Source organism: Mobula birostris, chromosome 3 (genome assembly GCF_030028105.1).
Source record: "Mobula birostris isolate sMobBir1 chromosome 3, sMobBir1.hap1, whole genome shotgun sequence".
Lineage (NCBI taxonomy): Eukaryota > Metazoa > Chordata > Chondrichthyes > Myliobatiformes > Myliobatidae > Mobula > Mobula birostris.
The window spans coordinates 220,865,903-221,010,081 of NC_092372.1; the positions used below are offsets into that span (position 1 = coordinate 220,865,903).

A 144,179-nucleotide genomic window follows, 5' to 3' on the forward strand; every position below is an offset into this window, starting at 1 on the left:
TCCTTCTGTTCCTCTCTCTCCCGTCCCTTCATTACACATCTCCAAATGCTGCTCCATTGTTTTCCTTATCTCTCTCTCTCCTGAAGGCAGGTGGCAGACCAACTGCTGATACCCCCGGTGCCAGCACAGGACAGCTACATCTTAATCTATGTGTATTCTTGTCACACTCGTAACACACACAAAATACTGGGGAAGCTCAGCAGGACAGGCAGCACCTGTGGAGGGGAATAAAGAGACAACATTTCAGGCTGAGATCCTTCATCAGGACACAGCATAGTGAAGGGTCTCAGCCTGAAATGTTGACTCTTTATTCCTTTCCATAGCTGCTACCTGACCTGCTGAATTCCTCCATCATATTGTGTCTGTTACTGTGGATTTCTGGTGTTTGCAGGGTCTCCTGTGTTTATAACTTCCTTATAAACCCTTTTCTAACTTAATGATTACATTCCTATTGTCAGGAAATATTGAGGAGGCTTGACCTAAAAGCCCTGAGATTCTTTCCACAGAGACACGTCGAGTCACACTCTTATAGATACATGTGTCAGGAAATGTAGAGGAAGCTCGACCCAAAAGCGCAGCAGCTGAGATAATTCTGTGGTGAACGATAACTTTCATAGTAGACCACAAAAATAACAAGGCCACGAGGGGCCATGAAACAAAAGAGAAGAGAAACTAAACACAATAGGGAACAGGGTAAACTTTAAGCTGGGAGAATGAAAGCTGGATGCAGCTGGTTGAGGCAGGCTGGTTCGATGAATGATCATGGACTGTGGATGAGAACTGGGGTTAAATAGGCTGCCTGTGACGAGAAGTGGGGTTAAATAGGTTGCCAGTGACGAGCCTGGAACGAGCAGCCGGTGAATCCTATCGGCTGGGTGGAGGCTGGGAGGTATCAGCAGGAGCAGTCTTGATGCCCACACCCATACTCTTATGTTGTACACTGAATATTTCCAATATTCTCTGTTTTTATTGTAGATTAACAGTGTTTTGTTTTCATTAAAGTTTCATGTTAGTAGAGTCCAGAAAGATGCCATTGGACCCATTTGGCAGCCACTAATCCAATTTTACTTTCTTCTTCAAAGGATTGGTGAATGAATTGGCTGCCGTTAATTGTCCCTGGTGCATAGGTGATTGATGGGAATGTGGGGAGAGTGAAATGGGATTCTTGTGGCATTAGAGACAGTCCAGATGAGGTTCATAACACAGATACAGGAATGAAAGGGTCAATGTACGAGGAGCACTTGATGGTTCCGGTCCATACTCGCAGAAGTTCAGAATGAGGGGCAATCTCATTGAAACCTATCGAGTACTGAGTGGCGTAGATAGAGTGAATGTGGAGAGGATGTTTCCTGTGGTTGGAGAGTCTAGGACCTGAGGGCACAGCCGCAGAATAGAAGAATGTCTCTTTAGGATGGATTTGAGGAGGAATTTCTTTAGCCAACCTTGTTCTCAACTGTCCGGCCAAAATCTCCTTAACCAGCGGTACGAGGCTTTTTAATGTCATTTCCAGTCCACAAATGTAAATAATTGTTTACTCTGGATCTGATGTAGCACGAAAAAAAACACAATAATAAAAATATAATTAATACAAATACATAAGATAGTTTATATACGTATATTGATTCATCATGATCATCAATGTGTGCTGTGTCCTATGACATGGGTGACCACGGTCTTCCATCTGTCTTTAATCAATAAGCTCTTCTGTTCTTCCCTCTTTCGGTCACCATTCTTGCTCTTGGCAAATGTTTCTACAGAAGTGGTTTGACATTGGCGCCTTCTGGGCAGTGTCTTTACAAGACGGGCGACCCCAGCCATTATCAATACTCTTCAGGGATTGTCTGCTGGTCAGTGGCTTGTGATTTGCTCCCCTGTGACTCTGATCAGAGGGGTGAGGGTGGTCTAACCAGGAGCTATACCTTGCCCAAGGGTGACCTGAAGGCTAGTAGAGGGAAGGGGCGCCTCTGGTAGTGGCGGATCTCCACCTCCCCACCCAACACGTAGATTGATTGTATCTGCATAAAGTGACGCTGGCCGGGGATGCAGAGGGCTGGATTTAGTTGCTGGAGGCTTTGATCAGCCTTTCTGCTTGGGGGGAAGTTCACTGTCCTTGCTCCCTCCCTCTCCCCATCTTCTAACCTTCCCGTGCCGCCTGCCAGGCGGGACTGAAATCTCACACCCCCCCGACGCGCCTCGCAGGGAAATCCGTGCCCCGACCCGGGATTATTAATTCCAAGACGCGTCAGTCACCGAGGGAGGGAGCGCGTCACCAGCCGGAGCTCGAAGGCTGCCTATAAATTGGCGGGTTTCGGTACCTGACAGCTCTGTGAGGGGAGCCGGAGACAGCAACAGCAAAGATTCGGGCGGTCCACTGAAACCGAGTCCGTCCCCTTCCAGCTCCGGGAATGAGATTCCATGACAGTTCCACCGGCCGCCCGTGATCCCACCAGCAGCCGGCGCCGGAGCAAAACGTGCGCTCAGCAAGGGTCGCTTACTTTGGAAGCCTGCTGCAATCAGACGGGCAAAGTTATGTTCTGTTCTCAGTACACAGCCGTGCGCGACATCGCTCTGCACGCCGCGGTCTCTGTGATCCTTTCCGCGCCGGTAAGTGCCACCTGAACAGTTACTGCTTCTGGGGATTCGGATGGGAGAACTCTGTCGCCCGCTCTTCTGGAGCTAAAGTAAGGTGAGAGAGAGAGAGAGAGACAGACACGTAGAAACACTCCGCAGGTCAGGCAGTACCTGTGGAGAAACGAGACGGCGTTCACGCCTCCTGTTCCACCAGGGAATCCACACGCAGAAGGGAATGTGTAAAATTCACTTCGGTATCCCAGTAATTTCAAACAGGAATCGCTGGAACATCAGGCCAGTCTGTGGGGACAGGGGAGAAAGGAAGAGAGATGGGGAGGGGGTTAGAAAGAGGGGAGGGAGTGGGGGGGGGAGAGAGGGAAGAGGGAGGGGAAGGGACAGAGAAGAGGGAGGAGAGGAGAGGGAGAGGGAGGAGAGGAGAGGAGGGTAGAGAGGAGAGGAGGAGAGAGAGGGTGGGGGTGAAGGAGAGGGGGAGAGAGAGCAGGAGGAGAAGGAGAGAGGAGAGGGAGAGAGTGAAGGAGAGAGTGAGGAGGAAAGGAAGAACGATAGGGGAGAGGGAGAGAGGGGAAGGAGTGTGAGAGAAAGAGGGGGAAGGAGTGGGGAGAGGGAGGGTGGGGGAAGGAGGGAGAGGGTGGGGAGGAGAGGGAGAGGGTGGGGAAGGAGAGAGGGAGAGGAGGGTAGGGAAGGAGAGGGAGAGGATGGGGAAGGAGAGGGAGAGGGTGGGAAGGAGAGGGGAGGAAGGTGGGGAGGAGAGGGGGAGGGAGCGGAGAGGGGGAGAGTAGGCAGAGGGGGAGAGTGGAAGAAGGAGGGAGAGAGAAAGAGGGAGAGAAGGAGAGGAGGGGTGAAGGAGAGGGAGAGAGTGGTGAGGAGAGGGAGAGAGCAGGCAGAGAGGGGGAGAGAAGGTAAAAAAGAGGAGGAGAGGGAGAAAAAGAAAGAGGGAGAGAGAGAAGGGAGGAGAGGGGGAACAGAGGGGGAGAAGGAGGTGGAGAATGGGGAGAGGTGGGAGAAAGAGAGAGGGGAGAATGTGAGGGTGAGAGGGGAGAAGGTGTGGGATAGGGGAGAAGGAGGGGGGAGGAGGGTGAGAGAGGGGGAGAAGGAGAGGGGGAGAGGAGAAGGAGGGGGGAGGAGGGGGAGAGAGGGGAGAAGGAGAGGGGGAGAGGAGGAGGAGAGAGAGAGGGGAGAAGGTGTGGGATAGGGGAGAAGGAGAGGGGGAGGAGGGTGAGAGAGGGGGAGAAGGAGAGGGGGAGAGGAGGAGGGTGAGAGAGGGGAGAAGGTGTGGGATAGGGGAGAAGGAGAGGGGGAGGAGGGAGGGGGAGGGAGAGGGTGAGAGGAGGAGGAGAGAGGGGAGAAGGTGTGGGATAGGGAAGGAGAGGGGGAGGAGGGAGAGACGAGGAGAGGGGGAGAATGTGAGGGTGAGAGGGGGAGAAAGAGGTGGAAGGAGAGAGAGATATGGGAAAAGGAGAGAGGAGGTGAGGTGTAGACGAGAGAGTGGGGAGAGAGTGAAGGAGAAAGGGGGAGTGAGAGAGGGTTTGAATGAGGGAGGTGAAGGCTGAGGGTTGGGGAGAGAGGGAGGGAGTGAGAGAGGTGGGGGAGAGAGAGGGGGAGTAGTGGTTAGAGAGAGGGTGTTTAATGTCAGAGGGTGTTTAAAATAGGAAAACAGATTATTATCTGAATGGTGGCCGATTAGGAAAATGGGAGGTGCAACGAGACCTGGGTGTCATTATACACCAGTCATTGAAAGTGGGCATGCAGGTACAGCAGGCGGTGAAAAAGGCGAATGGTATGCTGGCATTTATAGTGAGAGGATTCGAGTACAGGAGCAGGGAGGTACTACTGCAGTTGTACAAGGCCTTGGTGAGACCACACCTGGAGTGTTGTGTGCAGTTTTGGTCCCCTAATCTGAGGAAAGACATCCTTGCTATAGAGGGAGTACAAAGAAGGTTCACCAGATTGATTCCTGGGATGGCAGGACTTTCATATGAAGAAAGACTGGATGAACTGGGCTTGTACTCGTTGGAATTTAGAAGATTGAGGGGGGATCTGATTGAAACGTATAAGATCCTAAAGGGATTGGACAGGCTAGATGCAGGAAGATTGTTCCCGATGTTGGGGAAGTCCAGAACGAGGGGCCACAGTTTGAGGATAGAGGGGAAGCCTTTTAGGACCGAGATTAGGAAAAACTTCTTCACACAGAGAGTGGTGAATCTGTGAAATTCTCTGCCACAGGAAGCAGTTGAGGCCAGTTCATTGGCTATATTTAAGAGGGAGTTAGATATGGCCCTTGTGGCTACGGGGGTCAGGGGGTATGGAGGGAAGGCTGGGGCGGGGTTCTGAGTTGGATGATCAGCCTTGATCATAATAGATGGCGGTGCAGGCTCGAAGGGCCGAATGGCCTACTCCTGCACCTATTTTCTATGTTTCTATGTTTCTAATGTCAATGACTCTGCCTAATTTCAATTCAATACTCAGCGGAGTCTGAAAACAATATTTAAAAATCAGAACATACTGTAAATACACAGCAGGTTAGGCAGCATTTGTGGAAGTAAATGGTTAATATTTTTGGTCAGTGAATTATTTCCTGCACCCCCCCCCCACCATCCCAGACAGTATCTCTGGATGATTCCAGGAATGAAGGGGTTGATATATGAGGTGTATTTGGCAGTTTTGTGTCTGTACCGTCTGGAATTTAGAATAATCCGGGGGGATCTCAATGAAACCTACTGAATGTTGAAAGGACTAGATAGGGTGGATGTGGAGAGGATGTTTCCTATGGGGCGGCACATAGTGTGGTGGTTAGCACAAATCTTTACAGTACCAGCGACCCGGGTTCAATTTCCTATCCAGAACTACAGGGCACAGCCTCAAAACTGAGGGTGACCTTTCGGAACAGGGGTAAGGAGGAACTTTTTTAGCCAGTGAGTAGTGAATCTGTGGAGTGCTCTGACACAGACTGCGATGGAGGCCAAGTCCGTGGGTATATTTCAGGCGGAAGTTGATCGTTCCCAATTGGTCGGGGCATCAAAGGATATGGCGAAAAGGCAGGTATACAGCGGGTAGAGTGGGATCCGGGATTAGCCATGATTGAATAGAGGAGCAGACTTGATGGGCTGAATGGCCTAATTCTGCTCCTCTATTGTAATGGGCATACTTAATGTACTTTCCTGCAGTCACCTAGTACATGAGAACATAATTTTAAGGTCCGGCTATCCACTCGATCTATTCCTCTTGTCATCTTGTACATCTCTATTAAGTCACCTCTCAGTCTCCTTTGCTCCAAAGAGAAAAGTCCTTGCTCACTCAAATTATCTACCTCTCCCCCATCCTTTTTATACTGGATATCTCCTCAATATCTTTTGAAGATTTTCCCCTGATGAGGGGTTTTTATTCGAAACGTTGACTGTCCATTTCTCTGCATAGTTGCTGCCTGACTTGCTTTGTTCCTCCAGCATTTTGTATGTTTCTTCCAATCTGCGTCTGCATCTTTCTTTGGTTTCAGCCCGTTTAGAGACCAAACACCCTGGTTCTGTTTTCAGGTTGGGAAATTGATGGTAGAAGTTGGATTGCCTGGTCTTCCCATCTCCGTCCCACAGATTAAAGATGCCAGGCACCAATTCGACCTTCAAAGTTTTAACCCTGTCATGGATTAGAACCACAACTTCCTTCTTTTTGCTGGTGTCTTGCACTTTGCGTGTGCCCCTGGGTGTGTCCAGGACTTGGGAGTCCTCGTGCACGATTCTCTATGGGATAACTTTCAGGCTGAGTCAGCGTTAGCATTCATTTCGAGAAGGTTAGAATATAAAAGGAAAGCTGTGATGCTGAGGCTTTATAAGGCATTGGTCAGACTGCACTTTGAGAGCTGTTCCAGGGCCCTGACAGCCACTTTTAGGTGTTGCACGTACAGCTGCCACAAAACAACAAATTTCACAGCACACATCAGTGCCAATAAAACTGATTCTCATTCTAAGAAGCTCTTCTTATCAGTGATGTGTATTTGATTGTACGTGCCTGTGATGGTGCTGCAAGGAGGTTTCTCCTTGCACCTGTGCACACACGGGCTTGTGTATTTGACAACTTTGGTGAAGAAAGCATTTGGCACGTTTGTTTTTATCAGTCAGGTCACTGAGAACTGGGCATTGGAGAGAATCCAGAGGAGATTCGTAAGATTGATTCTGGGAATGAATGGTTAACATGTGAGGAATGTTTGATGGTTCTGGGTCTGTACTCACTGGAGTTTTGAAGAATGAGTGGGGGCTGGCATTGAAACCCACCAAATACTGAAATGCCTAGCGGGGGTTCGTTAGCCGTGGTTGGCAGCTCACCAAGGAGAAGGAAGGCTCTGATCTCAACCCTCTGCCGCCCTGCAGCTATACCCACTCACGGAGAAGGCTTCAGGCGTAAACCCTGGGGAAAAATCCGGAGCTAGAGTCCCTAAGGCAGTCCCTGTGTTGAGTTCAACACTGACTGGCAACTCCTGCAATGCTGCTGGTGACAGACTGTATCGACCTCTGTCGTTCCTCTGGGCTCATCAGCGACATGGAGAGGAGGAGCCTGCTACACGGGCAACAGCTTGCTCTCCATATCGTACTGTGTATTGCAGACAGCTGGAACACGACATCCATCGTTGACCCCACCAATGGAGAGCCTCAAGCATAATCATGCAAACTAAACTAAATCCCCTCTGCTTGTACATCATCCAAATCCTCAATTTCCTGAATATTCACATGTCTACCTAACAGCTTCTTAAAGATGAGTATTATGTCCCCAATTCCCCTCGCAGCCCATTCCAGACACCTACCTCTCTGGAAAAAGATTTGGTCCAATCTCTCTTTATAGCTAATACCCTCTAATCCAGCCAGCATCCCATAGACCTCTTCTGCAACTTTTTCAAAGCTTTAAGTCATTTTTTTTAAAAATCAAAGTACGTATAAGTCACCGTTTACCACCTTGAGATTTGTCTTCCTGCAGGCATTTACAGGAAAATAAGGAAATACAGTAGAATTTATGAAAAACTATACACAAAGAGTGACAAACAGCCAATGTTAATGACCAGAATCTCTGCTTTCACTACTCAGTCAGATTCGTTCAGTTCTTGCTTTGTAGATTTCCAGCATTTTTCCCCAAAACTGGTGACAGGAATATTGGGGCATTCATATATTGTTTTTATCCTCTCTGTCCGTCCGTCTGTTCTCTCTGTCTCTCCTCCCCCCCCTCTGTCTCTCCTTCCCCCCCCTGTCTCTCCTTCCCCCCCCCCCCGTCTCTCCTTCCACCCCCCCCGTCCTTCCTTCCCCCTCTGTCTCTCTCTCCTTTCTTATATGATGTGGTTGTATTTGCTGCCCTTCCCTAACCCCTGGCTGCCGTTCCATGATCTGCTGTACATCAGGGCAGGAAATTCAAAGCCGCTGCTATTTCTGCAGCATCTCCTTCAGAACATCGGCACGTGGATCACCAGATCCTTCGGACTTTTAACAGCGTTGCTATTATGTTCTTCCAATAACACTAAGATCTTACAGCTCCTCATTCATGTTGGACACTGGTTCCCCTAATATTTTTGGCAGGATTTTTTTTTAATCTTTTTCTGTAAAGACAAAAACAAAGTGCTTGTTTAATTTCTCAGACATTTCCGTACTCCCCAGTATAAATATTACGATAAGCAGAGGAGATTTATGACTTGTTATGTATTGAATTGGCACGTTTTCAGTGCTGTTCCCTGAACAGAGGGTGCACAGATATGGGAGTACCCAGTGGAAGCCTTCACCAACCTTTTCTGATTTGACTGATATAACCTGGACACATAGCCCTCCAGAATCGCCTTCACGGCGCTTTGGTTGTCTGATATGCGCTACTTCGCTGCTGTGATGGAAAGGAATAGATGGGATAGGACAAGTCTGAGGGGGTGGGCACAGGCTTGCCCTCTGAGTCAGCGAAGACTAACTGGCCTGCTATTATTTTTATTGATCATAGAAAGCATCCTATTTGGATGCATAACGGTTTGGTAAGGCAAGAGTTTTTCTTGTATTTTCACGGATTGTCCTCTTTAGCACATTGGTTGTTTGTCAGCCTGTGTAGTTTTTCATTCCTTCTATTGTATTTCTTTGTTCTGCTGTGAATGCCTGCAAGAAAATGAATCTCAGGGTAGTATATGGTGGCACATACATTCTTTGATAATAAATTTACGTTGAACTTTAATGTCTGCTCTGCCCGTGACTGCAGCAAACCGCAGAGGGTTGTGGACACAGCTCAGCACATCACGGAAACCAGCCTCCCCTCTGTGGGCTCTATCTACACTTCTCACTGCCTCAGTACAGCAGACAGCAGCATCAAAGTCTGCACTCACCCAGACATTCTCCCTTTCTCCCCATATCATCAGGCAAAAGATACAGGAGCGTGTACCACCAGGCCCAAGGGTCACTTCTACCCCGCTGTTATCAGACTCTGGGACGATCTGATGAACTCTTGACCTCACAAGTACCTCATTGTGACCTTTCACCTTACTATTGCTACCAGCACTGCTCTTTCACCGGGACCGTAATACTTTATTCTGCACACTGTTATTGTTTTATCTTGCACTGCCTCAGTGCATTGTTGTAATGACCGATCCTGTATGGTTGGGTTTGACCATGGACGTGTACGTGATAGGCAGGCCTGGGCGGTACGAAATGGAGAGCAAGCTGTTGCCCGTGCAGCAGACTCCCTCTCTCCACGCAGCTGATAAACCCACAGGAACGGCACAGACTGACCCAGTTTGGCACCGGCGGCATCGCGGGAGTTGCCAGTCAGCGTTGAACTCAATGTCGGGCTGCCTCAGGGACTCCAGCTCCGGATTTTTCCCTCAGGATTTACTCCTGAAGCCTTCCCCATGAGTGGGTATAGCCGCGAGGCAGCTAAGGTCTGAGATCAGAGTCTTCCTTCTCCTAAGTGAGCTGCCAGCCATGGCTGACAAGCCCCATCTGCCTGAAGTGACTGGTTTTAAGGCGTCAGTAACCCGCCTTTGCCCCTTCCCCTGTCGGTAAAAATGGTTCAGCTGGACTTGGTTGTCAGAGACTATTTGAAGCACACACCATTGGGAGCATTTAATAGGTATTGGGAGCTTGTCCTCATTACCACCCCCCCACCCCTGGCTATGACAACGGTAAGGATCCAAGACATTATGCAGAACAAGCTTTTCATAGTACCTCTGTACATGTGACAATATGAACTATAACTCTTTAAAATCTTGTAAGGAAATTAAGGGGAGGAATGGAGTCAATATTTCATGTCAAGGCCCCTTTGTCTGGAAGCTGCTACTAGTGCTTATGATTTGGGGGAAAGAGGTGAACTGGCCAATACATGTGAAATATGGCTTCAATAAATCAGAGTGACTTACACTACTGGAGGAGATTATTCAGTCGCAAGCTTAATGCTGTCTAAACTAAGGAGGCTCTGTCCAGTCCAGAGTGATGTAGCTTCGTGCTCTTCCATTCAGCTGCATAAAGCTTTCTGCCTCCACCAGCCATTGTGTTCCAGGCTCATGGAGTGCAGGAAATAGAACAGTACAGGCCCTTTGGCCCACAATGTTGTGCTGACCCTTTGCCCTTCTCCAAGATCAATCTAACCCTTCCCTCCCACATAGCTCTCCATTTTTCTTTCATCCATGTGCATATCTTTGGAGGGGAATAAAGAGTAGACGCATCTGGATGAGAGGCTTCATCAGGCCTGGAAAGGAAGGAGTCAGAAGCTCGAATAAGAAAGTGGGGGGTGAGGGGGGAGGAAAGTATAGGGCTGGCAGGTTTCAATCTCCCTAATGTTACTGTCCTGGGCAGCACACTCATTGCAACTACCACTCTCAGTGTGTTTAAAATAAAAATACCCCTGACATCCCTCCTACACGTTCCTCCAATCTCCTTAAAGTTATGCCCCCTCACGTTAGCCATTTCCGCCCTGGCTGTCCAGTCGATCCTCTTGTACACCTTTATTAAGACACCACTCATCCTCCTTCACTCCAAACAGAAAAAGCCCTAGCTCACTTAACCAATCTTCATACGTGCTCTCTAATCCAGGCAACATCCTGATAAATCTCCTCTGCTCCCTCTCTGAAGTTTTCATGTCCTTCCTATAATGAGGAATGGAATATCCTCTCCAAGTCCACTCTATCTAGGCCTTTCAATATTCAATAGGTTTCACTTTCCTCTGAACTCCAGCAAGTACAGGCCCAGAGCCATCAAATGCTCTGCATATGTTAACCCTTTCATTCCTGGGATCATTCTCGTGAACCTCACCTGGACCCCCTCCAATGCCAGCGCATGCTTTCTTAGATAAGGGGTTATAATAGTCAAAGGGTAGTCTGACCAATTTCTTATAAATCCTCGGCATCATATCCTTGCTTTTATGTTCTAGTTCTCTCAAAGTGAACGCTAACATTGCATTTGCCTTCCTTAGCACTGACACAACCTGCAAGTTAACCCTTCAGGAATCCTGCACAAGGACTCCCAAGTCCCTTTGAGCCCTTGATATCTGATATTGAAAGAAGTCCAGATGAAGGGTCTGTGTCCATTTCCTTCCACAGATGCTGTTTGACCCACTGAATTCCTCCAGTGTTGTTGCTTCAGATTCCAGTATCTGTAGTGTCTGGTACTTATAATAGATTTGCTCATGCTGTTGGAAGCATTAAGCCATCTTGGCAAAAGGTATAGGAAAGTGGGAATATTTCAGAAGAGAGAACTGTAATGCGGGATGTGGAAGGGAGTGTTTGAGAAAAAAGAATTAACAGGAGAGAAGAGAAGTTAGTGGAAAAGATTTCTGGTGCTTAATGGTATGTTTTTTATTACAAGGCCATTTTCCCAATAGGGTTAGATTGATCATAGACTAGTTTAAAGGGTCAGTGCATCATTGTGGCTGAAGGGTTGCACTGTTCCATGTCTCTATGTTCTACACAGTGGCCACTTTATCAAGTACACCTGGTGGAAAATTGTTTGTCAGATTGGAGGCCGGTGACCAGTGGTGTGCCTCAGGGATCTGTACTGGGTCCAATGTTGTTTGTCATATATATTAATAATCTGGATGATGGGGTGGTAAATTGGATGAGTAAGGATGCAGATGATACTAAGATAGGTGGAGTTGTGGATAATGAAGTAGGTTTTCAAAGCTTGCAGAGAGATTTAGGCCAGTTAGAAGAGTGGGCTGAAAGATGGCAGATGGAGTTTAATGCTGATAAATGTGAGGTGCTACATTTTGGTAGGACTAATCAAAATAGGACATACATGGTAAATGGTAGGGCATTGAAGAATGCAGTAGAACAGAGGGATCTAGGAATAATGATGCATAGTTCCCTGAAGATGGAATCTCATGTGGATAGGGTGGTGAAGAAAGTTACTGGTATGCTGGCCTTTATAAATCAGAGCATTGAGTATAAGAGTTGGGATGTAATGTTGAAATTGTACAAGGCATTGGTGAGGCCAAATTTAGATTTTTGTGTACAGTTTTGGTCACAAGATTATCGGAAGGATGTCAACAAAATAGACAGAGTACAGAGAAGGTTTACTAGAATGTTACCTGGGTTTCATCACCTAAGTTACAGAGAAAGGTTGAACAAGTTAGGTCTTTATTCCTTGGAGCATAGAAGGTTGAGGGGGGACTTGATAGAGGTATTTAAACTTATGAGGGGGATAGATAGAGTTGACGTGGATAGGCTTTTTCCATTGAGAGTGGGGAAGATTCAAACAAGAGGACATGAGTTGAGAGTTAAAAGACAAAAGTTTAGGGGTAACATAAGGGGGAACTTCTTTACTCAGAGAGTGGTAGCTGTGTGGAACGAGCTTCCAGCAGAAGTGGTTGAGGCAGGTTTGATGTTGTCATTTAAAGTTAAACTGGACAGCTATATGGACAGGAAAAGGAATGGAGGGTTATGGGCTGAGTGCAGGTCCGTGGGGCTAGGTGAGAGTGGGAGTTCGGCACAGACTAGAAGGGCTGAGATGGCCTGTTTCTGTGCTGTAATTGTTATATGGTTATGTGGTGCTTCCCTCTCCCTTCCCCTTCTCAACTGTGCCCTCTGCCTGGCCCCTTCCCACTCTCAGTCCACAAGTCAGAATCAGGTTTATCAACACTCATGCATGTTATAAAATGTGTTATTTTTTTTGCAGCAGTATAGTGCAATGCATAAAATTACCACAGTGCTGTGTGCAGGTGCATCTTATTTGCAGCAGCATTCTCAGACCTATGGCATTAGAGACACAGCACATAACAAAACACCAAAATTAAACATCAATTATGCAAGAAAAAAACATAACTGGAACAAATAGAATGAAGCCCATTGTTGTGCGACGTGGTCATTGTGCTGCTAAGCTGTAGAGATCAGGGTGTGACGGCTGGTTCAAGAACTAAGTGGCTGAAGGGAAGTAGTTGTCCTTCAACCTGGTGGTGTGGGGGTTCAGGCGTTGGTAGCTGCCAGAAGATGGTGGGGATCTTTCATGGATGTTGTTTTCTATTTGTGGCAGTGCGTCCTGTAGGTATTACCAGTGGTAGGGAGGTACGCGTTCATGAGGTGTTGGGAGCCCCCTACTCTCTGCAGCTTCTTGCATTCCTGCTGATTTGAAGTGCCATACCAGACGGTGACGCAGCCGGGAACTCAAACCCAACGTTAATCGACAGATGTCCCCTTGCTTGATAGCATCAGTACCCCATAGTAGTTTGTGTGAGCTTCCAGGACGTGGCCTCTTCTCATCGCTACCTGCCGTTGAGGAGGAAGTCCAGAAGTCTGAGAGCACACACTCACCGTTTGAAGAAAAGCTTCTCCTCCGCCATCCGGTTTCTGAACGGACAATGAACCCACCTCACTATTTTGTTTTCTCTCGTTTTGCTCTACTCATGTAATTTAAAGTTTTTAATATATATTTTTATTGTAATTTGTGGTTTTTTTAAAATTATGTATTGCAAAGTACTGCTGTTGCCAAATAACAAATTTCATGACGTGTGCCAGTTATGGGGCAGCACATAGTGTGGTGGTTAGCCCAAGTCTTTACAGTACCGGCGACCCGGGTTCAATTCCCATCACTGTCTGTAAGGAGTCTGTAGGTTCTCCCCGTGACCGCGTCGGTTTCCTCCGGGTGCTCTGGTTTCCTCCCACAGACCAAAGACGTACTGATTGGTAGGTTAAATGCTCATTGTAAATTGTCCTGTGACTAGGCAAGGGTTAAATTGGGGTTGCAGAACGGCACGACTGAAAGGGCTGGAATCCCGACCTGTATCTCAATAAAATAAAAAAAAATATTAAATCTGATTCTGATAACTGGCCTAGTCATTGACTGATGTAATTGTGTGAAGGAAACTTCATGATCTCACTTTGTCGCATTATATTGAGCTTATATCTATGTGCTTTACCCAAATGTGCCCTGTTAAGTAAAAGGGAGCTGTGCGATGTGAGATTGTGGAGGAATTTTGGGTACAGGGAATGAAATGACAGGGATCAAGACTGATAGAATTTCCCTTCTTGGGACCTAGCATGGATCTCAGTAGGCTGAGTGGCTTACTCCTGTGTTGACGTGACCCAGCACGCCCATCAGCTACCACCACTCTCTCAAGAGTTTGGGGAATCTGACCGTGGGTACTGTCCACGTGGAGTTTGCACATTCTCCTTATGATAGAGGGTTCTCTGGTTTCCACCCACAACTCACAGTGTTGGGCTTGGTGTGCTATTGGCTGCTGTAAATGTGGGTGAGTGGGTAATAGGAAACTAAAGTGGAGTAGGTGGGCCTGTGGGAGAGATAAGAGGTTACAGGGGATAAGTTTTGGGCACCTTTTCTAAGAAAGGATGTGCTGACGTTGGAGTGGGTTCAGAGGGAGTTCACAAGAATGACTTCAAGAATGGGTTTTCATCTGAGGAGCGTTTGATGGCTTTAGGCCTGTACTCACTGGAAGTCAGAAGAATGAGTGGTGATCTCATTGAAATCCATCAAATGTTGAAAGGCCTCAGTAGAGTGGATGTGGAGGGGATGTTTCCTATGGTGGGAGAGTCTAAGACCAGAGGGCACAGCCTCGGAATAGAGGGATGTCCATTTAGAATGGAGATGAGGAGGAATTTCATTAGCCAGGGAGTGGTGAATCTGTGGAATTCATTGCCACAGGTAACTGTGGAAGCCAAGCCATTGGCTATATTTAAGGCAAAGATTGATAGTTTATTGATTAGTCAGGGCATGAAAGCATATGGAGAGAGGGCAGGAGATTGGGGCTGAGGGGGGAAAATGGATCAGTCATGACTGAGCAGATTCAATGGTCAAATGGCCTAATTCTGCTCCTGTATCTTATGGTCTTAAGAAATGGGGCAAATGGGACTGTTGGGAGATGGCATGGACTTGATGAGCAGAGCTGTTGCCTTCTGTGTTTTACCATGAGTAAGTAACTGGTTACCACCCACTAAAATAACAAACATATAACAACGGACGACCCAACATCACACCGAACAGTGAGTCATAGAGATAGACTGCATGGAAACAGGCCCCCTTGGCCTATTCATCCATGCCTGCCTGTGCGGGTCCAATTTGCCCACATTTGGCCCATATTGCTCTAAACTAGGGGCACCCAACCACTGACCCCTCGGTTAATGGTAGGTGTCCCCAGCATAAAATGTTGGGAACCCCTGCTCTAGACCTTTCCTGTCTCTGTACTGTCCAAGAGTCTTTTAAATGTTGTGACTGTTCCTGCTTCTAGCTCTGTGTTGTTCTGCGGAACATGGTGGGCGTGCTATGTTAGTGCCAGAATGGGTGATGGCGCGCAGGCTGTCCTGGGCACACCTTGGGTACGTTGGTTGTTAACGCCAATGACGCGTCTCACTGTATGTTTTACAGGACGGCTGAGTCTGAACCTCAGGGTCTGTTCAACCATCATCCAACAGCAGGATAGAAGCTGCTCTGGAGGCTGGCACTTTTCAGACCTTAAGACCGTAAGAGATAGGAGCAGAATGAGGCCATTTGGCCCATCGAGTCTGATACACCATTTCATCATGGCCGATCCATTTCTCTCTCTCAGCCCCCATCTCCTGCCTTTTCCCCCGTATCCCTTCGTACCCTGACTAATCAAGAACCTATCGACCTCTGCCTTAAATGACTTGGCCTCCACAGCTGCAATGAATTCCGCATATTCACCACTCTCTGGCTAAAGAAATTCCCCCTCATCTCCATTCTAAATGGGTATCCCTCTACTCTGAGGCCCTCTGGTCTTAGACTTTTCCAGCCTTTTTTACCATCTGCCTGATGAGTGTCATGGACAGGAGAACATCTGGCATGGGTGGGACCTCTGATTTTGTCAGCTGTTTTACTGGTATTAGTGTGATCACTTGGGTCGAGTATGGCGTTCTCCTAAGGGTTGTCAATTGGTGGGTGTAGAGGCTGTTCCGGGACCCACATATTCTGGTGCAAGAGTGGTGGCTGTATTTAGTGGCTGGGTCTTTTCATTGTTCAGTCTCCTCTTTCTCAGCTGCCGCTTGTTATTAGGGGTCGTCATGGTGGCGTCGCGGTTAGTGCGACACTATTACAGCTGGGGGCGTCGGAGTTCAGTTCCAGCATCCTCAGAAAGCAAATTTCCATGAGCGCATGGGTTTCCTCCGGATGCTCCGGTTTCCTCCCAAATTCCAAAGACGTACCAGCTAATTGGCCGTTGTAAATTGTGCTGTGAATGGGCTCGGGTTAAGTACGTGGGTGGCTGGGTGTCGCGGCTCGGAGCGCCGGTAGTGCCTGCTCAGCACAGCATATCTAAATAAATAAGCAGACAGATAACTAAATAAACAAAATTATAGAAATCAATCGGATTCAGACGGAATGTGTCAGCTTTCGGAGGGAGAAAAAGGAAGATAAACCATTGTGGTTCAGGATGGTACAGAGTGAAGTACTGGAAGATGTCGATGGCACTTAGTATAATCTGCTATAAAATTATGGAATTGTACAGCACAGATAATCATTGAGCTGTTTATGGGTCTCCAATCACATTAACGTCTCTCTATCCATAGCTCTGCAAACTTCTCCTCAATGCCTATTGAATTCCCATTTAAAATTAGAATTAATTTTGCACCAATCACTATGGAGCAGTTAATCTCTAAATTCCAGCACTTCACTGTGTGTAAATAAAAATCTCCCCTCTGCTGACTGTAATGAAGGCAGATCAGTTTTTACAAAGTGTCTGGAACATCTTTCATCTCTCCTTTCCACTTGACATTCACAGGACTTCTTCAGACCACTGTGGTTTGGCTTTCGCTCAACTTTCCTGCTTCTCTCTCTGCTCCTCCCCAGCTCTCCCCATTTGGTCTACACTCTCTCGCTCTCTCTCAATATCTCTCTCTCTCTCTCTCTCTCTCTCTCTCTCTATTGCTCTCTCAATCTCTCTCTATCGCTCTCTCTCTCAATATCGCTCTCTCTCTCAATCTCTCTCTCTTTCGATCTCTCTCCCTCTCTCTCGATCGCTCTCTCTCTCTCTCTCTCTCGATCTCTATCTCTCTCGCTCTCTCTCAATCTCTCTTGCTCTCTCTCTCTTGATCTCTCTTGCTCTCTCTCTCTCGATCTCGATCTCTATCTCTACCTCTCTCTCTATCTCAATCTCTATCTCTACCTCTCTCTTTCTCGATCTCTATCTCTCTCGCTCTCTCAATCTCTCTTGCTCTCGATCGCTCTGTCTCTTGCTCTCTCTCAATCTCTCTTGCTCTCTCTCGATCGCTCTCTCTCTTGCTCTCTCTCGATCTCTATCTCTACCTCTCTCTCTCGATCTCTCTTGCTCTCTCTCTCTCTCTCGATCTGTCTCTCAATCTTGATCTCTATCTCTACCTCTCTCTCTCAATATCTCTTGCTCTCTCTCTCTCTCTCAATCTCTCTCTCTATCCCTATCTCTCTCGATTGCTCTTTCTTGATCTGGCTCGCGCTCTCTCGATCCCTGTGTCCGCGGATGGGAGCCGGAGTGGATATGGAGCTGGGAGTTACAGTGACGGGTGACCCGATGTTCATCCGCGGGATCCAGTCACCATTTTTGTGATCCATTATTACAGTGAGATCATAATGAATCAACAGGGCAGAGTGGTGGTGTCACGGTTCCAGCGCTGGTGATCGGGGTTCAGTTTCCGTTGCTGCCTGGGAGGGGCTTGTACATTGTCCTCATGACCGCAGAGGTTTCCTCCGTGTGCTCTGGTTTCCTCCCTCATTCCAAAGACAACTGGATTAGGGCGAGGGCATGCAATGTTGTGCTGGAAGCATGGTGACACTTGTGGGGCTGACTCCAGCACAATCCTGGGACGGTGTCGGTCGTTTACACAGATGACACATTTCACTGTGACAAGTGAAGCTAATCTTTAATCTAGATTACTTTTCTTACAGATGGCCTCGATGCAGTTACCATGCAGTGTGATTGATGAGTTCTATATTGCCAAACACAAGTGTATCCAGGAAAACTCCACCCAGGAGGAAGTCTTCAATGGCACTGATGTGGAAACACCTGGTACTGGCCTTTCCTTCCTGTCTATCTCAGATGGTCAAGTTTGTTCCCCGTGGCACACTGGCACGTCCCGGAGTATCTCCTCTGTCCCGTCCCCAGTGTGCTCCCCTCTTCCTATAATGTGCCCACCACCCACAGTGACATAGAGTGGTACAGCACAGACAGAGGCTATTCAGCCCATCATTCGCTAGTCTCGATGTCCTGTGTTCAGCCCATTTCCTTACAGCCTCGTCCCTCCCCGTACCTTTCCAAATGCTTCTTGAAGGATACCTGCCTCAACCACTTCCTCCAGCAGCTTGTTCCGCATTCTCACCGCCTTCGGTTTGGAAAAGTTGTCCCTCTTTAAGTTTTTTCTGTGTCATCTTAAACCTATTCTTCTTTTTCTTCAGCCCATCATCCCTGCTGGTACATCGGCCTCAGACCAAGCCCGTCACCCCTGCTGGTATATAGGCCTCAGACTAAGCCCGTAACCCCTGCTGGTACATCGGCCTCAGACCAAGCCCGTCACCCCTGCTGGTACATAGGCCTCAGACTAAGCCCGTCACCACAGCTGGTACATAGGCCTCAGACCAAGCCCATCATCCCTGCTGGTACATCGGCCTCAGACTAAGCCCGTCACCCCTGCTGGTATATAGGCCTCAGACCAAGCCCATCACCACTGCTGGTCCATAGGCCTCAGACTAAGCCCGTCACCACAGCTGGTACATAGGCCTCAGACTAAGCCATCACCCCTGCTGGTACATAGGCCTCAGACTAACCCATCAGCCCTGCTGGTACATTGGCCTCAGACTAACCCATCAGCCCTGCTGGTACATAGGCCTCAGACTAACCCATCCCCCCATGCTGGTACATTGGCCTCAGACTAACCCATCAGCCCTGCTGGTACATAGGCCTCAGACTAACCCATCCGCCCTGCTGGTACATAGGCCTCAGACTAACCCATCCCCCCTGCTGGTACATTGGCCTCAGACTAACCCATCAGCCCTGCTGGTACATAGGCCTCAGACTAACCCATCTGCCCTGCTGGTACATAGGCATCAGACTAACCTATCCCCCCTGCTGGTACATAGGCCTCAGACTAACCCATCCCCCCTGCTGGTACATAGGCCTCAGACTAACCTATCCCCCCTGCTGGTACATAGGCCTCAGACTAACCCATCCCCCCTGCTGGTACATAGGCCTCAGACTAACCCATCCCCCCTGCTGGTACATAGGCCTCAGACTAACGCATCCGCCCTGCTGGTACATAGGCCTCAGACTAACCTATCCCCCCTGCTGGTACATAGGCAGACTAACCCATCCCCCCTGCTGGTACATAGGCCTCAGACTAACCCATCCGCCCTGCTGGTACATAGGCCTCAGACTAACCCATCTGCCCTGCTGGTACATAGGCATCAGACTAACCCATCCCCCCTGCTGGTACATCAGCCTCAGACTAACCCATCCCCCCTGCTGGTACATAGGCCTCAGACTAACCCATCCCCCCTGCTGGTACATAGGCCTCAGACTAACCCATCCCCCCTGCTGGTACATAGGCCTCAGACTAACCCATCCCCCCTGCTGGTACATAGGCCTCAGACTAACCCATCCCCCCTGCTGGTACATCAGCCTCAGACTAACCCATTCCCCCCTGCTGGTACATAGGCCTCAGACTAACCCATCAGCCCTGCTGGTACATAGGCCTCAGACTAACCTATCCCCCCTGCTGGTACATAGGCCTCAGACTAACCCATCCCCCCTGCTGGTACATTGGCCTCAGACTAACCCATCCCCCCTGCTGGTACATAGGCCTCAGACTAACCCATCCGCCCTGCTGGTACATAGGCCTCAGACTAACCCATCCGCCCTGCTGGTACATAGGCCTCAGACTAACCCATCCCCCCTGCTGGTACATCAGCCTCAGACCAAGCCCGTCACCCCTGCTGGTACATAGGCCTCAGACTAACCCATTAGAAGGTTGATTGGCCTGGTGGCTTCTGCTTTCACCACAAGACTTCATATGTCTTTTAGGCAAAGGTCTTTCCTCTTCCAGGGATGAGGACTTTAGAGCTTCTCTTGGTGCTTCTGTAGCTCTGGGTTTTTAAGGGGTGGTGTTACTCGCCCCATGCTGAACCCTCCTCCTCTCTCAGTGAGGCTTGGGACAGTCCATGGAGGAATTACCTTAAACCTATGCCCTCGGGTTTGTATACGGTGGCATATAAGTTTACTTCAAACTTTGAACTTTATTATTTCCCCTACCCTGGGGAAAAGACTGTGCCCACCCCCCAGCCCCTGTCTGTGACCTTTCACCTTATCTATAGCCCAGGAACGTAAATAACTGCAGAGAGTAGTGGACTGAGCTCGATACATCACGGGCACTTTCATCCCTGCCCATCAGGAGTACCTTGAGGAGGTGCTACCTCGAAAGGCTACACCCATCATCAAAAAACCCCTCAATCCAGCCAATGCCATTTTCTCAGGCCAGGAGGTACAGAAGCCCGAAGTCCCACAACAGCAGGTTCAAGAACAACTACTTCTCTTCAGCCAGAGGTGATTTGATTGGAGGAAGAAGAGAGGGAGACTCACCAAAGAGGGAGCTGAAGTGATTCTTTGTGATACCGTGGGGCCAATGGTAGCTCTAGTAGCGACGTTATAGGAGGTCAGGGCGTTGGAGTTCAGAGTTCAATTCCAGCGTCCTCTGTAAGCAAGTTTGTATATTCTTTCCATGACCTCTGGGTGCCTTGGTTTCTTCCCACAGAGCAAGGACGTATGGGTCAGTAGGTTGATTGGTCATTGTAAATTGCTCTGTGATTAGGGTTAAATCAGTGCGTTCCTGAGCAGTGCAGCTCGGTGAGCTAAAGGGCCTGATTCGCGCTGTGTCCCTAAATAAAATAAGAAAGCTCATCAGCGCTTCTACTTCCTCATTTGAAGAAACTGCTGAGAGTTGTGGACACAGCTCAGTACATTACATTAACCAGCCTCCCCTCTATGAACTCTTTTTAATGATCAAAGAAGGCATCTTATCGGGATGCATAATGGCTTACTATAGAAAGTTTTTTTATTGTATTTGCACAGACTGTCTTCTTTTGCATATTGGTGGTTTCTTAGCCCTTTTGTGTGTAGTTTTTCATTGGTTCTATTGTGTTTCTTGGTTCTGTGAACGATTGCAAGAAAATGAGTCTCAATATGGTGACGTACACGAACCTTGATAATCAATTTACACTGAACTTTAATGTTTGTTCTGTCTGTGACCGCAAGAAATCACAGAGTTGTGGACACAGCTCAGCACATCAGAATAAAGTTAGGTCTTTATTCTTTGGAGTGTAGAAGGTTGAGGGGGGACTTGATTAAAATTATGAGGGGGATAGATAGAGTTGATGTAGATAGATATAGATAGATAGATGTAGATAGAGTTGATGTAGATAGGCTTTTTCCATTGAGAATTGGGGAGATTCAAACAAGAGGACATGAGTTGAGAGTTAAAGGGCAAAAATTTAGGGGTAACATGAGGGGGAACTTCTTTACTCAGAGAGTGGTGGCTGTGTGGAACGAGCTTCCAGCGGAAGTGGTTGAGGCAGGTTCGATGTTGTCGTTTAAAGTTAAATTGGATAGATATATGGACAGGAAAGGAATGGAGGGTTATGGGCCGAGTGCAGGTCGGTGGGAGTAGGTGAGAGTAAGAGTTCGGCACGGACTAGAAGGGCCGAGATGGCCTGTTTCCGTGCTGTAATTGTTATATGGTTATATGGTTATCACCAAAACCAGTCTCTCCTCCATGGACTCTGTCTACACGTTCCACTGCATCAGTAAAGCAGCCAGCATAATCAAAGACCACTCATAATATGCTGGAGGAACTCAGCAGGTCGGGCAGCATCCGTGGAAAAGAACAGCCAACGTTTCGGGCCGGAACCCTTCGTCAGGACTCAAAGGTCCTGACGAAGGGTTCCGGCCTGAAACGTTGACTGATTGTTTCCAGCGTGTTGTGAGTGTTGCTTTGACCCCAGAATCTGCAGATTATTTTGTGTAATCAAAGACCACCTCCCCCACCACCACCCAGGCCTTCTCCCTTATTCCCCATGTCATCAGGCAGAAGATACGAAAGCCTGAAAGCATGTACCACCAAGTTCAGGAATAGCTGCTATTGGATTTTTAAACACACCCGTTCGCCTTCCAATGCACCTCGTTATGATAATAGACATAGAACATGAATGAGTACAGCACAGGGCTAGGACCTTCGGCCCACAATGTTGTGCTAATCCAATTCAGATTGTAATAAAATGGAACTAATCCCCTCACATTTCTCTCACATTCATGAGCCTATCTAAAAGTCTCTTAAAAGTCTCTAACGTAAACGCCTCTACCAGCACTCCAAGCCCTATCTGTATAAAAAAAACAACTTGCTCTCACATCTCCTTTTTAATTTGAAAAGCATGCTCTCTGGCATTGCACATTTCAATGCTTGGGTGAAAGATACTGTCTGTCTACTCTATCTACGTCTCTCATTACCTTATAAGCCTCTATCAGATCTCCGCTCCAGAGAAAACATCCCAGGTCTGTCCAGCCTCTCGTTACAGCACAAGCTCTTTAATCCAGGTAAACCTCTTTTGCACCCTCCCCAAAACATCGACATCTCTTCTGTCATGGGGAGACCAGAGCTGTGTGCAGTACCCTAAATGTGACCTAACTGGAGTTTTATAAAGCTGCAACATAACTTCCTGAGTTTTGAACTCAATGCCTCGAATAACAAGGGCAAGCGTGTCATATGCCTTCTTAACCACCCTATCAGCAACCTCTGTCGGCACTTTCAGGGAGCAATGGACTTGGACTCCAAGATCCCTCTGCTCATTAACACTGTTAACGATCTTGCACTTCATCGTTTACCTGCACTGCACTCTTTTGGTAGCTGTTACACTTTATTCTGCATTGTTACTGTTTTCCTTATTTCTAGCTCAATGTACTGTGTAATGATCTGATCTGTACGAACAGTATGCAAGACAAGCTTTTCAATATATCTCAGTACCTGTGACAAAAATAAACCAATTCCAATACCACTTACAGTAGCATTAGTAGTGTCTTCCACCTGGGAGATTAAAAATCTGGCTGAGTGGTGCCATAACAACATCCTCTGACTCAACGTCAGCAAAATCGAGGAGCTGATTATTAACTTCAGGAGAAGGCAACAGGAGGTCCCTGAGGTGTTCCTCATTGGAGAATCAGAGGTGGAGATGATCAGCAACTTTACATTCCTCACTGTTATTGCAGAGGATCAGTCTTGGGCCCAGCGCGTAAGTACCATTACGAAGAAAGCACAGCAGTGCCTCTACTTCCTCAAGAGTTTGCAGACATTCTGCTTGACATCTAAAACTTTGATAAGTTTCTATAAATGTGTAGTGGAGGGTATATTGATTGGTTGCATTACAGCCTGGTTTGAAAACACCAATACCCTTGAATGGAAAATCTTACAAAAATTAGTAGGTGCAGCCCAGTACATCACGAGTAAAGAGCTCCCTGCCATCGAGCACATCTATATGGAGCGTTGTCGCAGGAAAGCAGCATCCATCATCAGGGACCCCCACCACCCAGGACATGCTCCCTTCTCGCTGCTGCCATCAAGCAGAAAGTACAGGAGCCTCAGGACCCACACCACCACAGTCAGGAACAGTTACTTCACCATTTACACCTCAGACTTCAACTACTGCACAGAGTCTTGTCATCTTCAGAAGTTTTCGGATGACTCTGCCATAGTTGGATGCATCAGCAAGGGAGATGAGGCTGAGTACAGGGCTACGGTAGGGGATGGCATTTTTGCAAGAGACAGGGTGAGAAGAGGAATAGTCCAGATAGCTGTGAGAGTCAGTAGGCTTATAGTAGACATCAGTGGATAAGCTGTCTCCAGAGACAGAGACAGAAAGATCTAAAAAGGGGAGGGAAGTGTCGGAAATGGACCAGGTAAACTTGAGGGCAGGGTGAAAGTTGGAGGCAAAGTTAATAAAGTCAACGAGTCTTGGCTCCATCCCTCCCCCTCCTGTCTTCTCCTATCATTTTGGATCTCCCCCTCCCCCTCCAACTTTCAAATTCCTTACTCACTCTTCCTTCAGTTAGTCCTGACGAAGGGTCTCGGCCTGAAACGTCGACTGCGCCTCTTCCTACAGATGCTGCCTGGCCTGCTGCGTTCACCAGCAACTTTGATGTGTGCTGCTATTACGGCAATTTTTGGTTTGTCGATGATGGAACACAGCTCTTTATCCTCTTCAGCCCGTCTGATGATCGCATTTGTTACATTAATGGCCGGAAGATCCACTTTATTGAATTGGAAAGAGATCAATCCCCCTACTACATTTCAATGGTTTTGCCAAACTATATAATGTTTAAATTTAGAAAAAAATCAGAAGTGTCATTTTTGATCCTTCAGTTAAATTTGAAGAGACTTGGAAGCCATTTATTCAACATTTTCATATGATGTAGTTTGATCTTTCCCAAATCCTTTTTATTAACAGAATATATGAATTGAGGAGCGGCGTTGACAACATTAATGAATGTATTCGATCTAATATATTGGTTCAGCCCTGTTTTGTTCTGTTTGTTTTTTTTCTTTTGGGTTTAGTAATTTAGCTCTTTTTTAAGCTTCTTTTTTGTTTTTTGGGGTTTTTCTTTGTGATATCCTTTCCTTTTTATTTCTTTTCTCCTCATGATTAATTATATTAAGAGTTTGGAAGTCTATTACACTTGTACTATTTGTAGTTTCTTTTGTATATATTTATTACCAATAATGTAATTCCAATCTCTATTGTTATTAAGTTTATGAATTTGAAAACTAATAAAAAGATTAGAGAAAGAAAAGAATTATTGGGTATGCCCACAAGAGAATGAATCTCAGGGTTGTATATAGTGACATATATATACCTTGATAATAAGTTTACTTTGAGCTTTGGGTGGACGTGTAGAATCGTGGATCAAAGTGCACAGTCTCAGAGTAGAAGATTGTTGCTTTAGAGTGGAGGTGAGGAGGAATTTCTTTAGCCAGAGGATGGTGAATCTGTGAAATTCATTGCCACAGGCAGCTGTGGAGGCCAAGTCATTAGGTATATTTAAAATGGAAGTTGATAGGTTCAAAGGTTACAGGGGAAAGCAGGAGAACGGGGTTGAGAGGAAAAACAAATCAGCCATGATGGAACAGACTCGACAGGCTGAATGGCCTGATTCTGCTCCTCTGACTTGCGGTATTATTGCCCACTGGAGTAAGGGAGCATCTGTAAGTGTGGAGGTGACTTGTGCTTCCTGTCTGATGATGGGCTGGGGCCCTGTCTGGTCTCTCTGCAGATTGTCCCAGTGACTGGCGTGCCCTGATCTGCTGGCCTAGAAGCGTCGTCGGGGAGGTGGTCAACAGCTCCTGTCCGAGTTTCCTGGATCCCTACATAATTCAGCAAGGTAAACTTCGATTCTTTTTGCTTCCATCAGATTCAGATTCATTTATTGATCATGTGTACAGCGGAACATACAGTGAAATGTACCATTTGCATTAACAGCCAACACACCTGGTAGTGTGCTGGGGGGCAGCCCGCAAGTCTCACCACACATTCCAGTGCCAGCATAGCTTGCTTACCATGTTCAGCAGAACATCAAAATCAAGACAGGTCAATAACAGCAAAAATGCCCGCTTTCCACTCCCACACACAGATAGACCTCCTCCGCCCTCTAGTCCTTGCACCCAGATTCTTAGACTCTCTGACGTCAGACCTACAACTTCTCATTCGCCCCAGGACTTGCCTATCATGGGTTTGATATCCGGGCCGCGACTTCCTGATTCCTGTGGATTTCCGACCCTAGTGACCCGGGCCCTCGCTACTCCTTCAGACCTTTATCTTCAGTCTTTGATCTTCAGGCTTCTACCTGTGGTCTCACCCTGCTCTGGACTTTGACCTTCAGCTTTGCCCTCCAGATTTGGCCAGGTTTGACCTTTGGGCCGCGACTTCTGGACTCGCACAGACCTCCGACCCCAGTGACTTAGGGGTCACCTGCCTGTCCATAGCCAGGACTCGCTGCCCGTACAAACCTCTGACCTGGGACAGGGACTTTCCAAACTCAACACTAATGGACTTGACCTCCGGGATCACTGGCGTTAACCACGGAGCACACCCCTTCGGACTCAAACTGCTGCCAGACAATTAATTTACTACCCCTGAGCTCTAACTCACCTTCATCTATGTCCCTAAACCCTAACATGACCCCTAGCTACTTATGCTGTTCCCAGAACCACCCCTACAAACCAAAACTTTTTCTTGACTCCCTCAAAGTCTTGATACCTCCTTGTACTTCTCCCTCTCACCTTAAATGCATGCCCTGTACTACTAGACTTTACAAACTTGGGAAGGGTACTGACTGTATCACACACAAAAAGGCTGGAGGAACTCAACAGGTCAGGCAGCATCTGTGGAAGGGAATAACATTTCAGACTGAGGCCCTTCATCAGTACTGGGAGCAGAAGCCGGAATAAGAAATGGGACAAGCTGACAAGCAATAGGTGAGACCAGATGAGAGGGAAGGTTAGTGGGGAGGAACGATGAAGTAAGAAGCTAAGGGGGGATAGATGGAAGAGATAAAGGGCTGAATGAGAAGGAGTCTAATAGGAGAGGACAGTGGACCATGTTTGTCATCTCATATTCCACCTGGATAGCCTCCTACCTGATGGCAGGAACATCGATTTCTCTAACTTCTGGTAATCTCTTCCCTTCCTCTCTTCCCTCCCTCCTTCTCTCTTTCTCCATTCCTCATTCTTATTACCTTCTCACCCTCTCTCTTCTCCTCATCTGCCCATCACCTCCCTCTGATCCTCCTCCTCCTTCCCTTTCTTCCGTGGCCCGCTCTCCACTAACACTCACCTTAAAGTTATCCCCTTCTAGAATTCCGCGTTTCTGCGCTGGGTTAGGAATCTGCCCTATCTACGCAACTCATAATTTCACAAACATCTATCAGGTCTCTCCTCAGCCTCCACCATTCCAAAGGAAACAACCCAACTTTGCCCAACTTCACCCGATACCACATGTCCTCTTAATCCAGGCATCGTCATGGTGAACCTCTCTTGCACCCTCTCCAGAGCCTCTACACCCTTCCAATAATGAGGCTCTGATGTGGCCTAACTAGAGTTCTATAAAGTTGCAACATAGCTTCCTAACTCAATGTCTCAACTAAGTAAGGCAAGCATGGCATATGCCTTCTTAACCATCCTATCAACCTGTGTGGCTACTTGTCAAGATTCAAGACTTGTTTGATGTCATTTCCTCTACACAAGTGTAAGGAGAACAAAATAATTGCTACTCTGGATCTGATGCAGCACAAAAAACCATGAGATAACAAATAAAAATAATAATAGTAAACACAATAACTGTAAACACATAAGATACTTATGTACTTAGATAGATTGTATGTCCATAAAGTGATCTAGGCTCTACATAGATTGATGGGAAATAATGGTGGAGTTGCTGGGTGGAGGTGTTGATCAGCCTTACTTCTTGTGGAAAGTAATTATTTTTGAATCTGGTGGTCCTGGAGTGAATGCTATGAGATATGTACCTGGACCCCAATATCTCTGTATATCAATGCTGTTAAGATCCTGCCATGTCCTATGTAGAACATACATAGAACACTACAGTACAGTATGGGCCCTTCAGCCCACAATGTTGTGCCGACCTTTTAACCTACCATAAGAGCAATCTAACCCTTCCCTCCTACATAGTCCTCCATTTTGCTATCATCTGTGTACCCATCTAAGAGTCTCTTTATTGCCCCTAATATATCTGCTTCTACCACCATCACTGTCAGGGCATTTCATGCACCCTCCACTCTCTGTGTGTAAAAAAAAAATACGTCTGACTTTCTCTCTACTTTCCTCCAATCACCGTAAACTTATGATCCCTGGTATTAGCCATTTTCATCCTGGGAAAAGTCTCTGGCTATCCACTCGATCTATGCCTCTTTCCATTTTGAGCACCTCTATCGAGTCACTTCCCCTCCTCTTTCACGCTAAAGAGAAAAGCCTTAGCTTGCTCTAGCTGTCCCCATAAGACATGCTCTCTAACCCAGTCAGCACCCTGGTAAGTCTCCTCCACCCCCTCTCTGAAGCTTCCACATCCTTCCTCTAATGAGGCGACCAGAACTGAGCACAATACTTTCCATCTGTGCTGGATCTCCCAAAGTGCAGCACCTCCATTTGCCGCTTCCCTGCCCATATCGGTCACTGTTCTGTCTCCTGCTGTGTCCTTTAGCAAACATCTATGCAATCAACAATATCACCATTTTCTGTATTTTCTGCAAACTTGCCTACCCACCCTATCTCACTTTCATCCAAACCAACTGACAGAAGGCAGCAATGATCATGCGGCCATCTCCACTGTTACCGCGCTCAGAGTGGGGATTGGACGCAGGTCACCAGGATTGCCAGGCAGCGGCTCTGCCCGCTGCGCCACTGCGCTGAAACGTGCTTGTGAGTGAATTCAGCTGCATTACCACATATGATTCTTAAACTAATAATAATAATAGCTTATTTATAGAGCACATTTAAGGCAGGTGATGTAGTTCAAAGAGCTTTACAATGGGTTAAAGTGCATGCCTGTCAGGAGTTTGCACGTTCACCCCGTGCCGGTGTGGGTTTCCTCCAGGTGCTCCAGTTTAGATTAGATTATGAGGACACTCAGTCCTCGTTTATTGTCATTTAGAAATGCATGCATTAAGAAATGATCCAATGTTCCTCCAGAGTGATATCACACAAAAACAGAACAAACCAAAGACTAACACTGACAAAACCACATACAGTAATTATAACATATAGTTACAGCAGTGCAAAACAATACCATAGTTTGATAAAGAATAGACCATGGGCACAGTAAAAAAAGTCTCAAAGTCCCGATCGACTCCTATAGTTCCTGATAGCAGGCGGCAAATTGGGAGAAACTCCCTGCCATAAACCTCCAGGCGCTGACAACTGACAACTGCTGATGCATTGGAAGCAGCCGACCACAGCTGACTGAGTCCGGCCGAAAACTTCGAGCCTCCGACCAGCCCCTCCGATACAGCCTCCCGAGCGCCATCCTCTGCCGAGCGCCTTTGACCTCACCCCGGCCGCCGAAACAAGCAAAGCCGAGGATTCAGGGCCTTCTCCTCCGGAGATCCTGGATCGCACAGTAACAGTGGCAGCGAAACGGGCATTTCAGAAGTTTCTCCAGATGTTCCTCCGTGCTCTCAAGTCTATCTCCATCAAATCAGAATTGTGCACGGTACCCTACTTAACAAATACAGATATCGTTCCAGAGCGGCCGCTCGCGCTGCGTCGCACTGCCATCTTCTCCTCCTCATTGCAGTTTCCTCCTACAATGACATATGACTAGGGTTAGTGAGTTGCAGCCATGCTATGTAGGCATTGGAAGGGTAATGACACTGTGAGCTGCCCAGCACAAGCCTTATTGATTTGATTTGACGTGACACATTTCACTGTGTGTATCAAGGTTACGATGTAAATGTGACAAATAAAGTTAATCTTGCCGAAAAGCAAATGAGCAGACTTGAGACTTGTTGGATAGCTCCTGCTGCCTACGGGCCATCCTTTGTTCATTTCTCTTCAATCCCGCGCTCACCTCTGTGGTTTTTTTCAGGTGTGCTGTACCGAACTTGCACGGAGAATGGGTGGAGTAACGTAATGCCCAGTTTCTGGGAGACTTGCGTATTGCTGGATGACTCCTCGGAATCTGGCAAGGTGCCTGTTCTTTGAGAAGCCTTTGACAGTTGCCATTTGGCCTTAAAACCTGCAACATAGATTCTGATATGTCTATCCACTGCCTCCTCTACTGTAAAGATGAAATCACACTCGGGTTGGAGGAACAACACCTTATATTCTGTCTGGGTAGCGTCCAACCTGATGGCATGAATATTGACTTCTCTAACTTCCGCTAATATCCCACCTCCCCCTCGTACCCCATCCGTTATTTATTTATATGCACACATTCTTTCTCTCTCTCCTTTTTCTCCCTCTGTCCCTCTGACTATACCCCTTGCCCATCCTCTGGGATTCCCCCCTCGCCCATCCTCTGGGATTCCCCCCTCGCCTATTCTTTCTCCCTGGGCCTCCTGTCCCATGATCCTCTCATATCCCTTTTGCCAATCACCTGTCCAGCTCTTGGTCCATCCCTCCCCCTCCTGTCTCCTCCTATCATTTTGGATCTCCCCCTCCCCCTCCCACTTTCAAATCTCTTACTAGCTCTTCCTTCAGTTAGTCCTGATGAAGGGTCTCGGCCCGAAACGTCGACTGTACCTCTTCCTAGAGATGCTGCCTGGCCTGCTGCATTCACCAGCAACTTTGATGTGTGTTGCTTGAATTTCCAGCATCTGCAGACTTCCTCGTGTTTGCATAGAAAACTGCAGGTCCTTTGGTCCACAATATTGTGCTGATATTTTATCCCACTTCAAGGTCAATCCAACCCTTCCCTCCCATGTAAACCTCCATCTTTCACCCATCTATGTGCTTATCTAAGGGCTTCCTAATGTATCTGCTCTACCACACCCTCGACAAAGTATACCACCACTCTCTGCATAGTACCATTCCTCCTAGACTCCTCTCCAAATGCCTCAGAGTTATGCACCTCATATTCTCGATAGTTCTATCTGTTGAATGGGAATCAGAAAAACTTACAATCCCGGAGCCCTAGGACCAAGCCTTTCAGCTCGTCATTCCTGTGCTGGGACAGTGCCTTACTCTACTTGAATTTCGAGCCCTTGTCCCACAGCCTTAAGTACCATGGCTATTCAAGTGGTCTTCTAAATACCACATCAATGTCTTTCTTCCTCGGGAAATGTTGCCGTTGTTGACGGATTTCCTTCATTTCCCACACGACTGGTCCCTCCCTCCCTCCTCCCCTGGTCCTCACCTTTCATCCCACTGTCCTTCTCAATCTTTGCCATTCCACTCACTCCAATGGGACCCTAACACCACTCACATCTTCCCCTTCCCTCCTCCCTGCTTTTGGCCACAACCGATCTTAGCATGACCCCTTCGTCTACTCTCGCTGACTGTCCAACGGTCTGTTAAGAGTTGTTATTGGACCTGCCACAGCCACTTCCGCTGGCAGCTCATCCTGCCCCTCAGTTTACTATTAAGTTTCACCTTAAACTAATGTCCTCTAGTTCTTGATTCACCAAGCAAAAGGAAAAGACTGTGTGTGTTCTATCTTTGCCTCGCATGATTTTATATACCTCTGTAATACCTCAGTCTCCCTACGGTCCAAGGAATAAAGTCCTATCCTGTCCAATATCCCTCTGTAACTCAGTTCCTTAAGTCTTTCCAGCATTCTTGTAAACTAATTTCATAGAATCTTTCCTATAATAGGGTGACCGAAGCTGAACGCAATACTCTGAATGTGGCCTCACTATCGTTCCTGTACAATCACATTATGACCTTTCAACTTCTGCACTCATTACCCTGACTGACAAAGGCCAGCTGGCCAGAAGCCTTCTTCACCCCCCTATTTACCTGTAACTCCACACCCACAGAACTATGTACCTGAACTCTAAGGTTCCTCGGTTCGACAACACTTCCCAGAGCCCTAGTCTTCATTGTGAAAGCACTCGCTGGAATGGACTTTCCAAAATGCAAAACTTTGCAATTATCCATATTAAACTGCATTTGCCATACCTTTGCCCACTTACACAGCCAATTAAGGTTCCCCTGTAATATCTGATAACCTTTACCATTGCCCACTGTATATTTTTAATAGACTTGGTGTATTATTGTCAGTACAGTGAAAAACATTGTTTTGCATGCCATCCACACAGATCATTTCATCACATCAGTGTTAGTGTAGATGGAAAAGAATAAGTTACTGGGAAAGGGGAGTGCAGGTAGACAATAAGGTGCAAGACAATGAGATAGATTGCGAGGTGAAGAGTCTAGGGAACTGACATATCTGAGCTATACTAGGGAACCATTCAATAGTCTTATAACAGTGGGGTAGAAGCTGCCCTGAGCCTGGTGGTACGTGCATTCAGGCTTTTGTATCTTCTGCCCGAAGGGAGAATGCCCAGGGTGAGTGGGGTCTTTGACCAAGGCAGCGAGTCCATGGAGAAAAGGCTAGTTTCTGTGATGCGCCGAGCTGTGTCCCCACAACTCTCTGTAGTTTCTGGCAGTCATGGGCGGGGTAGTTGCCGTGCCGGGTGTGATGCATCCAGATAGGATGCTTTCTGTGGTGCTTTTGGTAGAAATTGGTATGGGTCAAGAGGGGTCATGCCAAGTTTCTTCAGCCTCCTAAGCAAAGAAAGGCACTGGAGAGCCTATTCATTGGCCGTGGTTGGACTGGGATAGATATTCACACCTAGGAAGTTAAAGCTTTCAACCCTCTTCATAAGACCATAAGACACACTGTTGACCTAAACAGGAGAGTGTGCATTGCACCCTCCCACGCCTTCCTGAAGTCCATGACCACCTCACTGTTTTACTCCATTTTTACACGACTTATTTTTTGTATTTCTCATTGTAACTTATAGTAATTCTTTTATGCATTGCACTCAACTGAAGCTGCAAAACAAGAAGTTTCATGATATATTCCAGTGATGATAAACCTGATTCTGATACCCCAGTGTTGTCAGAAAACTCATCAAATATCCTAGTACATTCTCGTCCAGCTTGGTGATCTAGATGACAAACAATACCCGTCCCTCTGAAACATCTGCAATCTTAATGACAGTATTATTTCAAGCATCATCACCTCAAACATCTAGATGAATATTATTATGTAAAGGTGTTAGAACAGGCTTAATTTGAATGAAGGGAATATATAACTTGTCTTCTAAATTTGGCAAGTCTCGAGTATTACAGTGACAAGACCAGCTTGATAGATGCAACTAATGGAGTTGAAGAGTTCTCTGAGATTGAAGAAGTTCAGATTCTCATAAATATACATTCGGTGTCCACTTCATTAGGTACCTGCTCGTTAATGCAAATATCTAATCAGTCAATCTTATGACACCAACTCAATGCATAAAGTTATGCAGATATAGTCAAAAGGTTCAGTTGTTGTTCAGACCAAACATCAGAATGAGAAAGAAATATGATCTAAGTGACTTTGACCCTGGAATGATTGTTGGTGCCAGATGGGATGGTTTGATTACCACAGAAACTGCTGATCTCCTGGGATTTTCACACACGACAGTCTCTAGATTTTACAGAGAATGGTGTGAAAAACAAAAAAAAAAGCATCCATTGAGGCTACGTCCACACTACACCGGATAATTTTGAAAACGCCGGTTTCGAGTAAAAACGACAGGCGTCCACACTAAGCGTTTTTCAAAATATCTCTGTCCACATTAGGTAGATATTTGGGCGAACCTCCTCCTACTGGGCACGCGCAGGACACACAGGAAACAAGTGAAGAGGAAACGGTATACTTAGTGCGCGTTTGTCCAGTTACAGAGTAGAAAAACTTAAAAGGAATTGCTCTTGGCTCTAACGCAGGAGGAACTTAAAACTAAAAAAACAAATACTGGAGTGTATGGAGGCAACCGACAGGGAGTTCACGGACAATATGACCCAGCTGACGATGAACATTGAAAAACTGACTAACTCTGTTGCATTAATAAAGCACCTTGTTAAATGTATAAAATATGACTGCGTCAGTGTTATCTTGTATTTCCATACAATGTTACATCAGGCTGTTACATATCTGTTGTCAGAGAAGTACTTGCATAAATAGGTAAATCACCTTGGTTTTCGGTTCTTGATCCTCCAAAATATTCCGCATGGAATTTAAACTGGAGGTGGCGGAGGATGTTTTCTGTCCTTACCTTCATACAAGCAAGGACAGAAAACAGGGTGAAATGAGAATACTTATTTATTCAGTAAGCTATGGGTCTAAGTATTTGGTGAATACATTTCTAACTCTCCTGGCTTCAGTCTCGTTGCCGTCTGTTCTGAAATTGTTAGGTTCTGCGAAGCGCAGAATCAAATATCTCTGGGATGATTGTACAATAAAGTAGTAATAATAATAAGGATACGAATAATAATAAGAAAACAATGAAATGCCGCGCTGTCGCCATCTGCTCTGTCACGTCATGACAGCGGTTTTAAAAAACTCCGGTTACCCCGTACACACTGCAACGGATATTAGGCGTTTTCAGATTTATTCACTCTGGAGACCGTTTCTGAAAATCTCCGTTTTTGGGGGCTGAAAACGCCGTTTCAGTGTGGACGGAGGGTCAAAACGAAGAGAAAAAGCTTCGTTTTCAAAATTATCCGGCGTAATGTGGACGTAGCCCGAGAGCCAGTTCTGTGGGTGAAAATGCCCCGTTAACGAGGGCGGTCAGAGGAGAATGGCCAAATGGAATCTGGAGCAAACCAACAAACTGCTGAAGGGAGTCAGCAGGTCAAGCAGCATCCGTGAAGGTAGAAGAATCAAAGTGAGTTCAGAATCACTACAGATTTACCATGGACAACATTCTAACTGGTTGCATCTGGTATAGAGGGGCTATTTGTTGTTTTGCAGCAGCAGTGCAGTGCAATACATAATAAAATATTATAAATTACATTATATATATATACACACACATATATATATACATATATATATAATAAGTAGTGCAAAAAGAGAGCAAAAAAGTTGGTGTACATAGATTCTTTGTCCATTCAGAAATATAATGAAGGAGGAGAAGAAGCTGTTCAGAAAACATTTGAGTGTGGATCTTGAGGATCCTGTACCTCCTCCTTGATGGCAGTCTTGGGATGATGTCCCGGATGCTGAGGGTTGCTCATGATGGATGCAGTCATCTCGAGGCGTGGCCTTTGAAAATGTCCTTGATGGTGGGGAGGCTAGTGCCCACAATGGAGCTGGCTGAGTTTACAGCCCTCTGCAGTGGCCCGTCAACACCAGGTGATGATGCTATCTAAGGTACATCCGTAGCAACTTACTGGCGGTGTGATACTGAGGCCAATAATTTGTTGAGCCATGAGCTTACTGGATGGCGGAACAGGCTCAATTAGTCAATGAGTGTAACTGCTCCTTAACTTGTATTCTTCTCTGAAACAGCTTGCTTATTTGACATGACGCACCTCTGAAAATGTATTTTTATCATCCAACTAGAATTCCTCCCTTCTCTCTCTGAAACAAGTGTACACTGTTGGATATGCAACGTCCATAATTGCCCTAGTTTCTGCTATTATAATCTTCATAGCCTTCAGGTAAGAGCTTTGAAACATTTACTATTTTGACTGTTCAGTTCTTCAGGGATCAACCTCATTTGCCATATACATTCACATGTATCAGGAATTTGCTGCAGTGTGTTGGCAACACGTGCAACAAAAACCAACATTCAATAATTATAAAGAATAAAAAAAATACAAAATATAAAGTTCAGGGTTAAAGTACGGATCGAGAATAAAAAGTGCACCAGCGTGTGTTTACAATGTAAACAGCCTCATAAAAAGTGGTTTAAAGTGTTTACGGTGCAGTGACTGGGGTAATAGAGGGGGGTGGGGTAAGTAACTAGAATGGTTGATCAGATTAATTGCTTGGGAGAAGAAACTTTTAAGATGGTATGAGATTTTTGATCTAATAGCCCTATCGCACTTTACAGAAGGAAACTTTTAGAAAAGGCAGTTTTGCAGGGTGGGTCGTGTCTGCAATGATTTTTCCAGCCCACTTGTTTACCCTGGAACAAGTGTCCAGCAGTGATGGTGGACTGCAGACAATGGCCTGACAGTTCGCAGCAGTTTTTGTACATTGTGAGAGGATGCTGCATCAAACCAGACAGTAATGGTTGATGTGAGGATGCTCTCCATGTTCGTAGTGCAGAATTGCACTTACTCAATGCCTCACATGTGTGACTACTTACATGTCTCTCCCCACTCAGGAAACTGCACTGCACTCGCAACTACATCCACTTGAATCTCTTTGTCTCCTTTATCCTCCGAGCAATGTCGGTCTTCATCAAGGACATTATCTTGTTCTCCAGCGGTGACAACTACTGTGAAACGCCCACGGTACGATCTCCCTCTGCATCTTTCTGATGATGTGATCACTGCGTTTACCAGTCGAGATATTGAACCAAGGCTCTCTCAGTTGGAAGGTTCCACAGCTTCTATTCAAATATTTTAATTAAATTTAATTAAAATGTGTGGCCACTGGAAGATCCTTTCGCCAGAGAAAGCAGGATCTCCCAGTGGCCACACATTTTAATCCCACATCCCATTCCCATTCTGACATGTCTATCCACGGCCTCCCCTACTGTAAAGATGAAGCCACACTCAGGTTGGAGGAACAACACCTTATATTCCGTCTGGGTAGCCTCCAACCTGATGGCATGAACACTGACTTCTCAAACTTCCGCTAATGCCCCACCTCCCCCTCGTACCCCATCCGTTATTTATTTATATACACACATTCTTTTTCTCTCTCTCTTTTTTCTCCCTCTGTCCCTCTGACTATACCCCTTGCCCATCCTCTGGGTTCCGTGCCTGCCCCCGTCTTTCTCCCTGGGCCTCCTGTCCCATGATCCTCTCATATCCCCTTTGCCAATCACCTGTCCAGCTCTTGGCTCCATCCCTCCCCCTCCTGTCTTCTCCTATCATTTTGGATCTCCCCCTCCCCTTCCCACTTTCAAATCTCTTACTAACTCTTCCTTCAGTTAGTCCTGACGAAGGGTCTCGGCCTGAAACGTCGACTATATCTCTTCCTAGAGATGCTGCCTGGCCTGCTGCGTTCGCCAGCAACTTTGATGAATATCGAAAGTCCTAGATTGCGTGGACATGGAGAGGATGTTTCCATTAGTGGGGAGGCTAGGACCAGAGGACACAGCCTCAGAATAGAAGGATGTCCCTTTAGAGCAGAGATGAGGAGGGTGGTGCATCTGAGGAGGCAGAGAGTGGTGCATCTCTGGAATTCATTGCCGCAGACAGCTGTGCAGGACGAGTCATTGGGCATATTAATATTGGAGGCTGATAGGTTCTTGATTAGTCAGGGTGTCAAAAGTTATGGGGAGAAGGCAGGAGATTTGGGTTGAGAGGGATAATATATCAGCCATGATGGAATGGTGGAGCAGACTCGATGGGCCAAATGGCCTAATTCTACTTCTGTGTCGTATGTGGAAGTTTTAGAGAAGGTGCAGAGGAGACTTACCAAAATACTACCTGATCAGGGAGCATGCCATATGAGGATAGGTTGAGCGAGCTCGGACTTTTCTATTTGGAGGATGAAAGGTGACTTGATAAAGGTGTACAAAATGAAGAGGCATAGAGAGAGAGCAGACAGCCAGCAGCCTTTTCCCAAAGATAGCTAATATCAAAGTTCAAAGTAAATTTATTATCAAAGTACACATATGTCACCCTAGATTCATCAACCCTGAGATTCATTTTCTTGGGCATACTGAATAAATCCCTATTAGGATCAATAAAAGACCGCATCAACTTGGGCATTCAACCAATGTGCAAATGACAACAAACAAAAAGAAAGAAATAATAGTAATAATAAATAAATAAGCAATAAATATTGAGAACACGGGAGTGCTGGAAAGTGAGTCCATAGGTTGTGGGAACATTTCAGTGATGGGGCAGGTTATCCCCACTGGTTCAAGAGCCTGATGGTTGAGGGGTAATAACAAGATGGCGCTGGTGATCATTGGTAACGTTCTGTGGGCTGCAGACAATAATTTTAATACCTTAGAGCATCTGTTTAAGGTGAGTGGAGCAAGTTTATTGGGGAAGTTGGGGGGTTAGGACGTTTACAGAGAGTGGTGGGTATGTGGAACACGCTGCTCTAATGGAGTGGTGTTAGAGACAGATGCATTAGACGTATTTAAAAGACCCTTAGGTAGGCACGTTGATGATAGAAAAATGGAGGTTTATGGGCTGCGTAGGAGGGAAGGGTTAGATTGATCCTGCAGTAGGTTTATATTGGTTGTCACAACCAATAATGCGCTGTCATCATCGGTCAAGGTTGACATAGGACATAGTTCCATGTTGAACTGTAGAGATTAGGGTTACGCAGGTTGGTTCAAGGGCCAAAATGTTGAAGGGATGCAGCTGTAGTTGAACATGGCAGTGTGGGACTTCAGGCTTCCGTACCTCGAGCCTGATGTCAGCTGCGAGAAGATGCCATGGCCCAGGTGGTGAGGATGTTTGGTGATGGATGTTGCTCTCCTAGAGGCAGCGCCTCCTGGTGGTGGGGAGGGATGTGCCTGTGGTGTATTGGGCTGAGTCCACTGCTCATGGTGGTGTCCGTCTTCTGTGCAGTGAGAAAGATTTGTGAACGTAAGACAGTGTGAGGACCATGAGGTGGGTGGCCCGGTGTAACTTGCTGTGCATCTTCTGGCCTTGCAGGTCACATGCAAAGGAGCCATTGCGTTCTTTCATTTTAGCATTCTGGCTAACAGCTCGTGGCTGCTGGTGGAAGGGCTGTACCTGCAAACGTTGCTCAGCCTCACCTTCGTGGCCCACGCCAAGTACTTCTGGTGCTACTGCCTAGTCGGCTGGGGTTGGTACTTTTAGTCTTCTCTGCTTCGGGGATCAGGGGGATGGTGGTGGTTCGCTCGCCTTGGCGGGGGGGGGGGGGTTGCGTTTGTTTCTCTTGTGAAAGCAGGGGTGGGATGTGATTTCTGTGTCAAGGTAGGTTAGCGGTCAGCTCAATGCTTTGCAGTTCCAGCTGTAAGATTGAGGGGTTCAAATCCCACCACTGCCACTAAGGAGCTCGCACACTCTTCCCGCGACTGTGTGGATTTCCATCAGAGGCCCCTTTCACATTCCAAAGACGTACGGGTGAGGGTCAGTAAGTTGGTGCCAGAAGCCTGGCAACGCTTGCGGGCTGCCCCCAGTGCAATCGTCGCCGATTTGATTTGACACAAGCAACACATTTCACTGTATATTTGGATGTCCATATGACAAATAGAACAAATCATTTTTTAAAATCTAGTCTTTCTTCATAATTCAAATTAGTAAAAATATAGACCAGTTCTTAATCATTAAGGCAGCACACATTGGCAGAGAAGGTGAGCGGGGGAAGTTTAATACAACTTTTGAACGGAGAAGGTTGGCTGAGAAGATCATCCGGTCCCCAACTTCCCTGGCTGCCACTCTCCTCATCCCCTTAAACTGATTGCCAAAAATGCCTATCTTCACTCTTCAGAGCGACCCAAGCAAAGGTATTGAGGGGTGGAGCTAAGACCGAGGTGCAAGCATGGGACAGGGACCACAGCCTTTAGAGAGAGGTAAAACTGTTGGCCAGTAGGGCCCAATTCTAACTGCTTGATAGCACTGATCAGAAAACTGTAGCACTGCACAATGTCTGTTTCCTGATCAGATTTACTTTTCTGCCCCTCACAACAGGAACACCGTTTGTTGTAGTAACTGTGTGGATCTTCCTAAGAATGTTTATTGATAATGAAGGGTAAGTGAAAATCATTCCTAAAATCTGATTCTCAGCTGGTGATCTTTTTTTGTATCTTGCATCACATTACACTACATAAATGATTTCACACCTGCTGGTATCTAAAAATGGAATGAGGAAAATTTTGAGGTAAAAAGTGGATAATGTTTGGGCAGCCCGGTCGTGTAGGGTTCAACTCTGCTGTCTGTAAGGAGTTTCTACGTTCTCCCTGTGCCTGCGTGGGTTTCCTCCTGATACTCTGGTTTCCTCCCACAATATCAAGGTGTGTAAGATCACAGCACATTCCCGTAGGCTTCAATGAGGAAAGTCTGATCTGCTCAACCTCTCCCATAACTCACTCTCTGATTGACCTCTCCCCATAACTCAATCACTGATTGACCTCTCCCCATAACTCAATCACTGATCGACCTCTCCCCATAACTCAGTGTCTGATTGACCTCTCTCCATAACTCAGTCACTGATTGACCTCTCCTCATAATTCAATCAATGACTGACCTCTCCCCATAACTCATTGTCTGATTGACCTCTCCCCATAACTCAATCTCTGATTGACCTCTCCCCATAACTCAGTCACTGATTGACTTCTCCCCATAACTCAATCTCTGATCGACCTCTCTACATAACTCCAACCCCTCCCCATTATTCAGTCCCTCGAGTCCCACACTTACCTACTCCTGATTGCGAGGAGTGACAGTGGTGAAGCTTTGTTTTAATGATTGGAGGCCTGTGTTGAGTGGTGAGCCACAGGGATCAGTCAGGTTTAATATCACTGGCATAAGTGATGTTTGTGTTAATTAACAGCCAGCATGCTTTCTGAATGGACAGGACAGTTGAGCAATGGCAGGAGTGCAGGGGTGGGGCATTTGAAGGAGAAAATCACCTGGGGTGTCTTCTGCATTCAGAATTAATCACGCAGTCTGCACACTTGTGAATCTGATCGGAGAGGAAAAATTTTCCCCCCGTCCCTCTTCTCTCTTTTTCCATTTCCCATTCTGTCTCCCTTTTCACTGCCGCTCTTCTCATCAGCTGCCTATCACCGCCCTCTGGTGCCTCTGTTCCTCCCCTTTCCTGCATAGTCCATTGCCCTCTCCTATCAGATTCCTTCTTCTTCAGCTCTGTACCTCTTCCACCCATCACCTCCCATCTTCTTACTTCCACCCACCGTCCCCCTCACCTGGTCTCACTTTTGCCTGCTTGCACTCTTTGCCCTCCCTGCGCTCCCCAGACCGTCTTATTCTCTTCCTTTCCTGTCCCGATAAGGGGTCTCCGCCCGAAACGGTGACTGTTTATTCCTCTCCATCGATGCTGCCTGACCTGCTGAGTTCCTTCAGCATTTTGTGTGTGTCACTCTGCACATAATTGCTAATCTTTATAACCGTCTTGGTTTCTTTCTAGATGTTGGGAGGAAAGCAGAAACATGTATATCTGGTGGATCATAAGAGGCGCTATAGTGGTTTCAGTTTTCGTAAGTCAAAGTATTTCTTTTTTTAAAATTAAATGAGTAAATGTGTGAAGTTTGATGATTTATTATAGCGATTCGCTCTGGAGAGCGTCATCATACTCCAGGTCAGACGAGAGATAACCCAGGTCAGGTTTCAGACCAAAGTACCCAGGTAGATTCTTTGCATGATGGCGGTGGCGAGGAGGTAGAGAAGAAGAGGAAGGTCAAGTGGCCAGCAATAGCAGATGAGAAGGCTTGCTGTGTATTTGATGAGGATATCAGTATGATGTTGGAGAACACTCTCAGGGGAACATCAAAGAGAAAGTTGGAAGCGATGGGCGATATGATTTACGATGTTGGAATGTACAGGTTTGGTTTGGTTGAGTTGAAGAAAACAAAGACCCTTCAGTAGTTGCATAGACACCTGAAGAGCAGACTATCTGTTGGATGGAAGTGAACAACAACTCTGATAGAGGCAGATGCCAAGTTTTTAAGCTCACCAGTGGGAGGTGGTGCTTTAGCTCTGCTGGCCCACCACCTCGAGGGACTCTTGATCATAAGCGGGCCGAAACTCCTGAGGACAGGTGGCAGATCAACTGATGATCCCACTGGTGATAGCACAGGGCAGTTAACATCTTAGTCCACGTGTATTCTGTAACTCTTATCCAGGTTTGTATTAAACATTCCTACTACTGTCTGTAAGGAGTTTGTGCGTTCTCCCCGTGACCACATGGGTTTCCTCCGGGTGCTCTGGTTTCCTCCCACAGTCCAAAGACGTTCCAGTCAGTAGGTGAGTTGGTCACTGTAAATTGTCCCCTGATGAGGCTAGGATTTAATCAGGGGATTGCTGGGTAGCAGGGCTCGAAGAGCCAGAAGGGCCTGATCTGTGCTGTGTCTCAATGAATAAAATAATTTAAAGTAAGCTGACTTAAATTGGTTTATTGTCTCGTGTTGTGAGGTAATATACAAGTTTGTCTTGCATGCCATCCAGGCAGATTATTTCATCACAACAGTACATGAGGTACAAGACCTAATACAAGGGGGCATTCATCCTAAGGTGATTAGAGGAAAGTACAGGGAGGATGTCAGAGTTAAGTTTTTTTACACACACACAGTGGTGGGTGAGTGGAATGTACTGCCAGATGAGGTAGAGGCAGATAGATTAGGGACATTTAAGAAACTTAGGCACAAGGATCAGAGAAAAATTGAGTGCTGTGTGGGAGGAAAAGGTTAGATTGATCTTGGAGTAGGTTAAAAGGTTGTCACAATATTGTGGGCCGAAGGGCCTGTACTGTGCTGTACTGATCCATGTTCTATGAATTCATTTAAAATAACTCTATGTCTCTAACATTTAGTAATAACCTGATCTTTCATTTTTCCTTCCAAAGCGGATGACCTCGCATTTACCAACATTGTACTCCATCTGCCAGACCCTGGCCCACTCACTTAACCTATCTATATCTCTCTGCAGACTCTCCGTATCTTCTGCACAATTGGCTTTTCCACTCAATTTGGTGTCATCAGCAAACTTAGGTACACTACGCTTGGTCCCCTCTTCCAGATTGTGGATGTGTATCATGAACAGTTGCGGGCCCAGCATCGACCCCTGTGGCACATCGCTCACCACTGATTGTCAACCAGAGTAATACCCATGTACCCCAACTCTCTGCTTTCTATTAGTTAACCAATCCTCTATCCATGCCAGTACATCACCCCCAACTCTATGCATCCTTATCTTATGGGTAAGTCTTTTGTGTGGCACCTTGCCGAATGCCTTCTGAAAATCCAAGTAATTAAGCCCCTTCAGATCCCCTCTATCCACTGCACTTGTTATATCCTCAAAGATCTCCAGTAAGTTTGTCAAACAGGACCTGCCTTTGCTGAATCTATGCTGTGTCTGCCTGATGGATCCATTTCTCTCCAGATGCCTTGCTATTTCTTCTCTAATGATAGCTTCAAGCATTTTCCCAGCTACAGATGTTAAACTAACTGGCCTATTGTTACCTGACTTTTGCCTACATCCTTTATTGAACAGTGGCGTGACATTTGCCATCTTCCAATCTGCCAGGACTTGCCCAGAGTCAAGAGAATTTTGGTAAATCATCACTAAAGCCTCTACTATAACTTCTGCCATTTCTTTCAGTACCCTGGGATGCATTCCATCAGGACCAGGGGACTTATCAAGCACTACCTCTAGAGAAAGCTATTGTATCAAGGTCCTCATCTCCCATTACATCCATAACATCTCTCTTTGGCACGTTAGATGTGTCCTCCACCGTGAAGATAAACACAAAATAGTCATTCAAAGCCTTGGCTATTTCCTCATTGCCCAATATCAATTCCCCCTTCTCGTCCTCCAAGGGACCTACGTTCAGTTTAGCCACCCTTTTGCGCTTCATATAATTATAAAAACATTTACTATACATTTTTTATATTTTGTGCTAGTTTATTTTCACAATCTATCTTCCCTTTATTTATTGCTCACCTAGTGGTTCTTTGTTGCTTTTCAGAGTTTTTCCAATCTTCCAGTTTCCCACTGCTCTTGGTGACTTTGCACGAGCTTTTAGTTTGATGCCTTGCTTTATTTCCTTAGTTATTCAAGGCTGGCTCTCCCACCCTCACTGTCCTTGCTTTTAACTGGAATATACTTTTGTTGAGCACCATGAAAAATTTCCTTGAAAGTCTTCCACTGTTCTTCAACCGTCCCACTATATAGCCTGTGTTCCCAGTCTACACTAGTCAAATCCTCCCTCATCCCATTGTCGTCTTCATTGTTTAGGCGTAATACACTAGTTTTAGATTGAACTATTTCACTCTCCATTTGTATGAGAGACTCAATCATACTGTGATCACTCTTTCCGAGAGGATCCATAACCACAAGATCACTAATTTTACTTGTCTCATTGCACAGGACCAGATCTAAGATAGCACGTTCCCTTGTAGGTTCAGTAACATGATGTTCAAGAAAGCCATCACGGATGCATTCTGTGGAGTCCTCCTCAAAACTGCCTCGACCAACTTGATTCACCCAATCTATGTGCAAGTTAAAGTCCCCCACGATAAATGCTGTTCCATTCTCACATGCCTCAGATATTTCTCTGTTTATTGCCTGTGCCACTGTAATGTTATTATTCGGTGGCTGATAGACAACTCCCACCAGTGATTTTTTTTTCCCCTTTACTATTCCCAATCTCTACTCTGATGAATCCAACATTTTGCTCCTTAGATCTTGTATCGTCTCTCACTATTGCCCTGATCTCATCTTTAATTAAGAGCGCTACCCCACGTCCCTTACCTTCTTGCCTACCCTTCTGTATTACCTGATATCTTTGGATATTTAATTCCCAATCCTGTCCACTTTGTAACCATGTTTCTGTAATGGCCATTAAATCATACCCCTTGGTACTGATTTATGCAACTAGTTCAAGAACAAAGAGTTTAGACCAGTGCTACACAGGAACAAGTCCTTTGCCCTACAGTGTTGTGCTGAACTAATTAAACTTCAGCACAATTACATCAAAAATTTATGGAGAGTGCAAACTATTTTAGGTTCATCATCTTCATCAAATGCCTGTTGCGCCACTGCCATTTAAAGCAGCAGTGAAGGTCTTCCATCTCTGTCTGTCCTTATTGTGCCCCAGGATTCTTCATTGCTGTTTCCATAACAATTTTGTTTGATCAGTCAGGGCTGTTGGCCCTGAGCTGAACCCCTAAACCTGGAGGACCAGTGGACCACTCTTAGTCTAGTCTCTACCCTTTGATCTGTTTGGTGTGGGTGACCCTACCAAGAGCCAAACCGCAAGCCCTTGACTCCAGCCAACATAGCTCTCCGGGTCATTGAGGCACACAAGCCTCTAAACCCTATGACAAGGTTGGGGTCCTCTTGGAGGTATTTTAGGTTCCAGTGGTCTTTTTTTTCCCTCTTGTTCTGTTCTATTGGCTATATACTGTACCAGGGAACTCCAACAAAGAGCAACGTGGAGTGAGAAAGAGAATGGAATCAGAATGAGGTTTATTATCACTGGCATATATTCATCATCATGCAGTCACAATGTATTACAGCACAGAAGCAAACCAATTAATCCATTCGTGATAGTCCCATTGATCCGCACCTGGACCATAGCCCTCCCATCCATGTACTTATCTAAACTTCTCTTAAATGTTCAAATCAAATCCACATCCACCACTGCAGAAGCTCATTCCACACGCTCACCAGCTCTCAGACATTTCACCTTTCACCCTTAATTTATGACCTCTAGGTCTACTCCCACCTAACCTCAGTGGAAGAAGCCTGCTTGCATTTACCCTATCTATACCCCTCATAATTTTGTCTACCTCTATCAAATCTCCCCTCCTTCTCCTACGCTCCAAAGAATAAAGTCCAAACCTACGCAATCTTTCCTGGCTACATCCTTGCAAGTTTTCTCTGTACTCTTTCAATCGTATTGATATCTCTCCTGTAGGTAGGTGACCAGAGCTGCACACAATACTTCAAATACGTTGTGAAATGTGTTGTTTTGCAGCAGCAGTACAGTGCAATACGTAGAAACGCTGTATGTTGCAATAAGAAATGTATGAAAAAAATAGTGCCAAAAGAGGGCAAAATGACAAGGTTGTGTTCATGGAAGCTGTTCCTAAAACGTTGAGTGTGGCTCTTTGGGCTCCTGATGGTAGTCATGAGAAGAAGGCATCTCCTGGGTGGTGAGAATATTTTCACTTCTTAGATTATCAATTTTTGGAATGGGAATTCTTTCCCTAGATCTCAGCTGCTCTCCAATTCTTTATCCTCCTTCACCTCTTTGTCTATTATCTCTGTCGATGGGTTATAACAGAGTTTGCCAGCATTAACTTGGCTTAACAGCACCTGATGTGTTGAAATCAAAATGGATTAAATTCAAGTTCAAGTTTAATTGCCATTCAACCATTCACATGAACACAGCTGAATGAAACAGTGTTCCTCCTGGGCCAGGGTGAGGAGAACAGTACCGACAGTCACACATAGCGCAGACAGCATTTATAATTAAGACAGCAGAAAACAAAACAAACAAACAAATAAACAAATAAATAATATAAATAAATAAAAACTAGTAATACAGCCCATGTCTCTGAGTATCATGGCCTGTAGGTTGATGGTGCATGGATGGTGTTATGGAGCCATGTTTCTGCAAGGACAAGCGTGCAGCAGTTGCTCATCTCATGCAGGTGCAGCCACAGATGAATGCAATTTGTTACTACCCTTATCAGGCCGTTGACTACACCTATCTACTGAGATGTTCCCACAGCTAATAATCTCACTTTAAGGACTTTTTATCTTGTTATTTCATGCTCGTTATTTACTGCTATTTATTTATATTTGTGTTTGCACAGTTGTTGTCTTCTATGATCTACTTGTTCTTTCACTGATCCTGTTATAGTTACTATTCTATGGAATTACTGAGCATGCCTGCAGGAAAATGACTCTCGGGGTTGTATGTGGTGACATACAATATATGTACCCAGATAATAAAATCTACTTTGAACTTTAATCTTAAAACTAATCTTAAGAGTCTAATTTTGTTTGTAGCACCTAGGGTGTTTTGTTACAATTCTATGTATAAAGCAGGGGTGCCCAACCCCTTTTATGCCATGGACCAATACCATTAAGCAAGGTGTCCATGAAGCCCAGGCTGGGAAGCCCTGGTATAAAGTGATGACAGTTTTCTATAAAAAATGAGTTAACAGGATCATATCACAAATTAGACAGCAGAGCTTTCAGAAATAAATTTTATTGAATACATTGGTGGAGTTAAAGAAAAAAAAACTCAGTAATTCCAAATGAAGTGGCCTGAAGATAAAAAGAGAAAGTTTTACAAACTTTCAGGAATAAAAAAAATAAATTACTACCTGTAACTCTTAATTTATGAAGAGTTCAATTAACAGGACGACCTATTTTTGTGCTTAACACAAAGGTGAACTTCCTGATATTTCTGAATATCATCCGTATTCTGATTCAGAAGCTGGGATCATCAGACATAGGAGGAAACTCGCGCAGTCATTTCTCGTAAGTAACTACTTAGAAGCAGGTGGGAGGATTAACACTCAACGTAAGTTATTAATGTGGGCAAGGAAAATGATAAATGTCTATTTGTGTACCAACTATTTCTAATAAAGGTGTCACACTTAATTTAAGAAGCATTTGGGCCCCCTGTCTTAGAAAGGACGTGCTGACACCGGACAGGGTTCAAAGGAGGTTCACAAAAATGATTCCAGGATTGAACGGCTTGGCATGTGAAGAGTATTTGATGGCTCTGGGTCTGTCTTCGCTAGAATTCCGAAGAATGAGGGGTGATCTCATTGAAACCTATCGAATGGTGAAAGGCCTTGGTAGAGTGGGTGTGGAGAGGATGTTTCTGATAGTGGGAGAGCCTAAGACCGGAGGACACAGCCTCAGAATGGAGGGGTGTCCTTTTAGAATGGAGATGAGGTGGAATTTCTTTACCCAGAGGGTGGTGAATCTGTGGAATTTGTTGCCTTGATAACTGTGGAGCTGAAGTCTTTACATATATTTAAGGCAGAAGTTGATAGATTCATGATATGTCGGGGGGGGGCAGAGGCAGGAGATTTGGGCTGAGAGGAAAAGTGGATCAGCCATGATGAAGTGTTGGAGAAGACTCGACAGGCTGGATGGCCTGATTTTGCATTTATATCTTATGGTCTTATTTCTTCTGAAAGTAAAATATGGCCCTGTAGTTTTGCTGGAGGAACTCAATGTTTCGAGTGGCATCTGTGGGAGGTGGTGTGGGGGGAAGGAGTTATTGACGTCTTGGGTCTCTAGTGCCTCCATTTTTTATACACCACTGCTCTCCTGTGTTGCACCCCATGATATTTATTTTATTTGAAGACGGCCCAGTGGCTGAGCTGGTAGAGTCACTGCCTCACAGTCCCGGTGATCCGGGTTCAATCCCACCTTCCGTCACTGTCGGCATGGAATTCGCACGTTCACCCTGTGACCGTGTGGGCTTCATCCCTATCCCCTCAGGCACTCTGGTTCCCTCCCATATCCCAAAGATGTGCCCCCTGGTTGAGAAATACTTACTTACTGCCCATTATGCCGCTGGTGTTTAGGGCAGCTGTGGGGTTTCTACATCTCTACCGGTGACCAGCATTTCCTTCATCGCGTCAGGAGTAGCTTCCTCTCGGTTTTCACTTCTGTCAGTCGTGCAAGTCCCGGGTGGAGGCTCACGAATACCGTCACACTCAGATCCTTCATTGCTGCTTCTGTAACCCTGAGCTGAACCCCCGAACCTGGACCAGTCTAAGTTTGGCCTCTGCCCTTTGACCTGTTTGGTATGGGTGGCTTTACACAAGGCCCTGGGCCCATCCAGCATAGTCCTCCGGGTCATCGAGGCATGTAGGCCTCCTAACCCAATGACAAGGTTGTGATCCTCTTGGAGGCCAGTAGAAAAACGGTCCCTGGAAATTGATAGACGTGTGATAGAATCTCTCTCGCTGGGGGGGGAGGGGGGTGGAAATAATATAACTGGGACTTGTGATGGTGAGCGTGGACTCAGTGGCTTCTGTGCTGTCTCTCTCCATGACTTTGAATTATTGATGATCACTCATGTTCATCCCCAATTATACCAACTGGCAGCATCACCATCTGGCATGGGGGCTGCAGAAAGTTGTAAACTCAGTCAGCTCCATCATGGACACGGGCCTTCATAGTATCCATGACATCTGGAAGGAGCGATGCCTCAAAAAGGCGGCATCCATCATTAAGGATGCCCGTCATCCAGGGCGAGCCCCCTTTTCACTGTTACCATCAGGGAGGAACTCCAGGAGCCTGAAGGCACACACTCACCCTGATTCAATTCTTCTTTCTGGTTCTATCTACCAGGCACCTCTCCCCTTATGGTTCCCAATCTCACCCCCTCGTCATCATCCAGCACTGGGAGTTCTTCTTATTCCTTTTCCTCTCCCTCCAGCAGTTGTCTCCAATCTTCACACCCCCCCAGCTCCCACACTATTCTGTCCACTTCGCCACAAATGATTTTTTTACCCGCCCCCCCACCCTCTTGTGGCCTCCATCTCAGTCAGGAAAGACTGAGGCTTTCTGTGGCTAGCACGAGAGGGCATAGTTTTAAGGTGTTTAGAAGTAGGTACAGAGGAGATGTCAGGGGTAAGTTTTTTATGTAGAGAGGGGTGAATGCGTGGAATGGGCTGCCGGCGGTGGTGGTGGAGGCGGATACGATAGGGTCCTTTAAGAGACTCCTGGATAGCTACATGGAGCTTAGAAAAGTAGAGGGTTAAGGGTAACTCTAGGTAATTTCTAAAGTAAGTACATGTTCAGCACAGCATTGTGGGCCAGAAGCCTTGTATTATGCTGTAGGTTTTCTATGTTCTATGTTCTATCTATCATCCACCTGCCACGGTCTTCCAACTCCACTCCCATTGTCATCCTGTCATCTGCTGTCAGGTACAACCTGTTCTATCTTCTTACAGCCCTCCTTGGTTCTCCCCATCCCCAATCACCACGGGCTCCTGTCTCACCACTCAGCTTTCCCTCTTTATACCAGGTAACCCCCCCTCCACTCTCAGTGTCACAGTGAGTGTTGGCAATGACTGAACCCAGCTGTGGAGGAACGACAGACTCCCATGTAGAGATGGAAACCAGAGCTTATTCACAGGAATTCCAACAGAGCATTGGTGGCTCAACTGAGTGACACCGTGAGACAGGTCATTCTCAAAACAAGGACCCCACGATGTGCTAATCAGGAGTCCACTTGAAACAGTCACAGAATGCTGAAAACCCTCAACAGTCAAAATAAACTTGTTAAGATTAAACAGAAAGCACAAGGGCTTAATGACTCTTTTAGACTGCAATTAATGAATTACATCTGCTCAAGACACTGGCAGCCCTACAAGTTTCCCAGGCCCGCGAAGCTCATGACATTCAGTCCTCATGCAGTGTTTTGACCCAAACTATCAACAATTTCTTCTCTCCACAGATACGCCCCTTATTGCCACCAACAATCACCTCCCAGCCTTTCTCCGCCTCCATCTGCCTTTCACTTCACCTCCCTTAGATCCACCTATGACCTGCCAGCTCTTGCTCCATCCCTCACTTTACACTGGGTGTCTTCCCTCTTGGGCAGGTGGTGGGGTGGAGATATGTCTCTACCAAAGGAGGTGTAAGGCGCTCCTTTCCTCCTCTAGCCTACAGGTCACTCTTGGGCAAGGTGTAGCACCTGCTTAGCCCCTCAATCGGAGTCATGTGGAGCCATGGGAGCAGGTGGTGGATGGTCATATGAGCAGCTGGTGCAGATCACAAGTTCTGCGACCACTGACGCCAGGCAGACAATCTCTGAAGAGTAGCGATAATGGTTGGGATCACACATCTTATAAAGACACTGTGCAGAAGAAGACAATGGCAAACCACTTCTGTAGAGAAACTTGCCAAGAACAGTCATGATCATGGGACCATGATCGTCTACCTCATATGACACGGCACATAATGATGATATCATATGGCATGGCACATAATGATGATGATGATGACGATTTCTCCTCTGTCCTTCAGTTCAGATGAGGGTCTCAACCCAAAACGTTGACTGTCCATTTTGCTCCACAGATGCTGCCTGACCTGCAGAGTTCCTCCAATATCTTGTGTGTTGCTCTGGATTTCCAGCACCTGCAGAATTTCCTGTGCATCCATCGATAACAGTTCTGTTAGTTTTCCTAATCAGCTGACGTGGCTTCAATCAGGCCCTCTGTTATTGATGTGCGAGGAGCCCCAGACCCCAGGGATCTCAGAGCACTGCCATCAGATCTGAATCAGGTCCATTATCACTCCCATGTGACGGGAAGTTCGGTATCCTGCGCAGCAGTACAGAGCTATACATAAAACACTACAAATTACAAAAATAATTAAATAGTGCAACATGAGGGAATAATGAGGTGGTGTAAATGAACCGTTCAGATATCTGATGGCAGGGGGGAAGAAGCAGTTTCTGAATCATTGAGTGTGAGTCTTCAGTCTCCTGTCCCTCCTCCCCTATGGCAGTAACGAGAAGTGGGCAAGTTCCAAAATCGTGGGGGCCTAAGATACTCTAAATGAGTGACTCCTTAATTAGATAGTTAGCCCGCATTCAAAATTCTCCCGTATCAACCCAGTGAGGCCACTTGGGACCTTGCAGGGCCAAAACCACAGGTAGAAGCCTATTTTCTCTAATCTATACTCATGAACCAACCTGTCCATCCATCCATCAGCGATGGAACTGAGCCTTTGGGGACACACCATACTCCCCATATTCCTAATGAAGTAGAGCCACTAGCGTGCCTTCTTCACAATTGCATCTCTCAACATTTTGGACAATGTGCTTCATCTTTTAACTTGTACTTTCAAAATGGATAACTTCACCTTTTTCTTCATTATATTCCACCTGCCAAACCTTTGCCCAGTCCTTATCCTTTCTATCTATTGACTTTGACTTCAAGTCAAAGTCAAAGTCATTTGAGATTGACCCAATAACAGTGGTGTCATTTACAGATGGTGCTTGAGCTGTGCCTAGCCACGTTGTTATGAGTTTAAGGAGGGAACAGAGCACGGGACTAAGTCAAAGTCAAAGTTCCTTGTCAAATGCAGAAATACACGTAAACACAGATGCAATGAAAACCTTGCTTGCAACAGGCACAAATTATACAAAATTATATGAGGAAGGACACAATTAGAACAAAAATACAAGTCCATTGGCTTGTAAAGTGTTGTAAGTGGGTGTCGTATTCCTTGTTGAGGTAGTGATTAGGCGCCTGCAGGTTGCACAATCCTAATCACTACCTCAGCAGAAAGTTGTAAACTCAATCAGCTCTATCATGGGCACGAGCTTCCCCAGCATCCAGGACATCTTCAAGGAGCGATGCCTCAAGAAGGCGGCGTCCATCATTAAGGACCCCATCACCCAGGCCATGCCCTGTTCTCATTGTTACCATCAGGAAAGAGGTACAGAAGCCTCAGCGATTCAGGAACAGCTTCTTCCCCTCTGCCATCTGATTTCAGAATGGACGTTAAACCCATGAACGCTACCTCACGACTTTGTTTTTCTCTTTTTGCACTCATTTAATTTAACTTGTATTGCAATACGGCAATGCAAACAGCAGTACTGCAATGCACTAATGCCACATAACAACAAATTTCACAACATATGCCAGTTATATTAAAATTGATTCTCATTCGGGTTGAATGGAAGTAGCCGTTGTGTGTAACTTCAGGTTTCTGTACCTCCAGCCCAATGGTAGCTGTGAGAAGATGGCATGGCCCTTTTGATGGGGATGTTTGATGATGGATATTGCCTCCCTGAGGCAGTACTGCTGTAGATACTATCGATGGTAGAGAGGGGATGTACTGTCCTGAATCCACTGCTCTCTAGTCTACGGCATCTTACATTCCTGAGCATTCAACTTGCCATACCAGGCCATGATGCGACCACTCAGAATTCTTTCAGCAGTACATCTGCAGAGGTTTGTTAGAGTTTTGGTGACAAGCTGAACCCCCTTAATCTCCTGAGGAAGGAAAGACTCAGATGCCTCTTCCTTGTGATTGCACCTGCGTGCTGGGCCCAGGACAAGTCATCTGAAAAGTTATCGCTCAGGAGTTTAAAGACAGGATAAAAGACTGGCTTATGTGTTCAGGTGTAGAGAGTGAGTGAGAGAGATTCGTTGAGGGTCTACTTCATTAGGAGTATGAGAAGATTTGGTATGAAACTGTCAATCGCATTCTCCTGCCTTCCCTCAGTAATCTTTGATGTCCTTACTAATCAAGAACCTATCAACCTCCACTTTAAATATACCCAATGACTTGGCCTCATCAGCTGTTTGTCGCAATGAATTCCACAGAGTCACCATCCTCTGGCAAAAGAAGTTCCTCCTCATCTCTGTTCTAAAGGGACAGCCTTCTATTCTGAGGCCATGACCTTTGGTCCTGGACTGCCCCCTGATGGGATACTTACCTTTTCTGTTTAGCCTCTAAAAGTAATCCTGCTCTCTTTTCCAGGAGATTGACAAAATCAACTCTGCTTCTTATCCCTCTCCTGGGTGTCCATTATATTCTGTGTGCCTTCCTTCCTGACCACGTGGCAGAGGACCTGAGATTCCACATCGAGCTTGGCTTGGGATCCTTCCAGGTACGGTCAAGTCAAGGTTACTTTCACATGCTCTAGTACAGGTATAGTGGAAATCTTGCCTGCAGCATCACTGAGGTGTAGATTCAGGCAACGCATGGGGCATAGATTATACATAAATTATGCATAAATCATGCATAAATTACACATATTATACATACATTATACCTCAACACTGAAGAAGGAAAACATAAGACCATAAAGAATGTGTCATAGGAACAGCATTAGGCCATTCAGCCCATCAAGTTCACTCTGCCATTCCATCATGGCTGATTAATTATCCCTCTCAACCCCATTCTCCTGCCTTCTCCCCGTAATCTTTGATGCTCTTACTAATCAGAAACCTATCTGCCTCCATTTTAAATATACACAATGACTTGGCCACCACTGCCAGCCATGCCAGTGAATTCCACAGGTTCACTGTTGGCAGTTCGTCATGTCCAACGTTGACAGGAAACCTGTGTGGGAGTTTTTGAAGTGGAAAAGCCATTTGCATTGGGGCAGTTCCACTCTCTTGACCTCAGAAGCCTGCGTCCAGTGGTATGAACAAGCGTCACAAACGAGGGTCTTCCTTGGTTCCAGTGGATGACCATGATGTCTTCTGTGCCTCGTCATGCCCCTCGCTCTCAATGGGGCCTTGCAAAACCACCTTCCTGGCTGTCGGATCTCATCCACCCAGTCTGCCGGAGTTGACTTTGCATGCAAGATTCACTACCCTCTGCCTTAAGAAATTCCTCCTCACCTCCTTTCTAAATGGATATCCTTCTATTCTGAGCTTGTGCCCTCTGGTCCTAGGCTCACTCCACATCCTCTCCACATCCACTCCATCTAGGCCTTTCAATATTTGATAGGTTTCAATAAGATCCCCCCCACCAACTGTTCTTCTAAACCCCAGTGAGCACAGGCCCAGAGCCCTCAAACACGCCGCGTACCCTGCGGTGCAAAGTGCAAAGCAGTGCAAAAAGTGAAAGGCGGGACCCTGCAGAGTGTTCTGGGACAGAGGGAACTCGGAGTGCAAATACACATATACATATATACTCGCTTCGTCGATCACGTTCACTCCATCCGCCACAGCAGGTGGGATTTCCCAGCGGCCACCCATATCAATTCCACTTCCCATTCCCATTCCAACATGGCTGTCCATGGCCTCCTCTACTGCCACAGTGAGGTCACACTTAGGTTGGAGGAGCAACTCCTCATATTCCATCTGAGTAGCCTCCAACTTGACAACATGGACATCGATCTCTCTAATTTCCAGTAATTTCTTCCTCTCCTGGCTCTTTTTTTTTTCTGCTCCCAATTCTAGCTCCCCTCTCACCCCTTGTCTTTTAATCACCTCCCTCTGGTGCTCCCTCCTCCTTCCCTTTCTCCCACGGTCCACTCACCTCTCCTGTCAGGTTCGTTCTTCTTCAGCCCTTTACCTCTTCCACCTATCACCCCTCAGCTTCTTACCTGATCCCCCCCCCCACCCATCCACCTTCCCCCTCACCTGGTCTCACCTATCACCTGACAGCTTGCACTCCTTCCCCTACCCCACCTACTTATTCTACCTTCTTCCCCCTTCCTTCCCAGTCCCAATGAAGGACCTTGGCTCGAAACGTCAACTGTTTTTCCTCCCCCATGGATGCTACTTCGCTTTCTGAGCTCCTCCACCATTCTGTGTGTGTTGCTCTCGTACACGGTTCCACCCACTTACACTGATTTGACATTAATCCCATTTTGTCTTCCCCACATTCCCAATAACTCCCCACAGTTTCCACCACTCAGTTACGCTAGGGGCAATTTACAGCTGATGGGCTGAAGAGCCTGTTTCAGTGGCATATCTCTCAGTGGCTCTAAAATGTTTTGAAGCATACTGAGGTTGTCAAAGACTTTGTGAAAACCGTCCTTTATGGCTCCAAGGAATGCATTCTGGCTGTGCCTTCATCTGTGAGTCAGTGCACCACCTGGAGATACAATGGTAATAGGGTGGAAGAACCTGTTGGATTAGACAGTTCACTTGTCACTATCTTTGCAGTTTAACACTTTGTGCCTGCTGGGTTCTTTTTTATGGGTGGCGGTGTGGAGACATGTCTCTACCAAAGGAGGTGTAAGGCACTCCTTTCCTCTGCTAGCCAGCAGATCACCCTTGGCCAAGGTGCAGAACCTGCTGCGCCCCCTGATCAGGGTCACAGGAACCTATGGGAGCAGATGGCGGGTGGATAGTCATATGAACAGCTGGTGTGTATCACCCATCTTGTAAAGACACTGCCCTGAAAATGGCAATTGCACGCCACTTCTGTAGAAAAATTTGCCAAGAACGATCATGGTCAAAGACTGTGATCACCCATGTCATATGACATAGTAGCACGTAATGATGATGATGGGTGATGAGCATTTTTTTATATAACTACCTACATACATGTAACTCTTTAGTTTGTGCCCTAGTTGTCACAGTATGTACATGCAGGTGTTCAGTCTGGCTCCTAGTGCTTACACTTGCATAATTCTAGAAGCTTCTCTCGATATCGTATAGTTTGAATTGGGGCTGTCTGATTGATTAACTCTTATCTATCAATTTGGATGGAGTGTTTCTTATCTATGTGGTGTAAGAAGGGTCGACCATGAGGCTCTGCCATCTCTTGCCTCCTCTCTTCTTGCTGCTGTTAGCCTCTATCGCTCTCTGTTTTTCAACTCTCTTTGTTCTATTAACACTTAATAAAACGATTGTGAAGCAACAAGTTTTGTGCCTCTTTCCTGACTTCTGAAAGAACCTTGGATTTAACACATCAAAATCGGACAGAGGCTGTACTGCTGTGTTTCTCTTGGCAGGGATTTGTGGTGGCGTTACTGTACTGCTTCCTGAACACAGAGGTAAGGAATTGCGGATGTCGGGGAGGGAGATGGGGGAGGGGTGGGTGGGGGTAGGAGGGGGAGGGGGATGGTGGAGTGAAGGGGTGGGGGATGAGTGACATACGATGGGGAAAGAAGTTGTTAAGGAGTGATGGTGGGAGGAGTGGAGCTGGGAGAGGTGGGTTAGTGCGGTAGGATAGGGAGGGAGAGGTGATGGGTGGAGGAGGGAGAGGGGGAGGGCGGGAGGCAAGTGGGGGAGAAAGAAGGTGAGACAAGTGGACTTGTTGGCTTTCAGTTTGATTAGTGGCTGTAGGTTGCCAATAGTGTGCAGTATTTGATGTCTTTGGGTCTGTACTCGATGGAGTTTAGCAGAATGAGGGGTGGGGATGGATCTGAAACACCCAGACAGAGTGAATATGGAGAGGATGTTTCCATTAGTGGAAGAGTCTAGGACTAGGGGGCACAGTCTCAGAATCCCTTTAAAACAGCGATGAGGAAGAACTTCTTCAACCAGGATGTGAAGAATGTATGGAATTCTTTGCCTCAGGCACTGTGTACAATTTTGTGCTGAGGTCTTAGGCTCATATATATAGTTGGGTGCCTAAGGCTTTTGCACAGAACTGTGGTAATTTTATGTATTGCACTGTACTGCTGTCACAAAAAAAAATCAAATTTCATGACACATGAGTGATGATAAATCTGATTCTGCTATGGGTCCCTATTTTGGACTGAGAACGGGAAGGGGGCAGGGAGAGGGGAATCATGGTGGGGAAAAGGGGAAGGGAGAGGGGAGAGAACGGGAAGCACCAGAGAGACATTCCGTGATGATCAATAAACCAATTGTTTGGAATCAAATGACCTTGCCTGGTGTCTCAGGGCTGGATGTGTCTGCACCCGCACCTCCCCTGCCCTGGCACTCCTTCTCTGCCACCCATCCCACACACCTCCCGCCGGTGCTCCACCCTCACCAGTCTCAATCCCATCTTCTCCCGCCGGATTTACAAACTCACTCTCCGCTCTGTGTGTGTGTGCCTGAGACGGTAGGTGGTTAGAGTTGACGAGAATAGAGTGCTAGAGCTATGCAGCAGGGAAAAAGGCACTTCTGCCCAACTCATCCTTTCTGACCACGTTGTATACCTGGGATAGTCCTGTCACCCTGTGATTGACCCCTGTCCTAATGAATGGGGGGGGTGGTTAGTATAACCATATTCTGAGTGATTCAAAAGGGCAAAGTGTCTGCTTCTGGTCTGTATCTTTATGTAATTCTATGGCTCTACATTTAGGATGATGGTAAGCTAATGGACTAGTGAGAAATGATTAGTCCATAAAGTAAATTAGGCCATTCAGCCCATCAAGATTGTTCTAGCATTCAATTGTAGCTAATTTTTTAGAACTCTATTCTCCCATAACTGATCAAGCTCTGTCCTAAATAAACCCAATGACCTGACCTCCACAGCCTTCAGCAGCAAAGAATTCCACAGACCCCCCACCCTCTTGCTGAGGGAATACCTCCACATCCTAAGATTTAAAGGGCCACCCCTCTATTCTGATGTTGTGCCTCAGTTCCTAGACTCACCTACTAATGGAAACATCTTCTCCATGCCCTAACTATCCAGTCTTTTCGGTATCCAGTAGCTTTCTTTTTCAATATTTTTATTAATTTCTACATAGAAGAATACAGAGTAAGCGAAGATATATATTATAAGTCAAAAAAAGATAAAATAATACCAAATACATTATATTTGAGTCACACTTGCAATCTCATTACCCTATATTCATGTCAATTAAATTAAATCATAATATTGAAATGTAATAATCCAGTAGCTTTCAATGAGATCCTTCTGAATTCCATCGAGTATAGACCCTGAGACTTCAAATGCTTGTCAACCATTAAGGGTTCCATTCCTGCGATTATTCTTGTGAATCTGATTGGGATCCCCTCCAGGAACAGAACATTTTTCCTTAGATTTGGGGCCCAAAGCTTCTCTGCAGCTGCTAATCATAAACACGAGAGATTCTACAGATGCCGGAGGTCTAGACTAACACAGGCAAAATGCTGGAGGAATTCAGCAGCTCAGGCAGCATCGACAGAAGTGAATAAACACTCCTCATTTCAGACCGAGACCCTTCATCAGGATCTTCCCAATGGGTGGTCTGTTGTGTGCGGTGCTCCTGATGCAGGCTCCTCTACATTGGTGAGACCCGTTGTAAATTGGAGGAACCACTTCGTTGAGCACCTCTGCTCCATCCACCAAAAGCTGAACTTCCCGGTGGCTAAACATTTTAATTCCAATTCCCGTTCTCACTCTGACATGTTGGTTCATGGCCTCCTCTGGTGCCAAGATGATGTCACCTCAGGGTAGATGAGCAGCACCTTTATCTTCTGTCTGGGTAGCCTCCAACCTGATGGCATGAATAGCGAATTCTTCTTCCAGTAAACAAAATGTTTTCTCCCCCTCCCCTCTTCTATTCCCCACTGTGGCCTCCTGCTTCTTCGCACCAGCCTATCACCTCCCCCTGAGTCCATTCCTTCTTCCCTTGCTCCTGTGGTCCACTCTCCCATAAGATTCCTTCTTCTCCAGCCCTTTACCTTTCCCACCCACCTGGCTTCACCTATCACCTTCCAGAGAGCCTCATTCCCCTCCCCCACCCTTTTATTCTGCCGTCTTCCCCCTTCCTTTCCAGTCCTGATGAAGGGTCTCGGCCTGAAACGTCGGCTGTTTATTCATTTCCATAGACGCTGCCGGACCTGCCGAGTTCCTCCAGCATTTTCTGTGTGTTGTGAAGTAAATTTATTACCAATGTGTATGTGTGTGTGTATATATATATATATATATATATACACGTCACCAAATACCATCTTGAGAATCGTTTTCTTGCAGGCATTTCCAAGAAAATAAAGAAAAACAATAGATTTTATGGAAAAACGTACATAAACAAAGACTGATAAACAACCAATGTGCAAAAGCAAACAAATTGAGTAAAACGAACAAATAAGTAATACTGAGAACATGAGTTGTCGAGTCTTTGAAAGTGAGTCCATTGTTTGTGGTAACACATACAAAATGCTGGAGGAACTCAGTAGGCCAGTCAGCATCTATGGAAAAGAGTACATAGTCAATGTTTCATCATAGGTTGTGGAATCAGTTCAGTGTTGAGGTGAGCGAAGTTATCCACACTGGTTCAGGAGCCTGGTGGAACCTGGTCATGTGGGATCCAAGTATATGGATGCAAGGCAATAGTCCAGGTGCGGGTAGATGGAACTAGGCAGAAAAGCAGCTTGGACTAGATGGGCCAAAGGGCCTGTTTCTGTGCTGTAGAGCTCTGTGACTCTATGACATGGAGCCAGTACATTGACTGGCGCCAGTATACCGTATGGTTCAATACGGGTGTCTCACAGCCGAAGCTGTCCCTGTCATTGACCACAACTGGTTGCACCATGGCCTGGAATGGACTGCCCAGGATCAGAAAGGTCTATAGAAAGTGGTGGAAATCGCCCCATCCGTTACAGGCAAAGCCCTCCGCACCATTGAGCAAATCTACAAGGAGCACTGCCACAAGAAAGCAGCACCCACCATCCCGTTCATGCTCTCTTCACGCTACTACCATCGGGCAGGAGGTACAGGAGCCTTAGATCCCACACCACCAGGTTCAGGAAAAGTTATTACCCCTCAACCATCAGGCTCCTGAACCAGTGTGGATAACTTCACTCACCCCAACTCTGAACTAATTCCACAACCTATGGACTCACTTTCAAGGACTCGACAACTCATGTTCTCAGTATTCTTTCATTTATTTATACAAATGGTGTTTGTCAGTCTTTGTTTGTGTTTGGTTTATCATTGATTCCACTGTTCGCGAGTGTGCGACCGCACAGTAACTGTAATGCTCCCACACACATAGCCTTAGTTGCCGCGCATCATGAATGTTTACATAAAGTGCCAGGCACTTTTCAGGCTGTGTCAAAATTTCCTGCTCAGAACAATGGTTGGTCTGCGCAGCTATAGAAAAACATTAGACGGATCGTTAATTGACTCTATTGATTTTCTTTATTTTCCTGTATATGTCTGCAAGAAAATGAATCTCAAGGTAGTATATGGTAACATATACTTTGATAATAAATCTACTTTCAACTTGGAATTTCAACAGTCTCCTCTCAGCCTCACGCACTCCAGGGAAAACCATCCCAGCCCATCCTATCATCAGTGAATCCCGGGTTAGCATCTGGTGACGTATATGAAGTGAATTTAGTGAAGGGTGAGGGTGAGGGTCTTTTTGTCGCCTAGGTACTAACAGAGCTGAAGAGGCATCGGCAGTCCTTCCAACTCGAGTGGTTTACGAACCTGACCAGGAGGCGCAGCCGGAGCACGTCGGCGGAGATCAGCAACACGTGTAGCACTCAGCTGGCGTTGCTGGAGAAACTGGGTCAACCTGGAAAGTCGCTCGACTACAACAGCGGCTTGCAGACCACCTGAGCCCAGTGGGAGTGGGACTGGCGCCTTGGGCTTACTGAGCGATGGAAGGCGAGGGTGTCGGTGGGCTTCGTTCCTTTGTGCGCGTCGCTTTGATTTTCACTTCACTGACGCTTTGCTGGACGTGATTGAAACAGGGTCAAGGAGAGGGAGGGGATACCTATGAGGGTGATGTTGTTCTGAAATGTGCAGTGCTCAAACCTTTCGTCAGTTAGATATCTCTTACTTTCTGTTCAAATGCTCGCCTGCTGTCTTTCAGTGGGTTATGGGTTCATTCCGAAAAGTCATACGGTATAGGAGAAGAATTAGGCCATCAAGTCCACTCTGCCTTTCTATCATGGCAGATTATTCTTACTAACCTTACTCATGCTTACTTATTCTTACTAACCTTATTCTTACTAACTCATGCCTTCTCCCCATAACTCTAAACCCAAAGCATCTATCAACCTCTGCCTTAAATACACACTATGACTTGGCCTCCACAGCTGTCTGTGGTCATGCGTTCCACAGGGTCACCACCCTCTGGCTAAAGAAATGCCCCCCCCCCACCTCTGCTTTATGCATGGTAGCGTAGTGGTCAGCGATCACCCACCCATCAGGGTTCAATACCAGCGTCTGTCCGTAAGGAGTTTGTACGTTCCATTCGTGACCACACGGGTTTCCTCCCACATTCCAGAGACCTATGGGTTGGGGTTAGTGCGTTGTGGGCGTGCCATGTTGGTGACAGAAGTGCGAGCTGCCCCGCACAATCCTCACAGATTTGACTTGATGTAAATGACGTATTTCACTGTATGTTTCGATGTGTGTGTGTGACAAATAAAGTTAATCTTTAAAAGGAGACCCCTTTAATTCTATGCACTTGGAACCTGTGCCAGATGCCTTCATGAATACTCATACAGCCGAGAAACAGGCCCCTCGATCCATCATGTCCATGCTAGCCAGCTAGTATGGATCTATACTAGTACCAGTTACAGGCATTTGGTTCCTACCCTACTAGACAATGGAGATTCTAGTCCTCACCCAGATATTTCTTAAAGTTTTATCTCCACCACCCCTTCCCCTGGCAGTGTGTGACAGATTCAGAGCACCCTCTGGGTGGAAATGCTTCTCCTCACATTCCCAGTTGCAGAGGAGGTTTACGGGGAGGCTGCCTGAGTTATGGAGAGAGGCTGGGATCTTTCCATTGGAGTGTAGGAGAATGACTGATGGGCTTCCAGGGGTTTATACGGAGGCAGGGATAGGGATAGGGTGAATGTACTCAGATTTTTCCCCAGGGTTGGGTGGTCAAAACTAGAAGGCACAGCTCTAAGGTGTTCGGAGAAATAGGGTGTCCCAGCATGGCGAATAGACCCAGTTACTGGGCCTGTTCCTGTAGGCTCCCACAATCACTCACTGCAGTTAGCAAGCAGCCTTCCAAACCATCACTCTAAACTGTTCTGTGGTCATGAAAACGCCTTAGATAAATGCAGACACAGAACTGTTTGTTTGATGACCTTGTGTACATTATGATTTGTCCTGCGGTTGCTGTACATGCTCCAGGTCGATCCTTAATGATGTAATTTCTAAGAACTAATCTCTAAGCAGTTAAATAAATACACCTGTGGCAACGGGTGTCCTGTTTACCCATCTCGTGTCTTTTTGTTTCGATTCAGTTGTCCCTTTGCAAGATGTGATGTCTGAGTCATTGCTCAAGGGAACCAGGGAAGGTAGTGTAGAGTTCCTGGTGGCTAACCATTTTAATCCCTGTCCCCATTCCCATTCAGACTTGTTGGCCCATGGCCTCCTCTTTTGTCACGATGAGGCCACTCTCAGGTTGGAGGAGCAACACCTCATGTTCTGTTTAGGTAACCTGAACGTCGATTTCTTTTCTAGTGATTTTTTACCCTTTCCTTTCCCTCTTCTTCTATTCCCCACTCTGGCCTCTTACCTCTTCTCCATAGCTGCCTATCACCTCCCCCTGGTGCCCAGTCCTCTTCCCTTTCTCCCATGGTCCACTCTCCCCTCCTGTCAGATACCTTCCTCTCCAGCCCTTTACCTTTTCCACCCACCTGGCCTCACCCATCACCTGCTAGCTAGTCCTCCTTCCCCTCCCCTCCCCACCTTCTTATTCTGGTGTCTTCTCCCTCCCCCTTCCTTCCCACTCCTGAAGAAGGGTCTCGACCCAAAAAGTTGACTGTTTACTCAATCCCATTGACCTGCCGAGTTCCTCCAGCATTTTGTGTGTGTTGCTATGGATGGCAGAGCTGCTCGCTGTGATTGGTTGTACTCTGGGGATCCACGTCATGTGACCGCCGGCCTCCTTCTGCCCCACTCTCACTCATCCCCACCAGCACTGGGGAACAGCTTCTTCGCATCCACCCATAGAAGCTGCCTCTCCTGCCTCCAGAGAGCCCAGGTTCGATCCTGACCTCGGGCACTGTGGTGTGGAGTTTGCACATCCTTCCTGAGGTTCATTATTTGCTCCAGTTTCCTCCTACGTCCAATGCTGAGTGGGCTGGAGGGTTAATGGCCACTGTAAGTTGCCCTCTAAGGTGTGTAGATGAGCTGGGGGGGTGTTGCCAGACATCCAGTGGTGACCATTGTGACTGGTATCGAAACGTCAGCTATAATTTATATTTGTACCCGGCTGGAAGCCCAGTTAGAGTTAATATGTCATATACACCGAGAAAGCACTGGACCCTTTTTCAGATTGTTCACCCCCACCATCAGATTTCTGAACAGACGATGATTCCATGAACACTACCTCACTATTCCAATTTTGTGCTGTTTATTGATTTTATTCTTTGGTGTAATTTATAATCATTTTTCATGTCTTGAACTGCACTGCTGCCACAAAGGCAGCAAGTTCATGATATTACTCAGTGATGGTAGAGATACCAGGCAGGATAACTGAATGCTGCTCTTGCAGGATGTGGGCAGGCAGGGAGACCTCCAGTGTCTCTGACCACTACAACTGCGAGAAGTGCATCCTCTAACAATCCGTGTTAAGGAGTTGGAGCTGGAACTGGGTGAACTCCCGATCATTCAGGAGGCTGAGGGGGTGATAGAGAGGACATATAGGGAGATAGTTACACCCAAGGTGCAGGGGACAGGAGACTGGGTGACAGTCAGGAATTGAAAATGGGCTAAACAGCCAGTGTAGAGAACCCCTGTGTCCATCTCCCTGAACAACAGGTCTATCACTTTGGATACTGTTGGGGGGGAAATGGCCTGACTGAAGAAAGTTTCTGGCACTGAGTGGCTCTGTGACTCAGAACGGAAAGGGGGAGAAGAGGTGCACTGTGGTGATAAGGGATTTGTTAGTTAGGAGAATGGATAGGAGGTTCTGTGGGTGAGAATGAGATTCCCAGATGGTATGCTGGAGGAACTCTGCTCAGCCTCTCTCTATAACTCTATCCCTTGAGTCCCATCAGCCCGTTTATTGGATTTATGAGCAAATATTAGACTCTAACACCATGACATAGGAACAGAATTAGGCCACTTGGCCTATCGAGTCTGCTCTGCCATTCAATCATGGCTGACCCTTTTCTCCCCTCCTCAACCCTACTCCCCAGCCTTCTCCCTGAACCTTTGGTGCCACGTCCAATCAACAACCTATCAAGCTCTGCCGTAGATATGCCCAACAACCTGGCAGAGTGGGCAGGTAGTGGTTAGTCTAGTGGTATTACAGTGCCAGAGACCCAGGTTCAATTCCCGCCACTGTCTATAAGGAATTTCTGTGTTCTGCTATGACTGAGTGTGCTTCGTCCGGGTGCTCCGTTTTCTTCCCATGTTCCAAAGATGAACAGACTCGGAATCAAAATCAGGTTTAATGTCACTTGCACTAGCTGTGAAATTCGCTTGTTCTCTGGCATCAGTACATTGCAATAGCTAATAATAATTAGGTGCTGAGGTAGTGTTCATGGGTTCATTGTCCATTCAGAAATCTGATGGTGGAGGGGAAGAAGCTGTCCCTGGCTCTTCAGGCTTCTGTACCTCCTCCCTGATGAGAAGAGGGCACGTCCTGGGTGATGGGGGTCCTTAATGATGGATGCCGCCTTTTTGAGGCATCCCCTTTTGAAGGTGTTCTCGATGTAAACTTATTAGCAGATCAGGGTTATTAATTTGGCCAAACATGTTGGCACTAGAAACATAGAGACCCTTGTGGTTGGTCCCATACCATCGTCGACACAACTGGTGCACTTCGCCGAATGTTTTGATGTTTCAATATACATGTGGCATATAAAGTTATTTTCTTTAAGTATTGTTTTGGCAGTTGTTTTGTGCTTTTCTATGGGAAAGATGTGATAGATGAGTGAATTCACCATGACTGGAAAATCCTAACTGTGGAAAGGTTGGACACACTTGGGTTGTTTTTTCTGGACTGAGGAGGCTGAGATGAGATTAATTCAGTGGCATAAAATTCCAAGGGTCTGACATAAATAGGAAAAAATATAGGACTTATTTCCCTCAGCAACGTGGCCAAAATTGTGGAACAGGGTTTTGAAATCACTGGTTAATGAACTTGAAGGGACACGAAACATTATGAGTTTGGTGTGGACCTGAGGGTGTTCATGGCAAAAATTGCCTGCGCAGTTAATTTGGGACCATAACCTGCAGAGCTAGGGTGCTGAAAGTTGGGAGGCATATATCAATGCACCAAGACCTCACCAATGGAGCAGGCAGAAGATGATGGCACATCATAACAACAGTGAAGAGTCCACAGTTTTCAAAGACTGTGTGGTGACTGGCTATGCGTCGGCCTCACCACGTTAAACATGGTCACGCACAGGCGTTCTCCATTATCTGGTGCTCCCAATGCACCCTTCTCTACCTTGGTGAGACTCAACGTACAATAGGAAGGCAAACACGAGGAAATCTGCAGATGCTGGAATTTCAAGCAACACACATAAAAGTTGCTGGCGAACGCAGCAGGCCGGGCAGCATCTCTAGGAAGAGGTACAGTCAACGTTTCGGGCCGAGACCCTTTACCAGGACTAACTGAAAGAAGAGCTAGTAAGAGATTTGAAAGTGGGAGGGGGAGGGGGAGATCCAAAATGATAGGAGAAGACAGGAGGGGGAGGGATGGAGCCAAGAGCTGGACAGGTGATAGGCAAAGGGGATATAAGAGGATCATGGGACAGGAGGCCTAGGGAGAAAGACGCATGGGGGGGGGTGGAACCCAGAGGATGGGCAAGGGGTATAGCCAGAGGGACAGAGGAAGAAAAAGGAGAGAGAGAGAAAGAATAAATAAGGGATGGGGTACGAGGGGGAGGTGGGGCATTAGCTGAAGTTTGAGAAGTCAATGTTCATGCCATCAGGTTGGAGGCTACCCAGATGGAATAATCGAGGGGTAAATTAGAGGAGGTATCCGCGAGTTGTCGCTGTGCCTCGGCAAGGTAGAGGTCAGTACGCCAGACTACAACAGCACTCCCCTTATCGGCAGGTTTAATAATAAGGTTAGGATTAGTGCGGAGGGAGTGGAGAGCAGAGCGTTCGGAAGAAGTGAGGTTGGAATGGGAACAAGGTGTGGTGAAGTTGAGACGGTTGATGTCCCGTTGGCAGTTAGCAATAAAGAGATCCAGACTAGGCAGAAGACCAGAGTAGGGTGTCCATGAAGAGGAGGAGGGTTGAAGACGGGAGAAGGGGTCCTCGGTGGGGGTGGGAGAGTCCTTGCCGAAGAAGTAGGCTCGAAGACAAAGACGGCGGAAGAAGAGTTCCACGTCATGGCGAACGCGGAACTCGCTGAGGTGTGGGCGAAGGCGGACAAAGGTGAGGCCCTTACTGAGGACAGAGCGCTCTGCCTCCGACAGTTGAAGATCGGAGGGGATGGTAAAGACACTCTTTATTGAGCACCTTTGCTCCATCAGCAAAAAACGGGATTTCCCAGTAGCAATCCATTTACTTATTTATTTAAAGTGCAGAGTAATCCCTTCCAGCCCTTTGAGCTGCACCACTCCAAAAACTCCCCCTGACAACACTGATTAAACCCTAACCTAATCACCGGAATTATTTACAATGACCAACTAACCTACCCGGTACACCTTTGGACTGTAGGAGGAAACTGGAGCACCTGGGAAAACCCAGGGAGGATCACATCATCATATAGGTGACATTGCAATTGAACTCAGAACTCCAATGCCCCGAGCTGCTATACAACCATTTTAATTCCAATCCCCATTCCCATTCCGACATGTCTGTCCATGGCCTCCTCCGCTGCCATGATGAGGCTTCTCTCATTTTGGAGGAGCAACACCTTATATTCCATCCAGGTAGCCTCCAACCTGATGGCAGGAGCATTGATTCCTCTAACTTCCAGTAATTTCCCCCAACCCCTTTCCCTCTTATTTCATTCTCCATTGGAGCAGGCAGAAGTTAATGACACATCAGAACAGCAGTGGAGGGTCCTCAGTTGTCCTGCACTCCATGTCACTGACCAAGATCTGTCCAAGACTGTGTGGAGGCTGGCTGTGCATCGGCCTCACCACATTAAACAAGGCCACGTGCCCCTGCCCATCACCTCCCCCTCTTGCCCCTCACCTACTTCCCTTTCGCTCATGGTCCATTTTCCTCTCCTATCAGATTCCTTCATCTTCAGCCCGTTACCTTTCCCACCTATCAACCCCCCAGCTTCTTACTTCATCCCCTCCACCCCCACCCACCTGGCTTCACCTATCACCCACTAGCTTGTCCTCCTTCCCCTTCCCCCATTCTAGCGTCTTCCCCCTTCCTTTCCAATCCCGATGAAGGGTGTCAGCCTGAAAAGGGGACTGTTTCACTCATTTCCATAGATGCAGCCTAACATACTGATTTCCTCCAGTATTTTGTGTGTGTTGCTTTGGATTTCCAGCATCTGCAGAATCTCTTGTGTTTAAGATTTCCAACTGGATAAGGTTTTGATGATGACCTGGAAAATGAGCTTTCTCTTCCAATAAAAACGAGCCCAGCCTCCCCAGTCTATCCCTGTTGCTTTGATTTTCCATCTCAGCAAGATTCTTGTGAATCTTCGCCACACTCTTACTGTAACGATGTGACCAGGACAGCAGACTGCACTAAGTCGATTTTAATAGAAAGACTTAAAGGCAAATCTTCAGATAATGTGAGAATAATGAAGGATGCTGAGTGTTGATCTCACAGGAGGTTCATCCCAACATTCCTACCAATTTTTATCAATGCACCATAGAAAACAATCTATCTGGATGCATAACAGCTGGGTACGGCAACTGCTCTGTGGACATAGCTCAGCACCTCACAGGAACTAGCCTCCCCTCGATGGTCTCTGTCTACATTTCTTGCTGCCTCAGTAAAGAAGCCAGCATAGTCAAAGACCCCTCCCACCCCAGAGATTCTCTGTTCTCCCCTCTCCCATCCGGCAGAAGATAAAGGGCCTGAAAGCTCGTACCACTGGTCTCAAGGATGGCTTCTATCCCGTATTTATCAGTCTTGTACGATAAGATGGACTCTTGGCCTCAGAATCTACCTCGTTATGATCTAGCATTTTACCCGCATCTGCACTTTCTCTGTAGCTGTATACTTTATTAACCCTAGCTTAGCTCTGACCCTAATCCTAATGCATTCTTATTGCTTTACCATATTCTAGCATAAAGCAGGGTGTAAGTGGTGTCTGGGAGGGGTGGCACCTCTGGTGAAGGCGCCTGCCATCATGTCCACTCTGGGGCAGCTCACTCACCTTTGGTCTCCACCAGACACAGCTCTCACCTGTGGCTCCAAGTAGCTGTTCTCATGCGACGGCGGCCACACGTCGATGGACTGGTGGATGAGACCTACAGCAAGATCCAGTGGCTAGGAAGGCAGTTCTGCAATGCTCCATGGAGAAGAAAGGGCATGGCAAGGCACAGAAGACATCATGGTTATCTACTGCATCCAAGGAAGACCCCAGTGTGTGATGCTTGTTCGTACCACTGGACCCGGACTGCTGAGGATGAGAGAGTGGAACTGCCCCACCCAGGGCAACGGCTTCTCTACTTCAAAAACTCTCCCTTACAGGTTACCTGTCATCATCGGACATGATGGACGACTGCCAGCTCAAACCACTGTGTAATGATTTGATCTGTATGAACAGTATTTAAGGCAATCTCTTTAACTCTGTCTTGGTACGTGAGACAATAATAAGCCAATTCCGATTCCAATAAAATGGGAAGTGCGGATAGAGCAGATTGTCACGGAGCTGGAAATTTTTCATTGTCTGTGAGGAGGTTTAAGAATTAAGGTCAAAGGGGAAAGATTTAAAAGGGACTGGGAGGCTCATGAAGAGCCAGAGGAAGTGGTATTTGTAGGAACAATAACAATATTTAAAAGACATGTAAATGGTAGATGGAATTTAATACAGACAAGTGTTGCAATCCAGTAGGACCAACCAGGGTAGGTCTTACACTGTGAACGGTCGGGCATCGAGGAGTGCAGTAGAACAAAGGGATCTGGGAATGCAGGTCCGTAATTCATTGAAAGTGGCGTCACAGGTAGATAGGCTCACTAAAAAAACTTTAGGCACATTGGAGTACAGGAGATGGGATGTTATGTTGAAGTTGTATTAGACATTGGTGAGGCCTAATTTGGTGTATTGTGTGCAGTTTTGATCACCCACCTACAGGAAAGATGTAAATAGTTTGAAAGATTACAGACAAAATTTACAAGGGTGTTGTCTGGAGGACCTGAACTATAAGAAAAGATTGAATAGGTGTTCTTTAAAGCATAGAAGATTGAGGGGGAAATTTGACAAAGGTATACAAAATGATGAGGGATATAGATAGGGTAAATGTAAGCAGGCTTTTTCCACTGAGGTTGGGTGGGACTAGAACTAGAGGTCATGGGTTAAGGGTGAAAGGCAAAGTGTTTAAGAGGAACAAGAGGAGTAACTTCTTCACTCAGGGGGTGGCGAGGGTGTGGAATGAGCTGCCAGTGCAAGTGGTGCATGAGGTTTTGATTTCAATGTTCAAGAGTAGTTTGGATAGATAGATGGATGGGAGGGGAATGGTCCAGGTGCAGGTTGATAGGACGAGCCAGTTTCAATGGGTCCACACAGACCGTACGGGCTTAAGGCCTGTTTCTGTGCTGTCGTTTTCTGTGACTTTATTGAATTGAATTGACCTCATTCCTTACATCATTCATGTACATGAGGAGTAAAAATCTTTGTGTTGCGTCTCCGTCTAAATGCACAAGGTGCAATCATAGTAATTAATAATGAATAGAACGGTTAATGTAACATAGAAATACACTCAAATCAGCGTGAGTTCATCAGTCTGATGGCCTGGTGGAAGAAGCTGTCCCAGAGCCTGTTGGTCCTGGCTTTTATGCTGCGGTACTGTTTCCCGGATGGTAGCAGCTGGAACAGTTTGTGGTTGGGGTGACTTGGGTCCCCAATGATCCTTCAGGCCCTGTTTTCACACCTGTCACTGTAAATGTCCCGAATCATGGGAAGTTGACATCGACAGATTGGACAAAAAAGGTTTTGAAGGAAATGAGCAAAAAGAAATCCTGAAGGTCTAGGCACAGGAGAGAAAGAACTGGAGGTTATAGGTTAAAGGTGAAAGGTGAATTACCTGAGGGGCACCTGAGGGGGAACTTCTCCACTCAGAGAGTGGTGAGAGTGTGGAACGGGCAGCCAGTGGAAGTGGTAGATGCAGGTTCCATTTCAACATTTAAGTGACGTTGGGATAAGTACATGATGGGACAGGTATGGAGGACTCTGGTCCAGGTGTGGCTCATGAGACTAGGCAGGCTGTCGGTTTGGCACGGGTTAGGTGGGCTGAGGGGCCTGCTTCTGAGCTGCAGTGCTCGATGCCTCTGAGGCACCTTGGTAGCACAGATGAGATGGGCCAAAGAGCCTGATAATTCCATGATTCTAATTGTTCAGATTCCGAAACAGTTTGGCACCAGCAGCATTTCAGGAGCCGCCCGTCAATACTGAGTTCAATGTAGGATGCCTCCCTCAGGACTTACTCCTGAAGCCTTTCCCATTAGCGGGTGTAGCCGCAAGGCAACAAAGGTTTGAGATCGGAGTTTTCCTTCTCCCAGGTGAGCTGCCAACCACGGCTGACAACCCCCATCTGCCCGAAGCGACTGGTTTTAAGGCGCCAGTAACTCGCCATTGCTCCTTCTCCTGTTGGTAGCAATGGTTTCATTGGACTTAGTAGCTAAGCCACATGTGAAGGCCAGGAGGTGGACTTGTTTGTCAGGGGTTATTTCAGCCCCATACCTTCAACAGCATTTAATAAGCAGTGGGAGCTTATCCCCATTACCTGCTCCCTCCGCCCCACTATTACCCCCCACCAGCAATGACAACCTTAAGGAACCAAACTTGTGTGTGATAATTAAATTGCTCTGATTCAGAATCCTGCATATCAATGATTGGCAAAATTCAGAGTATTAACGCAGAGGAACATTTAATGAAATCCTTACAGTTGTTTGATCACCATTTTAAAAAAGTTCTCTAATATATACATCTATGTCCATTAAGTAATTCCCAGACACGGCAAACAATAAATAACAGCTTGGGGTGATTTCCAATTGAAATACTATAGCAACAACAGAATTGCGGTCTTCATTGCTCCTGAGGTTCTTGTGGTCACTCAGGACTAATTAGGACTGACATTCACATTATAACATCATTAATTGTATCAATCCATGCAGCCAGTTCCAATTCACTTGTAATTCAAACCAGCTATTTGTACAAAATCTCCCCGCAATGTTCACCTTTCAGACACTTGCAGAGTACAGATGCAAACCGGCTTTTTCCACTGAGGTTGGGTGAGGCTAGAACTGGAGGTCATGGGTTAAGGGTGAAAGGTGAAAATTTTAAGGGGAACCTGACGGAGAACTTCTCCACTCAGAGGGTGGTGCGTGTGTGGACCGAGCTGCCAGCGGAAGTGGTGGATGTGTGGTCAATTTCAGCATTTAAGAGAAGTTTGGATAGGTACATGGAATGGAAGGGTTTGGAGGGCTGTGGTCCTGGTGCCCCAATTCGATTGGAATAGGCAGATTAATAGTCTGACATGGACTAGATGGGCCAAAGGGCCTGTTTCTGCATAGTAGGGCTCTATGACTCTAAGAATGAGGGAGAGGTCATTATACTTACTGAGAGCTCTGTCCAATAGTTCCAACACACTGCTTCAAACCTGAACTTCCCTCACAAAACCTCACTTCCCCCCTCATAAGGATCTCTCCAACCTTCTACCAAGACTTGTATTTGGATTCCGCCACCATTCTTTCAGGATCACCACAGCTCACCGTTTATCGAGGGAATTAGTTCTCTCTCTTCCCACCTCCCCTCCCAATGTTCCTGCATAACCTGTGCCCCCTGGGGTTTGCGTACAGTGCTGGGGGGGGGGGGGGTTTCTGAACCAGGCTCAATTGCAAATGCCATTGAGTCAAATACTGGGAAAGGGAGGGTGAATGTAAATAGATGGGGTTTCAATATTAGGAAACAGAAATGCTATGAGACCAGGCTGGCTCCCAACTCTATCCTGCCCCAGTTTTAACTTTATCCTCTTGAAGTTCAAACCATCCCTGCCTGGAATGTGATGCCGCAGGTGTGGGTGGAGGCAAATAAATTAGAGACATTGAACGGACTCCCAGGTAGACACATGGATGAATGAAGAGTTGGAGGGTTCTGCAGAGGGAAAGCGTTAGCCTGATCTTGGAGTACGATTAAAGGTTATTGTGGGCCAAAGGTCCTGTACTCTGCCATACTGTTCTATGTTAACACATTGTTCATCACCATCAGACGCAAGGTTTGGGACCACACAATGCACGTGGCAAGAGACTGGGCTCACTTCAGCCGCCACGTTCATCGCTATGGAGACAGTCGTAAGACAGCGAAACCGGGTTTTGGCTCATCACTCACCGTCAAACACCCTATTACAATATTTCATTCTTTGTCATTTTTTTTTACTTAGAGATAAGGCACGTTAACAGGGCCTTCCTGTCCGAGCAGCCCACACTGCCCTGTTACACCCATGCGACCAATTCACCTACTAACCAATACGCTTTTGGAATAGGGGAGGAAACCAGAGCACCCGGAGGAGACCACAGGGAGAACTTTCAAACTCCTTACAGACAGCAGTGGGAATTGAACCCGGGTCACTGGAACTGTAACAGTGTAACGCTAACTACAACGGTACCATCTCCCTCACCCCACCCCGAGTCCTCCACATTCCCATCAACTCTCTCAAGATCCGACCACTCACCCACACACTCGGGACAAATGACGACCACCAATCTGCACGTCTTTGGGATACGGTAGGAAGCCGGGGGCACCCAGAGCATATCCATGCAGTCCCAGTGAGAATGTGCAAACTCCACGCAGTGGGGGTCAGGAATGAACCACAGTCACAGGAGATGTCAGCATAATGCTCTACCAGAAGCTAGAGCCACCTAGGGCCTCAAAATGTTGCTCGCATGTTGGCTGCGCCTCAGTTACTCCAGTGGACTGAGGAGAGGGGTGATGATGCAGCCAGGAGTCAAGACTAACACATTATTGACTTAATCTTTCCTTGGTACCAGGCCTGTGAAATATCTGGCTCTCTCCACAAACCATTCCATCATTGAAGGAATTGTGGCATTGAAGGAGGTTTTTCCAGTAAATCGGGTCCTTACCAGCTCTCCCATTCTCTTCCATCCACCTACACACTAGGAGCAAATTACGATGACCACCGGCATGCCGTTGGGCTGTGGGGGGAGATCAGAGCTTCCAGAGGGAACCCCACGGTCACAGGGAGAACGTGCAAGCTCCATGCAGACAGCCACTACATTAAACTCGGGTCAGGACTGAACTAGGCTCCCCAGAGCAGTGAGGCACTTTACTCTACTCTCTGATCTCCCTCCCGGCACTTACCCCCCCCTGCAAAGTGCTACATCTGCCTATTCACCTCCATTCTGGACCCCAAGCAGTCCTTCCAGGCGAGGCGAAACCGCTGGGGTCGTCTTTTGTATCTGGTGCGCCCGATGCGGCTCTCTCCACATTGGTGAGACCTGTCATAAGTTGCTTCGATGAGCAACTCTGCTCCAACTGCCAGAAGCTCAACTTCCTGCAGGCCTAACATTTTAATTCCTATTGCCATGGGAATTCCCATTCCCATTGCCAAAGGAGCCCACCCTTAGGGTGGAGGAGCAACACCTAACATCCTCTCTAGGTAGCCTCCAATCTGATGGTATGAACATCTCCTTCTGGTTAAAAAAAATCCCTCCCCCCCTCCCCTCTTCTATTATTCACCATTCTGGCCTCATACTTCCTCTCATCTGCCTATCTACTCCCCAGAAGGGCCTTGTCCTGGAACAACGACTGTTGATTCATTTCCGTAGATGCTGCCTGGCTTGCTGAGCTCCACAATTCTGTGTGCTGCTCTGCTAGCACCATTGTGCTGACTTGGGTCAGTCTAGAACAAGCTCATTTAATGAATACATGACTTTAGAAGAATGGGGGAGGGATCTCATTGAAACCTATTGAATATTGAAAGGCCCAGATAGAGTGGATGTGGAGAGGATTAATTTCGCATAGTGAGGGAGTCTAGGACCAGAGGGCGCATTCTCGGAGTAGAAGGACGTCTATTTAGAACAGAGATGAGGAGGAATTTTTCTAGCCAGAGGGTAATTAAACTGTGGAATTTATTGCCACCGATGGCCAAATCATTGAGTATATTTAAAGTGGAGGTTGATAGGTTCTTGTTTTGTCAGGGCATCAAAGGCTATGGGGAGAAGGCAGGAGAATTGGGTTGAAAGGGATAATAAATCAGTCATGATGGAATGGCGGAGCAGACTTGATGGGTTCAATGACCTAATTCTGCTCCTATGTCTTATGGTCTAACCACAACTCCATAGAGCTCTTCATAACCTGTAGGATGAAGACAATTCTCTTCATCACTCACCTTATCTTGGGACTCCTGACCTCTTGAGTTCCTCGCTCAGAGGGTGGTGAGAGTGTGAAATGGGCCACCAGCAGAAGTGGCGGATGTGGGTTCGATTTCAACATTAAGAGTAATTTAGGTAGGTACGTGAACGGGAGGGGTATGGGCCAGGTGCAGGTCAATGGGACTAGGCAGAAAATTCAGCACAGACTAGATGGGCTGAAGGGCCGGTTTCTGTGCTGTAGTGCTCTATGACTCAACTTTTCAGCATCCACTCGTCTAAATCCTTATGCACAGGCAGTTTATTTTAAATTTTAATTTTGATTATTATATATTAATTCCAAGTAGAATCATCATTTGGCTCCATAGACTGATAACAATTTGGATCATATATAAAAACCAGCACAGTTAATACATCTAGAGTAACTAGGGTCACCAGACACGTATCACATACACATCATGTAAAGAAATCTGTCTAATCATTTCTAGTTCACATTTATTCTTAATGGGATTTGATACCACTTTGAATAGTCACTTGTAATACTCAGTTATCTGTGTTACAAACTTGAAGATATAAAAACATAGCTTTACAGAGTATAACTTGAAAAGCAGGCCTGAGGGACGACAAGGGAGACAGAAGGCAATGATAGGCCACTTGGTCACCAACATATCATGCAATAAGCAGAACCCATCCTGATTACAACCAACGTCCAACGAAATTCCCACCGGGAAGATCCTGGACGGAGTCCAGTGGAGTTGGAGAAGGTTCAGGAAGGGACATATTCAAGGCTTCGGATCTCAACTCATCCCAATGGCACCTTTCTCAGTTTCAACGAGTATTCTCCAGGGCAAAACTTTGGGCAAGTAAGAGGGGTTCAGGTGAAAGGTCAGCAAACTGTTTATATCTCCCCGGAGGCTGACTGACTTGCTAGATATATCCAACACGTTCTGGCCTTGTGTTAGTTTTCCAGCCTCTGTGGATCTATTTTTCCCTTTTTGCTTTTTGATATTGGCAGGATTACCATCTAAGTTCAAAGCTAGGGGGAAGGAAACTGCGTGTACAGTCATGTGATGTTGTGACTGTGCACACGGCGGAGTGGCGTTCACTGATAGTCTGACCCACAGCCTTTTCACTGCTTTTGTTAGCTAAACACCAGTTCTACACTCTGAAAATATCTTAGCTGCGTGTCACATCTCTAAAGAAGAAGGTCAAGACCAAAGTTTGAACCACCAGACCTCCAAACAGCCACTTCCCTGTAAAATAAAGGAGCCACCCATTGCTGATAAGTGTGGATCAATATCTGTCTTGCACCCTTCTCATTGTAAATTAATGTGTGTTTATTGTCAGGACTGAAATGATCTGTATGTCCACTTGTTACTGGCCTCCCAAGGCAATCTGAAGACAAACTTCAGCTCATTCAGAGACTTTTAACCAGAACCTGGATGAGAGAACATATCACTCCTGTCCTAGCGGCCCTGCATCGACTTTCTCTATCTTTTAGAATTGATCTTAAAGGTCTCTTTTTAAAGCTCTCAATGGTCTGGGACCAGAGTACAAGACAGAATCTCTTTTGTTTTATAATCCTGCTCGAGCTCTCAGGTCTCCCTCCATCGGTTTTTTGATTGTTTAAATCTAACAACCTCCCTCGAAGGATAATTGGCAGGTCAGCTTTTCTGAACGATGTTCCTAAGCCGTGGAATTCAGTACATAATATATAAGGGATGCAAGCTCAGTTGACACTTTTAAACACCAGCTCAAAACCTATAAATTTAACCTAGTTTTTAACCAACATCTTTGTCTTTTATTTTCATGTTTGCATTTTATCCCGTTGTAAGGCATTTTGAACTACATCATGAGTGTGAAAAGTGATCCACAAGTAAAGTTGTTATTATTATTCCCTCTTATTGCAAGTTGATGGGCTGGCTAAGAAGGCACGTGGAGTGTTGGCCTTTGTCAGCCGGGAACTGAGCTCGGGAGCCACAAGGGAATGTCGCAGCTCTATAAAACCCTGGTTAGACTTGGAATACTGTGTTCAGTTCAGTTCTGGTCACCCCAATGTAGGAAGGATGTGGATGCGTTAGAAGGGGTGTAGTGGAGATTTACCAGGATGCGGGTTCCAGTGCGTGGGATTTCAAGAGGCTGGAGAGGGCTGTAATCTCAGCCAGCTCCATCATAGGCACAACCCTGCCCTTCGTCAAGGTCGTCTTCCAGTGGCAGTGCCTGAGGAAGCAGGCATCCCTCACTGGGACCAAAGACCAGTAAATGGGATGAATGTGGAGAGGAACGTGGGAATGGGCTGAGGAGCTTGTTTCTGTGCTGTACGAGTCTATGACTGAGGTAGATTGTCGGCCATCAATGCTAGATGGACCGTAAGGGGAACCTTAAGGGGAGGGACAAAGATTTTAAAACAAAAGAGAAGGAAAAGGATGAAGAGATTTAAGGAAGAAGGAACTCCAAAGCTTTGGAGTCTGGATGTGGACGGAGGTAAAGAAGGTTGTGAGCCAGACAGGAGTTTGCAGGGTTGGGTGGTATTCCTGGGTTGGACGTGGGCATGGCAGTAGAGGACCAGTCCTATGCCAAAACATCACGGGGCCGATGAGCTAATAGCTTCCTCTCTGGCAATAAAAGAGACTCTTCACCCCACTACCTATCTCGTTATGACCTTGCATCTAATTGTTTACCTGCACTGCACCTTCTCAGTAGCTGTTACACTTGACAATGTTTCACCTTATGCTACCTCAGTCACTGTTGCGATGATCTGACCTGTATGAACAGTATGCAGGGCAAACTTTTCACTGTACCTCAGTACCTGTGACAATAATAAACCAATTCCGATTCTGATTGCAATAACCCAGCAATTTCCTTCCAGTGGAGGGGAGCTTCCAGCGAAGGTTCTTAGGGACCTGCTTCCAGGTTACGTGATCAGAATCAGAATCAGGTTTAATATCACTGGCACGTGTCGTGAAATTTGTTGTCGTTGTGGCAGCAGTACAATGCGCTACATAACGATGGAGAAAAAATGCCTGTGAATTAGAATAAGCATGTATATATAATAGTTAAATTAAATAAATACTGCAAAAATAGAAATTAAAAAGTGGTGAGGTAGTTTTCACGGGTTCAATGACCATTCAGGAATCAGATGACAGAGGGGAAGAAGCTGTTCCTGAATCACTGAGTGTCTGTCTTCAGGCTCCCGTACCTCCTCCCTGATGGTAGCAATGAGAAGAGGGCACGTCCTGGCTGGTGCGAGGGGGTGGGGGGCGGCCTTCACGATGAATGCTGCCTTTTGAGGAGTTCACTCCTTAATCATGCCCTGGATGCTGGGGAGGCTGGTGCCCATGATGGAGCTGACTGAGTTTACAGCTCTCTGCAGCTTACTTTCATCCCGTGCAGTGGTGCACCCCCTCACTCCCATACCAGACGTTGATGCAGCCTGTTAGAATGCCCTCCATAGTACATCTGTAGAAAACTGTGAGTTTCTTTGGGTGATATGCCACATCTCCTCAAACTCCTAATGAAATACAGCCACAGTCATGCCTCCTTTGTAGCTGCATCGATATGTTGGGCCCAGGTTAGATCCTCAGAGATATTGACCCACGGGAACTTGTAATTGCTCACTCTCTCTACTTCTGATCCCTCTACGCGGACTGGTGTGTGTTCCCTTGTCTTACCCTTTCTGAAGTCCACAGTCAGTTCTTTGGACTTACTGATGTTGAGTGTGGGGAGATTTGGACAGTAATCAATTATATCAGGTTTAAACAGTCCAGGGACTTAAAATTTGTGGCTAAATTTTCAGTAAGATGAACAAATATTTTTACATCACACGGAGTGACAGGCGAGCAATTTATGAGATGCTGTGCATCCTGTTAGGGTGAGTGTCGGCTCCAGTTAATGAGTGGTTATTGACGTATGAGGAAGACAACACATTGTTATACTTGTGTCAGGGCTTGCCCGGAGGAAAGCACTCCTGTTCCTCCGTCATAGATGATGGGTTTGCTGACAGTCCTCAGACCTGAGGCCCAGCTCTGGGCCTGTACTCACTGGGGCTTGGAAGATTTCACTGAAATGTACAATATTGAAAGTCCTAGATCGAGTGGATGTATCAGTGGGGTGGAGGGGGGATGTCTAGGACCACAGGGCACAACCTCAGAATCCTTTAGATTAGACGTCCCTTCAGAACAGAAATGAGGAGGAATTTCTTGAGCCAAAGGGTGGTGAATGTGTGGAATTCATTGTCACAGACTCCTGTAGAAGCCAAGTCGTTGGATATATTTAAAGTGAAGGTTGATAGGTTCTTGATTATTCAGAGTATCGAAGGTTACGGGGAGAAGGCAGGAGATTGGGTTTGAGAGGGAAAATAAATCAGCAAACAACGGAATGGTGGCGAAAACCTGATGGGCTGAATGGCCTTATTCTGCTCCTATATTTTATGGTCTCGTGTCATCTAATTCATCAATAAATCACCCAAAACATTCTGTCAGGTGCCGTAATTTTGAGCAGAGATTATCATCCATTAATGAATTGGTAACAATAATTACGGTCTTTAAGGAACAAAGATGAGTCCTGTTGTGGAATGATCTGCCAGCGCTAGTGGTGGAGGTGAGGCTGATTTCAACATTTGAGAATGTTCGGACAGGTACATGGGTGAGAGGGGTGTGGAGGGCTATGGTCCCGGTGCAGGTCAATGGGAGTAGGCAGTTCAATGGTTCGGTATGGACTAGATAGGCCGAAGGTCTGTTTCCGTACTGTTTATGACCCTGTGACTATTTCCATGTATTCACTGTTGTGCTATTAATAAAACTATATCAGAAACAGACTGAAATAAATGAAAGCTCTTCAGAAAACCTGTTCAAAAATGAATATGAATCATTTCAAGATAAGATTTATGCTATATGCGGGGTGCATTACATGGTCTGGAGCTGTTGTTTTCAGGGCGAGAGATTAGATCATCATAAAAGCGATAACCAGGTGAATTTCTCATGGTACTTGAATCTATATTTGTACCGCACTAACACATGATTATTTTGCAGGCTTCAACTCAAAAATAAACTACGCAAACACCAGGAATTCTGCAGATGCTGGAATTTCAAGCCACACACATAAAAGTTGCTGGTGGAACGCAGCAGGCCAGGCAGCATCTCTAGGAAGAGGTACAGTCGACGTTTCGGGCCGAGACCTTTCGTCAGGACTAACTGAAAGAAGAGGGAGTAAGGGATTTGAAAGTTGGAGGGGGAGGGGGAGATCCGAAATGATAGGAGAAGACAGGAAGGGGAGGGATGGAGCCAAGAGCTGGACAGGTGATTGGCAAAGGGGATATGAGAGGATCATAGGATGGGAGGTCTAGGGAGAAAGAAAAGGGGGAGGGGGAAGCCCAGGGTATGGGCAAGGGGTATAGTGAGAGGGACAGAGGGAGAAAAAGAACATATATATAATAAATAAATAATGGATGTGGTACGAGGGGGAGGTGGGGCATGAACAGAAGTTAGACAAGTCGATATTCATGCCATCATGTTGGAGGCTACCCAGACGGAATATAAGGTGCTGTTCCTTCAACAATAGACAATAGGTGCAGGAGTAGGCCATTCAGCCCTTCGAGCCAGCACCGCTATTCACTGTGATCATTGCTGATCATCCACAATCAGTACCCTTTTCCTGCCTTCTCCCCATATCCCTTGACTCTGCTATCTTTAAGAGCTCTATCTAACTCTTTCCTGAAAGCATCCAGGGAATTGGCCTCCACTGCCTTCTGAGGCAGAGCATTCCACTGAACCACAACCCTCTGTGTGAAAAAGTTCTTCCTCAACTCCGTTCTAAATGGTCTACCCCTTATTCTTAAACACTGGCCTCTGGTTCTGGACTCCCCCAACATCGGGAACATGTTTCCTGCCTCTAGCATGTCCAATCTCTTAATAATCTTATATGTTTCAATCAGATCCCCTCTCATCCTTCTAAATTCCAGTGTATACAAGCCCAGTTGCTCCAATCTTTCAACATATGACAGTCCCGCCATCCCAGGAATTAACCCCGTGAACCTACGCTGCACTCCCTCAATAGCTAGAATGTCCTTCCTCAAATTTGGAGACCAAAACTGTACACAGTGCTCCAGGTGTGGTCTCATCAGGGCTCTGTACAACTGTGGAAGGCCTTCTTTTCAACCTCTGGCCACACATTTTAATTCCACATCCCATTCCCATTCTGGTATGTCTATCCACAGCCTCCTCTACTGTCGAGCTGAAGCCACACTCAGGTTGGAGGAACAACACCTTATATTCCATCTGGGTAGCCTCCAACCTGATGGCATGAACATTGACTTCTCTAACTTCCGCCAATGCTCCACCTCCCCCTCGTACCCCATTCGTTATTTATTTATTTATTTATTTGTTTGTTTGTTTGTTTGTTTGTTTATTTATTTATTATATATTCTTTTTCTCTCTCTCCTTTTTCTCCCTCTGTCCCTCTCACTATACCCCTTGCCCATCCTCTGGGTCCCCCCCCCTTGTCTTTCTCCCCAGACCTCCTGTCCCATGGTCCTCTCGTACCCCTTTTGCCAATCACCTGTCCAGCTCTTGGCTCCATCCCTCCCCCTCCTGTCTTCTCCTATCATTTTGGATCTCCCCCTCCCCCTCCCACTTTCAAATCTCTTACTAGCTCTTCCTTCAGTTAGTCCTGACGAAGGGTCTCGGCCTGAAACGTCGACTGCACCTCTTCCTACAGATGCTGCCTGGCCTGCTGTGTTCACCAGCAACTTTGATGTGTGTTGCAGTAAACTGTACAGTCCATTTTGTGCACACCAGCTCCCATCAATCCCTATAGCCCCCCTCCCTTATTTTGCCTGCACCCCTGCAACCTGCTCCTGCTCACATGCCCATTAGTCTCCTCTTTCTCACTTACACGCCAAGGGTGGTTTGCATTGGACCTCTTCTCTTTACTACCATCTGCAAGGAGGAACAGGAGCCTGGGGGGATGGCAGCTTGTCTGTGTGTGTGTGTGTGTGTGTGTTGGTGGGTGCGTGTGGGAGGGTGGAAAGGGGCTTCTTTCTGTTGTTGTTTGCTGTTTGTGTTGTTCTGCTGAACACAGTGGACATGCTACGTTGTCACCAGGCTGTGAGGTGACACCTGCAGGCTGCCCTCTGTACATCACTGGGTGTGCTGGTCGTTAACCCAAATGACACATTTCACTGTCCCATGTTTCGATTTCAATCTGAACCTGAACCCGAACACCCAGGAACAGCTTCTCGCCGCCCACCGTGAGATTTCTGAACAGTCCATGCACCCATCAACCCCCCCCCCCCTCGTTAGTCCTCTTTAGCACTCCTTAGCTTTGTAGCTTAAGAGTAATTTTATGTATTGCTTTGTACTGCTGCCGCAAATAGTCTCAGGCTTACTGTAGACTGTCTAAAACTACTGCACAGCGCTGTAGTAATTTTATATATTGCACTGTAGTGCTGTCACAAAAAAACAGATTTCATGACACATGTGAGTGATGATAAACCTGATTCTGATACGGGTTTCTATTGTGGACTGAGAGTGGGGAAGGGGGCAGGGAAAGGGGAATCATGGTTGGGAAAAGGGGACGGGAGAGAGGAGGGAACGGGAAGCACCAGTGAGACACTCTGTAATGATCAATAAACCAATTGTCTGGAATGAAATGACTTTACCTGGTGTGTCAGGACTGGGTGTGTCTGCATCCTCGCCATCCATCTGCCCTGGCTGTCCCGCTCTGTCACCTGTCCCACACCCCTCCCGCGGCGCTCCACCCTCGCCATTCCCAACACCTTTCGTTCCCACCAGATTTACAAACTCTCTCTGCGCTCCACACTGACAAACACAGGACTGTGCAAGAGCCTTAGGCACCCTACCTACACGCATGCGCCTAAGGGTTTTGCACAGTACTGTACGCCAGTGAGAGTAGGAAATCTGAATCTGAATAACAATTCAGAGAAAGCTTCTTCCCCTCGACCATAAGGTTTCAGAATGATTTATGAAACCCATGAACACGACCTCACGATTGCTCTTTTTTACTTCTATTGTAATTTTTTCTCTGTTTTTCCTGCCTTGCCCCGTGCTGCTGCCGAATTCGCGACGCTATCAGGTTCTGGTAACAGTGTGCCTTTGGGACGTGGGGGTACAGCAGCAAGAAGGAAATGTGGCACCTCCCGAGGTCAGGATTGAACACAACACACCGGAACTGTGAGGCAGCGGCGCTGACAGGCTTCCCTAGATCATCAAGGCTGCCTCCTCCGGGAGCTCCCTGTGCAAAAATTGTCTGCAGTGCTTCATACGCTGCGGCAGCGAAGTAAAACATTTCACTGACTGAGATGTGTTCTGGGATGCACTGCAGTGATCACGGGCACTAGCCGCTCCAGAACCGACGGCAGCTTCAAAAGGCGATGCCTCAAAAAGGCAGCGTCCATCATTAAGGACCCCCATCACCCAGGACATGCCCTCTGCCATAGTTGGATGCATCAGCAAGGGAGATGAGGCTGAGTACGGGGCTACGGTAGGAAACTTTGTCACATGTTGTGAGCAGAATTAAGACTGAGGAGCTGGTGGTAGACTTGAGGAGAGCTAAGGTACCGGAGACCCCTGTTTCCAGCCAGGGGGTCAGTGTAGACGTGGTGGAGAATTACAGATACCTGGGGATACGAATTGACAATAGACTGGACTGGTCAAAGAACACTGAGGCTGTCTACAAGAAGAGTCAGAGCCGTCTCTATTTCCTGAGGAGACTGAGGTCCTTTAACATCTGCCGGACGATGCTGAGGATGTTCTACAAGTCTGTGGTGGCCAGTGCTATCATGTTTGCTGTTGTGTGCTGGGGCAGCAGGCTGAGGGTAGCAGACACCAACAGAATCAACAAACTCATTCGTAAGGCCAGTGATGTTGTGGGGATGGAACTGGACTCTCTGATGGTGGTGTCTGAAAAGAGGATGCTGTCCAAGTTGCATGCCATCTTGGACAATGTCTCCCATCCACTACATAATGTACTGGTTGGGCACAGGAGTACATTCAGCCAGAGACTCATTCCACCAAGATGCAAGACAGAGCGTCATAGGAAGTCATTCCTGCCTGTGGCTATCAAACTTTACAACTCCTCCCTTGGAGAGTCAGACACCCTGAGCCAATAGGCTGGTCCTGGACTTATTTCATAATTTACTGGCATAATTTACATATTACTATTTAACTATTTATGGTTTTATTACTATTTATTATTTATGGGGCAACTGTAACAAAAACTGATTTCCCCCGAGATCAATAAAGTATGACTATGACTATGACTATCATTGCTAACATCAAAGAGGAGGTACAGGAGCCTGAAGACACACACTCAATGATTCAGGAATAGCTTCTTCCCTGCCGCCATCAGATTTCTGAATGGTCATTGAATCCAGGAACACTACATTGCTAATTCTTTTCCTTTTTGTTTGCTGTGATTTTGCACTACTTAGTTATTTTAATATCCTATATACATTATGGTAATTTATAATTTTTTATGTATCGCAATGTACTGCTGCCACAAAGCAACTTATTTCACAGCATATGCCAGTGATGTTAAACCAATCACAAACAGGAGAAAACCTGCAGATGCTGGAAATCCGAGCATCACACACACAAAATGCTGGAGGAACTCAGCAGGCCAGGCGGCCTGAAACGCCGTCTGTTCACTCTTTTCCACAGACGCTGCCTGGCCTGCTGAGTTCCTCCAGCATCTCATGTGCCTGCCGCACAGTCATATTAAACCTGATTCTGAATCTGAAGTTAGTGGCTCCTTGCAGAGAAAGCCTGCTTCAATTTTACTGAGAAGGTGAATTCCTTCCTCCTTATCAGTAAACACTCATTGTTAAATATTAACCGCAATTTCAATATGTTCAATGCGACAAAGGGTCTCGGCCTGAAACGTCGACTGCACCTCTTCCTAGAGATGCTGCCTGGCCTGCTGCATTCACCAGCAACTTTTATGTGTGTTGTTCAATGCCTTAATTGCTAAAAAATGGCCCAGGGCACTTTGAGGGGTAATAGTTGGTTAAGATAAGTGAGCCCATCAAGTCGCAGCAGGTGCCTGGTCAGCAGGGAAAGTTTACAGAAGGGAGGGGAGGCAATTAGGGAGGGGGAGCTCCAGAATTTAGATCACCTATTGTCATCAGTAACACAATAAATTCTGCAGATGCTGGATATCCGGAATTACATACACAAAATGCTGGAGGACTGGTCATGTGTTGGGGCGAGGGTAACGTTGATTGGTGCTGTGATATTTATGGTGCCATGGCCAATTATTTGCCACTTTCTCCGCTGGGTAAAGTGCCTGACCAATGCTCAGCAACAGTAATAATTTATATCACACCTAAAGTGAGGTAATGCCGTGAAGCGGCCACCCGTGAGTTGGAGAGCAACACCTCTGGGTAGCATCCTACCTGGCAGCATGAACACCGGTTTCTCTAATGTCCATAAATCTCTCTTCTCCCTTTTCCCATTCCCCACTCCAGCTCCCTTCCTCTTCTCCTCACGTGTCCACCTCCTCCCTCCTCCTTCCCTTTCTCCCTTGGTCAACTCTCCTCTCCTATCAGACTCCTTCTCCTGCAGCCCTTCGCCAGTCTCCTCCCAGCTTCTCACCTCATTGCCCCCATCTCCCACCCACCCACCTTCCCCATCACCTGGTGTCATCTAGCACCTGGAAGCTTTTATTTCTCCCCCACCCCTCCTATGCAGCTTCTTATTATGGCTTCCTTTCCAGCTCTCAGCCCAAAACATCAGCTGCTTATTCCCCTCCATAGATGCTGCCCGACCTCTTGAGTTCCTCCAGCATTTTGTTTGTGTTGTTTTAAGACACTACCAAGCAAAAGTTTTGTCAATGTAGAAGAGGTGGGGGTCAGGTGACAAAGGAAATGCTGAGCTTGAGGTACCACCTCAACAGTGCTGATGAAACAATTGCCTAGAAACGACACTGATGGATATGGCAGTGCTTAACACAATTTACATCATGACACTATCCTCTCTTCAGCCCACCATTTTCCAGGTGAACAGCCTTTGAATGGGTTGTCTTAATGCAATCTGAGGCAGATGGGGGATAGAAAAATGGAGGGCTATGCAGGTTAAGTTTGTCTTGGAGCAGGTTAAGAAGAAGCACAATATTATGGGCTGAAAGGCTTGTACTGTGTTGTATTGTTCCATGCTCAATTTATGCTTGCAGTAGTTCACACACACTTGATGTGCGAAGATTCTGTTGACTGCTTGGTGAGTAAGTAGACTCTGTTTGCTGTTAGCTCTACCCCATCTCAAACTTATTTGGCTGTGCAATAATCACTTCCCATTTTAAGCCCCTGGAGATCTGTAGCACAAAGGCCACCCACGTACTAAAGCCTTGCATACTGATGGGGGCTTTATCCTGACTTTATTTCAAGGTTTCCAAACAACAAAAAAAATAATTGTCTAAATCTTTTAAAAAATGTACCAAGGCATCGTTAAGAAAAGCAGGACAAATATTGCCAAACATCTGACACAGAATTGTAGGCTGAAGGTCAGTCTATAAGTGCAAGCCATAGTCACAGTTCACACAAGGCTTCACCAACCCTACCAACGCCCTCCCATCAGCATTTCCTTCCATACTCTCCCTCCTGGCAAAACTCTCTTGGTTATTTGCCTCATTCATTCCTTGTGACACATTCTCAAAACTCCAGTGAAGGAGTTTCTCCTGACAGTCTTTTATTGATTAAATTTCTGTTCCCCCACCCCATAGGTTTCCCTCCTTGCCCAATGCCTTAGTAGGCAAACATCTAAAAGCAATGTAGCCTTAACTTCTAGAACAACCTTCTCCCATCTCTGAGCAATGATAGCCAAGCTCCTTTATATCAATGACAGCACTGAGGAACCTTTCCCCTTCTAAGCAAGGAAACTCGATGAGTCTGCCCTTCCTCTAATATAGGAACAAAATGATTGCAAATTCAAGCATTGGCACAAGATGTCAATTCACTGCCAAGACCCCATTTGAAGGAGGCACCAACCAGTTCTGAAGCTTTGCAAATAGGAACCTCATCTGTACACGTTCATACAGCACAGGCCAATTTTGCCCCCTTTCTTGATTTGGAAAAGCCTTTCCACAGAAATGCCATGCACCATTTTCTGTTAACTGGGGATCCCAGACTCGACGGGCCAAATGCCCTAATTCTGCTCCTATGTCTTATGGTCTAGTCCGATGCAGGGAGATTCAAATCCCACAACCTTTCTCATGAGAGGAGGCCATTTTTTTTTTTGTTTGCAACGACAAAGATTGACGACACCATTTCTGGTCAAAACAGAGTCACTTCACAACAGCCAAACACTGCCGCGTTCACATCACACGCAATCACACCCCAGGCGACAACGGTCAAACTGTACAAAGTGAGCTGGTCAGTTGCGCATTTTTCTTGTTTTGCACAGCTTCTCATTGCAGAACCCCATTGGGGGAGCTGTGGGACTTGAATACCTTTCTGGACAACGTCGAGCACTGTTGCAAGTCCCCATGGGTGGAGTAGAGAAAGGTTTGCATCTTTATTGTGCGTCTGATGTATTCGGATCTTGAACATATCAACGTGAGGGAAGTATAAGGAGGAATATCTTGGATTGCATTCCATTTCTGACATACACTCAGTAGCCGCTTCATTAGGTACACCTGTACACCTCTTTGCTAATGCAAATATCTGATCAGCCAATCATGTGACAGCAATTCACTGCATAAAAACCTGCAGACATGGTCAGGAGGTTCATTTGTTGGTCAGCTCAAGTATCAAAATGTGGGAGAAATATGATCTAAGTGACTTTGACCATGTTGGTGCCAGATGGGGTGGTTTGAGTATCTCAGAAACTGCTGATCTCCTGGGATTTTAACACATAACTGTTTCTAGCGTTTACAGAGAATGGTGTGAGAAAGGAAACATCCAGTGAACAGAAGTTCTATGGGTGAAAACACCTTGTTAATGAAGTGGTCCGAGGAGAATGGGCAGACTGGATCAAGCTGACAGGAAGGTGACAGTAACTCAAATAACCACAAGTTACCACAGTGGTGTGCAGAAGAGCATCTCTGAACACACAACACATCGAACCTTGAAGTGAGTGGGCTACAGCACCAGGTTCCACTCCCGTATCTAATTAAGTGGCTACTGAGTGTAGTTGCACTCATCTCCTAAGTTTGTTTGGTTTCCGACCTCCCAATCGTAATTAAGATGATGTCAGTGGAGGAAGAAGTAGAAGCTTTAAGGGGATAACTTGCTTGCCAATCATAGTGTGAACTTCTGGAGCCCCACCCCGTACAGGAGAGCCCATCACCTGAGGCTTGCAACCCCGCTGATGGGGCGATGCTCAGGTAATTGCAATCACAGCAAGGGACGAAATATCTTAATTTCACTGTGAGAAATCAATGCATTTAATCAAATCTCTTTCTCTCTCCACAGCCATTCATGGCTTCTGAGCAGTGAAGCTGGACAAGAGTGTTTTGCCCCTTTTGCCAAAAAAGAATGCGGAGAGGCAGAATTTAAACCCTCGACTTGTAGATGTATTTTGGTCAGATAGTGAGAAAGGCTTGGGGGTGGGGAAGAGGACGATGTGGCCTCGGGCAATGTAAAACGCACCCAATTGTTCACAAATGGGGCAACGTGGCCGCAGTAGAAGCTTGCAACAAACACCATCGAAAGCATAATGTGAAGTTGCCTGTTCTCCCCACCTGTTTCCATAGCTGGCCAGTCAGGTAAAAAAGGGGCCACGGCTTGTCACACCAGGCCTAGCTACGTGTCACCCTACAACATTAGATGACATTAAAGGGAGAAGCCTACGTATCATCACTGAGGTTCACATGGCAACAGGCAAGGTCATGTGACATCTCAAAGGGATTCATGCCATCTTCGAGGACCATAAGCCATCAGATAAGGCCCTGTGACATCAGTATGGACAAGATATCACCAGATACAGTCCTGTGACATCATTTTACGACTGCACAAAACCAGATAAAGTCTTGTGATATCACTGAAGACTACATGTCACTTTTTAAAGGCCCAGTAATATCACTAAGGGCCACATGTCACCAAATAAGGCCCTATAACATCACTAAGGACCACATTCCACCAGATAAGGTCCTGTGACAGCACTTAAGGACCAACAAGTCACCTGATAAAGACTGGTGACATCATTAAGGACCACATGTCACCATTTAAGACCTAGTGACATCACAAAGGTTTCAGATACGGGCCCATGACATAATTAAAGACCACATGTCATCAGGTTGCGTGACATCACTAAGGACTGCGCGTCGCCAGTAAAAGTTCCACAACATCGTTAAGGACCACGCGTTAGCAGATAAGGTCTTGCGATTACATTAAGGACCACAAGGTCCTGGGACATCACTGAGGGCCACAGATCACCAGATAAGGCCCCCTGACATTGTGAAGGGATTGCATACAAAGGGCCATGTCACCGTGAAGCACTACAGCATTGTGCGTCACCGTGGATGATGCCAGCCGTTGGTGCAGATCCAAAACGCCTTCCCTCGGCGGGCACGTCACTGCACGATGAAGGTTGTGAAGTCCCGGCCCCCAGAGCAGCTGACGCCGAGGGGAAAAAGTGGAGGCCGATCTCCTCAACCCGCTTCGGGGGAGGGAAGGCGGAGGATAGAGATGGGGTTGCGGGCATCTGCCAAACACGTCGAGCGCACACACAGCGGGTGGGTGATCTTCTGCCTCAGAGGGCAGGGAAGTCCCCAGGCACCCAACACCGTTAACGCATATTGCTCAGGGTAGGCGGAGGGAGATCCACCTCCCCTCTTCGAGGGACCGAGCACTCGAAATGCTGGCGTTTTAGTCCTATTCCACGACATCGAGTCAGTGTTTATTTTTCAAATGTATCTGGCGAGTGGGTTAACGCTGGTGGGGGGAGTGTGAGGATGGGGGGGGTGGGGCAACACTGGACTCTTCTCACCTGAAGACGGCGACCTGCCTGGGCCCCTGGGAGGGCCGACATAAATAAGAGTGGGTTCTGTGTGACCCCACCCCCCCACCCAACAGGGCACAGCGAGGGGAGAGGCAGGAGGAGGAGGCGCGTTCTCTTACGGTGGAGGCGGGAAGGAGGAGGCGGCCCAGCTGGTTCATGTGGCGAGGTTCTCGGCGTTGACACTGGACATCCGGATCTGGGAGCTGCTCTTGCTGAGGACAGAGAGCTGCGTGCCGCCGTTGACCCCGCTGCTGCCCAGCGACGGGTGGCGGTGCTTGAAGTCAACAGCAAAGTACCGGTTTACCTTCCAGCTCCTCCATTTCCGCTTGATCTCGGACTGTACCTTCGGGAAGAAACTTAGAGATGTCATTTAAATGTACTTCAGCTGTACTGGAACTAAAGGGAATTACTCACATCAACAAACCGAGACCCATAACACACACAAAAAATACGATTTCACTTTTCTCTTTATCAGGGAGAGAGGAAGAAGGAAAAGAGAATCTAAGTAGCTTACCTCTCCATTGAGGAAACAATATAGCACAGCCACAACAAACCCCTGCAAGGAATAAACAGGCCACATACACAATTAGTGAAGGATCAGAAAGACATTTGTATTAAACCGGGATGTCGGCCTGACCTCAGCTCCAGCCAATGGCAGGCGCTGGTGTTTAGCCCATAAGATCATGATAAAATGGCGGAGCAGACTCGATGGGCCGAATGGCCAACTTCTGCTCCTTTGTCTTATGGTCTAAGATACAGGAGCAGATTAGGCCACTTGGCCTATTGAGTCTGCTCCATCATTCCATCATGGCTGATTTATTATACCCCTCAACCCCATTCTCCCCAGAACCTTTGATACCCTTACTAATCAAGAACTTAGCAACCTCCGCTTTAAATTGTACCCAATGACTCCACAGCTGTCTGTGGCAATGAATTCCACAGATTCAGCATCCTCTGGTTAAAGAAATTCCTCTCACTTCTGTTCTAAAGGGGTTGGCCTTCTCTTCTGAGGCTGTGCCCTCTGGTCCTAGACTCCCGCATGGTAGAAAACATCCTCTACATGTCCACTCTGTATAAACCTTACAGTATTCGATAAGTTTCAATGAGATTTCGCACCCCCTCCCCGATTCTTCTAAACTCCAGTGAGTACAGGCCCAGAGCCATCATAGACTCCTCATACATAATCCCTCTTCTTCTTGCAATAATTCTTGTAAACCTCCTCTGGACCCTTACCAATGCCAGCACATCCTTTCCTAGATTTGAGGCCCAAAACTACTCTCTTTTCTGGCCAGCATGCTTTTTCTCTCAGCTTATCTATGCCTCTGCCTCGGGGGGAGGGATCTAGACTGCCAGAATTCTGGGACTGTGGTGTGAGTTCAAGTTCTGACCAGGCAGGGAATGTAAGTCTATTCTTTTGTTGTTCTTAGAACCCCATCCTGTTCTCCAATATCCTTAAGGGAAGGAATCTGCCCTCTTTCCATGGCCTTTGTAGGCTTTTTCCCCTCAGGTTAGGCAAGATCAGACATCAACCAGGCATCAGTTGAGATCAGACATCAACCAGGCATTGGGTAAGATCAGACCTCAACCAGGCATTAAGTAAGATCAGACCTCAACCAGGCATTAAGTAAGATCAGACCTCAACCAGGCATTGGGTAAGATCAGACATCAACCAGGCATTAAGTAAGATCAGACCTCAACCAGGCATTGGGTAAGATCAGACATCAACCAGGTATTAGGTGAAATCAGACTTCATGCAGGCATAGATTAAGGCTCAACCTCATATTGAAGGAGAATATGAGGGGTGAACTTATTTACTCAGAGAGCAGTGAGAGTGTGGAAGGAGATGCCAGCAGAAATGGTGGATGTATATCTTACTGTTATATTTAAGATAAATTTGGATAGGTATGTAGATGGGAGGATTATGGAAGGCTTTGGTCTGGGTTCAGATAGATGGGACTAGGCAGACGGGCTAGCATGGCCTAGATAGGCCAAAGGCCCTGTTTCTATGCTGCGGTGCTCTATGACCCTGAACGTGACTTCATTCAGATCCTGTATGGTCAGATCTAATCAGGCCCTCAGAGACCATTAGGGGCCAACTTGGCATGGAGAATAAAGACTGACCTTCCTGGAGCCTATCTGCTCCTCCAATCCTCAGCCCTACCTCCCCCCCAACTTTACAGCCGCACTGAGGGTCTTGGGGAAGGGAGGGATCTGACCCCTGAAATGTGGAGGGGGAGGGTGCCCAGCAATGGTGGAGGCATCAGAAAAGTTACAGAAAGTCCCGGTGCGAGGTCTCATTTCTGGCAAGTTTATTCTTTCGGCGAAACGTCATCCACAATGTAGAGCAGGTTCTTAGCTCCAGGCCCAAAGCCCTCGGAAAGTGGCCACACAAGTTGACAGGCTGGTAAAGAAGGTGCTTGGGATGCATGCCTTTTTTAGCTGAGGCACTGAATTCAAGAGTTACGTCGCAGCTTCATAAAACTCTGGTTAGGCCCCATTTGGGGTACAGAATCGCATTCAGTTCTGGTTGCCCCACAATAGGAAGGATTGGAGGCTCTGGAGAGAGTGCAGGAGAGGTTTATCAGGATGCTGTCTGCATTAGAGGGTATCAGCAACAAGAAGAGTTTGGAGAACCTTGGGTTGTCTCCTCTCTTGACTGAAGGGAGACCTGACCAAAGTTTATATGGCTATGAGAAGCATAGATAGTCAGCTGGTTTCTTTTTACCAGGGTTGAAATGTCAAATAATTGAAGATATGCATTGAAGGTGAGGGAGGGAATGTTCAAAGGAGATGAAGGGGGCAAGATGTTTTTTTCACACAGACAGTGGTGGGTGGGTGCCTGAAATGGGCTGCCAGAGGACCATGTTGGAGGGAAGAGTTAGATCAATCTTGGAGTAGGTTAAAAGGTCAGCACAACATTGTGGGCCAAAGGGCCTGCATTGTGCTGTACAGTTCTATGTTCTATTCCCCTGTTTTCTTTTCAAGTACAGTCAGTGACACCGAAGTGAAGAGCAGAACTATAGCGCAGCTGGTCGAGCGGCTGCCTCATAGCACAAGATGCCCAGGTTCGATTCCGACCTCCGGTGCTGCCTGTGCAGGTCCTCCCCGTGACTGCGAGGGTTTCCCTCAGGTCCTCCGGGGCCCTTTCACATGGGTAGTTTGCTGCTGTGAACAGTCAGAGCGTGGGCGAGCGGTGGAATCCAGGGGGAATGAGGGAAATGGAATTCATGTAGGATCGGTGTAAATGGGTGGCTGAGGGTTGGCACCCACCCGGCGGGCTGAAGGGCCTTCTTCCATGCTGCAAGTGGTGAGGGTCTTTGAGGAGACCTCCTCTTGTGACGAAGCCCCTCAGCCCACAATGTTGTGCCAAACCAAGTAAAGTAGTCATCAAACAGCTAACCGGACTAATCTCTCCTGCCTTTGGGAAGGCACAGAGGTGTCGTGGTTAGCGCAACACTCTACAGTACCAGTCACCCAGCTTCGATTCAAGCCGCTAGCTGTAAGGAGTTTAGACGTCCTCCCCATGACCGTGACCACACAGGCTTCCTCCCACAGTCTGAGGACGTACCGGTTGGTCATTGTAAATGACCCCATCATTGGGTTTGGGTTAAATCGGGGATCGCAGGGGTGCAGACTCGTAGGACTGTGAGGGCATATTCTGCACTGTACCTCTATAAATAAATAAACACCATCCCTATTCTTCCATTGCTCTCACATTCCTGAGCCTAACTAATAGTCTCTTAAAGATCCTTAATGTCTCTGCCTCTGCCAGCACACCGGGCAGTGCATTCCAGGCACACAAAATTCTGTGTAAAAAAACTTGCACCTCCCATTTCCTGTGAAATTCCCCTCTTGTCTCAAATGCATGCCCCTTTGTATTAGACATTTCAACCCTTGGAAAAAGGTATTGTCTGTCTCTCGTAATCTCGTCAGTATTATTCTTTCAGGAAATAACCTCAGACTTCTCAGGAAATGAGGTGAGCACAGATGATCAAAAGCTTGGTCGAAGAACTAGACCCTTGAGGAGAAGAGTTGAGAAGGAATTCTAGAACCTCTTGCCTGGATTGGGAAGATTTGGAGAAGAATTGAAGGATTGCAAAGATAAACACTGTGGAGGAGCTTGCAAAGATGGACCATAAAATAATGCCACACAGTACAGGCTCTTTGGCCCACAATGTTGTGCCAACCTTTTAACCTAAGAACATCCAACCCTTCCTTCCTACATAGATCTCCTTTTTTCTTTCATCCACGTGCCTATCAAAAAGTCTATCACACGTCCCTCATGAATTTGCCTCTACCACCATCCCAGGCAGTGTGTTTTAAACACCCACTACGCACTGTGAAAAGAACCCACCTCTGACTTTCTTCCAAGCACCTTAAAATTATGCCTTCTCATATTAGCCATTTCAATACTGGGTAAAAATCTCTATCTATGCCTCTTATCATCTTGTACACCTTTATCAAGTTACCTCTCATCCTCCTTCCCTCTAGAGAGAAAAGCCCTAGCTTGCACATCCATTCTGCAAAAGACGTGCTCTCCAATCCAGGCAGCATCCTGCTAAGCCTTTCCTGCGACCTTTCTGAAGCTTCTACTTTCTTCCTACAATGAGGCAACCAGAACTGAACACAGTACTCGAGGGGTGATTGAACCAGGGTTTTATAGAGCTGCAACATTACCTCACGGCTCTTGAACTCAATCCCCTGGCTAATGAAGGCCAACACACCACACTCCACCTTATCAACTTGCATAGCCACTTGGAGACATGGACCCAAGATCCTTCTGTTCCTCTACACTTCTAAGCATAGGGAGAGGCCAGGTTGTGGAGGGACGTGGATCAGGGTGCAAGCGGACTGCTGACTGGCCTGTGGGATCTGCACATTAGCTCCCCTTGTCCTGCGGCCGACTTACAGTACTCTGGCCACGTTACCTGGAAGGATCCCAATCCCAGCTCAATCACCAGCCGATCCAGGGTGTTAACATCTTCCGGGTAAAAGGCAAACACCGTGTAGTGAATCCCAAACAGCGGAATGAGGAGGAGTGTGGACCGGGACAGTCTCCTGTGTGAGGTGATTGGACAAGGGTGGGTGGGGAGAAGTGCGGGAAGAAACAGAAACAACGTCCATTAGAATTCAAGACTCGCATGTCAAGTTCAAAATGATCTTGTTAACATTTACAGAACAAGCCGGAAGAAACTAATATTTCAATTCCTGTCATGTTTGTAGCTTAGATTCCTGTGAAAGACTTCTCCAAACAAAGGGTGCTTATTATGGAATCATGTTTTGACAAACTTGTATAGATACACAATGGAGAGTCTCCTGACTAGTTGCATCATGTTCTTCTATGGAAACATCAATGCCCAGGAATGGAAATGCCTACAGTAAGTGGTGGAGACAGTCCAGTCCATCACGGGAAAAGGCCTCCCCATCACTGAGCACATCTACAAGGAGCACTGTTGCAGGAAAGCAGCATCCATCATCAAGGACCCTCACCACCCAGGCCAGGCTCACTTCTCACTGCTGCCATTGGGAAAGAAGTACAGGAGCTTCAAGTCCCGCACCACCAGGCTCCTGAACCAGAGGAGATAACTTCACCCACCTCAACTCTGAACTGATTCCACAACCTACAGACTCACTTTCTTGGACTCAGTTCTCAGTATTATTTATCTTTACTTTTGATGTTTTGGACAGTTCGTCTTCTTTTGCGCATTGGCCGTTTGTCAGTCTTTCAGTTTTGCTGCAGTTGGTGAAAGGCAAGTGTGGTCAGGTCACAGGAGAGCCTTGCATTCTGTACTAGAAATAGCAGTGACAAAGAGATAAGTTGTGTTGCTTCTAAGACCATAAAATTATAAGAAACGGGAGCAGAATTCAGCCATTCAGTCATCGAGTCTGCCCCACTATTCAATCATGATGACTATTTTTCTTCAACCCCACTCTCTCTTCTTCTCCTCGTAACAATTAATCCCCTTAATGATCAAGAACCCATCAAGCTCTGCCTTAAATACATCCTAAGATTTGGCCTCCACAGCCGTCTATGGCAATGAATTTGACAGACTGACACCAAACTAAGTGGGAAGAGTGAGTCATAAGCAAAAAGAAACACAGATTGAGCAGCAGGTGAAGTCGGAAAGAGAATCAGGTTTAATCTCACTGACATGTCGTGAAATTTGCTGTTTTGTGGCAGCAGTACAGTGAAACACATAATATACATATACCAATTAAAGAGGGCAAAATTAGTGAGGTAGTGTTCATGGGTTCGTTAGCCATTCAGAAGTCTGATGGCAGAGGGGAAGAAGCTGTTCCTAAAACATTGAGTGTGGGTCTTCAGGCTCCTGTACCTCCTCCCTAATGGTAGTAATAAGAAGAGGGTTTCCCTCATTGACCTGTTCCTCTCCACCACCGCCCTCCTCCATTTGGCGGAACTGGTAACCCCACCCTCAACCGATTCTCTTTCGACTCCACCCTCTTTCTACAAACTCGTGGTGTAGCCATGGGCACGCGTGTAGGCCCTAGTTATGCCTGCCTTTTTGTTGGCTATGTAGAACAGTTCATGTTTCAAGCCTCCCCTGGAATGCTCCCCAACTCTTTCCACGCTACATTGATGACTGCATTGGTGCTGCTTCATGCAAACCATTCTGAGCTCATCAATTTCATCAACTGTGCCTGTAATTTCCACCCTTAAACTCACCTGGTCCATTTCTGACACACCTCTCCCCTTTCATGATTTCTCTGCCTCTAACTCTGGAGCCAAACATCTTTTATAAATGCACCAGTTCCTATGGTTATCGTGACTATACCTCTTCCCACTCTGCCTCCTGTAAAAGTGTCATTCCCTTTTCCCGATTCCTTCGCCTCTTCCGCATCTGTTCCCGGGATGAGGCCTTCCTTTCCTTCTTCAAAAAATGAGGCTTTCCTTCCTCCACCATTGATGTTGCCCTCACCTGCATCTCCTCCATTTCCTGGACATCTGCTCTCACCCCATCTTCCCATCACCTTAACAGTGATAGAGTTCCTCTTGTCCTCACCTACCACCCCATGAGCCTCTGCATCCAACATATCATTCTCTGCCACGTCCACCATCTCCAAAGGGATCCTACCACCAAACATATCTTTATTTACCAACCCCCCCCCACTCTCCGCGGGGTCATTTGTCCCTCCACACTTATCTTCCTCCTGCTACTTATCCCTTCAAGCGCCTGAAGGCTGACACCTGCATATTCACCCCCTCCCTCACCTCCATTCAGCGCCCCACAAAGTCCTTCGAGGTGGGGGAAACACTTCTATCCAATCCAGTGCTCTTGATGTGGCCTCCTCTACATTGGTGAGACTTGACATAGATTGAGGGGCGGCTTTGTCAAGCACCTCCACCCCATTTGCAAAAAAAAAAATGCATTTCCTGGTAGCCAACCATTTTATTTTCTATCCCCATTCCATTTCCGCCATGTTGGGCAATGGCATCCTCTTCTCCCACGATGAGGCAACTTTCAGCTTGGAGGAGCAACACCTCATATTCCATCGGGGTAGCCTGCAGCCTGATGGCATGAACATTGATTTCTCCAGTTACTGGTAATTTTTCCTTACTCACCCTTTCTTCTTCAATTCCCCAGCTTACCTCTTCTCTTCCCCCCGGTGCCCTCCTCCTTCCCTTTCTGCCATGGTGCCTCTCAGATTCCTTCTTCTCCAGCCAGCTACCTTTTCCACCAGTCATCCTCCCGGCTTCTTACATCATTCCCCCCACACATCCACCTGCCTTCATCTATTACCTCTAGTCTTCCCTCCTTCCTCTCCACCAGCTTCTTAATTCTGGCACCTTTCCACTTCCTTTCCAGTCCTGCTGAAGGGTCTTTTCCCAAAGAATCGACTGTTTATTCACTTCCATAGACCTGTTGTGGGCACGTGGCCAAGTGGTTAAGGCATTCGATTAGCGATCTGAAGGTCATGAGTTCAAACCCTTGCCGAGGCAATGTGCTGTGTCTTTGAGCAAGGCACTTAATCACACATTGCTCTGCGACGACACCGGTGCCGAGCTGTATGGGTCCTAATGCCCTTCCCTTGAACCACATCTATATTTATGCTGTATTCTTGGTTGGGTGGCTGTAACGGAACCCAATTTCCCTCGGGATCAATAAAGTATACCTATCTATCGGTGGCGTGGAGAGGAGAGACTTGCCTGTCTTCCATACAACCTTGCCCAGGCCTGCACCCTGGAGTGTGAAGACTTTCCAGGTGCAGATCCATGGTCTCGCAAGGCTAACGGATGCCTCTAAGACCTGCTGAGTTCCAGCATTTTTGTATGTGTTGCTCTGGTTTACCAGCTTCTGCAGGATCTCTTGTACTAATGCGAAGAAGGCATGTCTTGGATGGTGCTGCCTTTTTGAGGCATCACCTTAAGTACAATGTAGGAAAATGGTCACTGAAATGGGAGTGTTCGAAGAGGAGAGTGGTGAATCAGTAAACTGGCTTATTATTGCCACAGGTATCGAGATAAAGTGAAACACTTGGTTTTGCTTTTCAATCATCACAGCAGAGCATTGATGAGGTACAGCGGAAAACAGTAACAGAACGCAGAATGGGGTGTTACAGTTACAGAGAAAGCGCAGTGCCGGTAGATAATAAGGTGCAAATTCATAAGGTGAAGAGTCCGTCCTGGGGACCATTCAATAGTCTTATAGCGGTGGGGCAGAAGCTGTCCTTGGACCTTGAGCTATGTGTTTCAGGTGTTTGCATCTTCTGTCCGATGGGAGAGGGGAGAAGAGAGAATGTCCGGGTGAGTGGAGTCTTTGATTATGTTGGCTGCTCTACTGAGGCAGTGAGAGGTGTCGACAGCGTCCATGGGGGAGAAGCTGGTTTCCGTGGTGTGCCGAGCCAGAGTTTGCTCTGGGAGGCAGGAGAAGAGAGAATGTCTGGGGTGGGAAGGTTTTTGATTATGTTGGTGGTCTAAACTCCTGGTTAAGATTTTTACTGCTATGCTGTAGGTATTTCGTTTTAGCAGCTCTGTTAAAGCAGTGTGATCTGCTTTTAGACTATTTCAGTTTTGGCTAAAAGATAAGGGGCTATGATATTAGGATTGCTGTGCCAGCCAGTCAGTGTGGTGGAATTGGAAGAAGGTTCTACAGACAGCTGGGCGGAGGGAGGTTTGTGACAGACAGTGTGTTTCGCGGGGCTTTTTTTGTGGCGGGAGCTGCGGAGGGGACAGGAAGGAAGATGGCCGAGGACACTGTGCGAAGGAACGTCCCTGTTGTAGAACGTGCTTTGTGCAGGTGAATGGCTCCAAGGAGGAGGGGTCAATACTCCCGAGAGAGAGCCTACTTCAAGGTGGATTTCGAGCCACGTTCGGAAGGCAGTTAGTACTTTTGCGCAGACTCTGGGTCCAGCACACGAGTAAAAAGATAACTTCAAGATGTGCTCTAACTTTATGTGCACATTTGGACTGGGTTAACTGTAATGGGCACTTTATATTTTTCCTTTTTGTTTTCTACTAACTGTTTGATAAAGCTGAAATTTGTAAATATGCTTTCTTCATAATTTTATGCAGCGCACGATCTGTTATTTCTTGCCGACCAACAATTGTGTATGAGCAGTATTTACGCGGCATTCACTCAAATTGAAGATCTTTATTGAAAACATCAGGACGTTCCTGTTTGGTTGAACCCCAAATCATCCCGACCCTGGACGCCTATTGTTTATGGAAGGTGGCCTTTTCGCTGCGGAGTCCTGTGGCAGTTAGCAGAGTGGCAATGAGCCGAATTTTCATATGAGCCCGAAGAGGGGACAACAGTGGCCTCAATGAGGCAGTGAGAAATATAGACAGGTCAGTCCGAGTATATCTTGATAAGTATTGGCAGTTCCCTGTGGAATTCCCAGAGTTTGTTTCCATAGCTGTCAGGAAGGTCGGGATGTCCATGTGGGTGTGGATACAGAACATCAGGCTTTATCAGAGGTTACCAGACTGTGATCCCCCGGGCGCTCCGACCCCGGACTCGTCCAAGGGACATTGCCAACTTTCAGGAATGGAACCCAATCTTCGCCCTCCTGGAACAGGATGCCAGCAGCCACACTATTGCGGTGCAGACATACGCCAGTACGGGAGAGAGGTCATTCACTTTTAACCGTAACACCATGAAATATAGAAGCAGAATTCGGCCATTAGGCCCTGCAAGTCTGCTCTGCCATTCAATGATGGCTGATTTATTGTGCCTCTCACCCTATTCTCGTGTCTTCTCCCCATAACCTTAATAATCACAAACCTATAACCCCTTCGCTTTAAATATACCCAATGACTTACCTCCACAGAGATCTGTGGCAATGAATTCCACAGATTCACCACTTCTGACTGAAGGCACCTTCTATTCTGAGGCTGCGCCCTCTGGTCCTTGGCTCCCCCACTACAGGAAACATCTTCTCCACATCCACTTTCAAATATTTCAATATTCGGTAGGTTTTAATGAGACTTTCCCTCGTTCTTCTGAACGCCAGTGAGTACAGGCCCAGAGCAATTGAAGGCTCCTCATACGTTAACCCTTTGATTCCTGGGACCATTTTTTGTGACTATCCTCTGGACCCTCCCAATGTCGGCACATCATTTCTTGGATAAGGAGCCCAAACCGCTCAGAGGAAGCCTCAGTTTTATAAAACAATTGCATCAATAACTGTCTCTCCAATGTTAAGTGTTTTTTTAAAATGTTAACAGCACTCTTAGAAGTGCCTTTTCAAATTCATAAATAAAATAGACATTTATAGGAACACACACAAATGCTAGAGGAACTCAGCAGGCTAGGCAGAATCTCTGGAAAGGAATAAACAGTCAACGTTTCCAGTCATGGCCCTTCATCAGGATCTGAAAACTGTTCCCCTCCATAGATGCTGCCTGACCTGCTGAGTTCCTCCAGCCTTTTGTGTGTGTTACTCTGGATTTCCAGCACCTGCAGAATCTCCTGTTTATGACATTCACGGGAAATTGGCTTGCTTCACTTCTGTCTTTTGACACTTAAAGGTTCGAGGATCTGAGTTACAGGGAAAGGTTGAATAAGTTAGGACTTTATTTCCTGGAGTGAAGGAGAATGAGGAGAGATTTGAGAGAGGTGTACACAATTACGAGGGGTATGGATAGGGTAAATGCAAGCAGGCTTTTTCCACTGAGGTTGGGTAAACTAGAACTAGAGGTCATTGGTTAAGGAAGAAGGGTAAAATGTAAGGGGGAACTTCATCATTCAGAGGTGAGAGTGTGGAATGAGCTGCCAGCAGAAGTGGTGGATTTCAGCATTTGAGAGAAGTTTGGATAAGTACATGGATGGGAAGGGTATGGAGGGTTGTGGTCCAGGTGTGGGTCGACGGGACAAAGCAAAAGCACAGTTCGTCATGGACTAAATGGGCCAAAGGGCCCATTTCTCTGCTCTAGTGCTCCATGAATATAGAGTAGATATTCACAGGCACCTGCTTCTTCTGACAGCTGGTTCAGCTCTGGTCACTTGGCCAGCTGTCAAGTGTTTCAGTGGGTGACTCTAGATAAGGCCATGGTCCACGATGTTAGATCTAGCTGCATGAGTTTGGGTAGACCAGGGTCTCACTCCCCAGCTTGGGGCTGGTTTTGTGGGTGCGGATGGTGATTGAGACTCAGGGTAAGGTACTGTTGAAACCAGTGGGGTCAGGTGTGGTACTTGCTAGCCATGGAAGAAAAGCTGCTAGCCGATATCTTGTAAATTGTGGCCAAAACAAAGTGTTAGCATTTAAAGAGAAGTGGGCGCCTTGTGCAGGAAGGACAGATTACCATACTGCTGGGTGCCTTGTGGAGGAATGACAAGTTATCATACTGTTATAGTAACCATTAGGAAGGCAATAGGCCATAAGATAGGGGAGCAGAATCGACCACTCAGCCCATCGAGTCTGTTCCACCATTCATTCTAGACTGATCTTTTTCTCTCAACACCATTCTCCCGCCTTCTCCCTTAACCTGCCCTTACCGATCAAAATCCTATCAATCTCTGCCTTAAATACACCTAATGACTTGGCCTCCACGTCCGTCTGTTGCAACAGATTCTACAGATTCATCACTCCCTGGCTGAAGGAACTCCTCGCCACCTCTGTTCTAAAGGGATGTCCCTTTTTCCCGAGGCCATACCCACAGATCCTAGACTGCCCCATCAACGGAAATATCCTCTCCTTAGGCATCCGGTAATTTCAATTTTTGATCGGTACAGGAAAGGTGGAGTTCACAAGGACTGAGAGCAGTACCACCTCTGTGAGAACACCTCAGACAGGACACACAGAGACTTGACCTCGTTAAACCTGCAAGTCATCCTTGCTTTAGAGGCAGTTCTGAAAACGGATTACAGGGCTGATTAGGAAGTTGAGAGGGTTCTCCTTCGATGAAAGATGGGAATGGGGCAGGAGGTAGTGATGTCCTTTGGATTTAAAATGAGAAGCGACGTCATTGAAGTAGATAAGGGTCTTAGGAACTGCATCTACACATGTCTCTCACAGACGTGCAGCACAGAACATGCTGCATCACTGCGTGGGATGGAAGCTGCACTGGGGCGGAGAGGAAGGCTCCACAATAGTGAGTTAAAACTGCCCAACGCATCACCGGGAAGAGGGGGGACGGAGCGTGAATATGCGCCAGCCTACATTAGAGAATTGGCAGTGGAGGGAGTCAGCAGCTTTAAACTTCTGGGCATCAACATATCGGACAACCTGGCCTGAGCTCAGCACATGAAAGCAATCATAAGGAAAGCACACCTGTGTCCTTTCTTTCTTAGGAGATTAAGGAGGTCCGGTTAGCCACCAAACAGCCTTACAAACTTCCATTGAAATGCTGTTGGAAGTATCCTGAATGGCTGTACCATGGTCTGGTACGGCATTTCGAACGCACAGGAGCGTAAGGAGCCGCAGGCAGCAGTGGACTCTGCCCCATACGTCGTGAGCACATCTCTCCCCACCATCAGGGGGCGCTGCCTCAAGAAGGCAACGTCCATCATCAGAGATCTCCAGTTTCTGGGCCACCTCGCCGCTACCATCGGGCAGGGGGTACAGAAACCCGAAGTCCTACACCACCAGATCCAAGAACAGCTACTTCCCTTCCATCATTTGGTTCTTGAACAACCCTGATCTCTATGGTTTGGCGACAAAATGAATCACTCCGCACTAAAATGGATTCCATTCTTTGTGTTTCTGATATTTCTTGCAAAAATTGTGTATAATAATTCCATGTCCCATTCCCATTCTGATATGTCTATCCACGGCCTCCTCTACTGTCAAGAGGAAGCCACACTCAGGTTGGAGGAACAACACCTTATATTCCGTCTGGGTAGCCTCCAACCTGATGGCATGAACATTGACTTCTCTAACTTCTGCTAATGCCCCACCTCCCCCTCGTACTCCATCCATTATTTATTGATTTATATACACGCATTCTTTTTCTCTCTCTCCTTTTTCTCCCTCTGTCCATCTCACTATACCCCTTGTCCATCCTCTGGGTTCCCCCCCCCCCTTGTCTTTCTCCCTGGGCCTCCTGTCCCATGATCCTCTCATATCATTTTTGCCTATCACCTGTCCAGCTCTTGGCTCCATCTCTCCCCCTCCTGTCTTCTCCTATCATTTTGGATCTCCCCCTCTCCCTCCCACTTTCAAATCTCTTACTAGGTCTTCCTTCAGTTAGTCCTGACAAAGGGTCCCGGCCCGAAATGTCGACTGTACCTCTTCCGAGAGATGCTGCCTGGCCTGCTGCGTTCACCAGCAACTTTTATGTGTGTTGCTTATAATTTATATTTACTTGTTTTTCTTGTAAATGCTGCTTCTCTGATGCTCTGTGCCTGTGAGGCTGCTGGAGGTAAGTTTTTCATTGCAGCTCTGCAGACATGGGCTTGTGTATTTGACAATAAACTTGACTTTGACATCCCAGGAACCGACTCGGTGAATCTTCTTCACACTGCCTCCAAAATCAATATATTCGCTCTTCAGGAAGGAGATGAACCCTGTTGGCAGTACTCTGGGCATGGTCCCAACAATGCTCTGTGTATTCAAATGAGTCATTCTCACTCTTATCAGAATCAAAATCAGGTCTGTGTTGTGAAATTTGTTAACTTAGCAGCAGCAATACAAAGCAATACAAGATCGTATAGAAAGAAAGAAAAATAATAAATAAATCAACTATAAGTAAGTCAATAAGTAAGCCTTCGGGCTTCTGTACCTCCTTCTGTAACAATGAGAAACGGGCATGTCCTGGGTGATGGAGGTCCTTGATAATGGGCATCACCTTTTTGAGGCATCGCTCCTCCAAGATGTCTTGGATACTAAGGAAGCTAGTTCCCATGATGGTGTCATGGTCCGGTCCGTGAAGTCCACATTCTGGCTCATGGTCCGGTCCGTGGACTCAGGACTCCGGGTCTTCCAGCCGTCCCTCATTTGATTGAGTTAGGCATGGGCACCTGATTTCCATGTTGGGGCTTTCAATATAAGTAGCCTTGGGGTTGAGTGTGGGCTGCTGTTTTGTCTTGTCAGTTCCCCTGGGAGTAACCTGCTGGAGGAAGGCTAGAGCGGCCACTTGTTATCTTTAGGCTGTGTTGGAGAATGATGGCTTCATGGAGCCTTGCTGTTGGTAGTTGGAGCTGTCTTTGCAGTATGGATTTGGCTGTTTCCCGGGCCGGCTGAGTGGCTGCCAGTCACTCTGAGCTAGGTAGGGATCTGGCTGTTTCTGTAGCTAGCTCAGGTTGCTAGCTGAACTGAGACTTGGAGCTACCCCGGAGCAGAGATGGAACTGTCTGTTGTTCTTTGGTGTTTGTCTCTTCTTGTTCTTGCCTCAGTGGGGTAAGTCAGGCTGTTTTGCTGTTGCCCTGCAGGGGGATCTGTCTTGTCCTTGCCTCTGTTGGGTAAGTCCAGCTGTTCTGCTGTTACCTGACAGAGCGACCTGTCTCACCTTGGTGTGGATATGAAGTTGTGTCCCGGCTTGTCTTAGGATAAGTCCTGGCTCTATGTCTATGTTCTGTCCTGTCTCATGTTAGTGTCACGTTAAAGATGAGTCCTGGCTTGTTGAAGGATAAGTCCCGGCTCTATGTTGATGTTCGGTTCCCAGTCTTTCTGAGCTCCGGGAACCCTAGCCTCGACGGTCCCGCGGCCCAGCTCCGGGAACCCTAGCCCCCAGCCACGTCCTGTCCGGAAGCCATGTCATGTCCTTACCTGGTTCTGGGGTCCGAGCCCGAGGCAAGACCCAGGTCCTGGGTCCTTGTCCAGTCTCAGGCTTGGACTCCAAGCGTTGTCTCCTAGTCCATGGTTTCTAGTCCTGGTCCTGCTTTCCCTTGCCCAAATCTGCATTCTTGTCCCTGCTCCTTGCCTGTATCCTGTCACATCCCTACTCAAGTCCTGTTCCTTGCACTTCAGTGTCTGTCTCGCATTTGGGTCTGTTCCCAGCACCCCATTGTGACAGATGGAGCTGATTAATTTTATAACTTTCTGCAGCCTCTTTCAGTCCTGTGCAGTAGTGCCTCCTGCCCCCCCCCCACCCCATACCAGACAGTGATGCAGACTGTCAGAATGCTCTCTATGGGGCATCTGTAGAAGTTTGAGTGTTTTAGGTGACGAACCAAATCTCCTCAAACTCCTAATGAAATATAGCACTGTCTTACCCTCTTTATAGCTGCATCGATATGTTGAGACCAGGGTAGATCCTTAGAGATCTGACACCCAGGAACTTGAAATTGATCACTCTCCCCACTTCTGATCCCTCTAAGAGGATTGGTATGTGTTCCCTCGTCCTGCCATTCCTGAAGTCCACCATCAGCTCTTTCGTCTTACTGACACTGAGTGCCAGGTTGTTGCTGTGACACTACTCAACTATTTAGTACATCTTGCTCCTGTATGTCCTCTCATCACCACCTGAGATTCTACCAACAATGGTTGTATCAACAGCAAATTTATAGATGGTATTTGAGCTATATGCAAGGAGCATTCGTAATAAGGTGGATGAATTGAAAGTGCAGATTGTTATTAATGATTATGATATAGTTGGGATCACAGAGACATGGCTCCAGGGTGACCAAGGATGGGAGCTCAACGTTCAGGGATATTCAATATTCAGGAGGGATAGACATGAAGGAAGGGGAGGTGGGGTGGCGTTGCTGGTTAAAGAAGAGATTAACGCAATAGAAAGGAAGGACATAAGCCGGGAAGATGTGGAATCGATATGGGTAGAGCTGCGTAACACTAAGGGGCAGAAGACGCTGGTGGGAGTTGTGTACAGGCCACCTAAGAGTAGTAGTGAGGTCGGAGATGGTATTAAACAGGAAATTAGAAATGTGTGCAATAAAGGAACAGCAGTTATAATGGGTGACTTCAATCTACATGTAGATTGGGTGAACCAAATTGGTAAAGGTGCTGAGGAAGAGGATTTCTTGGAATGTATGCGGGATTGTTTTTTGAACCAACATGTCGAGGAACCAACTAGAGAGCAGACTATTCTGGACTGGGTTTTGAGCAATGAGGAAGGGTTAATTAGCAATCCTGTCGTGAGAGGCCCCTTGGGTAAGAGTGACCATAATATGGTGGAATTCTTCATTAAGATGGAGAGTGACATAGTTAATTCAGAAACAAAGGTTCTGAACTTAAAGAGGGGTAACTTTGAAGGTATGAGACGTGAATTAGCTAAGATAGACTGGCAAATGACACTTAAAGGGTTGACGGTGGATATGCAATGGCAAGCATTTAAAGGTTGCATGGATGAACTACAACAATTGTTCATCCCAGTTTGGCAAAAGAATAAATCAAGGAAGGTAGTGCACCCGTGGCTGACAAGAGAAATTAGGGATAGTATCAATTCCAAAGAAGAAGCATACAAATTAGCCAGAAAAAGTGGCTCACCTGAGGACTGGGAAAAATTCAGAGTTCAGCAGAGGAGGACAAAGGGCTTAATTAGGAAGGGGAAAAAAGATTGAGAGAAAACTGGCAGGGAACATAAAAACTGACTGTAAAAGCTTTTATAGATATGTAAAGAGGAAAAGACTGGTAAAGACAAATGTAGGTCCCCTACAGACAGAAACAGGTGAATTGATTATGGGGAGCAAGGACATGGCAGACCAACTGAATAATTACTTTGGTTCTGTCTTCACTAAGGAGGACATAGATAATCTTCCAGAAATAGTAGGAAACAGAGGGTCCAGTGAGATGGAGGAACTGAGGGAAATACATGTTAGTAGGGAAGTGGTGTTAGGTAAATTGAGGGGACTGAAGGCAGATAAATCCCCCAGGACCAGATGGTCTGCATCCTAGAGTGCTTAAGGAAGTAGCCCAAGAAATAGTGGATGCATTAGTGATAATTTTTCAAAACTCGTTAGATTCTGGACTAGTTCCTGAGGATTGGAGGGTGGCTAATGTAACCCCACTTTTTAAAAAAGGAGGGAGAGAGAAACCGGGGAATTATAGAGCGGTTAGCCTAACGTCGGTGGTGGGGAAACTGCTGGAGTCAGTTATCAAAGATGTGATAACAGCACATTTGGAAAGCGGTGAAATCATCAGACAAAGTCAGCATGGTTTTGTGAAAGGAAAATCATGTCTGACGAATCTCATAGAATTTTTTGAGGATGTAACAAGTAGAATGGATAGGGGAGAGCCAGTGGATGTGGTATATTTGGATTTTCAAAAGGCTTTTGACAAGGTCCCACACAGGAGATTAGTGTGCAAACTTAAAGCACACGGTATTGGGGGTAAGGTATTGGTGTGGGTGGAGGATTGGTTAGCAGACAGGAAGCAAAGAGTGGGAATAAACGGGACATTTTCAGAATGGCAGGCAGTGACTAGTGGGGTACCGCAAGGCTCAGTGCTGGGACCCCAGTTGTTTACAATATATATTAATGACTTGGATGAGGGAATTAAATGCAGCATCTCCAAGTTTGCGGATGACACGAAGCTGGGTGGCAGTGTTAGCTGTGAGGAGGATGCAGGGTGACTTGGATAGGTTGGGTGAGTGGGCAAATTCATGGCAGATGCAATTTAATGTGGATAAATGTGAAGTTATCCACTTTGGTGGCAAAAATAGGAAAACAGATTATTATCTGAATGGTGGCCGATTAGGAAAAGGGGAGGTGCAACGAGACCTGGGTGTCATTATACACCAGTCATTGAAAGTGGGCATGCAGGTACAGCAGGTGGTGAAAAAGGCGAATGGTATGCTGGCATTTATAGCGAGAGGATTCGAGTACAGGAGCAGGGAGGTACTACTGCAGTTGTACAAGGCCTTGGTGAGACCACACCTGGAGTATTGTGTGCAGTTTTGGTCCCCTAATCTGAGGAAAGACATCCTTGCCATAGAGGGAGTACAAAGAAGGTTCACCAGATTGATTCCTGGGATGGTAGGACCTACATATGAAGAAAGACTGGATGAACTGGGCTTGTACTCGTTGGAATTTAGAAGATTGAGGGGGGATCTGATTGAAACGTATAAAATCCTAAAGGGATTGGACAGGCTAGATGCAGGAAGATTGTTCCTGATGTTGGGGAAGTCCAGAACGAGGGGCCACAGTTTGAGGATAAAGGGGAAGCCTTTTAGGTCCGAGATTAGGAAAAACTTCTTCACACAGAGAGTGGTGAATTTGTGGAATTCTGTGCCACAGGAAACAGTGGAGGCCAGTTCATTGGCTATATTTAAGAGGGAGTTAGATATGGCCCTTGTGGCTACGGGGGTCAGGCGGTATGAAGGGAAGACTGGGGCAGGGTTCTGAGTTGAATGATCAGCCATGATCATAATAAATGGCAGTGCAGGCTCGAAGGGCCGAATGGCCTACTCCTGCACCTATTTTCTATGTTTCTATGTTTCTATACTGAGCCACACAGTCATGGGTATACAGAGAGTACAGCATTGGGCCCCCGAGGTGCGCCAGAGTTGATTGTCAGCGAGAAGGAGATGTTATCACCAATCCTCACAGACTGTGGTCTTCCAGTTAGGAAGTCGAGGATCCAATTGCAGAGGGAGGTACAAGAAACTGCAGATGCTGGAACCTGAAGCAAGACACAAAGTGCAGGGGAACTCTACAAGTCGAGCAGCACCCGTGGATGATTCTGGGTGAAAGATCGACAGTCCATTTCCATGCATTGGTGCCTACCTGACCTGCTGAGCTCCAGTGTGTAGCTTCTTAACAGAACAAAGAACACAGAACATTACAGCACAGTAATGCCCACAAAGTTGTGTGGACCATTTAAACTGCTCTAAAATCAATCTAGCCATTTCCTCCCACGCAGCTCTCCGTTTTCCTATCGTCCATGTGCCGAGATAAAACTTTCCTAAATGGCTCGGTGTAGGAGTTCCCTGGGTTAATGGTAGGGACAAGACAAAGGCTGGGAACCCCCGCACTAATGGATCAGCCACTACCAGCACCCCCGGCAGTGCGTTCTAGGCACCCACTACTGTGTGTGTGTGTGTGTACCTTCCTCTGACATCTGCCGTTCACCTTAAAATTATGTCCCCTTGTATTTGTGATTCTCTGGCTGTCCATTCTATCTATATGCCTCTTGTTCACCTCTATTAAGTAACCTCTTATCCAATCTTCCGTCCTTGGACTCACTTTACACCGCAGGCTGTCGGAGCAGTGCTGCCAGGATAATCAAGGACACGACCCACCCAGCCAACACACTTTTTGTCCCTCTTCCCTCCAGGAGAAGGCTCAGGAGCTTGAAGACTCATACGGCCAGATTTGGGGAACAGCTTCTTTCCAACTGTGAGACTGCTGAATGGATCCTGACCCGGATCTGGGCCGTACCCTCCAACCTGTATGTTGGTTTTTTTGCACTACCTTACTTTCCATCTTTCTATTTTTCTATTTATGATTTATAATTTAAATTTTTAATATTTACTATTGATTTATAATCCAGGGAGCGGGAAGCGCAGAATCAAATGTCGCTGTGATGATTGTACATTCTAGTATCAATTGTTTGGCGACTATAAAGTCCCTTGCTCCAATGAGGAAAAACCCTAGCTCACTCAAACTATCGTGATAAGACATGCTCTGTAATCCAGGCAGTATCCTGGTGAATCTCCTCTGTCCCCTTCCACATCCTTCCGATGATGAAGAGACCAGAACTAAACACAATATTCTAAGTGTGATCTAACCAGGGTTTTAAAGCTGCAACAGTATCTCGTGGCTCTTGAACTCAACTAATGAAGGCCAACACACTACACACCTTTTGGACAAGCTTATCAACTTGATTAGGTTATTGATTAATATCATCATTATCATTATATGCCATGGGTGATCATGATCTTTCCATGACCACGATTGCTCTTGGAAAAGGTTTCTACAGAAGTGGTTTGCCATTGCCGCCTTCTGGGCAGTGTCTTTACAAGATGGGTGACCCCAGCCATTATCAATACTCTTCAGAGACTGTCTGCCTGGCGTCAGTGGTTGCTTAACCAGGACTTGTGATCTGCTCCGGCTGTTCATATGACCATCCATCACCTGCTCCCATGGCTTCACGTGACCCTGATTGGGGCCTAAGCAGGTGCTACACCTTGCCCAAGGGTGACCTGCGGGCTAGCGGAGAGAAGGAGCACCTTACACTTCCTTTGGCAGAGACGTGTATCCATCCCGACACCCTGTGCCCAACCCTAATGATGTACATACAGTCCTAGAATTTATAAAGAGCCGTGGCTCACAAAATCTGTTAATTGTTACTAATATGTAGTGCTTAATATATTAGCAAGAATTTATGGCTTTTGTGGGCTATGGCTCTTTATTAATCCTAGGACTGTATATACATTTCTAGCCAACCTCAGAGATCCCCTGTACCCCCCCAAGTTTCCTCCTTGAGATTGAACAACGTGCCTTGCATTATACATCAAGACCTCAATGTAAGCATAAAGGAGCAGCTGATCAATGATTACAGGGGAGCTGGGCTGAGCAGCGGGGGGTGGGGGGGGGGGGGTTAGCTCAAGAGTGGTGACAACATCAAGTTCCTGGGGCTGAACTTCACCAAACTCCTGGTCCTGATCTAACCATATGGACAAGAAAGCTCACCAGTGCCTATGTCCTCATAGGCCGAGGAAATCTGGCATATCCCCTCTGACCCTCTCCAATTTTTATTGATGCACCACAGATGGAATCCTATCTGAATGCATCATGGCTTGGTACTGCAGAGAGCTGCAGACGCAGCTCAGCACATCACGGAAAGAAGCCTCCCCTCCATGGACTCTGCCTACACTTCCCACTGCCTCAGTAAAGCAGCCAGTGTAATCAATGACCCCACCCACCACAGACATTCTCTTTTTTTCCCCTCTCCCATTGGGCAGAAAATACAAAATCCAGAAAGCACGTACCACTAGGCTCAAAGACAACTTCTATGCTGCTGTTATGAAACAACCGAATATATGATATGATGGGTTCTTGACTTCAAAATAGACGGTATCTCAATTTGCCTATCACCACAATAGGTCTATGGCAGACATGATCTCATTGGCTCTCCACGCGGCCTTGGATCACCTGGACAATGCAAATACCTATGTCAGGATGCTGTTCATTGATGACAGTTCAGTGTTTAACACAATCATTCCTACAGGACTGATCGAAAAGCTACAGAACCTGGGCCTCGCTACCTCCCTCTGCAACTGGATCCTCGACTTCTGAACCGGAAGACCACAATCTGCAGCTTGATGATAACGTCTCCTTCTCGCTGACGATCAACGCTGGTGCACCTCAGGGGTGTTTGCTTAGCCCACTGCTCTACTCTCACTATACACATGACTGTATGGTTAGGCACAACTCAAATGCCATCTCTAAATTTGCCATCTCTAAATTTACAACCATTGTTGGCAGAATCACAGATGGAGACGAGAAGGCGTACAGAAGCGAGATATACCAGCTAGTGGAGTGGTGTTGCAGCAACAACCTGGCACTCAATGTCAGTAAGACCAAAGAACTGATTGTGGACTTCAGGAAGGGCAAGATGAGGGAACGCACACTGATCCTCATTGAGGGATCAGAAGTGGAGAGAGTGAGTAATTTCAAGGTTCTGGCTGTTCATACCTCTGAGGACCCTATCTGGAACCAACATATCAATGTAGCTATAAAGAAGGCAAGTCTGCGGCTGTATTGTATGAGGAGTTTGAGGAGATTTGATATGTCACCTAAAACACTTGCAAATTTCTACAGATGTACCACCGGGAGCATCCTTACTGGCTGCATCACCGTCTGGAATAGGGGTAGGGCGGGGTGCTACTGTACAGGATCGAAATCAGCTGCACAGATTGTCAAATTGGTCAGCTCCATCTTGGGCACTAGTCTCTGTGTATCCAAGACATCTCCACAGATCGGTGACCATAATTAAGGATCCCCACGACCCAGGACATGCCTCTTCTCATTGTTACCGTCACGGAGGAGGCACAGAAGCCTGAAGGCGCACTCTCAGTGATTCAGGGACAGTTTCTTCCCTTCTGCCATCCGATTCCTAAATGGACATTGAACCCCCTTGAATACTACCTCACTTTTATTGTTTCTGTTTTTACACTATTTATTTAATTTACCTACTTAATATACACATTAAGAAAAAGACAGAATGTATGGTGATATCCAAAAAGAAGGAGAATCCTATCTGCAGGCTGAGAATAGACGGGGAAGACATAAAACAAGTACAGAACTTTTGCTACTTAGGAGGCTGGGTGACATCAGATGGCAGGTGCGATATGGACATCAAAAGAAGAATAGGGACGGCAAAAGACACCTTAACTAGAATGAAGAGTATACTGACCAATACTAAACTAGGCATGACAACCTGCCTCAGAGTACTGAAATGTTACATTTATCCAGTTATGTTATATGGCTCAGAATGTTGGACAATATCTAGTAACATGAGGAAACAAAATGAAGCAGCAGAGATGTGGTTTTTGAGGAGGATGCAAAGAATATCATGGACGAAACGAATATCTAATGAGGATGTCATGAACAGAGCAAGCACAAAAAGAGAAATAATGTGTGTGATCATGAAAAGGCAACGTAACTTCATTGGACATGTGATTAGGAAAGAGGAGTTAGAATGCACGGTAATTATGGGAAAGATTGAAGAGAAGAAAGCAAGAGGAAGACAAAGACAAATGATGATGGAGACAGCAACCAGAGAACTGGAAATGAATACCAATGAATTGATCCACTTGACCCGCAACAGGAGTGTGTGGGCCATGGCAGTTAAAGCTCAAACTGGGCATGGCACCTGATGATGAATATACATATATACTGTAATTCACAGTTTTTTCTCTATTATCAGGTTTCATTGTACTGCCACCACTAAGTTCACAAGTTTCACAACACGTGCGGGTGATATGAAACCTGATTCTGATTCATCGTGCACCTTGTACCTTATTGTCTGCCTGCTTTTTCACTGGAACGCTTGATTCCGTTACTGCTTTTCCCTTTCTGCTGCGTCAGTGTTAGCAATGATCTGCATGGAAGGCATGCCAAGCAAACCTTTTTGTGTTATCTTGGTACTTGTGACGGTGTCTCTCCCCTCCCCCCCCACCCCATTCCTTTCCAGTCCTGCAGAAGGGTCTTGGCACAAAATGCCTGAACTGCTGAGATCCTCCAGCATTTTGTGTGTGTTATTATGATTTATGTTTGTTATGTTTATAACGTACTGTTCTGAAGTTAAATTTCATGGTGATTTTACTCTGTATGTTTGCTTGGAACATGATCTTGAATTTGAGGAGGCACAAGATGACAGATGCAGGAATCAGGAGCCAAATAAGAGCTGGCAGAGGTCAGGCAGCGTCTGTAGAGGGAAACAGACAGTCGACACTTTGGGTCAAGACCCAAAGGACAAACCAGGGTAGGACTTACACAGTGAGCAGTTGGGCACTGAGGAGTGCTGTATCTGGGAATAGATTCATAATCCCTTAAGAGTGGAGTCGACAGGTAGACAGGGTGGTAAAGAGAGCTTTTGGCCCTTCATGCTTCAGGGCACTGAGTGGAGGAGTTGGATTGTTATGTTGAAGTTGTGTAAGATGTCAGTGGGGCCAGATTTGCAGTGTTGTGTGCACTTTTGGTCACCTACCTACAGGAAAGACGCCGATGCGATTGAAAGAATGAAGAGAAAATTTGCAAAGATGTTCCCAGGACTTGAGGACTTGAGTTAAAGGGAAAAGTTGAATAGGTTCAGACTTTATTTCTTGAAGTGTAGGAGAATGAGGAGAGACTTGATAAGGATGTACAAAATTATGAGAGGTATAGATAAAGTAAATGTATGTATTCCACTGAGAATACTAGAGGTCATAAGTTAAAGCTGAAAGGTGAAATACTTACAGGGAACCAGAGGGGGAACCACAAAACACAGCAGAAGCAGAATGAGGCCATTCAGCCCATCAAGCCCGCTCCACCATTCAATCATGGCTGATCCCGAGATCCCACTTAACCCTATACACCTGCATTCTCACCATATACTTTGATGTCCCGACCGATCAGGAAACTATCAACTTCCACTTTAAATATACCCTCGGGCTTGACCACCACAGTCTGTGGCAGAGCATTCCACAGATTCACTACTCGCTGGTGGGGGAAAAAAAATCTTCTTTAACTCTGGTCTAAAAGGTCACCCCTCAGTTTTGAGGCTAGTTCTGGACACGCCTACCAGAGTAAACATCCTCTCCACATCCACCTTATCCAGTCCTTTCAGCATTCAGTAGGTTTCAATGAGATCTCCCACATTCTTCTAAATTCCAGGGAGTACAGGCCCAAAGCTGCCAAATGCTCCTCATATGTTAACCCCTTCATTCCCGGAATCATCCTCGTGAACCTCCTCTGGACTCTCTCCAATGACGACACAACCTTTCTGAGATATGGAGCCCAAAACTGTTGACAATACTCCAAGTGCGGCCTGCCTAGTGTCTTATAAAGGCTCAGCATTATCTCCTTGTTTTTATATTCTATTCCCCTTGAAATAAATGCCAACATTGCATTTGCCTTCTTTACCACAGACTCAACCTGTAAACCTTCTAGGAGACTCAACCTATAAATTAACCTACTGGGAGTCTTGCACAAGATATCCTAGGTCCCTCTGCACCTCTGATGTTGGAATGTTCTCTGCATTTAAATAATAGTCTACACTATTGTTCCTTTTACCAAAATGCTTCACCATACATTTCCCAACACTATTTCATCTGCCACCTTTTTGCCCATTCTTCCAATTTGTTTAAGTCCCGCTGCAATCGCATTGCTTCCTCAGCACTACCTAGCCCTCCACCTATCTTCGTATATCTGCAATTTTTGCCACAAAGCCATCAATTCCATTATCTAAATCATTGACAAACAACGTGAAAAGTAGTGGTCCCAATACTGACCCCTGACGAACACCACTAGTCGCTGGCAACCAACCAGAAAAGGTCCTGCCTGTCAGCCATTCCTTTATCCATGCCAGTATATTTCCCGTAACGCCATAGGATCTTATCTTGTTAAGCAGCCTGATGTGTGGCACCTTATCAAATGCCTTCTGAAAATCCAAGTAAATGACATTCACTGCCTCTCCTTTGTCCACCCTGCTTGTTACTTCCTCAAAGAACTCTAACTGGCAAGATTTCCCTTTACAGAAACTATGCTGACTTTAACTTATTTTATCATTAGTCTCCAAGTACCCCAAAACCTCATCCTTAATAATAGACTCCAACATTTCCCAACCACTGAGGTTAGGCTAACTGGCCTATAATTTCCTTTCTTTTGCCTTCCTCCTTTCTTAAAGAACTTCTTCACTGGTGCTGGTGTGGACCAGGCTGCTCATGGAAGTCAGAGTCACAAAAAAAGTACAGCACAGAAACAGGCCTTTCAGCCCATCTGATTCATGTCGAACCATTTAAATTACTTATTCCCATTGACCTGCACCGGGACCATAGCCCTCCATACTCCTCCCATCCATGGACCTATCCAAACCTCTCAAGCATTGGAATCAATATCACACCCACCACTTGTGCTGGCAGCTCGTTCCACACTCTCACAACCCTCTGAATGAAGAAGTTTCCCCTCATGTTCCCCTTAAACATTTTTCCTTTCACTCTTATGCCATGACCTCTAGCTCTAGTCTCACCCGACTTCAGTGGAAAAAGCTGGCTTACATTTACCCAATCTACACACCTCCTAATTTTGTATATCTCTATCAAATCTCCCCTCAATCTTCTACATCCTAGGAAATAAGATCCTAACCTATTCAATCTTTCCCTATAACTCGGGCCCTACAGACCCGGCAACATCCTTGTAAGTTTTCTCTACACTCTTTCAACCTTGTTTACATCTTTCACCATCTACTCCAGCAGACTCAGGAGGAAAGCAATCAGCATAACCAGAGACACCACACACCCCGGACACTCCCTGTCTGACCCGCTGCCGTCCAGCAAAAGGTCCAGGACACTAAAAGCCAGAACAAATAGACTGAGGAACAGCTTCTATCCCAGAGCTGTGGCCTCCATCACACCACTCCCACAGAACAATGACTGAAACTGTGAGCAGACACATGCACACACGAGGACTCAAATACTTGCAGTAACGGCACTTTGTGCATTACTGTGATATTCTGGTGCTGCTGCAACTTATTTTCTGCTACTTATCTACTTAATACTATTGTTCTATTACTGTCTTGTTTTTATCTACCGCTTTATTTAAACGCCTGAGAGGAAGCCAAACAGAGTTTCATTGTACCTATGTATAATGACAATAAAGATCATTCAATTCAATTCAATTTTTCCTGTAGGTAGGTGTCCAAAACTGCACACAATGCTCCAAATTAGACCTCACTTATGTCTAATACATCATCAAAATAACATCCCATCTCCTGTACTCAATCCTTTGATTTATCAAGGCCAATGTGCCAAAAGCTTTCTTTGTGACCCACTCTACCTGTGACACCACTTTCAATGAATTATGGACCTACATCACTGATCTGTTTGTTCTACTGCACTCCTCAGCTGGTCCAGATCCTGCTGTAAGCGATGATAGTCTTCTTTGTCCGCTAAACCTCCAAATGTGGTGACATCTGCAAATTTACTGATCCAGTTTACCCTATTATCATCCAAACCATTGATATAGATGACAAATAACAATGGACCCAGCACCGATCCCTGCAGCACACCTCTAGTCACCGGCCTCCAGTCAGAGAGGTAACCCTCTACTACCACTCTCTGGCTTCTCCCACAAAGCTAATATCTGATCCAATTTACTACCTCATCCTGAATGCCGAGTGACTGAACCCTCTTGACCAGCCTCCCATGTGGGAACTTGTCAAATGCCTTACTAAGGTCCTCGGAGACGACATCAATTGCCTTGCCTTCATCCACTTTCCTGGTAACTGCCTTGAAAAACCCTATAAGATTGGTTAGACACGACCTACCATGCACAAAGCAATGCTGACTATGCCTAATCAGTTCCCGTCTATACAAATATTCATATATCCAGACCTTTAGAATACCTTACAATATCTTTCACACTAATGATGTCAGGCTCACTGGACTATAATTTCCTGGTTTATTCTTAGAGCCTTTTTTAAACAGTGAAACAACATGAACTATTCTCCAATCCTCTGTCATCTCACCTGTTGTAAAGGATGCTTTAAATATCTCTGCTAGGGCCCTGGAATTTTTCACTTGCCTCCCAAAGGGTCTGAGGGAACGCCTTGTCAGACCCTGGGGATTTGTCCACCCTAATTTGTCTCAAGACAACAGCAAACATCTCCTCCTGTGTAATCTGTGCAGAGTCCATGAACTCACTGTTGCTTTGCCTCTCTTATAAACGCGGTGTCTGTCCCCCAAGTAAATACAGATGCAAAAAATCTTCCCACCTCTTCTGGTTCCACACACAGATTACCATTCTGATTTTCCAGAGGACTAATTTTCTCCCTTGACACCCTTCTTCTCTTAACATATCTGCAGACTCCCTTTGAATTCTCCTTCACTTTGTCTGCTAGCCTTCTTTTAGCACTCCTGATTTCTTTCTTAACTGTTATTTTGCACTTCTTATACACCCCAAATACCTCATTTGTTCTACCTGCCTATACCTGCTGTGCATCACCTTCGTTTCTTAACCAGGTCCTCAATATCTGTCGAAAACCAAGGTTCCCTAAACCTGTTATTCTTGCCTTTTATTCTGACAGGCACATACAAGCTTCGTAAAAAAAACTCTCAAAATTTCACTTTTGAAGTCTTCTCACTTACCAAGCACAGCTTTGCCAGAAAGCAGCAAGTCCCAGTCCACAATTGCCAGGTCTTTTCCGATACCATCAAAATGGGCCTTTTTCTAGTTTAGAATCTCAACCCCAGGCCTATAATCTTCCATAATTACATTGAAACTAATGATATGACGATCACTAGGTGTAAAGTGCTCCCCTACACAAACTTCTGTCACCTGCTCTGTCTCATTCCCTAATCGGTGATCCAGTATCACACATTCCCTTGTTGGGACTTCTATGTTCTGATTAAGAAAACTGTCATGAACACATTTGACAAACTCTATCCTATCTAGCCAAATAGTTTACCACATACAAATTTTGTACATGGATGGGAGGGGTATGTCCGGGTGCAGGTCGATGGGACTAGGCAGAATAACTGTTTGGTATGGACTAGATGGGCCGAAGGCCTGTTTCTGTGCCGTAGTGCTCTATGACTCTATGACTTTCATTAGCACCGAGTCCAGGGCAGGACCTCTCCACATATGGTGTTTTCAGTTGTATAAAGAGTAAAAAGGAGGTCAGAGTTAATATTGGACCTCTGGAAAATGATGCTGGTGAGGTTGCAATGGGGGACAAAGAAATGGCAGATGAACTTATTGAGTACCTTGCATCAGTCTTCACTGTGGATGTCACTAGCAATGTGCCGGAGGTTAGTGAGTGTTAGGGAGCAGGAGAGAGTGCCGTTGCTATAACAAAAGAAGAATTGCCAGGCAAACTGAAAGGTCTTAAGGTGGATAAGTCACCTGGGCCAGATGGACTACATCACAGAGTCCTGAGAGAGGTGGCTGAAGAGATAATGGATGCATTGGTCAAGATCTTTCGAAAAATCACTTCATTCTGGCATGGTCCTGGAGGACTGGAAGATTGCAAATGTCACTTCACTCTTTAAGAAGGGAGGAAGACAAAGGAGAGGAAATTATAGACCAATTAGGCTAACCTCAGTGGTTGGGAAATGTTGGAGTCTATTATTAAGGATGAGGTTTTGGGACACTTGGAGACTAATGATAAAATAAGTCAAAGTCAGCATGGTTTCTGTCAAGGGAAATATTGCCTGACAAATCTGCTGAAGTTCTTTGAGGAAGTAACAAGCAGGGTGGACAAAGGAGAGGAGTGGATGTCACTTACTTGGATTTTCAGAAGGCATTTGATAAGGTGGCACACATGAGGCTGCTTAACAAGATAAAATCCTGTGGCGTTACTGGCATGGATAGCGGAATGGCTGACAGACAGGAGGCAGCGAGTGAGAATAAAGGGGACCTTTTCTGGTTGGCTGCTAATGACTAGTGGTGTTCCTTGGGGTCAGTATTGGGACCACTGCTTTTCACATTGTTTGTCAATGATTTGGATAATGGAATTGATGGCCTTGTTGCGAAGTTTGAGGATGATATGAAGGAAGGTGGGGGGGTAGGTAGTGCTGAGGAAATAATGTGATTGCAGCAGGACTTAGACAAATTGGAAAAATGGGTGTAACATGCTGTAAGCTTTCACTGCTAATGTAATGGCTTTTCTGTAATGTTCTACAGCTGGGAATCGCGGTCTTTTGCCAGGGAGAGATGAGGAGAGAAGACGCAAATGGAGAGAGTTGGTAGACCTCGGACGGAGTGGACTTGGAGCGAGGGTCTGAAGGTCAGCGACGATCGGAGAAGGTCGATGGTGGACGAACGACCTTACCAGTGAGCTCCAACGTTACTCAATAGACTGTTTCATGAGAAAGGGCCCTTTTCTTTTTTTGTTTCTTTACTAACCAGATAGTCAAATTAGGAATTATAAATCTCAATCGTTTAATCGCATATTGTGTACTGTTTGTTATTTTGTGGTACTGATTTGTAACAGGAGACACATTGCGCAGCATCCACCCAAATGAGATTTCTCAAGTTTGGCTGGGCTGGGGGCTATCACCCCCTATATTAAGCCGCTAGCTGAAGCAAGAGTTACAATTGTGGGGGCTATGTTCAGGATTGATTCTGTTGGACGCTGTGTGATCACCCTGAGCATTCGACCAGTGAGGTAGATATTCGTACTCCAGGTGAATTGCTAATTCGCCTGTTAAGTACTGTTAAAGTTGTGATTGTGGATGGAGATTTGATAAAATGGTGGGCGCAGTTCTCATTTTAATGCACACCAGCGCTGACATAGCAGTAGCTGGGAGCGGAGATTTCAAAGACAGGGTTCTATCGTTTCTGAGGAGTGAGGGGAAGGAGTGGTCGGATTTGAAATGTCTAATTAGTCCACGTGAAGAGTGAGGGACTGTTCATGGACGAGGAGGGGGAGAGTGTTCCTGCCCGGGGGCAGGGGGGGTGGGGTGGTGAAGGCCACGTGTCAGTTTGTCATCACCGTGAGGGCAGAGGGAAAGGAGGGGCAGGATCGAGCTGTGGATCAATTGGGAACTTCTGATGACAACATTCCCCAAGTTTACTGTAACCTGACTGCTCTAAAGACAAATCAGCTGCTGGAATTGAGCTCTGGGGAAGTGGCAGCTGCTCAGCGAGATGACCCAGGCATTGGTACCATTTGGGCAGCGGCCGAAAAGGGAGACATGGCTCAGGCAGAGAGGATGAAACACGCGTCAGTGCCTCCGTTACTGAGAGAATGGCCCAGGTTGGAGTTGAAAAACCAGAACCCATACTGGGTCACGTCACCACCAGACCGACCTTGGCATTGCCAGCTGGTTCTGCCTGAGAAGTATCGGAGGATTGTGTTGAAGTCATTTCATGATGATTCTGGATATTTGGGGGTGGAAAAGACCTACAGATTGCTCAGAGACCAGTTTTACTGGCCCGGATGAAAGCGGAGGTTGAACACTGCCTATGTGGGCAGCACCCTTGTCCCACTTGCAGAGTGCGGGGCCTCTGGACCTGGTGTGTATGGATTTCCTGGCAATAGAACCTGATGCCAGCGACACAGCAAATGTCCTAGTCATTACGGACCACTACACCAGATATGCTCAAGCTTTTCCTACCAAGGACCAGAGGGTGTCTATGGTGGCAAAAGTGTTATGGGAGAAGTATTTCATTTAGTACGGCCTTCCCAGGTGGATACATAGTGACCAGGGATGGGATTTCGAGAGCAGACTCATCCGTGAGTTACTGGGCATGCTTGGAATCGAGAAGTCGAGGACCACGCCCTATCACCCACAGGGTGATCCCCAGCCAGAGAGGTTTAACCAGACCTTGCTAGACATGCTCAGGACCCTGGAGATCAGCAAGAAGAGCAGGTGGAGTCAACATATTGGGCATCTGGTTCACAATTACAACTGTACACGAAATGAAGCTACTGGCTACTCGCCATATTATTTGATGTTTGGGCACGAGGCAAGGTTGCCCATTGACCTTTGTTTTGGGACTGACGAAGATGACTTACCATCAAAGGCTTATCTGAAGTATGTGTCTGGCATGAGAAGAGAGCTGAAAAGGGCTTATGAATTAGCTGGGGTCGCGGCTGCCAAACAGAATCGAGGGGAAAAAAAAGTAGGTATGATCAAAAGGTGAGGTTCGCCCAACTCCTGCTGGGAGACTGGGTCCTCATAAGAAATTTGGGGCTACCTGGAAAGCATAATTTGGCTAACCACAGGGCAGCTAAGCCCTATGTGTTGGAGTGTCAGATGCCAAATGTACCAGTTTTCCGGATGAAACCAGAGGACGGTTCTCCATCGGAACCACCTGCTGCCTCTGGGACAAGAGGTGTGGGTAGATCCAGAGCTAGACTTGGAGCCTACACCTAGTAAGAGGACTGTGGGGCGACTGCAGGGCCCAGAGCAGGAGAGGTTAGGCTGGCCCCCACCCCTGAGAGGGATACTGATTCGGAGGATGAGGACCTGGATGTGTGGTATATGCTCCCTTGTGCAAACTCTCCATTGACTGAGGAAGAGACCCCCCCGGCCCTTCTCCTGCTGAGTCAGGTGAAGTGGGGGGGGGGGCGCTATCTGTGGGCAGCCTGGGTTGTAGTGGGACTCTGCAAGGGATGAAGTGGGGCTTGGCCATGGGACAGTCGGTTCCAAGTTGCAGGTGGACACGAGTGATAGGTCGGGGTAAGCCTCTCCAGTAGTGTCTTAACCTGAAGAGTTAGGTGAGGGGGTGCGGAGGTCTCAGAGAATTTGGAGACAACTGGATAGGCTAGCGTACATAGCACCAGGGGAGCAGAGTGTGACCCCTACCGTTTTGGGGAGCTATGTCACTGCCTTGTGCACCTGGATTGGACTTTGTGTTTTGCAGGAAGGGTTGGTGAATTCATCTCAATGTCATGAGGACATGACTAAATTTGGTGGGGGGCAGAGTGTAACATGCTGTAAGGTTTCACTGCTAATGTAATAGCCTCTCTGTATGTTCCACTGCTGAGGTAATGGTTTCTCTGTAGCAGCAATGTCTGGGTTATGACTAGAGATAACAGGACATGTTAGCCAAAGAGCAGGATGTTGTTCTTTCTTGTGTGTCTGGGAGCCGGGAATTTGCGGTCTTTTGCCGGGGACAGATGAGGAGAGAAGATGCGAATGGAGAGAATTGGTAGATCTCAGATGGGGTGGACTTGGAGCGAGGGTCCGAAGGTCAGTGACAACCGGAGGAGGTCGATGGTGGACGAACGACCTTATCAGTGAGTGCCAACGTTACGCATTAGACTGTTTCATGAGAATGGGCCCTTTTCCGTTTTTTGTTTCTTTACTAACCATGTAGTTAAATTAAGAATTATAAAGCTCAATCATTTAATTGCATATTGTGTACTGTTTGTTATTTCGGGGTACTGATTTGTAACAGGGGACACATCGAGCAGCATCCACCCAAACGAGATTTCTTAAGTTTGGCCGGGCCGGGGGCTATCAACCCCTATATTAAGCCGCTAGCCAAAGTGAAAGTTACATGGGCAAAAAAGTGGCAGATGGAATACCGTGTTGAGAAATGTATGATAATGCATTTTGGTAAAAGGAACAATAGTGCAGACTATTATCTAAATGGGGAGAAGGTTCAAAGATCAGAGGTGCAGAGGGACTTAGGAGTCCTCGTGCAAGACTCCCAGAAGGCTAATTTACAGGTTGAGTCTGTGGTGAAGAAGGCAAATGCAATGTTGGCATTTATTTCAAGGGGAATAGAATATACAAACAAGGAGATAATGCTGCGCCTTTATAAGATACAAGTCAGACCGCACGTGGAGTATTGTCAACAGTTTTTGGCCCCATACCTCAGAAAGGATGTACTGATAATGGAGAGAATCCAGAGGAGGCTCACAAGGATGGTTCTGGGAATGAAGGAGTTAACATACGAGGAACATTTGGCAGTTTTGGCCTGTACTCACTGAGATTTAGAAGATTGTGGGGGGGATCTCATTGAAACCTACTGAATATCCATGGGGTGGAGGTGGAGAGGATGTTTCCTATGGTGATCACCATAGAGAGCACAGCCTCAAAATTGGGGGGTGACCTTTTAGTATAGAGGTAAAGAGGAACTTTTTTATCCAAAGAGTGGTGAATATGTGGAATGCTCTACCACAGATTGTGGTAGAGGCCAAGTTCGTGGGTGTGTTGAAAGCCCAAGCTGATTGGTTGGTGTATCAAGGGATGTGGTGAGAGGGAAGGTGTATAGGGTTGAATGGGATCTGGGATCAGCGATGATGAAATGACAGCAGACTCAATGGGTTGAGTGGCCTAATTCTACTTCTATGTCTTATGGTTTTATGGTCTAATCTCTGGAATTTGTTGCCCCAGGCAGATGTGGAGGCTGGATCACTGGGTGCATTTGAGGTGTAGGTTGACTGGCTCTTCATTGGTCAAGGCATGAAAGGTTATGGGGAGAAGACAGGAGAATGGAGTTGAGATGGAAATGGATCAGCCATGATTGAATGGTGAAGCGGAGACAATAGGCTGAATGGCCTAGTCCTTCTCCTATATCTTATGGTCTCAACTGCCGAGTTCCCTCCAGTGAACTGTTGTTTGTTCTGCATCTGATAAGCTTGTTATTGTCAACATGTCTGTAGAAAGCACTTGCATTCCTTTTTTTTTCACTGTCAACCTGCCTTCACTCTGCTGAGCAGTTCCACTCAACCCGCAACAAGCAGGATTTCCCAGTGGCAGCCATTTTGATGCTAATCTCCATTCCCAGATGTTGGTCCATGGCCTCCTCCACTGCCATGATGATCTTGAAGGAGCATCGCCTCATATTCTATCTGGGTAGCCTCCAAGCTGATGGCATGAACATCGATTTCTCCCATTTACAGTATTCAATTCAATTCAATTTCTACCATTCCCCCTCCCTGTTCTTCCATTCTTCAGTCTAGCTCCACTTTTACCTCTTATCTTCTCCTCACCTGCCCATCTCCTCTCTCTGGTGTCCCTCCTCCTCCCCTTTCTCTCATGGTCCACTGTTATCCCCAATCAGATTCCTTCTTCAACCCTTTACATTTTCCACCTGTTACCTCCCAGTTTTTTACTTCAACCCCCCTCTCTCACCCATGCACCTGCCCCCTCACCTGGTCTCACCTATCACCTGCCAGCTTCTACCCTTTCCGCTCGCCCTACATTCTTATTCTGCCTTCTTCCGCCTTCCTTTCCAAACCTGAAGAAGCGTCTTGGCCAGAAACATCAATTGTTTATTCCTTTCCATAGATGCTGCCTGACCTGCTGAGATCCTCCCAGCCTTCGCCTTTTGCTTCTCCCTTTTCATTTTCTCATTCTGCTTCCTCAGTGTCTCTGCTCTCCACCCCAATTTTAATTTTTTAAAGGCCCTCAGCATCCGGGACGTGCCCTCTTTGAACATCAAAGAGCACCAAAAGTTAATTTCAAGCCAAATGGTCGAAGTGGTCGTGGTCTTCATGTACAGGTGCCTGAAGTCACACACTTGATGGGTAAAGAGCAGGTCTTCCCCTCTAGGTTTAGATTTCTGAACGGTCCATGAACCCAGAATCAGGTTTCATATCACAGGCATATGTTGAGACACTTAACATTTTGCAGAAGCTGTACATTGCAATACATGATAATATAAGATATACATTACAAAAATAATATATTTAGAAAAATTAAATTAAGTAGTGCACAAGGAGGGCAAAAAAAACCCAATACTGAGGTAGTGTAATGTACGTACACATTCAGTAGTAACACTACATTGAGCGGTGAACACTACTACGTTATTCGTCTATATTTGCAATATTTATTTAGTAATTGGCTGCCACAAAACAAATTTCGTGACATACGTCAGTGATAATAAACCAGATTCTATATATTGGCGAGACCCGACGCAGACTGGGAGATCGTTTTGCTGAACATCTACGCTCTGTCCGCCAGAGAAAGCAGGATCTCCCAGTGGCCACACATTTTAATTCCACATCCCATTCCCATTCTGACATGTCTATCCACGGCCTCCTCTACTGTAAAGATGAAGTCACAGTCAGGTTGGAGGAACAACACCTTATATTCTGTCTGGGTAGCCTCCAACCTGATGGCATGAACATTGACTTCTCAAACTTCCGCTAATGCCCCACCTCCCCCTCATACCCCATCCATTATTTATTTCTATACACATATTCTTTCTCTCTCTCTCCTTTTTCTCCCTCTGTCCCTCTGACTATACCCCTTGCCCATCCTCTGGGCTTTCCCCCCCCTCCCCCGTTTCTTTCTCCCTGGGCCTCCTGTCCCATGATCCTCTGATATCCCCTTTGCCAATCACCTGTCCAGCTCTTGGCCCCATCCCTCCCCCTCCTGTCTTCTCCTATCATTTTGGATATCCCCCTCTCCCTCCAACTTTCAAATCTCTTACTAGCTCTTCTTTCAGTTAGTCCTGACGAAGGGTTTCGGCCCGAAATGTCGACTGTACCTCTTCCTAGAGATGCTGTCTGACCTGCTGCGTTCACCAGCAATTTTTATGTGTGTTGCTTGAAATTCCAGCATCTGAAAATTTCCTCGTGTTCTGATTCTGATTCTGAAATACCCCAGTGACAGATGGACAGGATCCAGAGGAGGTTCTCGAGAATGATTCCAGGAATGAAAGGGTTAATGTGTGATGGGCGTTTGATGGCTCTGGGCCTGTACTCACTGTTTAGAAGAATGAGGGGGAATTTCATTGAAACCGACTGAATATTGAAAGGCCTAGGTAGAGTGGATGTGGAGAGGATGTCTCCTATAGCAGGTGAGTCCAGGGCCAGGGGACACAGCCTCAAAATATAAGGGCAAAGACATCTTTTTAGAAGAGAGATGAGGAGGAATTTAGCCAGAGGGTGGTGAATCTGTGGAATTCATTGCCATAGACCGCTGTGGAGGCCAAGGCATTGTGTATACTTAAAGCAGAGGTTGACAGGTTCTTGATTAGTCAGGGTGTCAAAGGTTACAGGGAGAAGGCAGGGGAATGGGGTTGAGAGGGATAATAAAGCAGCCATGATGGAATGGCGGAGCAGACTTCGACTTCCCAGTTTTTATTCTGGATGAAGAGTCTTGATTCCTCCCCATAGATGCTGCCAGAATTTCAGACCTCCTCCAGCATTTTGTGTGTGTTGCTCTGGATTTCCAGCATCCGCAGCATGGCTTGTATCTAAAAGTGGTCACACAAATTGATAGGGAGGTAAAGAAAGTGTATATATTACTTGCTTTTATTGATCCAGGTATTGAATTCAAGAGTCAGGAAGTCGTCCCATGTTTATAAAACTCTAGTGAGGCCACATCTGGAGTACTGAATTCAGTCCCATCACGCAATTACAGGAAGGAAGTGGTGACTGTGAAGAGGGTGCAGAAGGGTTTTACCAAAATGTGGCCTGAATTAGAAGGTTTGAGCTATAAGGAGTGGATGGACCAATTTGGGTTATTTTCTCTGGAGTGGCAGCGGCTAGAAGTTCGAAGGATCTTGAGAGGCTAGGATTGAGTAGACAGCTGGTAGCTTTTTCCCAGTGGCAAATGTCTAATGCCAGAGGGCAGGCATTTACGATGAGAGGGGGTAATTTCAAAGGAGATGTGCAGGGAAGGTTTTTTCCCCACACAGGGAGTGGTGGGTGCCTGAAGTGAAGGAGGAGGGAGAAGATGGCGGCACGACGCAGCGCGCGCGGCCACTTCGGTGGTGATGTCTGTTATCTGTCAAGTAGGGTGCTGTGCACAATTCTGATCTGATGGAGACAGACATGAGAGTATGGAGGAACATCTGGAGAAACTTCTGAAATGCCCGCTTCGCTGCCACTGTTACTCTGTGGTCTGGAATCTCCGGAGGAGAAGGCCCCGAATCCTCGGCTTTGCTTGTTTTGGCAGCCGGGTGAGGTCGAAGGTGCTCAGCAGAGGATGGCGCTCGGGAAGCTGTATCGGAGGGGCTGGTCAGAGGCTCGAAGTTTTCCGACAGACTGACTCAGTGTTGGCTGTGGTTGGGTGCTTCCAATGCATCGGCAGTTGTCGGTGCCTGGAGGTTTATGGCAGGGAGTTTCTCCCTATTGCCACCTTCTTTCAGGGACTCGGGAGTCGATCGACTTGGGGCTTTGAGACTTTTTTTTTACCGTACCCATGGTCTGTTCTTTATCAAATTATGGTATTGTTTTGCACTGATGTAATTATATGTTATAATTATGTGGTTCTGTCAGTGCTAGTCTTTGGTTTGTCCTGTTTTTCTGTGATATCACTCTGGAGGAACATTTTATCATTTCTTAATACATGTATGCATTTCTAAATGACAATAAATGAGGACTGAGTGTTCTCATAATCTAAAAAAATCTAAAAAAAACAAATGAGCTGCCAGGGCTGGTACGATAACGACATTTAATCCTCACTGATTTGACTTGATGTAAATGATGCATTTCACTGTATGTTTTGACATACTGTATATGTGGCAAATAAAGATAATCTTTGTTATTACTTGCACTGCACTCTCTCTGTCGCTGTGAATCTTTATTCTGCATTCTGTTATTGTTTTACTTTGTTCTACCTCAACGCACAGAACGATGATCTGACCTGCATAAAATGTATGCAGGCCAAGCCTTTCACTGTACCTCTTTATTCATCACATCTACATCAAACATACAGTGAAATGCGTTGCTGTGATAGTGAGGGGAAGAAGGCCTTGATATTGAACTTAAGAATCAGGAAGTTAATCCCAGTGAGGCAACACTTGGAGTATTGCTTTCAAATATTTTTTTTTAGATTATGAAGACACGTAGTCCTCTTTTATTGTCATTTAATAATGTATCATTTCTTAATGCATGCATTACTAAATGACAATAAAAGAGGACTACGTGTCTTCATAATCTAAAAAGAATAATGACTATCGCCCAGTAGCACTCACATCGACAGTGATGAAATGCGTTGAGAGGTTGGTCATGACTAGACTGAACTCCTGCCTCAGCAAGGACCTGGACCCCTTGCAATTTGCCTATCGCCGCAATAGGTCAACAGCAGATGCAATTTCAATGGCGCTCCACAGGGCCTTAGACCACCTAGACAACACAAACACCTACATCAGGATGCTGTTCATCGACTACAGTACAGCACTTAATACCATCATTCCCACAATCCTGATTGAGAAGTTGCAGAACCTGGGCCTCTGTACCTCCCTCTGCAATTGGATCCCCAACTTCCTAACCAGAAGACCACAATCTGTGCGGATTGGTGATAACATCTCCTCCTCACTGACAATCAACGCTGGCGCACCTCAGGGGTGTGTGCTTAGTCCACTGTTCTACTCTCTCTATACCCATGACTGCGTGGCTAGGAATAGCTCAAATACCATCTATAAATTTGCTGATGATACAACCATTGTTGGTAGAATCTCAGGTGGTGACGAGAGGGTGTACAGGTGCGAGATTACCAACAAGTGGAATGGTGTCACAGCAACAACCTGGCACTCAGCGTCAGTAAGACCAAAGAGCTGACTGTGGACTTCAGGAAGGGTAAGAAGAAGGAACACATACCAATCCTCACAGAGGGATCAGAAGTGGAGAGAGTGAGCAGTTTCAAGTTTCTGGGTGTCAAGATCTCTGAGGAACTAACCTGGACCCAACACATTGATACAGTTGTAAAGAAGGCAAGACAGTGACTATACTTCATTGGGAGTTTGAAGAGATTTGGTATGTCAACAAATACACTCAAAAACATCTATAGTTGTACCGTGGAGAGCATTCTGACAGGCTGCATCACTGTCTGGTATGGAGGGGCTATGGCACAGGACTGAAAGAAGCTTCAGAGGGTTGTAAATCTAGTCAGCTCCATCTTGGGCACTAGCCTACCAAGTACCCAGGACATCTTCAAGGAGCAGTGTCTCAGAAAGGCAGCGTCCATTATTAAGGACCTCCAGCACCCAGGACATGCCCTTTTCTCACTGTTACCATCAGGGAGGAGGTACAGAAGCCTGAAGGCACACACTCAGAGATTCAGGAACAGCTTCTTCCCCTCTGCCATCCGATGCCTAAATGGACATTGAACCCTTGAACACTACCTCACTTTTTTAATATGTATTATTTCTATTTTTGCATGATTTTTAATCCAATATACATATACCGTAATTGGTTTATTTATTTATTTTCTTTCTTCTATATTATGTATTGCATTGCGCTTCTGCAGTTAGGTTAACAAATTTCATGACACACGACGGTGATAATAAACCTGATTCTGATTGTGAAAGTTCTGGTTTCCAATTACGAGAAGGACGTGGAGGCTTTGGAGAGGACTGTGCTGTTGTGTTGGGAGCAGCTTGCAGTCGCTGCATTTACGACACCAACATAACATGCTCACAACTCGTTATCCCTAACATGTGTGGGGAAACCGGAGCACCCAGAGGAGACTCGTGGCTATGGGTGGAACCACCAACTCAACCTGGAGGTTAACCTTAAGGGTATCCTGTACGAAGACTCCCAAGTCCCGTTGCATCTCAGAACGTTGAATTCTCTCCCCACTTAAATAATAGTCTGCCCGTTTATTTCTTCTGCCAAAGTGCAGAACCGTACACTTTCCAACATTGTATTTCATTTGCCAGTTCTTTGTCCATTCTTCCAATCTATCCAAGTCTCTCTGCAGACTCTCTGTTTCCTCAGCACTACCGGCCCCTCCACCTATCTTTGTATCATCAGTAAACTTAGCCACAAAGCCATCTATTCCATAATCCAAATTGTTGATGTACAATGTAAAAAGTGGCCCCAACACGGACCCATATGGAACACCACTGGTAACCAGCAGCCAACCAGAACAGGGTCCCTTTATTCCCACTCTCTGTTTCCTGCCGATCAGGCAATGCTCTATCCACATATGTAACTTTCCCGTAATTCCATGGTCTCCTTATTTAAGAAAGGATGCGCTGACATTGGAGAGGGTACACTAGATTCACTGGAATGATTCGGGGAATGAGAGGGTTAACATAAGAGCAACGTTTGTCCGCTCTTGGACTGTACTCCTTGGAGTTTAGAAGGATAAGGGGAGACCTCATAGAAACATTTCAAATGTTGAAAGGCATGGGCAGGGTGGATGTGGCAAAGTTGTTTCCCATGATGGGGGAGTCTAGTATGAGAGGGCATGACTTAAGGATTGAAGGTCTCCCATTCAGAACAGAGATGCGAAGAAATTTTTTTAGCCAGAGGGTGGTGAATCTATGGAATTTGTTGCCACGGGCAGCAGTGGAGGCCGAGTCTTTGGGTGTATTTAAGGCAGAGATTGATAGGTATCTGAGTAGCCAGGGCATCAAAGGTTAAGGTGAGAAGGCGGAGGAGTGGGGCTAAATGGGAAAATGGATCAGCTCGTGATAAAATGGCAGAGCAGACTTGATGGGCCGAATGGCCAACTTCTGCTCCTTGGTCTTATGGTCTTATACAAATTCGTTATGGACACCAGCAAAAATTGGAGCCTGGTCTTACACCTGCACACTGTAACACATTGTGGTAATGTGCCAGTAGTGAGCCTCCCCACAGCATAGTGACCAGAGCTGCACAGCGTATTCCAAGTGTGTTTCCACTAACTGAGATGAGTTGAAATTTCACTATCTTATCTTCAGAAGATATGAATCCAAACCAACTAAATACAAGGATGCTGCCAGGGTTACTGGGCAGGCTAGGACTTTATTCTTTGGAATGCATTAGATTAAAGGGTTATCTTTTAAAGGTGTATAAAATCATGAGGCATATACAGTGGCTATAAAAAATATTTGCCACCCTTGGAGGTATTCATGTTTTATTGTGTTACAATATTGAATTGCAGTGGATTTAATTTGTTGTTTTGACACTGGTCAACAGAAAAAGACTCTTTTGTGTCAAAGCGTAAACAGGTCTCTAGAAAGTGATCTAAATTAACTACAAATATAAAACACAAAATAATTGATTTGCATAAGTATTCATCCCCTTCAATATGACACACCAAATCATCACTGATGCAGCTAATTGGTTTTAGAAGTCACATAATTAGTTAAATGGAGATCACCTGTGTGCAGTCAAGGTGTTTCAATTGATTGTAGTAACAATACACCTGTATCTGGAAGGTCCAACTGCTGGTGAGTCAGTATCCTGGCAAAAACTACACCATGAAGACAAAAGAACACTCCAAGCAACTCAGTGAAAAGCACAAGTCAGGAGATGGATACAAGAAAATTTTTAAGTCACTGAATATCTCTTGTAGTACAGTTAAGTCAATCATCAAGAAATGGAAGGAATATGGCACAGGTGTAAACCTGCCTTGAGCAGACCGTCCTCAAAAACTGAGTCACCGTGCAAGAGGGGAACCAGTGAGGGAGGCCACCAAGAGACCTATGACAACTCTGGAGGAGTTACAAGCTTCAGTGGCTGAGATGGGAGAGACTGTGCATACAATAACTGTTGCCCGGGTGCTTCACCAGTTGCAGCTTTATGGGAGAGTGGCAAAGAGAAAGCCACTGTTGAAAAATACTCACATGAAATCTTGGCTAGAGTTTGCTGGAAGGCAAGTGAGAGACCCTGAAGTCAGCTGGAAGAAGGTTCTATGGTCTGATCAAACCAAAATTAAGCTTTTTGGCCATAAGCCACACACCACACATCATCAAAACAACACCATCCCTACCATGAAGCACGGGGGTGGCTGCATCGGGCTGTGGGGATGCTTCACTGCAGCAGGTCCTGGAAGGCTTGTAAAGGTGGAAGGTCAAATGAATGCAGCAAAACACAGGGAAATCCTGGAAGAAAACCTGATGCAGTCTGCATGAGAACTGTGATTTGGGAGAAGATTTGTTTTCCAGCAAGATGAAGACCCCAAGTATAAAGCCAAAACTACACAGGAATGGCTTAAAAACAACAAAGTTAATGTTCTGGAGTGACCAAATCGGAGTCCAGACCTCAATCCCATTGAGAATTGTGGCTGGACTTGAAAAGGGCTGTTCACTCATGATCCCCAAGCAATCTGATCGAGCTTGAGCAGTTTTGTAAAGAAGAATGGGGAAAAATTGCAGTGTCCAGATGTGCAAAGCTGATAGAGACCTATCCACACAGACTCAAAGCTGTGACTGTTGCCAAAGGTGCACCTGCTAAATACTGACTTGAAAGGGGTGAGTAATTATGCAATCAATTATTTTGTGTTTTATATTTGTAATTAACTTAGATCACTTTGCAGAGATTTGTTTTTCTGTTGATCTGAGTCAAAAACAGCCAAATTAAATTTAGTGTGATTCATAGAAATATAGAAAACCTACAGCACAATACCAGCCCTTTGTCCCACAATGCTGTGTCGAACATGTACTTTACAGGTTACCAGGGGTTACCTATAGCCCTCTATTTTTCTAAGCTCCATGTACCTATCCAGGAGTCTCTTAAAAGACCCTATTGTATCTGCCTCCATCATCGCCAGCAGCCCATTCCACGCACTCACCACTCTCTCCATAAAAAAACTTACCCCTGACATTCCTTCTGTACCTACTTCCAAGTACCTTAAAACTGTGCCCTCTCATGTTAGCTACTTCAGCCCTGGGAAAAAGCCTCTGACTATCCACATGATCAATGCCTCTCATCATCTTATACACCTCTATCAGGTCACCTCTCATTCTCCGACACTCCAAGGAGAAAAGGCCGAGTTCACTCAACCTGTTTTCATAAGGCATGCTCCCCCATCCAGGCAACATCCTTGTAAATCTCCTCTGCATAGTTTCCACATCCTTCCTGTAGTGAGGCAACCAGAACTGAGCACAGTACTCCAAGTGGGGTCTGACCAGGGTCCAATATAGCTGTAACATTACCTCTCAGCTCCTAAACTCAATCCCATGGTTGATGAAGGCCAATGCACCATATGCCTTCTTAACCACAGAGTCAACCTGCGCAGCAGCTTTGAGTGTCTTATGGACTCGAACCCCAAGATCCCTCTGATCCTCCACAACCCAAGAGTCTTACCATTAATACTATATTCTGCCATCATACTTGACTTACCAAAATGAGCCACCTCACACTTATCTGGGTTGAATTCCATCTGCCACTTCTCAGCCCAGTTTTGTATCCTATCGATGCCCCACTGTAACCTCTGACAACCCTCCACACCATTGACAACATTCCCAACCTTTGTGTCATCAGCAAATTTATTAACCCATCCCTTCACTTCCTCATCCACGTCATTTATAAAAATCACGAAGAGAAGAGGACTCAGAATAGATCCCTGAGGGACACGACTGGTCACAAACCTCCATGCAGAATATGACCCATCGAAAACCACACTTTGCCTTCTGTGGGCAAGCCAGTTCTGTGGGCAAGCAAGGTCCCTTGGGATCCAATGCCTCCTTACTTTCTCAATAAGCCTTGCATGGGGTACTTATCAAATGCCTTGCTGAAATCCATATACACTACATCTACTGCTCTACCTTCATCAATGTGTTTAGTCACAGCCTTTTTTTTTAAAAAAAAAATCAATCAGGCTCGTAAGGCACAATCTGCCTTTGACAAAGCCATGCTGATTATTCCTAATCATATTATGCCTCTCCAAATGTTCATAAATCCTGTCTCTCAGGATCCTCTCCATCAACTTACCAACCACTGAGATAATACTCACTGGTCTAGAATTTCCTGGGCTAGCTCTACTCCCTTTCTTAAATAAGGGAACAACATCTGCAACCCTCCAATCCCCTGGAACCTCTTCTCTCCCCATTGATCATTGTCAGAGGATCAGCAATCTCCTCCCTCACTCCCCACAGTACTCTGGGGTACATCCCGTCTGGTCCCGGTGACTTATCCAACTTGATGCTTTCCAAAAGCTCCAGTACATCTTCTTTCTTAATGTCTATATGCTCAAGCTTTTCAGTCCGCTGTAAGTCATCCCTACAATTGCCAAGATCCTTTTCTGTAGTGAATACGGAAACAAAGTATTCATTAAGTACCTCTGCTATCTCCTCCGGTTCCATACACACTTTTCCACTGTCACACTTGATTGGTCCTATTCTCTCATGTCTTATCCTCTTGCTCTTCACATACTTGTAGAATGCCTTGGGGTTTTCTTTAAACCTGTCCACCAAGGCCTTCTCATGGCCCCTTCTGGCTCTCCTAATTTCATTCTTAAGCTCCTTCCTGCTAGCCTTATAATTTTCTAGATCTCTATCATTACCTAGTTTTTTGAACCTTTTGTAAGCTTTTCTTTTCCTCTTGACTAGATTTTCAACCGCCGTTGTACACCACTGTTCTTGTACCCTACCATCCTTTCCCTGTCTCATTGAAATGTACCTATGCAGAACTCCACGCAAATATCCCCTGAAACATTTGCCACATTTCTGCCATACATTTCCCTGAGAACATCTGTTCCCCATTTCAAGTTCCTGTCTCATAACTTAATATTTCCCCTTACTCCAATTAAACACCTTCTTAACTTGTCTGTACCTATCCCTCTCCAATGCTATGTTAAAGGAGATAGAATTGTGATCACGATCTACAAAATGCTCTCCCGCTGAGAGATCTGACACCTGACCAGGTTCATTTTCCAATACCAGATCAAGTACAGCCTCCCCTCTTGTAGGCTTATCTACATATTATGTTAGGAAACCTTCCTGAACACACCTAACAAACTTCACCCCATCTAAACCCTTTGCTCTAGGGAGATGCTAATCAATATTGGGGAAATTAAAATCTCCCATCACCGTTAAAATGTATTACTGGGCTGCCCATCTATCCATTCTTGCATGGTGGAAAAAAGGTCCGCCCTCCACCTCAGAAGAAGACTTCCTTACCAGCTCTCCTTAATAGCTCCACTGCAGTTAATAAGTCACATTTTAGTAACACCTTCGTGGTCGGCAGCACTATAAGAATTTGGAAGCAGATTCAACTACACATTAAGGCCCCAAAAACTTGTATTGACACTCCGATCTGTGACAATCATTCCTTTTTGCCTGGCCTGAATGATACTGTTTCTTTCACCTGGAAATAGAGAGGCATCTGTAGTGTAGGTGACCTATATATTAAAGGAAACTTTGCCTAATCTGCACAGTTACAAGCAGTTTACAATATGCCTGCATCTAGTTTTTTTTTAGATATTTACAAATTTGAGATTAGGTACATATTTCCTAACATAACTTCGAGGTTTTAGACAAACATGAGTCCCTGGAGGCAATAAATAAATTTGATCCTGTTACTTGTAGCACGGTGTCCTATTTTTATCAGATCTTACATAATGGAGCTCGGGTGAATACTACAGGTCTTAAACAGGCATGGCTGGATGAATTGGGTATAGAACTGACAGAGGAGGTCTGGGATGAGTGCTTAAAGAGTATACATGATTGTTCGGTCAATGTCAGACACAGACTCATACAGTTTAAAACATTACATAGACTCCATTATTCCAAAGAAAAGTTGCACAGCTTCTACCCTGATGTTTCACTGGTTTGTAATAGATGTAAATCTGTGAACAGTAACTTGTCAAGTTCATTCTGGTCGTGTTGTAAGCTTTATGCATACTGGAAAAGTATTTTTCACTGTTTTCTCTGAGGCTTTTGGGAAGTGGTGGGAACCAGACCCACTCATAGCCATCCTTGGAGCAACAAGCTCCCTATCTTCAGCCAATACGTATGAAAAAAAGGCTGTATTGTTTGGCATGGTGATTGCTAAGAAGTTAATCCTGCAAATGTGGAAAATGGACTCTGTGCCTACATATGATCTGTGGCTGAGAGAACTGGCAAATACTTTACATTTGGAGAGACTGAGACTATGTAATGAGGACAGAGGGGACATCTTTGAAAGGATATGGGGCCCTGTATTGGACTTTCTTATGGGGTGAGGACTGAGGTTTTTTGGTGCGGTGCACGTCTGCTGTGTATGTTTACTTTTGCCTTTATATTTTTCTCTCTTTTGCTGTTCAATATTTAATCTGATGTTGTTATGGTTGTGGTTTTCATGGATGTTTTTCTTAAAATAAAAGTTTAAAAAAATTCTATATATAAAAAAAATCTCCCATCATGACAACTGTTATTATTGCATCTTTCCAGAATCTGTCTCCCTATCTGCTCCTCGATATCCCTGTTACTATTGGGTGCACTATAAAAAAAACACCCAGTAGAGTTATTGACCCCTTGCTGTTCCTAACTTCCACCCACAGAGACTCCGTAGACAATCCCTCTGTGACTTCCTCCTTTTCTGCAGCCGTGACACTATCCCTGATTCAGTCTCTGACCGGAATCTCTGATTCAATGTGGTAAAACAATAAAACATGAAAACTTCCAAGGGTGGTGAATACTTTTTATAGGCATTGTATGTCAATTTTCCCAAGGTTGGGGAACTAAAACTTAAAGGATGTAGGTATAATGTGAGAGGTGAAAAAGATTTCAAAGGGACCTGGGAGCCAACTTCTTCATGTGGAGAGTGGCGGATATATTGAACAATCCATCAAGGGAAGTAGTTAAGGCAGGTACAGCAATAACATTTAAATTTTGGTAGTTTGTTACAGTGGGTTAGTGTGGGCACGTGGCCAAGTGGTTAAGGCATTGGACTAGTGACCTGAAGGTTCTGAGTTCGAGCCCCAGCCAAGGAAACGTGTTGTGTCCTTGAGCAAGGCACTTAATCACACATTGCTCTGCGACGACACTGGTGCCAAGCTGTATGGGTTCTAATGCCCTTCCCTTGGACAACATTGGCGTCGTGGAGAGGAGAGACTTGCAGCATGGGCAACTGCTGGTCTTCCATACAACCTTGCCCAGGCCTGCGCCCTGGAGAGTGAAGACTTTCCAGGTGCAGATCCATGGTCTCGCAAGACTAATGGATGCTTTTACTTAGTCTGTTACAAACTTGCAATTGCTTAGTATGCTTTCTGGTGGTCACAGTATGTGTACGCGGTTGTTTACATTGGTATGATTCTGGAAAGCACAGGAAGCTTCACTAGTTCTGCATTATTTGAATAGGTGTTTTCTGATTGGTTGACTCTTATCTGTGAATTTGAATGGAAATTTTTGTATCTATGTAGTTTAAAAATAATTCTTTTTTCTTGTCTTTTTACTTCTATCTCCATTCACCTAGTAGACCTGTATCATTGTCTATTTTTCAACTCTTTGTTCTGCTAACCCTAATAAAACAATTGTGAAGCAATAAGTTTTGTGTCTCTTTGCTGATTTCCAAAAGAACCTTGGATTAAAAGAATCAGAATCCAAAACTGTATTAGAGGGATATGTTAGAGCGATATGGGCCAAATGCAGGCAAATGGGACTAGCTTAGATGGACACATGTTAGCATGGATGTGTTGGGCTGAAGGGCCTTTATCTGTGTTGTATAATACTATGACCCTATGTAATCTGTGGCATTGGATATTTGTCACTTGTACTTCTGGCTGCTGGAGAAACCTAAATGATAAACATTAGATTTGGGCATATCTGCCAACATTTATTAATTCTTTTCCTCTTCCCACTTACGCTGTGTGACCTGCTGAGTCTCTGCGGGCGCTGCTTTGGAGGTGTACACATGAGCATGAAGTCCTCGTCGTTAATGATGGAGATCAGTGGTTTACGTTTCCAAAGGTCCTTTAAGGAAAGGAGGCCTTTACAATGCAGCACTGACAAAGTGCTGGAGGAACTCAGGAGGTCAGGCAGCATCTATGGAGGGGTTTCCTGAAGAGACTCATCCTGAAATGTTGATGGTTTATTCTTTGCCATAGGCTATCTGAGTTCCCACAGTACTTTGTGAGTGTTATATGATGCTATTGTGTGTCTGTAATGTTGCTGCAGGTAAGTTTTTCATTGTACCTGTGCACACATGCACCTGTGCAGGCGACAATAAACTTGATTTTGACTTTGCACTTGAGATTTCAGCAGTGAGTGGAGTAGTCCTGTAGCTACTGTTGTACTGACTGACACACGGCAGCAAAGGTGTTCACAAAGGCACAGGTGCACCTCAGGGATGTGTGTCCAGTCCACTGATCCACTCTCTACATTCCTGTATCAAGGATGTGTGTCCACTGTTCCACTCTCTACATTCCTGTATCAGAGAAGTGTCTAGTCCACTGTTCCACTCTCTACATTCCTGTATCAGGGATGTGTGTCCACTGATCCACTCTCTACATTCCTGTATCAGGGATGTGTGTCCACTGTTCCACTCTCTACATTCCTGTATCAGGGATGTGTGTCCACTGTTCCACTCTCTACATTCCTGTATCAGGGATGTGTGTCCACTGTTCCACTCTCTCTACATTCCTGTATCAGAGATGTGTGTCCACTGTTCCACTCTCTCTACATTCCTGTATCAGGGGTGAGTGTCCAGCCCACTGATTCACTCTCTCTCCATTCCTGTATCAGGGATGTGTGTCCAGTCCATTAAAGTAAAGGCTTGTGAGTAAAGGCTTGTGAGATCCGTTAGTCTTGCGACACCATGGATCTGTGCCTGGAAAGTCTTCACTCTCTAGGGCACAGGCCTGGGTAAGGTTGTATGGAAGACCAGCAGTTGCCCATGCTGCAAGTCTCCCCTCTCCATGACATCAATGTTGTCCAAGGGAAGGGCATTAGGACCCATTCAGCTTGGCACCAGTGTCGTCACACAGCAATGTGTGATTAAGTGCCTTGCTCAAGGACACAACAGGTTGCCTCAGCCAAGACTCGAACTCACGACCTTTAGGTCGCTAGTCCAATGCCTTAACCACTTGGCCACATGTCCAGTCCATTACTCTGCTCTCTTTACATTCATTAATTAATCACCCTAACCATGGACTTTTTGCTCTCTTCCCTTCCGGTAGGCGCTACAGGAGCCTCTGCTCCTGCACCAGAAGGCACAGAAAGAGTTTCTCCCCTGAGGCTGTGACACTGCTGAACCTCACATCACAGCACTAAGCCGTATTGCACCCATATTGTACTGTCTCAGTACTTCTATACTTGTGTGCTGTAGCACTTTTTTTATTCACAGTTATTTTGTAAATAACACTATTCTTTGCATTTCTGGTCAGATGCTAAATGCATTTCATTGGCTTTGTATCTGTACTTGGCACAATGACAATAAAGTTGAATCTAATCTAATGTGCTGACATTGGAGAGGGTTCAAAGGGGGTTCACAAAAAATGATTCAGAATCAGAATCTTTTATTATCGCCAAGTATGTGGACACATACAGGGAATTTGATGCCGGTTTCCCTGAGCGCTCGCTGTACAGAATCAAAAAGCAAACAAAACAATAGTGGAAATAATCGTGAACTATATACAATGAGGTATAGCTGTGTATGTACAGGTGGACTTGGTTTATAATAGACTAAAATTCAAGTGTTCATAAGATTGATGGCATTGAAGGGCATCATATGAAGAGCGTTTGATAGCTCTGGACCTGTACTCACTGGAATTCAGAAGAATGAGGGGGAATCTCAATGAAAGCTATCAATAGAGTGGATGAGGTGGGAGAGTCTAAGACCACAGGACATAGAATAGTGATGAGAAAGGAATTTCTTTAGCCAGTGAGTGGTGGATCTGTGGAATTCTTTGCGACAGGCAGCTGTGGGAGGCCAAATCTTTATGTATATTTATGACAGAGGATGATAGATTCTTGATTGGTTAGGGCATGAAGGGATACAGGAAGAAGGCAGGAGATTGGGGCTGAGAGGGAAATGGGTAGGCCATGATGAAATGGTGAAGCAGTCCAAATGGCCTAATTCTGCTCCTGTATCTTATGGCCTTGTGACTGTGTGGTTGGACACAACTCAAACTATCTACGAGTTCACAGATGACACCGCACTTGTTAGCGGAATCTCAGCTGGTGACGAGGAGCGAGATAGATCTGCTAGTTGAGAGGTGTCACAACAAGGACCTTGCACTCAATGTCAGGGAGATGAAAGAACTTACTGTGGGCTTCAGGAAGGGCAAGTTGAGGCAACACAACAGTGGAAAGGGTGAGCATCTTTAAGTTCCTGTGTGTCAGAATTTGAGGATTTGCCCTGGGTCCAACATATTAATACAATCATGAAAGCACACCAGTACCTGTACTATATTAGGAGATCTGGTGTGTCACCATATTCTCGATCGATGTACTGTGGAGAGCAGTCTGACTAGTTCATTACTGCCTGGAATGGAGGAGCCCCAGTGCAGAGGATTGCAATGGACTGCTGAGAGTTGGAGACTCGGGCAGCTCAATCACAGTCACAACCCTACCCATCATCAAGTGCCTCCTCAAGAGGCAGCTCCTCTGGAAGGCAGCATTCCTCATTAAGAAGCCTCACCACCCGTCTCATTACTACCATCAGAGAGGAGCTTCAGGAGCCTGAAGACCCAGACTCAGTGAATTAGAAACAGTTTCTTCCCTTCACCATCCGATTTCTGGATGGTCCATGAATCCATGAACACTGCTTCATTATTCGTTGATCTGCACAATTTATTTAGTGCTTTTGTGCTTATTGGTAATTTTGTCTTTGCACTGTACTGTTGCAGCAAAACAACAAATTTCACATCACATGCCGGTGATGATTCATCTGATTCAGTGATGGTGGGCGAGAGACACTGACCCTTGCTTTCCAAATATTTCTCTGCATTTGGGCAACCAGGTAGGACTCAGACAGGCCTCTCACTTAGAAGTTGTGGTCTTGGCAGGGTGGCACTCTGTCAGTACTGTAGTAGGCTAAAAGATCACATCTGCAGGTGGGGCAGTTGATGGAACCTCTAGCTGTCCACTCTAATACACCGTTGTCACATGCACCAAGATACAGTGAAAAGCTTGCCTTGCATAGAGTTCACAGAGATCAGATCATCACATCAGTGCATTGAGGTAGGACAAGGTAAAACAATATCAGAATGCAGAATAAAGTGTAAAAGATTCGGACAAAGTGCAGTGCAGGTAAACGATAAAGTGCAAGATCATAATAACCATATAACAATTACAGCACAGACCTTTCCTGTCCATATATCTATCCAATTTAACTTTAAATGACAATATCAAACCTGCCTCAACCACTTCTGCTGGAAGCTCGTTCCACACAGCTACCACTCTCTGAGTAAAGAAGTTCCCCCTCATATCACCCCTAAACTTTTGCCTTTTAACTCTCAACTCATGTCCTCTTGTTTGAATCTCCCCCACTCTCAATGGAAAAAGCCTAACCACGTCAACTCTATCTATCCCCCTCATAATTTTAAATACCTCTATCAAGTCCCCCCTCAACCTTCTACGCTCCAAAGAATAAAGACCCAACAGGTTTAGCCTTTCTCTGTAACTTAGGAGATGAAACCAGGCAACATTCTAGTAAATCTCCCCTGTACTCTCTCAATTTTATTGACATCTTTCCTATAATTCAGTGACCAGAACTGTACACAATACTCCAAATTTGGCCTTACCAATGCCTAATACAATTTCAACATTACATCCCAACTCTTTATACTCAATGTTCTGATTTATAAAGGCCAGCATACCAAAAACTTTCTTCACCACCCTGTCCACGAGATTCCACCTTCAGGGAACTATGCACCAGTATTCCTAGATCACTCTGTTCTACTGCATTCTTCAATGCCCTACCATTTACCATGTATGTCCTATTTTGATTAGTCCTACCAAAAAGTAGCACCTCACATTTATCAGCATTAAACTCCATCTGCCATCTTTCAGCCCACTCTTCTAAGTGGTCTACATAATGAGGTAGATTGTGAGGGCAAGAGTCCATCTGATCTTACAAGAGGTCTGTTTGAGAGTCTAATAACTGTGGGATGGAAGCTGTCCTTGAAACTGGTGGTACGGTGTGTGTTTTCAGACTGCACCTTCTGCCTGACGGGAGAGGGGAGAAGAGAGAATGTCTGGGGTAGATCGGGATTTCTATGCTGCTGGCTGTTTTACTGTGGCAGCGAGAGGTATGCACAGAGTTCATGGAGGGAGGCTGGTTTCCGTGATGTGTTGAGCTGCGTTTCTTGTGGTCACATGCACAGTTGCCGTACCAAGCCATTATGCATCCAGACAGAATGCTTTCTATGGTGCATCGACAAAAAGTGCAAGAGTCAACAGGGATGTGCTGAAGTTCTTTGGTTTTCTGAGTAAATGTAGGTGCCGGTGAACTTCCTTGTCCATGATATCAACGTTTACAGAGGGCATTGAAAGAATGAAGCCATGGTGGTGTCATCAAAGATGGGGATTTGTTTGCCAAAGGACTAGAACTTCAAAGGGAGATCATTGAATCGAAGGCAACAGACAAGCTCTGGCAGGATTCTCCTCAGGTTTAAATAGGAGCAAGAGGCTGAGAGTGAAGGAGTAAAGCAATTTCGGAGAGAAGTAATTTTTTTTTTTTTACACTGCTCGGGGAAAAGAAGCTAGACTGCGCTGGCGCGTGACATAAGAGTGCCAAAGGTTTAAAAAAAACAGCACCATATAGAGCGGGCAGTGGAGTGAGAGGGAGCAGAGTGGGACGGCTTTAGCTCAACAGGCTTCGGCGTGAACAGGCAGAGGCGAGGGTAGGTTCCAGTAAGTTTTGTTTTGTTTGTTTAGAGTAGAGAGAATGCCAGGCAGGATGTTGGAATGCTCCTCTCGCGGGATGTGGGAAGTCAGGGAGCCCTCCAAGGGTCCCTGACAACGACACCTGCAAGAAGTGCATCCAGCTGCAGCTCCTAACAAACCGCGTTAGGGAACTGGAGCAGGAGCTGGATGACCTGCGGATCATTCGGGAGAATGAGGAGATTATAGATTGTAGCTACAGGGAGGTAGTTACGCCAAAGGAGCAGAGCACAGGAAATTGGGTTACTGTCAGGCAAGCGAAGGGGAAAGGGCAGGCAGAGCAGGGTTCCCCTGTGGCCATTCCCCTCAACAACAAGTATACCACATTGGATACTGTTGTGGGGGGGGCGGGGGTTGACTTACCCGGGACAAGCTGCAGTAGCCGGATCTCTGGCACTGAGTCTGGTTCTGCAGTGCAGAAGGGAAGGTGGAAAAAGAGGAGAGCAGTAGTGATAGGGGACTCGATAGTTAGAGGTACAGAAAGGAGGTTCTGTGGTCGTGACAGAGACTCCCGGATGGTTTGTTGCCTCTCGGGTGCCAGGGTCAGGGATGCCTCTGATCGTGTGCACAGCATTCTGAAGTGGGAGGGTGATCAGCCAGATGTCGTGGTGCACATCAGTACCAATGACATAGCAAGGAAGAGTGAGGAGGTCCTGGACAGTGAGTATAGAGAGCTTGGTAGGAAGTTAAAAAGCAGAACCTTGAGGGTGGTAATCTCAGGATTGCTACCTACGCCACGTGCCAGTGATGGGTAAGAATAGGATGCTCTGGCGGCTGAACACGTGGCTGATGTAAGGGGCAGGGTTTCATATTTCAGGATCATTGGGACCTCTTCTGGGGCAAGTGGGACCTGTACAAGAGAGACGGGTTACACCTGAACTACAAGGGGACCAATATCCTTTCAGGGAGGTTTGTTAGTCCTACTGGGGAGGGTTTAAACTAGATTTACAGGGGAATGGGAACCAGGATGCCAGAGAAGATAGTGGAGCAGGGGTGAAAATAAATGATGTTAAAAGTTCATGCAAAGTCACAAATAGAAGGGTTGTGTGTGGTGGTAATAATCTTCTGAGGTGTGTCTATTTCAATGCAAGGAGTATTGTGGGGAAGGCTGACGAGCTGAGGGTGTGGATTGACACGTGGAATTATGACATTATAGCAATTAGTGAAACTTGGCTACAGGAGGGTCAGGACTGGCAGTTTAATGTTCCAGGGTTCTGATGTTTCAGACGTGACAGAGGCAGAGGAATGAAGGGTGGGGGGTGGCATTGCTAGTCAGGGAAAATGTTACAGCAGTGCTCAGGCAGGACAGATTAGAGGGCTTGTCTACCGAGGCCATATGGGTGGAGCTGAGAAACAGGAAATGTATGACCATATTAATGGGGTTGTATTGTAGACCACCCAATAGTCAGCGAGAATTGGAGGAGCAAATCTGTAGAGAGATAGCAGACAACTGCAGGAAACATAAAGTTGTGATAGGGGATTTTAATTTTCCTTATATTGATTGGGACTCCCATACTGTTAGGGGTCTAGGTGGGTTAGAGTTTGAAAAATGTGTTCAGGAAAGTTTTCTAAATCAATATATAGAGGTACCAACTAGAGAGGATGCAATATTAGATCTCCTATTAGGAAACGAGTTAGGACAAGTGACGGAAGTGTATGTAGGGGAACACTCTGGTGCCAGTGATCATAACTTGATCATGGATAAAGGTAGATCTGGTCTGTGGGTTGAGGTTCTAAACTGGAAAAAGGCCAAATTTGAAGGAATGAGGAAGGATCTAAAAAGTGTGGATTGGGACAGATTGTTCTCTGGCAAGGATGTGATTGGTAAGTGAGCGGCCTTCAAAGGAGAAATTTTGAGAGTGCAGAGATTGTATGTTCCTGTCAGGATTAAAGGCAAAGTGAATAAGAATAAGGAACCTTGGTTCTCAAGGGATATTGCAACTCTGATAAAGAAGAGGGAGTCGTATGATGTGTAAAGGAAACAGGGAGCAAATAAGGTGCTTGAGGAGTATAAAAAGTGCAAAAAAATACTTAAAGAAATCAGGAGGGCTAAAAGAAGACATGAGGTTGCTTTGGCAGTCAAGATGAAGGATAATCCAAAGAGCTTCTGCAAGTATATTAAGAGCAAAAGGA

General features: G+C 46.2%; 1 protein-coding gene across 2 annotated transcripts; it reads left to right on the forward strand.

Moving 5' to 3' along the window:
• The first annotated feature begins 2,090 nt into the window (after positions 1-2,090).
• LOC140195586 (secretin receptor-like) lies at positions 2,091-61,939 on the forward strand. Of its 2 annotated transcripts, XM_072254190.1 has the most exons (13): positions 2,092-2,604; positions 17,913-18,033; positions 25,330-25,437; positions 29,655-29,755; positions 35,124-35,221; positions 35,893-36,022; positions 38,357-38,510; positions 39,359-39,419; positions 40,815-40,884; positions 46,809-46,900; positions 52,889-53,018; positions 55,827-55,868; positions 60,134-61,939. In XM_072254190.1, the coding sequence occupies exons 1-13, from the start codon at positions 2,416-2,418 to the stop codon at positions 60,320-60,322; spliced, it is 1,485 nt and encodes a 494-aa protein (XP_072110291.1). In that variant the 5' UTR covers positions 2,092-2,415; the 3' UTR covers positions 60,323-61,939. The 2 variants fall into 2 exon arrangements, with proteins under 2 accessions (XP_072110292.1, XP_072110291.1); XM_072254191.1 differs by lacking the exon at positions 55,827-55,868 and having other exon boundaries at positions 2,091-2,604.
• The last annotated feature ends 82,240 nt before the right edge of the window (positions 61,940-144,179 follow it).

What these genes read in the sequence shown, in the direction of transcription:
- LOC140195586 (XM_072254190.1), top strand. Translation starts at nt 2,416, where the DNA reads ATGACAGTTCCACCGGCCGCCCGTGATCCCACCAGCAGCCGGCGCCGG. An exon ending in ATAATCTTCATAGCCTTCAG is followed by an intron (nt 35,222 to 35,892) that starts GTAAGAGCTTTG and finishes CTCCCCACTCAG; the next exon opens with GAAACTGCACTGCACTCGCA. An exon ending in TTGGCTTGGGATCCTTCCAG is followed by an intron (nt 53,019 to 55,826) that starts GTACGGTCAAGT and finishes TTCTCTTGGCAG; the next exon opens with GGATTTGTGGTGGCGTTACT.